Below are 113404 nucleotides of genomic sequence, written 5' to 3' on the forward strand. Positions count from 1 at the left end.
CTGCCATCACACTAGAAAGAATAAGACAGTTGCTGCGATGACGGGATGAAATTTGCTGAAATATGTCCTCGATTTTTAGATATTTAATAGGTTGGGGACGACGATAGCGATGTGGTACTCACGTGCTCTGGTTCTCCTCAACTGGGGCTTGATTTTCTTCAGAATTCACCTGAGCATCAGGTGTCACCTCCATGAACTCTCTTCAAGAACAAAAAAAAAAAAAAATCAGACTTAGCAATTTGGCAATCTGTCAGCGTTGTTGCGGGAGAGACGCTCACCTTGCCGGTTCTTCCAAACAGCCCCAGTTCCAGGGGCCTCTGCCACCCCTCTTCTCATCAGGTGGGTAACCTCTACAATGAGTGGCAGCAAATAAAGGTCATAAAATACTTAAGGACAAACCGTAACATTTTTAAAAATGAAAAAAAAAAGAAAAAAAAGACTTGCGTTCCATTGTGTCGGTCATATTCTCTTTTGCCCCTCAGGACAAAATTAACCGAATTCCTTGTGTACCCTCCTCTTCCTCCTCTCCTACCCCTGCCTCCCTCTCTGCTCCGGGGGTCAGCATCCTGATCGCTGATAGGTCTTTAAAAAAAAAAAAAAAAAATTAAAAAAAATTGTTTTATATTTTGTTACCGCTCAACAATTCCACAATGTGTAGCGGTCACTCCTAAAGTACACTTCAGTTGTATTTAAATTCAAGACATTTGTATCATTGATTTGAAGAACTTTTTAAAACATTTGTGTGCAAATTCAACTTATCCACAATTGAATTTTGTATATACATTTTAAATTTTCCTATCTTTACTGTTCAAACTGTGGTTTATCTTATCATTGGATACAAACACTTTAGTATCGTAATTTCTGGCCTATAAGCTGCGACTTTTTCCACACGCTTTCAACCCTGCTGTGATGTGGCTAATTTGTGTAATTTTTCTAACGGCCGCAAGGGGGCACTCAAGCGGAAAAAGTAAGCGTGAGACTGGTTGAATATATGTGCCGAGGAAGTGACTTTTACCGGTCCGGACCCGTTAGCGCTGCACTAGCGTGTTACTGCTGTGTTTAAATGATTTTTACCAGTGTGTTTTTTTCTTCCCCCTAACCGGCCCTGGTAGCATGAAGCTAGCCTTAGCGGCACTAGCGTTAAACTCTGTGTACAGTCTTTCTTTGTAAATATCTCGTGTTTCTCCTTGCGGCTTTTACACAGCTGCGGCGTATGTATATACCAAACGGTATTTCCTTTAGAAATGTACTGGGTGAGGCATATAACCAGGTGCGCGCCATAGACCGGGAATTACAGTAACTTAGACCTGCGCTACTGTTAAATGTTAGTTGTAGTAGTACTTTTTTTTTAGGTGGAACTTTGTGTAAAAGGTTGGCTGATATAAATCCTTAAAAATCAACAGACTTGGAGACACACTTGGGGACAGAGAACTCCTGCGGGTAAACAGCTTGGTTGGCGCCGCGCTCGCCAAAGGCGGCCACCTTTGAGCGCCTCTTGGTCTCCGCTCTGTCATCTCCGGTGCCTCGAGCGGTCTGACTGGGAACTGGGAAGAGAAAATGGTGCCATTGCTTACATCCAGCCAGTCAGTCAGTCAGTCAGTCGCTTCCATTCGATTCAAAACAGAGGGTGCTGCCCTATGGAAGTAAATAAGCGCCACCGGAATTTGAAATGCCACAGAGAACAGGATTTCAATTTCAGTGTAACAATTCAACTGGCCACAATTCACTGCCTAAAATTCACCGTCTGTGCCACCAGGCAGGGTCACTTCAGGTCAGAACCGAACAGCCAGCCAATCCGACTGGGAAAAAAAAAAATTAATCATACTATCTATTTTTCGATGAATAGGTTGAATAGTGAAGAGTTAGTGAATAAAATGTGTTTATATCCGGCGGTCTCATTCTTTAACATGACAGATGGATTTGTCATTTTTTCCCCATTCGTTCACACAAAATTAGTTCAAATTCAGAGGTTCCGCTGTAACGTATATAAACGACTACTTGATGGATTCCTAATGTTCATTTGGTGGCCACGGATGAGAAATAGTTTCCCTGCTTAAAAAAAAAAAAAAAAAAAAATTCTATAGAACATTTGTAAAGAACAATAGAACTTCAGAACCCAAGTCATATAGAATTTCTTTAGAAAAATCACAGCCAAAGTTCTATAGAAAGAAGTGTTCTGTACAAATTCTATAGAATTTTTTTTAGCATGGTTGGACACCTTTGAATTAGGCCTAAAGCTTGTTTGGACAATCAACACAGTGTTGACATTTTAAAAAAATAGTTAAAAAAAAAAAAGGCCCTGCCAGTATTCACTAGCAGGAAGTGACTAAAAACAAAGTGAGCGCTCTTTGTAACGGGGTCCAGTCTAGTCTGTTCTGGGTCACAACAATACGGAAGTTGCATTGTACGTCACGCACCTGCATCTGGTTCTGGAATCGCCATTTTTGTGATCGGCATCCGCCTGTCTCTTTGCGATTCCTTCTGGCCGGGTTTCTTCTGCTTGGCCTTTTTGTCGTCTTCCTCCTGTTCCTCCTTCTTTTTCTTCTTCCTGGTTTTCTCCTTCTCGTTCTCCACCTGGGTTATCAAGTCCAGCGGGTCTCTGTCGTCGTCGGGAAGATTCCCGAACCGGTTGGCCACGACGCAGCCGTAGGCGTCCTGGAGCATCTTGGATCTGGTGTGGAGTGGAGTGGAGTGGAGTGGAAAAACGCAATTAACGCTGTCAAACTCTAATTAATAACGCCATTTCTATTTTTACAAACTTTATTTTTCAACAAACAATTTCACAAACCACCGTGGTCTCCCTTCTCCGTCGAGGACAACAGAACACCAGTCGCCATTCAAGTCTCCATCGAAGCTTCGAACAAATTCGCGTCCACTTTTTAGAAATGTTTGCACGTGCGTGAGGCCGCGCCTACTAATAAATATGTATTAAGTTGGGCGACGTGACGTCATCGCAAACTGCCATTTTCAGTCGTAAAGATGTTAATGTGAAGTGGAGAAAAAAAAAAAAAATAATACAGTCACTCATATGTATCTTTTGCATTAAAAATTCTGCTATCTACCTGTAATTTTGTCGAAATATGTATGTTGTATGTGCGTCATGTGTGAAGTAACTCGGATTGGAACACGTGATTGTTTGAGGAAAAAAAAAGTCTTTCTTTGAAAGACGAAAAATGCATTTGTTGCAACACAATCAAAAACATCAAAGAATTCATTCATTCACTGACAATTTCATTCCTGCTTCTTCAAGCCTTTGTGACAGCAATTAATATTTTTGATATGATAAACTGAAAATGCAAATATCAAATCACATTCGTACTACCATGTCAAACAATAAGCCGGATTACAGCAACAAATAAAAGATCAAAAAAGCAATGAAAACTCCCTTCCCCCCCCCCCCCCCCCCATTTCTCGTTGACTATTTGACCGTGCCTGCTTTGTTCTCGACGTTTCCGGTTGAAAACGATTACGCAACCGGGGCGCCTCGGAGCCAAGGTTTGGGTGCGTATCCCTTTAAATGGACAAAACATACGTCATAACGTCAAAAGGGCGCCATCTGCTCTCGGCGCTGATAAAATTAACCGCCTTTCAGTCTCATTGGCTCAACGGAGGGCGCGCGTGAGGCATACTTCCGTTTCGTCAGCCAATCCGCGTGAACAACCGCGCGCGCCCTGTGTTCAAACCTGATTGGTTGAAATGTTTTCAACCAATCACGACCGCAGTACGGCACGGCTTCCTGGCTCCTGGCCGAGACACTCTCCTGGTGGAGAGGCTGGCTCGTCCCATTGGCCGGCTTCGTCACACGGGTCGAATCCGCTGCGTCCGATTGGTGCGTTCACTGCTCGAGCGCGATTTTGCAACACGGCACAATCACTTGTGTGGGCGCACGTTGTTCGGACTGGCCTCGCCGGACTACGACCGATTGCTGTCATTTTTCGTGAAACTTTTGCAGATCCTCCGTTATTATTCTCGTCTAATGGAAATGAAGTACGCGTGTACCCCGGATTAAACACGGCGCACGATTTTTTTTTTGGTCGTTATTTTAAATCGGCAAGAGAGAAGTGGAAATTTTCATCCATTTCCCTCGGAATTCTGACACGCAAACAATGACCGACAGCAAGGCCCCTCACGTTATCTTCTGCAACGACTCGCCCAAGAGGGTCCTCGTGTCAGTCATCAAGACCACCCCGATCAAGCCGCACAGGGCCGAGGCCATGACGCCCACCAGCCCGGGATTCAGCGACTTCATGGTGTACCCGTGGAAGTGGGGAGAGAACGCCCACAACGTAACGCTGAGCCCGGGCTCGCTCAGCGAGGCTTCGTCCCCGGGCCCCGGCGGGACGGCCGGAGACGCCGACGCCGCTTCTTCGCCCGACCACAACAAGGTACCGCATTGAATATATATAATATATATATTTTTTTGCTTTTAAAAGGCTCATTAATACTACGTAAAAAAATACATAGTTATTCAAAATATGACGTGGCAGCAAGTTAATTCATCTGAAAAATGGAAGAAAAAAAAGAAACGCCCGCGCATTAGGGTGCGCCTTGGTGGATTTAAACCCCTTCCTGTTTTTTTTTCTCCGCTCAACCTTTATTTAACAATCAATAAAACACATGGTGATACAACTGTAACGAATAAAATTACATTTAAAAAATGTACTTTTGACGGAGAAATGTTCCAAATAGCACGAGCAAAGATAATCTTTAATAAATAAAAAAAAATTCCCTTTCTTTATTTGCTTAGCAGCTGCTCGCATCGATGACGTCTTCTCTGGCGCCAAAAATGTATACGGAAGTGAGGCAAATCACGTTTTTCTGCGTCTTTGCGCGTCTCGCGAGATTGGCTAGCACTTGAGCTAAATAAAGGAGGGCGCGCTTATTCACCTGCTATTTACGTTTTTGTTCTTGTTTTCACTTCAGGGGGGTACTAACTAATATGCCAGAGTACATAGGTATCAATGAAGGTTTATGCAAATCTAACATCACTTTCAAAATATTACACACGTTTTTATGGTTTTATTGATGGAGGAGTATTTGCCATGTAGGGTTACCATAATAGGATAATAACTGTTCAATAAGTACGCTTTAAGGCATTTGGGCTCGGCCTGTTGATTGGTAGGTCTGACATCTGCAAAAATGGAGATTAGAAAGTACAAAGCGCCGTTTAAGATCTGTGTGTGTGTGTGTGTGTGTGTGTGTGTGTGTGTGTGTGTGTGTGTGTGTGTGTGTGTGTGTGTGTGTGTGTGGTGTGTGTGTGTGTGGAGTGCCTAGATTGTGATTGTAGCCTGTAGCAGCTCATTTAAGTGTGCATTGTGTTACTGCTCTTGGGAATAAAGTATCTCATTTAAAAAGTTACTTCAGGTGTTTTTCTCGGTCTCCTGTAGTTCTTACCCGAGCCGGAAGGAAGTACTTGGACCTGTTTTGCCGAATGGGGAATGGGGAAGTTGGTGGCGCGTAACGGCCATCGGAACTGTTTTGGTGCTTGATTTTAAAGTGCCTTTGTTGACGTGGTCAGGACGGCATCCGCAGAGGGCGTCCTCGAGCCGACACGGTGCGGGAGCTGATCAGCGAGGGGGAGACGTCCTCCAGCCGCATCCGCTGCAACATCTGCAACCGGGTGTTCCCCAGGGAAAAGTCTCTGCAGGCCCATAAGAGGACACACACAGGTTAGTTGTGGCTCGTGGTAATACCTGTGAGCGTTTATGAATATGTATGTCTGTAGGTGACAATACAAGCTGTTTTTTTCTTTTCTTTTCTTTTTTCTTCTCTCTCTCTCTGGGCAACCATTTCCATCTGACTTGATGTATTCCAATCTGGTGTGCACATACTATTACGTTCAATCCCGACAGCCCTTTCTCTGGCGTGCGAGATGCCCAACTCTACTATGATGTATCAATTTACCATAATTTCTGGACTACAAGCCGCACCTGATTATAAGCCTCACCCAGTACATTTGTAAAGGAATAAAAACATTTTGTACACCCATAAGCCGCACCAGTCTATAAGCCGCGTGTGCCCACATTGAAACATGTTATATTCATAAAAAAGTTCGGGCCGCCTGTTTTTTATTGCCTCTGGAAGCTTTTTTTTTACCTTTTTGCATTGCTCCAGTTCTTCCCGCTGCCGTTTCCGGCGTCTCACCATCGATTCATTTTTGCCAAGTTGACGTGCAGACGTGTTTCCTTCTTGATCGGCCAGCTCGATATCTTTCGTCATTTCTTCTTGCACTATCCACGATGAGGACCTGTTCATGCTAATTTTACTCATGTACAAAGCGCGAAGTTACATTACACTTGCGTCTTCCTCAACACATATTCCACCTGTCTCATTCTGCTCGAGCGCCCCTAGCGGCCGTTAGAAATAGTGCATCATTATATAAGACCAGGGTTGAAAGAGCGTGAAAAAAAGTCGTGGCTTATAGTCCAGAAATCGCACTAATTGTAGGTGTATTTTAAATGGCGGCGTTAGCTTTTTTTTTTTTTTTTAACACTTTTATGAAGGCAACAGCTTGATTAAAAACAAATCTTGCTGTCACTACTAAATCTTTTTAGAATTGTTTATCCTCTGGCTATCTAGTCGGATATTGTTCCAGCCCCCCCACTAAAATACATACCTTTTCTTAAAATGTACCTACTAACATCCATTTTATCATTTCAGAGGGTTCAGCTTTTTATCCATAAACTGCATGTTTTGGTAGTGAGTTTATCTTATATACTGTCCAGATTTTAAGACAACAAAATCAACCTCTCCTAAATTGTTAACATTTGCGATTTACATTGGTGTGCTAGCACGACCCTTGTAGGTAGGAAAACCCACTACCGTTAGGCTCACTGGCCCATCATATTATGTGTACATGACACGACTAACAGTGTCATGAAAATCGCTTAATGCTGCTCTGCTATCGGAACCTGCTTTAATTGAGCTTTAAACTATTATTTTGGACAAAGTTTGTCAGTGGCACCACACTGTGTCCGTCTCCAGTTGATGTCCCTGCAATAAATCTGGACATTGTTAATAGTCCCAGGTGTGGGAAATGTGCTTTTATGAGTATTTTTTTTATTGTCTCACGTCAAAAATCTTTATCAGCCAATTTTTATCATAGAGTTTGCTGATTCCAGCCACCCACAATCCCCAAAAACAAGTTACACACCGTTACAAACAAGCAGCTCCAGTTGGAAGTTGCCATATTTTCAACTGCGGTAAATATGATGTCCCCTTTTCATTTATGCCAAGAAAAAAATGCGGGCTGACTATTTGGACTGAAGCGTTCAGTTTGGGAAAAAGGAACATTCCATCCCTCTGAAACTGAATTCAATTTGATTCGGATCAGGCCTGTGTACTCTTATTGGGGTGTTTGAATCAGTTTGGGCCTCTAAATCGATTCTAAAAACGAGGCGCCGTGTAAACGTTGCTGTGCTTCCCCATCCAGGTGAGCGGCCGTATTTGTGCGACTACCCAAACTGCAGTAAGGCCTTTGTCCAGAGCGGTCAGCTGAAGACCCACCAGCGGCTCCACACTGGAGAAAAGCCCTTCGTCTGCTCAGAAAAAGGTGCCGATCCTGTTGAATTATGAATCCAAATCCCTCCCGTATGAATACGTAGAAATGAACACCATTAAGCCAACGGCTCCCAAGCTCTTTAAAAAGAATTCCGAGTACCGCTGTCATGACTGGCATCAAAATGCTGTTGCGTGATAGGTCTAAGTGGTCATCAAAAAGAAAGCAGAGGGTTTATATTTCATTTTGTTGTTCATTTTTAACATTAACACAGTGGTTAAATAATGTCGAGACTCATACTGACTCAATAATGATTCCAACGTCAAAGCCACTTCATAATTGCGCGTGCGGCCACCGCGTTGATGCCGTTTAATTAATGTTGCTAAATCGATAAATGTGGTACGCGAGGAACGCCGAGAACGTCATCACAGCGCGTGAGTGAAACGGGCCGATCGCGGGATGAACTCCGGCTTTTTCCGCGCAGCAACTTTTTTTTGTTTGTCTTGTGTTTATGACGTGTGCGCGGCCGGCTACGCACAAGTGCTCGCGCGTTGCAATCCGGGCCTAGTCGACCACACAAATGTGGGAATATAAAGTGGCCTTCGGACAAGTTTAATAAAAAAAAAAAATAATAATAATAATAATTTAAAAAGACTTGGAAAATGTACAATGCAACTATTGTGCTTTCGAGATACAATCAGTACTTAAATGTACTGGATACAAAATACACAAACAGCATAAGCGTTGTGACTTTAAACAGTCTGAATATTTAATTCAGTGGCTGTTTGTGAACCACTAGAGGGCGTCAACGAACCACTCTGAGAATCACTAAATGAAATTCATTGACATGGATCACTGCCGCCTCCGCACGGGGAAACTTGATGGTGGCAATGCGTTTATTTAATTTTGTTATGTCGGCAGGGTGCAGCAACCGATTCACGCACGCCAACCGTCACTGCCCCAAGCATCCCTTCTGCCGCCTGAGGCGGGAGGAGCCGAGTGAGGGTACGGGCAAGGCGCAGTCGGTGGACAACAAGGCGGTGGCAGAGTGGCTGACAAAGTAAGACAACGGGCGCTTAAGCAAAGACGCGTTTGTCGCTCAAGATGTTTCGGGGGTTCAAACGGTCTGCGGTTCCCTGCAGGTACTGGCAGACCCGAGAGCAGCGCGCCCCGGCCGCCTCCGCCGCCAAGGCGCAGGGCAAAATCGCCAGAGCGCAGGACCAGGAGCAGCGGGACCCCATGGAGTTCCTCCAGTCCAGCGAGGAGAACGACGAAGACGAGGGGGCGGCAGAGGAGGAGAAGGGCGGCTTGGGCGGAGCCGCCAAGCGCCGCCTCCAGGAGCAGCGCGAGCGTCTCCACGGCGCTCTGGCGCTCATCGAGCTGGCCAACAATCTGTCCGCCTGAGCGGCGGAAATCACTTCTGTCCAGCCCCAGTCCGCCTTCCCTTCCCTTCCCTTCCCTTGCGTGCTGTCGCTAGACCGTCATCAAGTCCAGGTCCCCTCGTAGACCTGAGACCAGTGTTTGCGAGTTCGTGCGCGGCATCATCCAAGGAAGGCGCAAGCTAAAGCACCTTATTCAGCTTCCATTTATCCTTTTAGGCTGCTATGGTAGATGTAACGATATGAAGAATGTCGCTCTTCTTTTCTGTCTTTTAAAGGCGAACAAAGAGTACTTGTTTTCAAGTTGTTTTCTTTTGCACTTTGACGATATGTTTTTTAAAAGGGTGTGTTTTCAAGTGAGAGACTGTAAATACGATTGAAAGATATGCTAACAGGGTTTTGGACGGAAGTAGATTAGTCACGCCGGGATTTGAAATGTAAAGTGATGACATTTTCCATAGTTGCTACAATTCGCTGTCTCGGATTCATCGTCCGTGCCAGCAGGCACAACAGCCAGCCAATCGCGGTGAAGCTTTCTTGGTCACGTGACGTCACATACTAAGAAAGCGTAGCTGCGATTGGCCGGGTGTTGGCTTCCGACCTGAAGTAACCCTGCCTTGCCGGCGCAGACGGTGAATTTTAGACCGCGAATTGTAGCAACTGCTGAAAATGTGATGACTTTACATTTCTAATTCAAATCCCGGTGGCACTGATCTACTTCCATAGTTTTACGCCTCACAAGTCCGACAGGCGCCGCCTCTCAAGGTGTCGTGAAAGGAATTTTTTTTTTTTTTTTAAGAATTTTCGGGAGACAGTTGGGAGGTTTTTCCTGGCGGGAACGGCGGGTGAGCATTGCAAGCCTAATCCACTTTTGACAGCGTCGTCACTTGTTGCCGCGCCAGACCTGCGTCGCATCACCGCGCGCGTTTAAAAAAAAAAAGTTTTCTACTAAGCAGTGAAGTACTTAAAAGCATTTTTTACGATTGGGCGAGGTCGGCATACGTGTCCACCAAGAGGTTTTGCGAGAGGACATCACCGAGTGTACGGCCCTGTTGTAATCCACTCTTTTGTTGTTGTTTTTTTTTTTATTTGACTTTGTTTCCTTCACATTAAATTAAGTCGTAACACAGAAGAGGGCGGATCTTATGAGGGTTTATCGTTCCGAACTTGCTTCATGGAAACCAAGATGTGTTATCTTTTATATTAAAGGGTGGCAAATTAGTTTTCAAAGGTTGGTGGATGCAAATGATTCAAATCTGAGTTTTCTCGGATTTTTGGGTTTAGCGTTTATAAAATGAAAGCACTTGCGTTTTAAAGGAATTGTTGGATTACGCTTGCAATGGCTCCTGTTTGTCTCCGACTGTTTTTGGAGTGCTCGCTGAGTTTTGCGTTTTGTCTTTTAAGCTACACTACATAAGAACACTGTATCGAGCTTCGAAAGATTTCTTGCATCGAAACTTTTTTTTTTTTTTTCGAAGAATTGGATTTTCAAATGTCCTGCGAGGCGAAACTGGAAGTTGTTGATGATGAAGTCACCTCGTGACTTTTTGTCCCCGATTCTAAACTATTTTTTGTTGTTGTTTTTGTACTCTTGGCCTTTATGGGTGTGTGTTTGACAAAAGGATGGCATTTAATATATACTGATTGTTAGATTAATAATGTTTGTCCACAATTTACCAACAGCTTCGACGTGTAATTCTAGAATCAGTTCTCTCCCACGTTAACACTCCTGACACTTGAGTGATTCTTGCTTGCTTGGTAGAGGTTTGTACGTTAACAATTACAAAAAAAAAATTGTTTGGGCTTCTCTTAACAAGCTGTACACTCTTATAACAGTGTTGGTTATCAATAAATGGATACGGAAATTATCATTTTGTGTTTTTTTTTTTTTTTTTACCTATTTAAAATTTACAATCGCTCCAATGTGCGGGAACAACTGCACTTGTGAGCGGTTTAGCTGCATCCGTTAAAATGCACGCAATATTATTCTACCTGATGCAACAGGCATTTAAAAAGTTGATTTATATTTAATAGAAATGGCAAAACTCAGAGGCTGAAATTTTAGGAAGCTTGGGAACAAGTAGTCTCCACCCTCAGAGATGCCAAAAAAAGAAAGCTTTTGCCGCATTCTGTCGGAAATGAAGAGGAATTGTAACGATGAACATGTGGCAAATATTTTTTTTTTGGGGGGGGGGGGATTAAGCATTGCTCACCTGCTCAGTATCAACAGATGCGCGATAAGCTTAAACTGACTAAATATTAACGTCATCGTTTTATTCTCGCTTCTGTTGTTCCCATGACTGTGGAGGAGAGTCCAGAATTATGACTGTGAAATACATCAGCAAAATAAAATAATAATAATGAAAAAGCATACACAAGGCTAAGGACTTTCTTTCACTGGGCACAACATTAGGTACAGCTGCCCAGTTTTGCTCACCTATGTATTACCGTATTATGAGATACTCGACTGTATTTTGGTTATCATCTGATATCTATCACATCCTTTGACTGTGTCAATTAATAAAGATGATGCATATATCAAACATATGTTTTTTTTTATTTTAAAGTATTTTTGGAAACATGGGGAGATTATCACAGAAGTATACGAGATGTAAATATGAACAGAACATGGATGGTTCCGACAAAATGACCAGCAAATATTACACACCGTTGATAACAGTCCTATAACCTGTTATGGATAAGTCATGGCTTGTTCCCTCTGTGCCAACATTTTTGCTTGGCAGCAGTGATGAATTCATTGAGCAAGACGAATGTGTCACCTTCCACGACGGAAAACTGTCCCACATTCCTGCCACGCGCTTTCATTTCAAATTTCAATCGCAGCGCCAAGGACGATAACGGCGACAGTCGTCAGGGAAGTGTTTTTCTTCCTGAGAAATAACCGTAGAGAAATCATATCACGGAGGAAGCGCAAGGAAAAACAAAGTCATGTTTCCGTGCAGTTCAAGGCTCGGGTCGGGTGTGAAGCTCAGCTTTTCACTGTATTCACTGAAAATCTCACCTATTCGCAGTTTCTGTAAGGCTTGGAGAAGCCACCGAAATGCCGCGCTCCTCTCGAAAGCTTTCACGTCGCCGCCGGCGAGCTTTACATTCAACGGCGGGTCGACGGCAGATTCCGGAGGAGACGAGGAAGCGGGTTGGTAAACCTCCCAAGACGACGCACAGAAAGGGCTGGATTGCTATCGACAGTGATTGATTTTGCGCTTGGGCCCAAGCCAGGTCTTATATAAAAATATAACGTTTACGCACCAATGTTGAAGTAGGGGAGGAGCTGCTTTTACTCAGGACACACAGTAGCTTTGTGTTGGAGAAAATAGTGCTTTGGCGCATTATATGATCTGCAACAAGGACTTTTACCTGCTCTATAATTCAATAGAGTTTGTGCCGCACTTGTTGTCACTACTTGCAAGCGATCTTGCAGACATTATTTGCACTTAATCAGTGGTATCCAAACTAAAGCCCTGGGGCTACATATGGGCCGCCATCCTTTTTTTTGTGTGGCCTGCAGCAGATACAAAAGATAATTTTTCACATGTCCCGCAACTCTATTGGGTGTTGAAAAAGGGTGTGTGTTTCAGTTACTAAAATTGGTTATCCATCCATTTTCTTAGCTGCTTATCCTCACGAGTGTTGCGGGAAGTCCTGGAGCCTATCCCAGCTGTCAACGGACAGGAGGCGGAGTACACGCTGAACCGGTCGCCGGCCAATCACAGGGCACATGGAGACAGACAGCCGCACTCACAATCACACCTAGGGGCAATTTAGAGTGTCCAATTTTCGTTGCATGTTTTTGGGATGTGGGAGGAAACCGGAGTGCCCACCCGGAGAAAAGCCACGCAGGCACGGGGGAGAACATGCAAACTCCACACAGGGGGGGGGTCCGGGATTGAACCCAGGACCTCAGAACTGTGAGGCCAACGCTTTTCCAGCTGATCCACCCTGCCGCCCTTTTAGAGTTCTACAAAGTCATTATTTCTAACTAAAAGAGTAGCACGTTTTGGGTTTTTTTTTTTTTTTTTTTTTTTTTACAATTCTTCTCCATAAAACATTCTTTAGATATCACATTAATGGGTAAGCATGAGCCTCAACATTGTCAGCCTATTACAGATTTCTTTTGTTTTGTTCACTGTCACGCTGGCTATCACAACAACAACAAGGAACAACATGGCAACAAGAACAATACAAATACGAATATGCCTGCTAGATTCCTGGGGATTCAGGTCCGCAGGGACCGTTTAAAATGATAACACACAAAAAAAAATAAAACTCAAACTGTTTAACTTATCATCTGTGATAGAGAGGTGTGACATAACAGTTTCTCACATTAATTTTGCATATAAGACAAAATGAGCCCTGGCATTATTTATTCCACTGTCTCGCACCAACGGTACGGGGCTGGACCCAAATGCAGGACTCCGAGATGAGGGCATGATGTTCGGCGTAGTTTTATTCAAAGCTGAGGTCACACACGGTATGTAAAGCAGTCCGAGAAGGCAGAGGCACAACATCGCTAGGCTACAAGCAAAATCCAAAAACAGGAAGCGAGGTTTGATGACTGGGAGACAAACTAGAAAACATGAATTAGGACTTAACTATGGCACAAACTAAGACAGGACTAAACTGTGGTGGCACAGAAACACTGTGACGAGAATGACTCAAGACTACACTATTCTCAGTGGTGGAGATTCCTACTGTCAGTGAATACAACTCACTCACTCACTCAGGTCAACCAACTTGCAAATGCCGGTGACAAAAACGCCGTCTTAAATACTTGCTCTAATCACATTTTCCTCGAAACAGCTGTGAGCGTTGACACGCGTCAGGGATGAGACCGCCCAAAGCGGTGGCCAGGCCACGCCCCTCTCGGCCACACCACAATGGAGACGCGGTTATGCGGACTTGACTTGACGAATCCTGTATTGAAAAAAACTGAGTCCAAACAGAAGCGCCGCCGATTCACGCTCAACTCGATACGACATTAGCATGAAAAGGGCATGTTCAGAACATTCCCCACATGTGGATAAAAGTATATTCAAACCCTCCCCCCATCCCCACAAGTGTATCAAACAAAGTCAAATACGCATGCCTTGTATTCTACAGAGCGTGTCTTACTTTATTTGCAAATAAAATGATTCCAGTGTCGTGCGTTGTGTATTTATTTTTCATTTTTTATTTTTTTGGTATGATGAATGAGAAGACGCACACGTTGGCTGGTCTCAACCTGGTTTAATCTGCTCTCTCTTTTCTCAAGGTGACACATTCACAAATGCTCACAAAGGCCCTCAAAACTCTTCCACGTCCAAGTCAGAAACACAAAAGCAAGGTAAAATATCCCCAAAACAAATAACACGCGATTTACATCACAACACATGACAAAAACAAAAACAAAAAAAACTTGCATAAACTCACACACCTGCATTATAAATCACAGAGCTTTCTTCACAAAGACCCTCAAAACTCTGATCACCACGCAGACCCTGACAACGTCTCCAGCTAGCGAGTTTATGTGTGGAATTAATAAAACAAATTCAACACTGCGCCCACTTTGCAGACACTTTAAAATCATTCCTATTCACTTTGTGCGTGGAGGAGACCAAAATGCCTACCTTGCTCCGTAGAAGTCAGAAACAGAAGAGGAAGTGAGCTCGTCGAGCCGCCCGATAAATGTGGCTTCAAAATAAAACACGCAGCCCACTTCCTGTGTTTCTCAGCTCTTCCGCCAACACTTCGACTGCATTTTTCAACACCCGATTCCTTACACCAGTAATAGCGTCGAAAAGAACGAAAAAAAAAAAAAAAACAGCACGTGCTGCCTTGAGAAACCAAAGACCAAGTCCGAAACCTTGGTGTTCTGATTGATTCCGACCTGACTTTCAGCAATCACATCAAATCAATCACAAAAAACTGAAGAACATACCTAGAGTGAAGCCTTGTATGTGTCAAAGCTCATCCATGCTTTTATCTCAAGTAGACTTGACTATTGTAATGGTCTTCTGACTGGAAAAAAAAAAAGAGCATTAAACAGCTGCAGCTCGTTCAGAATTCTGCAGCTCGCATTCTGACCAAAACAAAGCGGTCAGAGCAAAAAACTCCGATCCTCAAGTCCTTGAACAGGCCTCCAGTCAGCTTTAGAAGAGATTTTAAAGTTCTGCTACCGGTCTGTAAATCACTAAATGATTTCGGTCCGGAATACATGAAAGAAATGCTGACGGAATACAGACCCAGTAGAGCTCTGAGATGGACTGACTCGGGTCAAATAGTGGAGGGCAGAGTCCAAAGCAAACATGGCGAAGCAGCATTTAGCTATTAAGCTGCTCACAAATGGAAGAAGTTGCCAAATCCAGGTTGAAAACTCTTCTGTTTTTCCTCACGTTTCCAATTTTTGATCATATTACTTGCACCGTATGCGGTTTTAATTGTCTCTTTTTTTTTTTTTTAATATTTTCTTTGTCACTTTTATTGTTTCTATGCCGTTTTAAATGTTTTATCTCTTTTGTTTTCAAATGCCTTCAATCATGTAAAACGCATCGAGTCACCCCCCCCCCCCGCCCCCTATGAAACACGCCGTACAAATCAATTTCCACGCCGCGTCCCTATTATAGCGCACAACATTACAGCAGCGCGGACAATATTTGGCGTCATGCACGCAAAAACAAGCCAAGCGAGTGGCCCGAGCCGGGGGCTATTTCGGCAGCAGGACCAGTCACGAATAGGAATGCGCCAACAAAAGCAACATTTCCTCCGCCGTCTCCCCCCCGAGTCAAGAAAGCCACGTTGAGAAGGTTTTCCCCAGGTGTCAACGGGTTTTTCCCGGCCTCATCCTCATCTTGACGGTCTGAACCCTGTTCAGATCTTTCTCCACGCCGGGATGAGCGCAAATGGGCTTCTTCCGGGCCCCCACGTAGATGCTGTCGGAGCCACGAGGAGAAAGAAGCATATTTCATTTTTGGAATATTGCCGGCCTGATTCTGATGCTGATCCATCTCAACCACGAGTACAATTGAACAAAAAGTTGTCGAGCTTACACGAGAGCGTCGATGTCACAGGCCTCGGTGCTGCGCTGCGTGTGCCAGGTCTGGGCCTTCATCAGGACTGGTTTGGGGACAAGCTTTCTGGTTTTAATGCAGCATTTGCTGATGCCACCTTCAAAACGGAGTACAAATGGTGAGCGTTCCATTCAAAGACTCGGCTGGATTTGTGATGAAAAATTGACATTTTTGGAGCTCTTAACCTTGCCAAAGACTAAAAGCGCACTACGTATGCTTAGCTAAACGTTGGTTTTTTTTTTTTTTTTGTTGTTACGATCACGTTTGAAGTTGACGTCGAAAAGTCATCATCGTCGCAGCGCGGGCGGCGTTTACCTTCGGTCGAGTCGACGGCCAAAGCCACGAGGCACAAAGTGGCCACAAGCACTTTCGGGTCCATGACGGCGCGCAGCGTCAGCTGAGGAAAACGCTCGCTCGCTCCCGCCGCTCCCGAGCGTAGAGAGGCGGGTGAACAACGCCGAGCTCAGGCAGGCTCTGGCAGGTTGCAGCGTAATTGATGAATTCCCCGAATCGGGAAGTAGGTCACCGATTTATTCGAGTCTTCACGATACGGGAGCGGTGTCAAAAACCCCGCCAGAGACAACGCTGAGGGTGCCGAGAGGGGGTTCATCGGAAGTGTTAATCCCTCGTTTATTGCGGGCCTTGGCAACCCGATGAACGATGTGCAAAGTATTGAACGCATCATTTTGGGCATTAATTGGACGGATTTGAAAGATGTCAGGTGAAGCTTTCCAGGCGGCACGGCGGACCAGCTGGAAAGCGTTGGCCTCACCGTTCTGAGGTCTCGGGTGCGATCCCGGACCCGCCTGTGTGGAGTTTGCATGTTCTCCCCGTGCCTGTGTGGCTTTTCTCCGGGTGGGCACTCTAGTTTCCTCCCACATCCCAAAAAGCACGCATTGTTTGGAGTCCTTTCTCGGACTGTGTAATTGTGCATCTCTTTCGTTAAGAATAAAACCCACTGAACATTATGCCTTTGCCTGGGGGTCCTGCATTTGTGTCCGCCTCCGCATTGCTGAGATGTGACAAATGCGCAGTAGCATTGTAGACATTTTACATTTTATTTCTTTCAATGTGTGTGGTAACATTTTTTTCCCATTTTCGTTTAGTTTTGATGTATTAGGCTAAGAAATGTTGATTTTACTACAAAAAATACAGAATATGTTGATCTATGTATGATATGAATATGAAAAAAAAATCCACAATGCATTGACTCTGTAATTGGTGAAGTGCAATATAGCGAGGGATTGTATTTTGATACATCCATCCATTTTCTTAGCTGCATATCCTCACGAGGGTCGCGGGAAGCGCTGGAGCCTATCCCAGCTGTTGACGGGCAGGAGGCGGGGCACACCAGCCAATCGCAGGGCGTTATCATTGTGGTAGAAGTACAGATACGTGTAGACAAAAGACTGTTGGAAGTATTCCTTCAATGTCTGTAGTTAAGTAAAAGAGTGAAATATACTGAAGTACAAAAGTAAAAATGAATTTTTACCGCGAACCTGAAAAAAAAAAAAAAAGTGTACTCGATTACATTAAGGGAGTATTTGTATATGACCTTTCTACCTTGACAACTGTTTGGTCCGGACCAAGACAAAAACCAACCCAAAGATTCGAGATAGACCAGTTCAGGTTCTGGTCCTCCTGCTTTTGAACCAACACATTGTGCGCACTTTGGTCCAAAACTCACTTAGCGTGGGGATTAAAGCCTTTTGGAAAATTTGACAGCTGCATAAAAGCCAGCTATGAGAATCGGTTCCCACCGAAATGGACCCCATTCAACAATTTAACTGCCAAAACAAAACAAAACAAAACCCCAAAAATATTCCCACAGCCACTGCAACGGAACCAAGATGGAAGCGACACAAAACGAGCGGACGTGCCGCAACAAATCTGCAGCGAAACTTTGTCGGGTGACTCATTGAAATCATTTACAGGAATCAGAATTTGAATCACATCTATTTCCTTCCATCTGTCCATTTTTCCGTTTGTTGCGCTTTTCCTCATCAGGTGAGCTGGAGCCCACTCCGGCGGACTTTGGTGGCCGCCGGCCAATCACGGGGGCTGCCACGTTTGCGCAAATCACCTTCAATTTCATATTCTTATGAAGAATGAATGAGCTCTCATTCTTCTATTCGAAGACACTGATCATTTGAGAGTTTTCTCAATCATCATAAACATTGATGAGTCCACCAGGTCGGAAATAAATCAATAACGTCTTTAGTGTACACGCGTAATTGCCTTAGTTGCTTTTAACTCACTCTCAGATCAATGAAAATGCAAATTTGCTCGCTAATATATATATATATATATATATATATATATATATATATATATATATATATATATATATATTTTACGTCTGCACAGATTCATAGTTACTCAGATCACGATAGAGATTAAATTACAGCTATTGGACTCTTTTGTTTGCTGAATTTGATGTTTTTTTTTCTTTGTTCAACAAAAATATCCAAAAGGGACTCACTATAAATGATGCTATAAGGCTAACAACGTGCAACACATTTTTTTTCTATAAATCTCATGAAATGTTTCCTTTTTACACGATCATTTGCACGGTATCCCCGGCCAATCGTAATGTGACATCACTGGCGAGCTAATTTTTAGAACGGGCCAGCGGGCTACTCATGTTGCTCGTCGGGACCGGTCGGTGCCCGCGGGCACCATGTTGGCCACCCGTGATGTGAAATTGAAATGCGCGTTTTTGGGAAGCTCGATTGCCCACAGTTAGGGTGCCACGCCCGAATATCGCCGTTTTAATACTTGTCGGACAAATACAAGACAATCCCACGGTTTTTTGAATATTATCTGATTCTATTTTTATTCATCAGTCACACGTCTACGACACAAACTGCTCAAACACTGCACTCAAAGTCGTCATTAGAAGCGGAGCAAAGTTAGTTTACAGTCAGTGCAGCGGCGCGTCACGAACACGCCGGACCTCGTTGACTTCAGATTGGCTGAGGAGTGGCCAGAAAGTAACCAGCGCCTTGATTATTATCATCATCATTAAAAGACAGAATTGAAGTGACGTGACACACATAAGTGGATGTGACTTAAGTCGCTGATTCCCAAACACACCTTTGTAGTTTCACTTATTTGTTTTCAGGAGGATTGAAACACTACAAATGATTGATTTTTTTTATTTTTTTATTTTATTTTTTTTTTTTGGGGGGGGGGGTCACCTTTCCATGCCGGCCCGCATATAGCGACAGGCAGAAAAGTTCAACGATCTTCCACTAGATGGCAGACGGTACAAGTCAACTTTCGTAATGACGAGTAGCTAAATTTCCACGTGAATTGAGATAAGATCATAATTATTATTATTATTATTTTTTTTTGTGCGCCGTGAGATTTCGGTTTGGGAAACACTGACTAAAGTGCGTGGAGGTTTCAGGTTTTCGGTCTGAAAGGCATTTAAGTGAGTAAAGTTGCGGGGAGGAGGGGGGCGCGCTTGGTATTTTAGTACTCAGTCAGTCGGCCGGTGGACACGTGGAGAAGGCGCAGAAGCAGTTCAGCGGGGGAGGTTTGGGCCGGATCCTCCGCCTCGACCTCCCCCAGGCACGAGGAGTCCACCGCACAGCTCTCTGCAAGAAAAACAAGACGGCGGAGTCACTCGAACCCATCGAACACGTCGGCGCTTTGTTTGTGTTTACCAGAGTTGCAGCAGAGTCCCGACGCGGCGCAGTGGCCCCCTTCGGGTCCGCAGGTTCGACCCCCGGTCTGGCAGGGGGTGAGCAGGTAGTTCTCCTCCACGCAGTGCGTCGTTTCCGGGGAGCCCAGAAGGCAGCCGAATCCCTCCACGCAGCAGATGTTGGGGCCGAAACAGCGGCCTCTTTCCCCGGGGCCGCACGACATGCACTGCGGGGACATTCGGGGGTCATTCTGATCCAATCGACGCGTTCAGGACCGGACTGGGCTCATTTATGAAAATCAGTGGTCGAACCCAAAGAGAGGAAAGGCAGATCTTTCGCATGAAAAATGCTCAAAAATCAACGTTGAGTCATGATGGTCCATTGTTCTTTTATTATGACTATTATTATATATTTTTTTTTTGTAGCTTGAGCTTCATGTTTGTATAAGTCAATATTAAATATCATCTGTCGACAGATTTACACTTGGACCAAAATTGCACAGAACTTTTCTGGTTAGTAATTTGGCAGCAAACATAGACCTTGAAATCTGCAAAATGATATCAATGCATATATTTTAATGCAACAGTTACAGCTACATAAAAAAAATATGGATTTCCAAAATAAAAATTTCACTACTATATCCCAAATCGATTGTCATTATAAAAAAGATGCTGTTATTCATAAATACATAAAAAAATGTCGCAAATTTTTCAAGTTAATTTTTGGGAAATGTTAGCTATTTAAATTAGTTTATCATGAACAACTTTCTTTGTATTTTTTATCATTAAAATATATATTTCTCAGGAAGCTTAAAATATTTTTTGATTACAATTTATAATGAAATTTCATTGTCATGGAACAAGTGTCATAGTTATTATTTTTAACTACTACACCAATAAATGTCTTTGTAATATCTAATTTATCATCTATAAGACTCCCACCCCCCCCATCCATTTTTGTAATGGTTAAATTCTACTTAAATATTTCAGGAAGCGTAACAAAATGTATATTATCTTTGGAAATGTAATTTTTCATTGCAACTTTCCAACCTTTATGGAATGGAACTTTGTCATTAGCAAACAATAATTAGATATCAGGGAAAAAGAACAAAAGAAGAGGACTTTTAGAATCTGTCATTATATAAAGATAATAAAGAGCTGCAATAAACATGAGAAAATGTTACGTAAGCGTCATCAATTTTGATATTTATCTTTAAATAAAGTTGATCACTCTTTGTGCACCACCTTTTTTGAAATGTAAATTAATTCTACTTAAATATTTCAGAAAATATAACAATTGGACTTTTTTGTTTTGTTTTTTTTTTGCTTTGGCAAAAAAACAAACAAACAAAAAAAAGACCCACCTGTCTGAGTCCCGCAGTGTCGGCCAGGGCTCGCTTGCCTCCCCGGGGGCAATTCTGGATGTAGCAGGCGGACGAGAGGGCGACGAGTCCCAGGACGCACAGGGGGAGCGCGGAGGAGCGAGACATCGCTGCTGCTGAGCTTTTGCTGGCTGGCTGCGGGTGCTCCGGCGCTCGCCGCCCGCCTTATAAGCGCCTCGACTGGCATAGTGACGTCACAGACGCTCCTGCAGAGGTCGGGCCGGATGTGTTTGCGCATCACTTACCCGCACCAGCGACAACAAATGTTTTCGTCAGTATTCAACGTGCGACAATTATCAGGTTGTTGGCAAAAAGGACAAACACAGCACCCGCCCCCACCAAGGGAAACCTTTTAATACGACTTATCAAAGTTCGTAAGTGATTCTGAAGCACTTCGTGACCGTGCAGCCCGATCGGAAAAAGAAAAAGTTAAGGCGCAACCTCAAGGTCAGGATGATTGCTTCCTTTTGATTTGTTTTTATGATATTAGCATTTTAAATGCATGTGCTGCATTTCGGCTCACTGATTAGATGGCATCTTGTTTATTAGCAGTTAATTGAGGACGTTTCATTACCGCGACCGCGATGAGAACTCGCACTTTGAGCCAAAGTGCAGATATTTGGTAAAAGCAGACGTCCTGAAAAAAACAAACAAACAAACAAAAAAAAAAAAATCATACTATACTGAAATTAAAGTGGCGGCACGATTGGTAAAGCGTTGGCCTCACACTTCTGAGGGCCTGGGTTCAACCCTGCACCTGCCTGTGTGGAGTTTCCAGGCACTCCGGTTTCCTCCCACATCCCAAAAACACGCAAAATTGCCCGTAGGTGTGATTGCGACTGCGACAGTTTCTCTCTATCTACCCTGCGATTGGCTGGCGACCGGTTCAGGGTCTGCCCCGCCCACCTCCTGCCCGTTGACAGCCGGGATAGGCTCCACCGCTCCCTGCGCCCCTTGTGAGGATAAGCAGCAAAGAAAATGGATGGATAGATGGACGGATCAATAACCAGTTGGCCAAACTGGAGCAAAAAAAAAAAAAAAACCTACACAAATGTTTCTTTCTTTCTTTTCTAAGAAGCACAAAATACAGATTTTCTAATATCATCAAAAAAAATTAAAAGTACAGTCGCCGGAAACATAAACATTGAAAAATAACTAAGTAATAAAGTGTTTGTACTTCCTTACAGCTCATCATTGGAGTCCTGTACGAATCGTTGCATTATTGTCGCTGTTTTCAAGCAATTATTGCTAAGATATGCATGTTTATCTCAAAATGTAAATAAAATACGTCATACCCATCATATATCCCGATTTTGTGCAAATTGCCACAGCTGCAAACGTTCAGTGAACTTGCGACCAACAACGCAAAAAGACCTGCAAGAATTTGAAATCGGACAAGGTTAAAGGAGCAAATGGCTACGACCGTAGCAAAATGCACAAAAATGTCTTTGAAAGATCGCACACGTCGCTGACAGTTTGGCCGTTTTTGGTTTTTTTTTTTCTTAATCTTATCTGGCGCCATTTTGCATGCAGTTCTTGCACAGCGGATGCAGGATCACGACCTTGATTACTCCACATGTTGTTGTGGAAACCGACACGGAAGCCAAATGGGAAAAGTGTTGGGGGTCACTTTGCACCTTTTTTTTTTTTTTAAAACGCTGCTCAGTGGCACATCCCGAGCGGGAAAACAAACAGCGGACGCTCCGGAGCAGAACACCCGCAGAGTCGCCGCCAGTCAGCGGACTTCATTTCAGCCGGGGGGGCTGCTTGGAGTTTTCATTTGGCGCGTCTGCCTCACCGTCGACTTTTGCCGGTGATTTCCCGCAAGTGTGCCGTGGCACGTTTGTGTGCTGCGGGCAAACGAGCCAATTTCACTCTAACTTTACCCCCCACCCCAAAAAAAAAAAAAAAAAAAAAACGGTTGTGTGTTCATCTATCTTTGATGTACCGTGATAAACCGATCAAATAAATGCTCTTCCACTACTTGCGGAAGGTTCACAATGAACTTTTTGCGACATTTGACTTCGGTTGTGGCGGCACGGTGGTCTCAGCTGTTAAAGCGTTGGCCTCGCAGTTCTGAGGTCCCGGGTTCAATCCACGCATGTCCCCCCCCCCCCCCGTGCCTGCGTGGGTTTTCTCCAGGTGCTCCGGTTTACCTCCCGCATCCCCAAAAACACGCGACATGAACTGGGCACTCTAAATTGCCCCTAGGTGTGATTGGCGGTGTGGCTGTTTGTCTACATGTGCCCTGCGTTTGGCTGGCGACCAGTTCAGGGTGTACCCCGCCTCCTGCCCGTGACCCTCGTGAGGATAAGCGGTGTGTTGGGCTTGGTCCAATAAAGGGTTGGGAAAGACAAAGTGATCTGATCATTTCTGCATTTATTCTTTCAAATATCCAAAATAGCTACACGGTGGGCACGTGGCACCAGATGATAAAATGATGATGATGAGGCTTCGGTCCCCACATTTTCCTCTTTATGCACGCATATGCCAACCCCCCCCCCCCCCCCCCCACCCACTCGGCTGTGCTGCGCGCTGTCCTCAGGCTTCTTTTGTGTGTCCACAAGCCATCTGAACCAAGGCTGAGGCGCTCAATGGCGAGACTACAAAAAGGGAGGACAACAGTTCCATTTTTTTTTTCCTAATCAGTTTTATGCAATACTTCTTGACGTCCTCCGTACACCTGAGAATGTAGCAACGAACAAGGACAAACATTTACTTTCCGTACCTTCGCCTTGAGAGCAATTTTCTTTTTTTTTTTCCTTTCCCCCCCACTTCCGTTGTCTCCGGGCAGGCTAGTGATGCACGCGAACGATGTCGGCGCGAGAGGCGGCGCTTCGGCAGGTACGGCACAGGACGCGGGCCGAGGCCGCCGCCGCCGCCGAGCGACTTTGCAGGCAGGCGCGGCACAGCAAATGGCCGCAGGGCAGCCGGTAAACGGGCGACGGCCGCGTCGGGTACGGGGAGAGCGCCGCCGAACAACGTGAGCACGTCTTCTCGCCTGGGAGGGACAAAAAGTCGGACAAAGTTAGGAGAAGCGCCGCTGAGTTCAGGGTTCGTCCTGACTGAAGGTGACGCTGAGGCGGTCCACTCGCCGCTGCCGCACAACGCAAACCTTTTTTTGTGTTTTCTTATTCTTATTCATAGAGCACCGCAGGTGTTGAGGATTGCATCTGCCTCGCAGAGAAATCGTAGTTGACAATCCTTAACAAATAATAAATCCCACCCCCCCAAAAAAAAAAAATTACGTCTTTTTTTTTTTAAATCACAAAAATCAAATGTACAGAACGAAAGTTTGTGGATCATTGGGAATTCAGTATGACTCCTTCTGGGGCGTGCCGTGGCCAACAGGGGGCAGTATAATGCAGTTATGCAGAATGTGTTCAAGATGAGATACACAACTACTGTAAACAAATCAATAAGCTGATTGGTATTTGTAATTTTTCACAGAGCATGAATAATAAATGGATGTGAGCAAAGCTAGCAGATTTGAAAGCAAAGTTATGTGCAACTGTGTTTGTTTTATGCTTAGTTTGGCAGGAAACTTGAACTGAAAGCGACTCGAAGGCTCTTTTTTTGACCGATTTTTCACTGCCAAAATGTTGCTTACTGTGAAGCGAGCAGAGTAATTTAAAGTTCTTGCTCATATCTCAAGTCAGACCTGTTAGGTTCAAGAATAATCATGTACTGCTTGGATGAGCCACGTTTAGAAGATTATGGGAGAGCCGTCACATCACGTCACCAAATCCTCCGCGAGCTGTTTTACTTTTTCGGGTAATGTTGTACGATGAGTTTGAAAGTATATCAAAATATTTGGGGATCATAAGCACACCTTGGGTTTAAATTATGAAGATAGGTAATTGTAAAATGTTCAGGGACGGGCGTTAATTAAACCGGGTTTTAGGCTATCCCCGGCAGAGCTTCACCATCATACGAGTAGTATTTGGTCCAGGATCTCATTTGATTGTAAAATTGACGTTTTCTTACTTTTCCGGTGCCCACCTGCATCACTCGGAACAGCGGCCTCACAAGGACTCGGAGCGTCCAGCGACACAGCGACAGGAGGGGTCGGCCCCCGCGGGGACAAGTTTGACGTAAAGGAGGGTCGTCCCTTTAAGACGGAGAAGAGGGCATCGTCCAGGCTGGCCGACAGACGTTGTTCGTGCGAGTTGCTGCTGCTGCTGCTCCTGCTGCTGCTGCTGCTGCGGCCTCCGGAAGAGACTTCACACGGAATCAAACGGTAAAAAAAATAATCACTCGGTTCATAAATGATTAGAGGGGACAATATTATGGATTAGGCGGCACGGTGGTGTCAAAGGTTAGAGTATCGACCTCACAGTTCTGAGGAACGGGGCTCTAATCCCGGCCCCGCCTCCGTGAGCTCTGCACGAACATTCATTAATTGAAAACGCTGAAATTGTGCGCAGGTGTGAATGTGCATGCCAGCGATTGGCTGGCGACCAGTTCAGGGTGTCCCCCGCCTCCTCCCCGGAGATAGCTCGGAGATGCAATTCCGCCATCCTTGTGAGGATAAGCGGCTAAGATAATGAATGGATATTATGGAGGGCAGCATGGTGGCGCAGCTGGGAAAGCGTTGGCCTCACAGTACTGAGGACCCGGGTTCAATCCCAGCCCTCCCTGTGTGGAGTTTGCATGTTCTCTCCACGCCTACGTGGGTTTTCTCCGGGTGGGCACTCCGGTTTCCTCCCACATGCCAAAAACATGCAACATTAATTGGACACTCAAAATTGTCTATTTGACCATCTCAAGCGGGGAAACGGCGCAAAAGCTTTTCCCATCCATCCATTTTCTATGCCGCTTATCCTCACGAGGGTCGCGGGGAGTGCTGTAGCCTATCCCAGGTGTCAACGGGCACACCCTGAACTGGTTGCCGGCCAATCGCAAGGCACATGGAGACAAACAGCCGCACTCACAATCACACCGAGGGGCAATTTCGAGGGTCCAATGAATGTTGCATGTTTTTTGGGAGTGCCCACGGGGAGAACATGCCAACTCCACACCGGCATTTGCGGACAATACTCTCACCTGACGTTGTGTCACTTCGCGCTCGTTTGCTTTGAGGTCGTAGCAGTTGCACAGCCGCAGGTGGTTCCGATCCATCCAAATTTCGTTTCTTGACTCCGTCAATCTCGAGTGTCGCGTTTTTGTTAAGAAGCGTCGAGCCAGGTGAAGCGTTTCCACGATCCGACGAGGGTCCCGACGCGGGCTCCTCTCTTGCGGCAGCCGCCATACGTCGATTACCGCTCGGCGCCAAAGAGCCGACGAGCCTGGAGGGTTGCGGCTTTTCACCCTCCCCTCGTCTCCCCGTCGTCCCGTCCCTCCTGAAGTCGCCATTCTGAAGGAGGAAACGGTCGATCCGGCTTTTCAACCGCGGATTCGGGAGCGGCCGGGAGGCGGCCGTGAAGGGGACGCCGGTGAACGGGTCGCTCGCGGGTCTCCCCCAGGACGCTTCCGTCTTCCGGTGCTCCTCCAGGGTGCTGCTGTCCACGGACGTGCCGCTCGGGAGCAGCATGGGAAGTGACATCACTTCCTGGGTGATGGGGTCAAGGAACTCCTCAGGGATTGAATTAAGAGACTGGACGCTGGAATCGGATGGAAATACGGCAGAAACGTGTCATTGTGTAAATAGTCATACAACCAGACGCATCTTACCGATAGATTTATTCTATTGTCACCTTTGGCCATTTTTGCAAAACAAACGTCATTGTATCCAGTAAATATTTGTTTGTATTAAATGTGATATAATTCATACATGCAGGTCTCCTTTCATCTCCAGATATGTGATTTGACTGAATGAAAAAAGACTGAAAAATAGCCGGGGGCTGGGGTCTCCAAATTTAACCTGCAAGTTTTACAAATCGTGTTATGAATGAAACATATCTGGTACATCTGTAAATAAACGCTATTCTGTTTTCAAAACGTAGACAATATGATTGTTCCATTATTTAGGTGCATACATTTACCCCAAAAAATGACAAATTCAACTAAATAAAGGACTGAATTGAATTCAGATCTGCATCATGGCATGCAAGCGTGCGTGAAAAATAGCCTTGTCACCAAAGTGAACGTCCAAATTTTACAAATTTTATTATGAATGAAATATTTCTGGTACATCTATAAATAAATGCTATTCTGTTTTCGAAACGTACACAATATGATTGTTCATTATTTAGGTGCATACCTTAACCCCAAAAAATTAACAAATTCAACTAAATAAAGGACTGAATTGAATTCAGATCTGCATCATGGCATGCAAGCGTGCGTGAAAAATAGCCTTGTCACCAAAGTGAACGTCCAAATTTTACAAATTTTATTATGAATGAAATATTTCTGGTACATCTATAAATAAATGCTATTCTGTTTTCGAAACGTACACAATATGATTGTTCATTATTTAGGTGCATACCTTAACCCCAAAAAATTAACAAATTCAACTAAATAAAGGACTGAATTGAATTCAGATTTGCATCATGGCATGCAAGCGTGCTTTCAGAGCGTGTATATCGTATTTATTCAAAAACATTTTCATTTCTTGTTTTAGTAAATGATTGAAACGCATGAATTTGACAACCATTATTAACGTCATGTGTCGTTATCAGTAATTTTTACAAGTAATTGCTTCTGAACTCTCCCCTCGTTATTGCGGTGCTCGATCGATTTTTGCGAATGAAGTCGCTTAACAGAGTTCTTCTTCTTTCCAACGGTATGGAAGATTTCTCCTTCCATCCAATCCCATCGCAACTTATTTTTGGCATATTTATCAATTTCTTTCTCTCGAGCGCCGTCATCCTGTTCACTTGAAAATGGCCCCACGAGCCGCCCGGTTTCCCAACAACCGTTTTCATTGGTCAGGAGGAACACATTCGACCAATCAGCAGACGCGTTCCTAATCTTCTACCTCGCTTGCAAAAGTCGGACCGGATTTCAGGCACGGGTTCGAGGTCGGAATATTGGAGAATTTTTGATTTTTTAATTTAAAAAGACGGAATTCCGTCGACAAATGGAAAAAAAAAAAATCACACGTCTGCATCTTCCTGGGTCTGAGTAAAGACAGCTCATGTGTTTAAGAATAAATGTGCAGTAGAAAGGCAACATTTTTACCTTGTGGGTGTGCGGTGGCAGGAGGATTTGATCGGATTGACAGCAGGGACAGGTTGACGTAACGCTCCTTGACTGGCCTTGTGGACGCGCTCGATCTCTTCAACGTCCTCCGGGGGGCAGCAAAGAGCCGGTTGCCCCCACACCGCCAAGGCCTTGAGCCCGAGCGCCGACGCGGAGCCGCCGAAAGGCAGCGTCACGCGGAGTTGCGTGACGGACGTCAAAGAGAGGTGTCCCCGGCTCCGCAGATCCTCTCGGCGACCGTCGTCCGGGAGCGGAGGGGGAGGGCAGACGAAGGGGGGCCGCCGGTGAAAAGGTGAACGGGAGAAACTAACTTTCGTTTCCTCCCTGAGTTCACAACGGCCCACTATTTTAAAGTCCTCCTCAGGAGTGCCTGACTGGGTCTGGCTCTCTGGCTGAGGCCCAACCGAATTCTTCTCACCCCACTTCTGGGCCCGGCGGGCCTTCAACAGACGCGCTTGATGGCGCTGCTCCTGACAGGCCTGCCTCTGGAGCCCCTCGTCAACCGGTTCCTGGCCAATATTCCGGGTGGGGAGCGGATCGGAGCTGGTGCTGATCTCCAGCCTCTTGATGCACTGTCCTCGGTCGAAGCCCCAGGGCCACAGCTCCGCGTCCACCCGGCACAGCTCCACCCGGAAGCCGAACCTTAACGTCACCTGTTGAACGACGACAGCTTGTTAGCAACGAGGACTTCCGGAACAGGTACAAACGTACGCCTCTAAATTTGCGCAAAAAGCCCGCGTTGGAAGAAAATTTGCAGATTTTCAAAGGGGAAATGCGTTCTCCTGATGTAACGCCGCAAAGTCGCGAGTGTACTTTATTTATCCTCCGCAGCCCCACACCATAACAGTAATGCACAGCAGAACCCACTGTGGTACTTTATGCAGAATTTTGCTGTTGCAAAGACAAACACTTAAAGGGGAAACCCACTCGTGTGCATTAACAATGTATCCAATAGGTCAAGTAATATGCACTCCATTTTGACAATGAGATGTTAAATCCTCTCTCATTTAATAGTGTTTTGAGAAGCTTTTGAGCTACAATTATGAATTTTCAGGGGCGCTGCCATTTTCGCAAGTCACATGACGTACATGGGCGTACGTGACGTGTACCGTGCCGTTCCAAACGCTCGATTACACGGGACACCATTTATGCACAGCGCTGATTTCTTGTATTTATCCTCATCCGATGAAGAAATCGCAGGATCGGTTGATCGCGAAGACGGAGGAATACTTCCATACACAGCCGTGAGCGGTGCCGATCACGGCTGTGTATGGAAGTAATCCTCCGTCTTCCCGATACTGCTATTTCTTTTCTTCTTCAGACGAGAAATCAGAGAAATTGCCGCTGGACATAAATGATGTCCCATATAATCGAGCATTTGTTGCGGCACGGCACGCGTCGCATCCGTGCACGTAGGTCACGTGACTCGCGAAAATGGCAGCGCAACATCACATTGTCAAAATGGAGTACATATTACATGACCTATTGGATACATTGTTAATGCACACGAGTGGATTTCCCCCTTAAGTGTTCGTCTTTGCAACAGCAAAATTCTGCATAAAGTACCACAGTGGGTTCTGCTGTGCATTACTGTTATGGTGTGGGGCTACGGAGGATAAATAAAGTACACTCGCGACTTTGCGGCGGGCTCATCTCACTTTCGTTCTTTCCACGTCGGAATAAATTTCACATTTTACTGGAGTGACTTAAGAAGAGTTCAAAGCTGTTTTTGGGAGAACTGTTTCCTAATCTGTGCAGAACGACCTGTGCAAAGAATACAAGGTTTTGTTTCCATTTTAATGACGGGAGTAGAATACAGTGCAACCTTAAAATATGTTAAAATATTGTGCGCTTGTGTGGTGAAGAAAAATGTCACTATGGTTTAACGCGCAAAGTGTTTATTTCTGTTCCCGTTACTTTGGAGAACTTGATTGTAAAACCAAAGCAATCGGTTTGTATTCTTCTTTCAAGGTTCTGTTGGATCATTTTGATTTGTACACACACCAAGAATGACGTGAGCCAATCCAGCCTAACGTGTCGAAAATGACTACCGTAATTTCCGGCCTAAAAGCTGCGACTTTTTTGCACACGCTTTCAACCCTGCGGTTTATGCGTTGATGCGACTAATTTGTGCATTTTTTCCTAAAGGCCACCAGGGAGCACTCGAGCAAAAAAGGTAAGAGTGAGAACGGTGGAATACATGTACCAAGGAAGTGTCTTTTACCGGCATATTTTTGTTTTTTTTTTTAAACCGACCCCGTTAGTGCTGTGCTAGCGTCTTGCTGCTATGTTACTGCCGTGGCTCAGTGATTTTTACCAGTATGTTTTATTTTCAACTGCCCCTGTTAGCGCCATATTAGCTAGCTTGTGTTGATTGCGCTAGTACGTTGCTGCTGTGTTATTGCCACGTCTGAGTGACTTAAGTATGTTTTTTTTTGAACCGGCCCTGTAAATGCTGTCCTTGCGTGTTTTTTTTTTTTTTTTAACCAGCGCAGTTCGTGCTACCGTGTTGTTGCTATGTTAAGCTCAGCTAAGGTATTAAAACTTTGAAAACGCTTTCCGTGTACCATCTTTCTTAGTAAATATCTCATGTTTCAATGTGGGCACTTGCGGCTTTTACACAGGTGCAGCTTATGTATGTACCAAATGGTGTTTCCTTTACAAATGTACTGGGTGAGACTTATAATCAGGTGCGCTCTGTAAGCCGGAAATTACAGTGTGTATATGTATACAGACTCTTGTTTACATGAGACATTTGAACCTTAAGAAACAACCGCCAGTAAAGCTTGCCAAACGGCAACGCCTCACCTGCACGGGAGGACGTAAAAAGTACTCCAGCTTGAAGCCCCGCCTCCGCAGAGCGGGGTCCGCCGAAATAAGGTTGGTGACATCGTACCCATCAGCGCACAACTTCAGTCGGAAATGAAAGACACAAACGAGCAGGAATTAAAACAAATTGGAGAGTAAATTCTAGGAAATAATGCTTCGCTCGAGAGATAAAATACCACTTGTTGATTAACTTCAACTTTACGTCAAAGCCCTTAAATCCACGCGTCTGTCGCCGTTAAGAGAAACTAGTCGGTGAGACAGGGATGACGTGCGTCCAATTCAAATGACCGAAGACCCTCCGGTGCCACGAGAGCGCCCAAGGATGAGGTGACAAACCCGACGCAGACATGAGTTCAAGCACAAGGTGGCAGAGAGAACGCGCGTTTAGAAAATACGCACAGCTTTTCTTATGATAGGACAAGGCGGAGATAGGAGAGCAAAAGGCCAGCGATGATTCAGTCTCCCACACACAACCGAGGGCCTCGACGTCTTTATTTTCAGGCCTTTTGTCCTCCACCCCCACCCCCACCCCCACTCGGTTTACCAAGTCTACCAAGACTCCTGCCTGTACCCTGACAAGAGGACGGACTGAGCCTTTTACCGGATAAAGGTGGCAAAACAACGTCAATGCGGTCACGTGACGCTCCTCAAGAGTGTCATTACATTAGCTGAAGCAAGAGTGGTGAAAGTGCTTTGTGTACTGAAAGGCATATGTACAATGGAGGTGGAAAAGGGCTATGGATTTCAAACATCTGGTCTTGAAAAGGGACAACCAGTACCGTATTCCCCACAAAGAGTAGCATCTGCTCCTTATGGACGCCATGCCTCTATTGATCAGCACGTCAAATAAATGCTGCGCTTCAAATAACGCCATCATTTCCCGTGAGGAAAAAAAAAAAAACACAAGGTGGTCCGAGCAGGATCTTACCTCTTACACGCACATTTTACACCTATTTATGGCATATAAATTCTGCATTATACACTGTATCCATACATACAGTATTATGACATAAGAATCATTATTTGTGTGTGTGTGGGGCGGGGGGTTGTAAGCAAATAATTACTTCAAATGTATCTTAAAAATCAAGAGTGGTCCTCTCACAAACTCCTGATGCCCTCTGCAGTTAAGTACAAACACCCCCCAGGTGGTCTGTGGCACCCAAACTGTTTGCCAGTTTCCAAGATCAGATAATCGTGCAATCGCATGCAGACCTTTTCCCAAAAATTCATAGAAAAGTTCATGTATTTCCATAATTCCATTTAAAATGTTCAACATTCCTATATTATAGAGTCAGGGTCCACAATTGGAACCATTTGAAGTATTTATTTATTACATTTAAAATGTGGGGTTCCAGTTCATCAAATCCAAGGACATCAGGAATTACAGTTTCCTGAATCTGTAATCAATTCCATTTTCAGGTTTTGAATGGAATTATGGAAATAAATGTTCGCCTTAAGTTGTGTTTTGAGTGGATCTGCATCTATATACCGACCGGGACTTCATCACTCCACCGATACACAGACAGCCTGTAGAAAAGACCTACTGAGCCATTCAGTGTTATGATAAATACATAACTTGCTCAAATTCCTTTAGCATTTCTTAATTTTGTGTTCAGTTTATGAGGCTTGTGTATGGGCAGTGATGTCAGTCACCGTGAGTGGCTTCAGCCACAACAACAACAAAACATTTAAGGAATCAATAAAGTTCCAAGCATTTGAAAGAATGTGTTTGTGAATTACAAAGTGGTAGAAAAATGCCACAATGCTCCGATTGAAATCTTTCAACATTAAAAATTCTTTGGCTCGTGTCGTCCTTCATGAAGGCGGACTGACTCGTTGTTGGTGCTGTTCTGTCAAAATAAGACACTTGCAAATATCTGCTTTTACTTTGGGCAAACAACAATCCACATTTTCCTCATTTTCTAACATGTTATGGACCAAATCAATAACCAAGTCATCATGAATTTATGGCAAAAAAAACCACGTCGGTTGAATTTATTAAGAAAATAATGGTTGTTTGCAGCCGTAGTTTGACATGCACTTGAACCTAAAGTAGCCTTAGAAGTGTAAAAATCACATTTTCAAACACATTCACGATAATTATTACCCTGGAAGTAGATCTGCTTCAAAAAGGTTGGCGAGGATGACAACTTCCACTAATGTGATACTGCTTAATTGTTCTGTTTTTGTTTCAACATTAAGCAATACAATTGGCTAATAAAGAGTCATCGAGGAAAATAAGATTTCGCAATGAATTGCAACGCAAAATATTTCATCATCGTAATAACCGATGGAATAATTGATCCTAAAAATATTCGATTGCTCCAGCCCTGGAAGAAAGGCTGAAAAGAATACCTTGCTGCAGCTAATGTTTGTGTTGAAGTGTGGCAGGCACAGATTCACGACCATGTCCTCCAACCTGAGAAGAAAACATACACACAAACACACATATATATATATATATAATTCAGAGTTAGAGTCAAGGAAAAAGCAGTGTACTGTATTCAACAACTCGACATCGACTCACACTCGTATTTTGCGTTCACACTCAGTGAGTCTCACCTTTCATGAACACATGTCAAGGTAAGACGCCTCGGCAACGATGTTCTGATCACGAATTAACGAGCTACGTTGTCGACTAAGTATTTATTCTATTGAAATATCCATGATGAATTCACAGCCCAAATGAGCGTTTGTGGAAGTACTGCACTGCATTCAAGTCCGTAATAATGGCAATATGAGCTAGCGAAACAACAATAACAACCAAGTTTTATGAGAGACCACGCGCCGCAGACAGCGAATGATGGTTATTATTCGACATAAAGCGGATTTTTATCCGTTTTAAAGTTATTAGTTTATGTTGGAACAAATAAATGCAAATGCCGTTACCAATTTGCTGCTACCTAGCTAGCTAGCTAGCGTACTCAGAGCTACGGGATGCGAGAAGGGACAAACTTAGCAAACGCGAAAAGGGTTTCATATAAAATATTGCAGTGTATGCGTGATTGGGTTAAGCATATCAGTTTACCTACTTAGCCAAAAATCTTGCAAGATAAACACAGAGTTGATTTAAATTAACTAAATATTTAGATTTAATTCCACCTGTCTATAAAAACTCAGCCCCATTATTTTCTATGGAAATCATTATTTTGTCTAGTGATATATAAAAAAAAAAAAAACAAAATAATTAACATGTCTCTTCAAAAACCAGGGCAGCACCGACTGCCGGAGGAAAAATATCCTTGTGTGTTTTTACACATAAATAAAATACTCAACAAGAACATCTGAATTAGTCACATTTATTCAGTCATCTTATTTTAACAAAGATGTGTTTTTTTTAATCAAGCCAGAACAATACTAATAACATATCTGTAAACAATAAACCCAAAACATGTATAAAATTAGTAGAATTTTGCTCTCCAAACAATGCAATACTGTAACTACATTTATCACCTACAGCAAAAGGAGCATCTTTTCACTTGCTTTTTTTGGAGAGGACAATGTGGTCACGGTTACACCGTTCCGATAGGCCGAGATGCTATCTACACTGTAAAAGAAAAACAAAAAACAAAGAAAAAAAAAAAGTCAATGGCACGTTTTCTTTGCCATCTTACCATATTTCTCATAACGGTAACAAAGATGATAATACTACGCGATTCCTTAGCGATACATTGATAACATCCTTGTACGCTGACTCGAAGAACACACATAAAAGCCATGATATTCATATTGGAGTCTCATGTACATGTCAAGCGGACATGATGTAGTGCAGTTCGGCTCCACGCTAGTCTGAATAAAATATGATCGGATTAACAGATGCGCAAAAATCGAACACCCGCTTCTCTTCGGCTCCATTTTACTCTACTTAAGAAAAATCAAATAATTCTTTTCTTTGTATATTTTTACTTGCAATATTGCCACTAGTCCCTCTATTATCATCATCATCAGTCTTTATAAACTGGCACACACACACACACACACTCGCGCTTCTTCATTCAAACACATGTACAATCTATAACTATAGGTATTTATCTATTTTTTTTGTAAATCATACATTCTCTATTTTTTTTTTAATTTTTACTTTGGAATTTATTTCCTGACATGACGCAAATTATGATGTTGCGCTTCCATTCATTTCCCCCCCCCCCACTGTTGGACAGTTTAACCCCTCTGTTAACCGGGCGGGGTTGCAGGTTAACTGAAATTGTGCAACACTGGTCAATGGTGGCAAATGCCAAGTCGGTAAACTGGAAAAGTGGGCCCTAATGTACCATGTGCAAAAATGCAACATGGGTCAACAGAGGGATTAAGGAGGAAAGAAAGTCATATTGGAGCACCGGAAAACAGATCAACACTGACCTCTAGGGTTCGTTTTTAGCCACCGCAGGTGAAGGTAAACCTCAAACTTTTCATCCTATTTGGATTAGGTTTATTATCAGTTGAACATAGAAGGAATTTAGCATTATTATTTTACAAAATATAAGCTCTGCTGGATTGGAGGACACGTTTGACTCATGCATGTTGGACGCGGCGCATGAAATGTCAAGAAAAAACCGACTTGGATGGAAAAAAAGTCCAGCGTGACGTCACCTCATGTGGAATAAGCGGGTGACCTATAGAGATATATCGATATATATATGTATATATATATATATATAAAATCAAAGCACTGAAAATCATTTTTTTTCTTTCTGGATCCCAGCCATAGTTATTCTTTTACACATGCTGGAAAAGATGGAGTAAGGCGCTCTCTGGGCAAAAAAATGCAGGTTAACGTCACACACTCTGACCACTAGTTCTACTTGTACGTTATACGACTGACACAGACTTATAATGAATAATAAATATCGTATAATAATAATAATAATAATCATGGTAATACTCTTGTGTTCAATTTTGACAATATCCCTGATTGTCTCGGTCCTTTTTTTTTTTAATTTTTTTTTTGTCTTGGCACGGGCATGAAATAAACTGTCACCTAAACATTGTCCGTGTGACCCGTGTTTGTTTGTTTGATTTTCCGTCGTCCGACATTTTAGCTTTGAATCAACCCGCTTGTGTTTTACGTTCGTATGACTACGGTCAGCTGAAATCGTCTTACAGTACGATGTGACGTGACGTTTGGTGAGCGTGCTTAAGCGGGCAAGTTGGGGAAGGTTTCCACGCACGTTTTCTCGCTAAATTTCAGTGGACTCTATCCTCTCCAGGCGGGAGGGTCCCGCCCAAGGAGGGGCGAGCTGGTGGAGAGACGGCGGGCCCTTCTGGTCTTCGCAGGGCGGGGACAGGGTGAGGGTGATGGGGCCGGGGAGAGAGGTGGGAGGCGGCAGAGGAGAGACAGCCGAGAGGGATTGCGGAGGCGGAGAACCGGAGGAGGAGGAAGGGGAGCTGTTGGTGACGGTGGTGGCGGGGACGCTGCAGGCGGCGCCGGCTTTGCTTCCCAGCTGGCTCATGCGTTTCTCCAAAGCCTGGTTCTTCTGCAGGGTCTCCACGTAGCTCAGCTGCAGCTGGGCCTGGTACTTCAAGACCCGCTCCTTCTCGTCCTGCCAGGTGTGTCGCTCCTGGTCGAAGTTGAGGGCCTGGCGCTCGCGCTGCTGCCGTTCGAGGCGCAGGGCGGCCTGCAGCTGCTCCAGCTGTCTGCGCAGCTCGCCCGCCTCGTCCCAGTGAGCGTCCTGCTGCCGCTGCTGGGCCTCCTGACAGAGGTGGGCCTCGTGGCGCAGCTGGGCCTCGTGGCGGAGTTGCGCCTCGTGGCGGAGGTGAGCGTCCTGCCGCATCTGCATGTCCTGCTGCACGTGGGCGTCCTGACGCTGCTGCTGATGCTGCTGCTGCTGCTGGTGCTGCCACTGCGCTTCCTCGCGCTGCTGCCGCTGAGCCTCCTGCCTCTGGGCTTTGGCTTCGTCACTCTGAAGACTCAGCAGCGTGTCGGCCGTCGGGGGGAGGGAGTTGCTCGACGGATCGCCGGGCGTGCGCGGGCAGTGGACCATTCCCCAGGGTGGCAGCAGGCCCGCCGCAGCTAAGTTGGGGCTCATGACAACCTCGGCTCCTCTGCTGACTTCATTCAGGGCTCGTTTTAGACTCAGCACCTCGGCCTCGAAAACACCCAGCTTCTCTCGAAGGATGGACACCTGGACCAAGAAAAGGAAAGAAAACCCACAATGTTGAACACGTCAAATTCATTTTTTGCCACAGGACACACTGTACTTATCATTCCCCTCATTATCCCTGAAAATCATATACATGTGTAATAATGACCTCATCATATTATCATATGTACAGTAAAACCCAAGATATTTGCACTTTAGCATTTGCAAATTCACAGATTCTTCCATCCATCCATCCATCCATCCACTTTCTTAGCCGCTTATCCTCACAAGAGCGACGGGGAGCGCTGGAGCCTATCCCAGCTGTCAACGGGCAGGAAGCGGGGTACACCCTGGACTGGTCGCCAGCCAATCGCAGGGCACCTGGAGACAAACGGCCGCACTCGCAATCACACCTACGGGCAATTTAGAGTGTCCAGTGAAATTTGCATGTTTTTGGGATGCGGGAGGAAACCCGAGTGCCTACACGGAGAAAAGGACGCGCAAACGCCACACGGGCGGGTCCAGAATTGAACCCGGGACCTCAGAACTGCGAGGCAAACGGTTTCCAGATGCTCCGACGTTCCACTAATTCACAGATTCTTATTAGCAAAATTAATTTCTGTTATCCATTGAAAAAAAATAGAAGGGCTATTTCTTTTTTGTTCTCAAGCCAAAGCAATAAACATAATACTGTAATGGGCTCGAAAAATGAGGGAAACCCTTCTTCCTAATTTCCGCCTCTGACCTTTTATCATTTATAGGGAATAAATGTTAGTGCTGACCCTCTCCTAATTTGTTTCTCTTGACAATTCTGCTTGGTAATATTATTAATGCTTGTTTTTTTTTTTTTTTAAATGTGTATAATATGATAATTTGGTTTAGTTTTAACAATGTAAGGTTAAGACTAATTTATGGCCGTTCTTCAATACATATCTACTCATATATCTTGTTTCACAATGAGTTAAAATTTTATGACAATCTTTCTGAATTTACACGACCCTCTATTTATTGCACAAACTTTCACATATGCATATTTCATCTATATAAGCTTCTTATAAGCTCATCGGACACAAAAGGTCATATTGTTGTTGTTTTTTTTGCTTTGGCCGAATGTTGTTCAATCTTCATTTCGATTTTATGGATTAGAATTTCAATTATTTGGATTTACGGGGAACCTTGCACTAAGTGGAAATGATTTTTCCATTTTGTTCTCTTCCTCACCCCCGTCGGCGTTCCATTTAAGATTGTCTTGAGTACAGCGTAGATGTATTTCTTTTCCGAGAGGCGTTCATAATAGCTAATGGTACACACTCGAGTTCGCACAGATCACTTTTCCAGCAGGACGGAAAATTGCAACTCGCCTCTGACAGAGTCCTCCTCAGGTCCGCCTCGCACTTCTCCAGCTCCAGACCTTTGGCGCTGTAGGACTCCTTCAGTCCGAGCATGGCCTCCTCGTGCTCCCTCAGCTGGGCGTTGAGTTCTTTGAGCTGGCCCCTCAGCGCCACCATCTCCCCGGCCCGCTGGGTCACCTCTGCTTGGCTTTCCCTCAGCTGCTGCTTCAGCAGGGAGATCTCGCCCACCTTCTGGCACACCTGCACACAGAGGCGGGGGCAGACTGGCTGAGTTTTGACTGCCTTGTTCCATTTTTTTTTTTTTTTTTTGGAGCATTCAATATCTGAAAACTCACAGATGCGTGCAAATGCTCACGTCTGTCCATCTCGACCTGCGCGAAGAGGTCGAATGTGCTGACGACGATCGGAAAACATTTTCAAAATGCAGTATTTATGTACAGTTCTGTGACGTTAGACTGACATGGATGATAGGAGTTCTCTTTCCCGACCGCTAAGATTCAACCTAATGATCCAGGTGGTTGGATGTGCTTACTCTCTTAATCTGGATTCATCTTTATTTACCGATTACTTAGCGCGGTAACGTGGTTTCCGATTGAAGTGCCAGACAGTTTAAACTGCTCAGATTTTCTCGTTCTTTGTCTTAAATGATGGATGCTTACATTGTTCCGTTTCACCTTGATGACCCATTTAGTACATAATTAAATTGCTGTATATGTTCCTAACCCGGGGGCACTGTGCAGCACCTGGAAAGTGTTGGCCTCGCACTTCTGAGGACCCGGGTTCGATCCCAGCCCTCCCTGTGTGGAGTTTGCGTGCTCTCCCCGTGCCTGCCTGGCTTTTCTCCGGGCGGGCACTCCGGTTTCCTCCCACATCCCAAAAACATGCAACATGAATTGGACACTCTAAATTGCCTCGAGGTGTGATTGTGAGCGGGGCCGGAGACATGTGATTTATCACGCACTATTGTCAAATATTTTTTCTAGATGGCAAACTCGTTTTTAATGGACTTTTCTGTTGCTGCCCCCCCAAAAGCTGATAACTGCTTGGCCCACCCAGAGCAGCATTAAATAACATTGAAAAGCAGCTTTTTATGTACTCCGGTTTCCTCCAACACATCCCAAAAACATGCAACATGAATTGGACACTCTAAATTGCCCCTTGGTGTGATTGTGAATGCGGCTGTTTGTCTCCATGTGCCCTGCGATTGGCTGGCGACCGGTTCAGGGTGTACCCCGTTGACAGCTGGGATAGGCTCCAGCACTGCCCGCGAGCGACCCTTGTGAGGATACGCATCTAAAAAAAAAATGGATTGATGGATGTTGCTAACTTCTCATTTATCCTATTTTATATTTACCACGTGTACAGGGGCAGAAATTAATCTTTGTTGCGAATCGAAGTTTGAAATTTCATTCAATATTTGGTGGAACCGAACCGAGAGAAATGGAAAAATGGAGGGATGGATGGACAGACAGACCGACGGACGAATATCACGCGTCAGACAATGCAGTACAGTGGAACTTCCAGAGCCGAATTCCCCAAAAGCTGGACAATTTGCAGCTCATAAATCATATGGTAAAGAACTCAAGAGTTGAGTATTTGTCATGATAAATAACGTACCACAGAAGGGATTGCGTTTGACTTTGGAGGTTGGGCGAAGTGCTCTTTACCTCCCACTTGGTCTCCTCCAGGCGCGGCAAGATGTCAGCCTGCTCCTTCCTGTAATCCAGACACTTCCTCTCCAGCTCTTCTCGCTGGGCCAGCAGGGCGGCCATTTCCTCCTGGAGCCTCCTCTTGTCTTGGGACAAACGGGTGATCTGGGCCTGCAGGGCGGTCTGCGAGCGCTGCGCACGCCGCGTCACCTGCAGATGATCACAAGGTACTTTTTGTAGCCATATTGCTAGCAGAAAAGGTTTTACGGCTCGCGTTTCAGTGCCGGTGCCTTTAAATGACTTGGTTGCAGCCTTCAAGACTGGGTCATCGTGACACGAGGACACAGACCCAACTCAGAGTCACGCATCCGACCCAATTCTTTCGACGCAAGTCAACATGCTCAATAATTTGCCTTGAGGGAGGTAACTCGGACTGCGCGGCGAGGTCACCTGCTGCAGGCGGGTGGCATAGTTCTGCCTCAGCTCGTCCATCTGTCGCTCCCACACACGCTGCTTCTCCTCAAAGACCTGAATGATGGCGGCTTCGCTTTGGTCCAAGTTGCGGCGCATGTGCTGCACCTGGCGGACCGGCGAGGCGTTTGGAAATGTTAGCACGCACTTTCACGGAATACACGAGAAGATTTTGGATTTGCCGGTTGAGCTACACAACTGAAATCTCCATCACTCGATAAAAAGGCAGAGTCGAGACTGACAAGTATCACAGAAGCATTGACAAGTCTGTGGATGACAACCGTTATTTTTAAACAACACTAAGGCAAAAAACTCAAATGAAATTTGCACGTTGCGGGCACGCCAAATGCAAAATGGAATGGCACCTGAATTAAGATGATTTCTAACACCTGAATCATATCATCCCTATTTTTCATTGTTTTACTGGCATGTTGGGGGGAAGCTCATCAAAACAAAACCTTTGCACAATGCTGTGCCTATTAATATCCATCCATCCATTTTATGATCCACTTATCCTCACAAGGGTCGCGGGGAGTGCTGCAGCCTATCTCAGCTGTCAACGGGCAGGGGGCGTGGTACGCCCTGAACTGGTCGCCGGCCAATCGCAGGGCACATAGACACAGACATCAGTTGCACTCACAATCACACCTCGGGGCAATTTAGAGTGTCCAATGAATGTTGCATGTTTTTTTTTTTGGGGGGGGGGATGTGGGGGGGAAACTCACGCAGGCACAGGGGAGAACATGCGCAAACTCCACACAGGCGGGGCCGGGATCGAACCCAGATCCTCAGAACTGTGAGGCCAACGCTTTGCCAGCTGATCCACCGTGGTGCCCCCATTAATATGTACTGTCCAATTCAAATAAAGATATAAATGGAAAAAAAAAAAAACAAAAAACACGTGGATTTACATTCACGTAGGCGACAAAACGTCCATTTGAGAGACTTTTAATGGAATGTGATGTACTAGATGAGTCGATACGTTCGAAAGGTCGCGATTTGATCCCCCGAAGGTTTGGGCTTTTCCATTGAACGTCACATTCATCGTTTTGAGTAGATGTTGGGCTTGATGACAGGGTGGACATTTTTTTGTGGGCTAATGTTAGCATTTCATGAGCGTACGTCACACCATAACTCAGTCACACGTTTGAGTTAAAATCGACCGCGTACTGTCTAACGTACATTTTTTTTGATGACTCCAGAGTATGGTCACCTCTTCAATTCTGAAATTCATATTCAGTTGAAACAAGTTATTCCTTCGCTTAATACTTAGATACTGACCTCTTGCTCTTTCTCCCACAGGCGGTCCTCCAGGTCCTGGATGATGTCATCGGAAGAAGGCGAGGGGCGTAACGGTCCCGGTGCGTCACTCATGTGACTCAGCCTCTGATAGGACGAGGAGCTCTTCCCAGACGAAGAGCGACCGCTGTCCGAGGCGCAAAGCCCGTTCTGGAGGACAAACGGTGGGGAAAATAACGCAGGTGACCGCGCCGATCGCGCGTTTGCGCGAGCCTACCTGGTAGCCGGGCTTTTCTAGCTTGTCCAAGCCCGCTGCCGCCCCGGCCACGCCCAACCGGTTGATGTGGCTCGTGGAAGCGCTCAGCGGCCCCAGAACGGCCGGGGGTCCGCAGCCGGAGCCCGAACCCGTATAGGTGGGCAGGCTGGTCAGAGAGTTCCTGCCCGAGTCAGACATACCCCCCGGAACCACCTCGTTGGGATTCCCCCCTCCCTCACCTCTGCTGACCCTCACCGGGCTTTCCTGGTCCAGGAGCAGGGCCTCCGGCACCTCTCCCGACTCTCCCCCTCCGCCGTCCCGGCCCCTCCTGCAGCCCCTTCCCTCCCCGAAGCCTTCGCCCCTCGCCTCGGTCTTGCCCTCGCCCCCGGCCCCGCCCCCCTGGCCCACCAGGTTCTGCATGGAGTGGAAACTCTTCGGAACCACGGGTTTGAAGGCGGAGGGACGAACCAGGCCGGAGTCTCTCTGCATTGCCTGGGAAATACCGAAACATTTGTGAGTGAGGCAGCAAGTGATGCGTTGAAGCAGTCGTTTTCTATTGCGTGGAAGGTGGAGCCCATCCCGACTTACTCACGTCATCACCAGTCGCAAAAGACAGACGACTATTTACATTCCTCAATATGGGCCCTCTTTCTTCAGGGAACACGACTTCCTCACTCTTGTGCATACATTATTTTTGGCCCGAATGTGGAAGTTAGAATCCAAATCTCCAATTGTCCAAGGTTGTCTGACTTTGTGTTTGATTGACAGGTGATGAATTTGGAATCTCCCTTCTCGCGCTGAACTGTTATAGGCTCCAGTTTCTGCGTGCCCCTAAAGTGGATGCGCAAGATACACTTGCAGAAATGAAAAATTGAACCAAGATTGAGTACCGGATTCAGGAAAAGCGTGCTATTGTTGGTCTGCCCCCCCCACCAATTGAATTGTAAAAATGTTTGAAAAGTTGAAATCTTATTACTGGTTATGAGTACGTTTACCTCAAATTTTGAAATACTCTCCATTGAATCCAAAGTAGTAGGCTCCACAAATACAGTATTGAAGACATCACCCCCCCCCCCCCCACAGGTTAGCTATCTTGACTTGTAATAAAAAGTCTAGATATATATAAAAAAAAAAAAAGTGCTTAAATGGGGTTACTTGTCACTTTTTTTCCATAGTTTTTTTTTTTTTTTTTTTTTTTCCTCCAGGGTATGGGCAAGTACCTGCTCCAGTTTTCCTGACACGGCCATGATTTTGGGTGGGTTGTGGCCCGCCTGGTTGTTCTCACCGTCGGTCCTGGCGGCCAGCACCTCTCTGTGCTGATGCTGGCTGACCCCGACGCCGTTCTTCTCGCCGGCTCCTCGGCCCACGACGTTCCCGCACGCATCCAGACCGGCGGCCTGCATCTCCCTCTCCCGTTCCAGGCGTTCCCCCTCCAGCCTCTCCTCTCCCGCTCCCGCTCCCTCTCCCTTTCCCGTTCCCGTTCTCGCTCCCTTTCGATCTTCTCCCTCTCGATCCTCTCCCGCTCCCTCTCCCGGGCTCTCTCCCGTTCCCTCTCCCGCTCTCGTTCCAGTCTCTCCCTCTCCACCCGTTCCCGCTCTCGCTCCCTGTTCCTCTCACGCTCCCGCTCCCTGTCCAACCTCTCCCGGTCCCAGTCCCGGTCCCGGTCCCTGTCCCTCCCGCGTTCGCGTTGCCTCTCCCTTTCCCACTCCCTCCTGACGGCCGCGTTGCCGCACTCCAGCTGGCTGTTGTTGTTGGCCGCCGCCATGGTACATTCCGTGTTGGCGGTGGAGGCCGTTTCGGTGGGCCGGTCGGTACAGGTCCCGGTGCCGATACTAACGCTCCCGCGCTCGTCGCTAGAGGCCGTCCCGTCGGATATAGTGGCGGGGGGTCGGGGCAGACGCTCGGCGCTGCAGCTGCGGTCACCGGGGCAACGGCGTGAGAGAGGAGGGGCGCGGGGCAGGGTGGTCCTCGTGCCCACGGACTTCATGGCAAATTCCTGCTCGCCTGCCACCCCACTGCCAACACTGCCCATAGTGAGGGGGTCAAAGGTCAGGGGTTAGAGGTTAGGACTCAGGTTTGGGGAGGGTCACAGAAACATTTGGATGCAGTGTGGGTCATCACAACCTAATGCAGGTAGTGGGAGCACACACACTAGAGGAACACAGAGAAACAAGAGGTGTCACACAATATTGTTATTGCATTCCGAGGATTAGATGCAGACGGCTACGCGGAGAGCGGCTGCGATTCGTTGCCCGTCGACCCAATGGCGTGAAACTCTATCCCCGAGTGGATGACTCTGAATTCTTCAGGCCTGGCGTTATCATGTGACAAAAACACGTTTGATGCAGACAATTCTGCAAACGTTTGGAAACAAGAGGAACAAATTTAGCCACCCTAGAAGCAGCATGCAAACATGCTAAGCACCAAAAATACAAATTCAATTCATCTCCAAATGAACAAGTCGAGGCAGAAGAGTCTAACGTTCACGTCATCTGGTGTCAACTGAATCTTCACTCCTCACGGGGCCACTATGCGATGGTTCATGCATAAACTGTAATAATAATCTAATTCCAGCATTCTGGTCATAAATTTACACGCCATTCTTTCAAGACAATAAGAGCGACATTTTTTTTCCACCCCCCCCCCCACCAGAAACACGTATTTCAACTGAAATTTCTTTTGGCTTTCTCGTTAAAACCTGCAGAATTTTCATCCACGTTGTGGCTGAAATCTGAAGTTTCCCCTAGCTGACCATGGCTTGTTTTCAACATAAACACTACCTTTACACTTTAAAAAAAAAAAAAAAAAAATCAGACTTTGAACACTATCAATTGATATTGTCACATCTTTAGATATATATATATATATATATATATATATATATATATATATATATATATTTTTTTTTTTTTTCCCATTATTTTCCTGCTATTTAAAGTTAGATTTGGCTAAGTAGCCACAAATGTCAGTTCAGCCCTGGAGGAAATGTAAATGTGGTCCCCCCAAGATCTTTGAAAGTCATTGCACTCAATGCGCTGACACCAATCAAAACCGTCAAAAGTGCGGAAAAGTACCTTTAATAACCATTTAAACATTTACTCGACGTTTGTGTATTATCAGTCCACTAGTCGGGTGGGATTTCCGTTCATTACGATTGAAAAGTCACGTGATAACATATGACTTTAGCAGTGTAGCCAATTTTCTGTACGATCTGTTATGTCTTCCACAAAATTGCCACTTCTTCATGATTTCTTCCAGGGTATGTATATTTATGGGCACAGCCGTGTATAAAATAATCCAATTAGATGCTTTTTTCCATCGACAATAAATATGGAATAATGTTGTACACTCACTGCACGCACTGTAATCTGATTTCCCATAGCGGCTGCATTTGTAGCTATGCAAAAACAATAACGCTCAGTTTAAATGTACACTGTTTGCTCGACAAACTCAACAACGGCGTAGTGCTACAACTGCACTACTTCATCCCGAGATGTGGCTGAAATAACGTGCAAGTGTTCTTCATGTTACGGTCGCCGAGTATAAAATCCATTTAAGATTGAAATTAAACATCGCACATAAATATGCAAAACAATTGTGAATATTACATACAGTATCACGACTTCCTCTTGGGTGATTGTAGTAGCGGTAGTAATAGTAGTGGAATAGTGTCTATCTATATGGGTGCCTCGGCGGTTGCGTCCCCTCCCATCACGACCCCCATCGCCCCCCCCCCCCCCTCCGCCTCTCTCTCTCCCTCTTTTCTCTGCATCCCTGGGCGGCCAGGGCGGCTTTATAGCAGCATCCGCATCGAGCTCTCATCGCAGCGCGCTTCCACGCACGCATCCACTAGGCCCCGTGCAGGCTGCAGCCCCCCAAAGCCCCACGCGTGCAATCCTCTCCGCCATCGCGAAGTCCCTTTCGCCCCCCACCCCACCCCCCCCACCCCACCCCCGAATCCAATCCACGGGCCTCGTTGACATTGACGGGCGTTCGAACGCACCACCTCTTGATTATTGTTGTTATTATTTTGCGCACCCCTCCCCACCTTTTAGCGACTGAGCACAGCACAACCCGAGCGAGGCTCTCTCCGTCGTCGCAGGCGATACTCACTATTTTTGTTATTTTTTTGAGGGGGGGGGGGTGAAGAGGAGGAGGAGGAGGAAGGGGGGGTTTCCTTCGTGCTTCGCGTTGTTGTTCCGCCGTCACTCCCGCTTCCCGTGGGCCGCGATCATCTTGCGATGCCGCCTCGCGTCGGCGGGGCTCGGGATGCCGTCCTCCACCGCTGTCAGCGCCGGATGCTGATGATGGAGTCGCTTCGGTATGATACGCGCATCAGCTGAGAGACACACACCCACCTCTGGACCCGCCCCTCCAGCCGCACGATGCAAACGCCCCCTTTTGGCATCCGGCCAGTCGGTGCTCTCTCGCGGGAGAATGCCTGGGATGGATGGGACGGCTGGAGAAAGAAAATCGGATGGGGTGACAACAGCCGTCACGCGTGTTTCCTCTGGTAAAATACATCATGAACTCGCCAAAATATGTCTGATAACTTCATTTGATGCAGTGCAGTTTGACGTCTGTCTCCACGTGCCCTGCGATTGGCTGGCAACCAGTTGAGGATGCGCCCTGCCTCCTGCCCGTCGACAGCTGGGATAGGCTCCACCACTCCTGCGACCCTTGTGAGGATAAGTGGTGGAGAAAATAGATGGATGAAAGCCTTTCACAAATTTGAAATGTTATTTGTGCAACACTGCTCATAGGCTGGTTTCTAAAACGACGTTGCTGAGCCAAGGTCCACCGCGTGCTCATAAAACGCTAACATTAGCCAAAAATGCCAGCAAGCTCATATTTGGTCGACTGCATATACGTTGTTTGCGATATCACAAAATCGACTTAACAGAACGAAAATTTAGTTTAATGAACGTCTTTGACTGTGGTTGGACCCATGAGGGGTGTACCTAATGAAGTGTCCAGCAAGTTATTGATTAGTAGTGAAACCCATCGCTGGATGGAATGCTCGTCGACATGATCATTGATGAATAATGGATGGTAATTGGCAACACAATCACTTTTAAAATTGCACTCTTACGGGGAATGTAATCGGGGTGACATAATAGCATATTTGCATTAAAAGAAATAAATACTGCATGGTCTGTCCACAGAATCTTTCCCGTCAGTTGGCCACAAGAGGGCGGCGTGGTCTTAAAAATGCGGATGTTTTGGGCCCTTCAGATCGTATCATTGTTTTTTTTCTGTGTTACTTTTTACATTTGTCATACTTTAGGGCAGTAGAATGTTTTTTTCTTTTTTTTTTTAGATCCTATTATCGCTTAGTGGGCTAAAAACGCTGCCGCCCGATCTCCGATTTTGTGGTGGAGAAAATCATTGAAAGATTGAGTCATTGAAAAGGTCATCGGTGGAGCTCATCAAGTGACAAGATATCAGATCAGTGGTATTTTTCTGTTTTTCCCCTTTTTTTAGTGTTTGTATGTGGACCTGTCGACCCAGAGAAAGCCTACGACCAAGAATACCAAGAGAGGAACTGCGGTACTGCATGCGCAAGTCTGGTGTGGCGGATAAATATGTTGGACTCTGCTGTTCGCAGATGATATTGTGATCTCCACTGAAAGCAAGGAGCAGGCGGTGGAACAATTAGAAAGATGGAATGAAGATTAGCCGAAGTAAAAGAGAATATATGCGCATGAAGGACAGGGGCGGAGGGGAGCAGCGATAGCGAGGGTGGACGACTTCAAATACTTGCCATCGACAATACAGAGCGATGGAGAGCGTGGTAAAGAAGTGAAGAAACGGGTCCAAGCGGGGTGTGACAGGTGGCGGAAGGTGTCTGGTGTTCTATGTGACAGAAGAGTCTCCGCTCGGATGAAGGGCAAAGTTTACAAAACAGTGGTGAGGCCGGCCACGACGTACGGATTAGAGACGGCGGCGCTGAAGAGACAACAGGAACCAGAACCGGAGGTGGCAGAAATGACGATGTTGAGGTTCTCGTAGGTTGGATAGGATTAGAAACGAGCTCATTAGAGGGACAGCCAAAGTTGGATGTTTTGGAGACAAGGTCAGAGAGAGCAGACTTCCATGTTTTGAGAGGTGATAGAGTGAGAAATTGGTAGGAGGATGGTAAGGATGGAGCTACCAGGGAAGAGTGAGCGAGAGGAAGACCAAGGAAAAGGTTGACGGATGTTGTGAGGGACGACATGAAGACAGTGGGAGTTAGAGAGGAAGATCCACGAGAGGCTTAGATGGAAAAAGATGACACATATGCTGTGGCGAACCCGAACGGGACAAGCCGAAAGAGTATGATATTTATATTTCAAATGCTAGCAACAGTGTATTTCTTGTTTAACTACTACTACTACTCTCTCTTCTTTGGCTGCCATTCGGCATGTCGCTGTGAAATATGAATCTGGTTTCCAACGTAAAAACGTCCCGAGACTCGCAGTGTCATGTGAAGAGCACGAAATCCCTTCGTCACGGGGGCCTACATGTATATAAATGTGCAGCGCTCACATTCATCTCGCGTGGAAAGGTCCTGCCCCCTCGCTTCCATTCCAGCTTTGAGCATTCATCAGAGGAGCGGTTGCAGCGGTAAACATGTCCGAAGTTCTTCAGGCAAGCGGAAGCACTTTGGGACGGTGCATGTGCATCATCACGGGAGCCTCGAAGGGATTCGGACGCGCGCTCGCGCTCCTTGTAAGTACAGCCGTCCGCTCACTCGGGAGAAGAAGAGACGAGGTGGTGCGGTTTTTGCAGGCGTCACGCCGCCTCAAGCCGGGCTCCGTGCTGGTCCTGGTGGCTCGCTCCGGCCTTCTGCTCCAGGAGCTGAAGGAGGAACTGCTGCAAGGCCTCCAGGACGTCCAGGACCTGAGCGTTTGCTGTACGCCGGCAGATCTCAGCACCAAAGGAGGCGTGGAGGACGCCGTCGAGGTGGCCAGACAGCAAGGTCTCGAGGGAATCGAACACGTGCTTCTCGTCAATAACGCCGGTGAGGCTTACGTACACGTCGAAGACCTCCTCGCGGAGAACTTCCCAAGTTGCATCCATTCTTCAACCGTGACGTCTCGTGAATTTGCCACCATGGAAGAAGGAGCCGTGCAAGCTCCAGAAAGAAGCCCGGCCATTTTCTTGGAGTAACAATTTCCAGTCCGTCAAGGACTGACTTTGCTGAATGAAATTGAGTTTCGAAGAAAACTAAGCTTAACTTTATTTTAAATGGACTATCAATTCAAAAATATGATCTTAAAATTAAAAGTGAACACGGTTATGCGCATCATTTAAATCATTAAATTTTCTGGTTTATTTCAAAATGGAAGTCAATTTGAATCCTTTGTCTGAGCCGCTTATCCTCACAAGGGTCGCAGGTGTGCTGGAGCCTATCCGAGCTGTCATCGGGCAGGTAACCCCGTGACCCTAAAAGTAACCGTATGTCATGAAAAATACCGTCAATGTCATCTTGAAATTACTTTTCCAAAATTCCTTTGATAGTCATCCTTTTGCCGCTTATCCTCACGAGGGTCGCGGGGGGTGCTTGCTGGAGCCTAACCCAGCTGTGATCGGGCAGGAGGCGGGCGGGGTACACCCTGAACTGGTTGCCAGCCAATCGCAGGGCACGTGGAAACAAACAGCCGCACTCACAATCTCACCTACGGGCAATTTAGAGCGTCCAATAAATGTCGCATGTTTTGGGGATGTGGGAGGAAACCGGAGTGCCCACCCGGAGAAAACCCACGCAGGCACGGGTAGAACATGCAAAACTCCACACAGGCGGGTCTGGGATCAAACCGAGGTCCTCAGAACTGTGAGGCCAGCGCTTTCCAGCTGGCCCACCGTGCCGCCCCTTTAATAATAATTATTATTTAAAATAAAATTAGAAACAAGAACAGGCCGGCATTCGAATAAAAATGTAAAAAAAAATAAATAAAAAAATGTAATCACTTGAATGCGAGTGACTCCGACTTTAGAAAGTTGCACACAAGTGCGTGTGCTTTTCCACGCGAATATTTTCGAGAAATCCTTTCGCGTCCCTTAGCGTGAAGTGGCTTCGTAGTACGTGATTGTGTTGCCGTGGGTTTTTTTTTTAAATGAGGAAAATTTAAAAAAAAAAACGGAGTCACGAGGCTGTGATTTTCACCCCTTTGCATCCAAATCAAATGTGCTCGCAAATATTTGTGAGCGTGGCAGCACGTGATAACCGCTAAGGACCCTCGTTGCCCGACGAGCCCGGTTGGAGCGATCGTCACGCTGGAAATCTCAAGCGTGACTTCAGACTTGTTCCCTCCCTCCTCAGCGTCGTTGGGCGACATCTCCCCGTTCGAGAGCTTCACTGAGCTGGACGAGGTCAACTCCTACCTGGCCCTCAACGTGAGCTCCGCGCTGGCGCTGACCGCCGGAGTCCTGCGGGCCTTTCGGCCGAGGGCCGGGCTGCGGTGGAGCGTGGTCAACTGCTCCTCGGCGTTGGCGCTGCGGCCGCTGCCCTCCCGGGTGCCGTACTGCACCGCCAAAGCGGCCAGGGAGATGATGTTCAGGGTGCTGGCGGCCGAGAATCCCAACGTCAAAGTGCTCAACTACTCGCCGGGTACGTCGGAAAATACCGTGTTTAGCCACTGTATCGCGGTTCATCCTTTGTGACATCACATGTTTAAAACAAAGCAAAAAAATCGGTTTTTACAATATAGCTCTCCTCACATGTGGGAAAGGAGAGACACAGTCCTTGATGCCCCTTTCAGCAATTTACTGAATGTTAAACCCATAATTTCAGTGAGGACACTCACACAGAAGCTGCTGTCTGCCACGTCTCACAGCCAGACCCTCGCGTGTTGCAAGCAGGCGCTCAAGCACCTGCCCTTTTGCCCTGAACCCCAAAAAGTGTCATTTTTGCTGCAGCACTTTTTCATTAATATTAAATAGAAGCTGCCCTCTCTATGATCGACCTTGCCCCCCCTCCCCCCCCCAAAAAAAAATAATGTTTGAAATCTTGACTTCAGTCCTTAGAATTGAGCATGTTCCCACGTTGCCCCGAGTCCTTTTCCACCTCCTTCCAAAAACTCGTCATTTGAATAGGGTTGCGTTGAATTTTCATAACCACTTTGTTCATAGTTGTATGATTAATTGCATTGACGAATTCTGTTAACAAAACCAAGTACCAAATGTACGTACATGCTACAGTTTTTTTTTTTAACTGTGTATATAATTTGGGCTGTGGGTGCAAGTGTTCTAGCAAAGACTATGGAAGCTGAAAATTAGATCTCCTGCCCTACAAAAATGTCTATGCACGTGCCTGCTGTCACGCAAACTCGCCAATGTGAGGTTACCACCCCATCAGGCCCCGCCTCTTAAAGGAACATACACACACTACAATACTTACCCAATGATCTAGAAAAAAAGATGGATAGTGCATGCCTATCTAGCAGTATGTTGATAAATTGAAGCCAGTTGGCCGCCATCTTGGTACTCCCAAAACGCGCAGCTGACACGGTTTACAGGTTGGATTATGGCGGCGTTTTTTTTTTTTTTTTTTTAAATCAAAGTTTAGCATGTAGAATTAAAGCTGGTCATGTGAGCTTGACATTTTGTTTTAGTTCTGGTAACATGAAGGATTTGGACTTGGTAAGCAAAAAAAAAAAAAAAAAAAAAAAAAAAAAAGGAAAGACATAGAACAACGTGACTACCAAGAAACCTTTCATATTCCCTTCGGCCTGATTTCCGTGACTTTTCCCAAAATATGCTGTGAAGCACTATTATCAAAACATAGCAAAAAACTAAGCATTTTTTGGTCATAAAAACATGACATTTTAAGTCAATCAGTTGGATATATTTTTGGAAATAAGGACTCGCAATGGGGAAATTCCTGCTCAACGCATTGTTCACTCTGCAATGTCGTTTCCTCGCATTTGAAAATCAAATTCAATTTGGAGAGTTGTGTATTGTGAAATTCATCAAAAAAAAAAGTCTACAGAAAATGTGTTTACTTGCTTATCCACTGATGAGGGTTGTGAAAATATTGACATTGCTTTTTTTGTGAAAAACCGTCGGCCTATGAGGGCGACGCAGAGAGTGAACCGTGAACAACAACAACCGCAAAGAAAACTCTGATCAAGTCAATTGAGCTCATCAGGAAATAAAAAAAACACCCTTTACAAACAAACTTTAACAGTGTCAAAGTAAATCTTTCTAACTTACCTGTGAAATGTTTTCTCACAGCCACAAAACTGGCGATTAACGCTGCAGAGTTCTTCATGGTTGTTTTGGGAGTATCAAGATGGCGGATGGTGACTTCAGTTTTGGTGGCCAATGAGTCATCCAGTCTTTTTCTTTTTTTTTTTTTTAGATCAGGCTCCGCCTCTTAAAGGAACACACACACACACACACACGCGCGCACACACACACACACACACTACAATACTTAACATAGATAGCAAATGTGCTTTCTTACATTTTCAGGTTGGTGTTTACATGTTGTGTTTTAATTGGTTTAGATGCATCTGAAGAATGTGAAAGGGATACAACTATGATCTTATTTATGTATTTATTTATTTTTCAAAATTTACTTTGCTTTCGGGTGTGTCTAAAGCACTCTAGAAAACCAAAAGCATTGGAATCAATCATCAATCAAAGTTGATTCATTGAAATGAATTTTTTCTTTTTCCATTCATTGTAATGGGAAACATTGATTGGGTTTTAGAACTAATCACTTCTTGGAAAAAAACAAATGTTTTAGGCTTGGAATGGATTATTTCTTGTTCCATTCATTGTAATGGGAAACATTGATTTGGTTTTCAAACTAATCCCTTCTCGAAAAAACTAATGTTTTAGGCCTGGAACGCATTATTTCTTGTTCCATTCATTGTAATGGGAAACATTGATTTGGTTTTCGAACTCATCACTTCTGGAAAAACGAATTTTTTAGATTTGGAACGGATTATTTCTTCTTTCATTCATTGTAATGGGAAACATTGATTTGGTTTACAATGATTCTCATCATCAATGATGATTGAACTTTGGGATACTTTCTGTTGTTCTGTCGATACGTTCCAGGCCCAATGGACACAGAGATGCAGGAGCAAATTCAGAAGCTGACCGGCATCCAGAATCATTTGTACCCATGCCAGGAATCTGCAAGCAAGCTGCTGAGCGTTCTTTTAAAGGACGACTTTGCCACAGGATCGCACCTTGATTTCTTCGACTTGTGATCCCAACGGCATGCTTGTTATCGGTATCGCATGACCATTAGGCGAGGGAGCCGAATTGGATTATGGGTGTACAGTATGAACATAGACAAAAAAATGTTTTCAAATGATAAAACTCTTGTTCTAATGGCTTGTAAGTTTGTCTCACAATTTGGGGGTTCTGGGTTTGAGTTTGGACTGTGGACTTCCCGTGTGAAGTTTTCACATTCTCCTTGTGCATTGGACTGCATTACTCCAGTTTAATAAATAAAAAAAAAATGCGAGCTATCTCGGAACACAACTTAATTTACAATATTAAACACATTTCAGCATCAAATCGCTGCTGTGAATTTTCCTGTTCAACTCCTTGTTCGATAACAGCGAGTTATGCAAATTTTCTGAAACATTGAAAAAGTGGATAGGTGCGTTCAAAAGTTAAGGGAAGGTCAAATTTAGTTTTCCAAAATCCAATTTTTTTAGCCTTGGAACAGATTATTTCTTTTTTCCATTCATTGTAATGGGAAACATTGATTGGGTTTTCAAACTAATCACTTCTCGAAAAAAACTAATGTTTTAGGCTTGGAACGGATTATTTCTTGTTCCATTCAATGTAATGGGAAACATTGATTTGGTTTTCAAACTAATCCCTTCTTGAAAAAAAAAAAACATTTTTTTTTTAAGGCTTGGAACAGATTATTTCTGTTTCCATTCATTGTAATGGGAAACATTGATTCGGTCTTAGAACTAATCACTTCTTGAAAAAACTAATGTTTTAGGCTTGGAACGGATTATTTCTTGTTCCATTCATTGCAATGGGAAACATTGATTTGGCGTTCACACCAATCCCTTCTCAAAAAAACAAACATTTTTTTTTAGCCTTGGAACGGATTATTTCTGTTTCCATTCATTGTAATGGGAAACATTGATTGGGTTTTCGAACAAATGACTTCTTCAGCGTGTACCCCGCCTCCTGCCCGTTGACGGCTGGGATTGGCTCCAGCATTTCAGCGGCCCTAGTGAGGATAAGGGGCTGAGAAAACGGATGGACGGAATAAATTACGTAGAGAACAACGGGCAGTTTGCGCCTTTTCGGTGCTAATTCGCTAACACGGCATCTCTGTCCACAGCGGGGGTTGTTTATTAGTCGGAACCGGATTCCGCAACAATGGCGACTGCCTGCCGTGTGTGCGTGCGTATTCGAGTGGATTCAGGATTTCTTTGGTGGGGGGTTTCGTACGGCAATCTTCTCGCAGCTGTCCGACGACACCTCCGATTCCTGACAGACAGAAACAAGTGAGGGCCAAAAATAACCCTGGGGGAGCACGGCACCTACCAACTTCTGGGGGCCAAGGGGGTCTTCCTGTCTGTCAACTTGACTCATGGATACATAAAATACAAAACAAAACAAAACAACATGAATGTTTGACACTGATTGAGAGTTACAGATGAGTTGTGATCGCATTTTCTAGACTTTTGAACAAATGTTTCCGACGCGGACTTGGTCAGACCGCAAGACCCCCCGCCTCCGTGGCCCGGCTCAACAAGTTGGTGGCTATTTTCGGACCTGTGCTATGCAGAGTGCGCTCGTCTTTGCAGAAGAAGAGGATTGGCGTTTGGTTCTGAAGAACCGGTGAGCCGCTCCGATCGCTGGATTCCGCCATCCTCCCTCTGTGCCGAGTAGATGGAGAACGTGACGGTGTTCGACTCACCTGGAAAGGGGCGGGGTCTGAAGGCCAGCAAGGAACTTTGGGCCGGGGACGTCATCTTCTCCGAGGCCAGCCTCGCGGCTGTTGTCTTTGACAGGTACAGAACACACGTACACGTATATCTCTTATTCCTTTGTCTTCCAAGAATTCCACCGTCTGATCACAGGATCTTCATTTTATTCATTTTTAACATTTTTTTTTCTTTTTTGCCATTTAATCATGTGGGCTTATTTTGGAGGCCTCGTTGATTGTGTTCACACTTGAACTATAAAAAATTGTTTTGCGAATTGTCATCGCTATTTTCCATCCCTTTCCTCTCCGATAAAGTTTTTGCGAGGTGTGCCGTGGAACAATTAATTTTCCAAATGTGGTTCCTTGCTTTAAACGCTACACACAAATCAAGTCCGACGCTAAACCACTGAATAAAATACAAATCAAATTTATATGAAAAAAAATGAGTAACACAATCAAACGTCCTGTACTACAATAAAATGCTTAGCTATTCACACAGCCTGTCTAAATATATTTTTTAAAAAAATCAAGGCACAGTACATTTTGTACTTTTCCATCCATCCATTCATCCATTTTCTTTGCCGCTTATCCTCACGAGGGTCGGGTTAGCCCTTAACTCAGGGGTGGGCAAACTTTTGAGGTTTCGATTTTTAAAACAGACAGATGAACCATGTCGCTTGTAAATAAGGTTGTTTTTTTTTTTTTTTTTAATCCATCCATCCGTGCATTTTCTTTGCCGCTTATCCTCACGAGGGTCGGGTTAGCCCTTAACTCAGGGGTGGGCAAACTTTTGAGGTTTCGATTTTTAAAACAGACAGATGAACCATGTCGCTTGTAAATAAGGTTGTTTTTTTTTTTTTTTTTAATCCATCCATCCGTGCATTTTCTTTGCCGCTTATCCTCACGAGGGTCGGGTTAGCCCTTAACTCAGGGGTGGGCAAACTTTTGAGGTTTCGATTTTTAAAACAGACAGATGAACCATGTCGCTTGTAAATAAGGTTGTTTTTTTTTTTTTTTTTTAATCCATCCATCCGTGCATTTTCTTTGCCACTTATCCTCACGAGGGTCGCGGGGATTGCCAGACCCTGTCCCAGCTGTCAACGGGCAGGAGGCGGGGTACACCCTGAACCGGTCGCCAGTCAATCGCACGGCACATTGAGACAAACAGACGCTCTCACATTCACACCTAGGGGCAATTTAGAGTGTCCAATTAATGTTGAGTGCCCGGAGAAAAGCCACGCAGGCACAGGGAGAACATGCAAACTACACACAGGCGTGGCCGGGATCGAACCCTGGTCCTCAGAACTCAGGCCAACACTTTACCATCTGATCCACCGTGCCGCCATTTTGTACTTTACATGAACTTCTTTTAAATGTTACAATTAGTATCGCACATGCTTAAGTACAATTGCGGGAAGTTTAAGTACGTTATAATAAAGTATTTAATACACATTTGAGTACAATTTATAATTCACTTCTACAATAGAAAAAAATGAATTGAGTCATTATTTAAGTGCAGTTTTTTTTTTTTTTAATTTTGTTGCCAGAATGTGACAATGGCTGACAATAATAAAGATAGTTTTTAGGAATAAATTTCCTCTTTTTTTTTTTATGAACACGTACTGTAGTATAGCGGTACTTGAAGAGGCAAGTATTTTTATGTAGTACTTTGTGCAAAAGGTTTGAAAACACAACGGCGACGGCATGTAACGAGAGGCCTTTTATTTCCCGACGCCTTGCCGAGCATGGCGTCATTTACGAAGATCCTCGGATATTAGCGTAGCTGACATGAGGGAAAAAATGAAATACTCGAGTGGATTTTGATATCGTGAGAGATGAAACGCATATTTGCCCCGACACGATCCGCTCTTTGCAGTCTCGCAGAGCGCATCTGCCACAGCTGCTTCCGCAGACAAGAAAAACTGCTGCGATGCGGCCAGTGCAAGTTTTCTCACTACTGCGATCGCACCTGCCAGCGGGCCGGCTGGGCCGAACACAAGCAGGAATGCGCCGCCATCAAAAACTACGGCAAGGCGCCCAACGAGAACATCCGGTGAGTTCAGAACATGCAGAAAAAGGTGTGAATGGGAGTGTTTCTCTTGATGTGGATGGGGGCCAGTCCAAAAGTCAGCTGGGACGGACCCTCGTGAGTCAAACGGACGATCAAATCTGGTCTTGGCTTTTGCGAAAATCAAATTGCCGCTGCCCCCGTCTGGTGCAGGCTGGTGGCCCGCATCATGTGGCGTCTGGACAAGGAGGGCGACGTGGTGTCCGACACGCAGCTGACCACGCTGGACCGGCTGGAGGACCACATCGAAGACATGCCAGAGGACGAGATGAAGGAGTTCAAAGTGGACGTGCACAACTTCCTGGACTACTGGCCTCGCAACAGCAAGCAGCACACCAGCGAGGTCGTCTCGCACGTCTTTGGACTGGTGCGTGTTCACGTGTTTTATTTCGGAGTTGACACCCGATAACACTGATAACTGAGTGCACAGAAAGCCTTTTCATAAAAATGAATTATTTATGACCATAACATAACAGAGTCAGTGACTGCGAGGTAATGCCGGAATTTCTCGAGTTTCATGTAAGCGCGAGGCTCACTGGACACGTTGGGCAATTTGGCTGACCGGTCTGCACCAAGCTGAGCGTACCGGTGAGAATTTGTTGCCTGAAAGTTGGCAGCCCAGACCGTATCTAAGTCTGGCGCAGTGGGCCAATCGCTGGTCAGTGGGAGTTGTAGACCAATTTTGTTGGTTGGAGCCTGGCGCTAAGTCCGCTTTACGTCATCCACCCATGGAGTTTTGCTTGCAGTTCTGTATCCTGCCATGTCAAAGACAATACCACACTGCATTGAAAGGGAATGGGACAGGCCGAAAAGCCAACCTCCCCAATGAAGTCTCCTTCACTAAACGGATTTCCCCTCCATCGTACTCGGCAGATTAACTGCAACGGCTTCACCGTGAGCGACCAGCGGGGTCTCCAGGCCGTGGGCGTGGGTCTGTTCCCCAATCTGTGTCTGGTCAATCACGACTGCTGGCCCAACTGCACTGTCGTCCTCAACCACGGCAAGTAAGTCAATCGGGCCGACGCCTCCGGGTCACAACTGCCGGTGGACTGCGAGCGTTTCAGCGTGACTACGTGTGTCCGTGAGTGCGTGTCTGTGTGTGTTTGTGTGTAAAACTGTTCCCTGTTTGTCTTTCAGTCACTCGGCTGTGAATACTTTGTATCATTCTCAACGGAGGTGCGTTACCTCTGAGCCTGTGCGTGTGTGATATGTCTATGAAAAATGTAGTGTTCACACTTCACCTGGATGTTAGCGCACAACGTAGAGATTCTGACCTCTTTCTATTTGCATATATTTTCAGTAGAGCTTATTTTTTTCTACATCTGCTTCATCTTCTTAACTACTGACTCATCCACACAAAAGCTGCTTGGTGACTTTGTGTGAGTGCAGTGGAAAGAATAATGTGATACAGTACAACCTCGATCCCCGACCACGATCCGTTCCAGAAGGCGGTCCGAGAACCGATTTGTTGGAAAACCGCATCAACCGCCGTGCCAGTTACGTTATTTATTTATTTATTTTTTTCCCGTGGGTTCCTTCGAATTGACAAGAACAAAACCCGTCGTGGGTGGGTCAGTTGGTCTGCTCCCACACGTTCCGTTATTTCCGTGTTTTTCGGCGGGGTGGGAATTCACGACAAAGCGCGTCGTGGGTCAGCTGGTCTGGCCGCGCGCGTTCTGTTATTTCCGGGTTTTGTTGGGGGCGTTCGAGTACCGACTTTCGTTCGAAAACAGAAGCAAAAAAAAATCTTGAAATTTTAGTCCGAAAACCGATTTGTTCGAGAACGGCGACGTTCGAGAATCGAGGCTGTGCTGTATTAGTTATAATGTTGGGCTCTAACATTTGTGAAAAGGCTACAGTATCATAAGAATAAACCGTGAGCAACAATAAAATGCTCTATTGGTACGCAAAAGAATCACAGCCCAAGTACAGCTCAGTTGTGTTTAATTTTGTGTTCAATGCATTGGCATTGATTTGGAATCATTAAGAATGTTTTTTTTCTTAATGACTCCATGATGAATGATGGTATTTTATTTTGCCAGCATTTTCATTTAACCATGTGCTGTATATTTTATTTAAATCAATGAGAAGAGACGATTTGACGTACGTGTTTTGAGTTACGGAAGGACTTGAACTTATTGAATTACAAATTACCGTAATTTCTGGACTATAAGACGCACCCGAATATAAGCCTCACCCAGTACATTTTTAAAGGAAAAACCATTTTGTACGTACATAAGCTGCACCTGTCTATAAGCCGTATGTTCCCACATAGAAACACAAGATATTTACAAAGAAAGAGAGTGCACAGAAAGAGTTTTAAAAGTTTTGATAATATACCTTCGCTTTCCAAACAGTGCCTGTGACGTGACAGCAATACGGTAGTAACACAGCACTAACAGGGCTGGGTAAAAAAAAACATCCTGGTAAAAGTCACGGTTCAGGCCATCTGCTTTTATTGCCTCTGAAAGATTTTTTGGGGCTTTTTACAATTTCAGCATCTCACCACCGATTCATGTTTGCCAAGTTCACGTCCAGCAGCTCTGTTTCCTTCTTTATCGGCCAGCTCGATTGCTTTTAACTTGAAAGCTGCATCTTGCGCATTTCCTCTTGGATTTTCCATGATGAATTTACAGTACTTCATGCTAATTGTATTCATGCACAAAGGGAGACGCAGAGGTAATTCGAGAAAAACGTTTATTGTTCCACGGTCGGGGATCGGGCAGGCAGTCAGGTGCAGCAGCGGTAGTCAGGACGTCGGGCGTAGAGAGCAGTTCCGCGGGGAGGCAGGAGTCCGTACAAGGGAGATCGATCAGGAAAGCCAGGAATGTCAAAGGAGTCAGGCTTACGGGGTCTGTCGGAGAACAGGCGGAGGTCGGTACACATGGGTTGACGATACGGGAGTGCAGGAACGAGGCATGAGTTCCAACAATCTGGCGAAGGTTCCCAGGGACCTATATATACCGGGGTTCATCAGATCGTATGAGGTGCAGGTGGCCACGCCCAGCCAGGACTGGACGGCAGGGGCATGACACCCGGACGCCTCCCCGGTGAGGTGTTCTGGGCACGTCCCACCGGAAAGAGACCCCGGGGACGACCCAGGACACACTGCAGAGGTTATTTCTCTTGGCTGGCTTGGAAACGTCTCGGGATCCCTCCGGAAGAGCTGGAAGAAGTGGCCGGGGAAAGGGAAGTCTGATAATGGAATAAACAAAAGTAGAACACTAACACAACTACTGCACCTTTTCCTTCTACCCTTCACCATCCACTTGATTGGACGAACAACCACAGCATGAATCACGGTTCGATATCACACACATCATCCAAACCCGACTAAATTTCGTGTAATATTCCACTTTTGATGCGAGCCCGACGGCAAACAGCGTTGACAGCGCTACCTTCTCCGTTGCTCCTCAGGATCGAGCTGCGTTCGTTGGGCAAGATCGCCGAGGGCGAGGAGCTGACCGTCTCCTACGTGGACTTCATCAGCGTGTCGGAGGAGAGGCGGCGGCTGCTGAAGACGCAGTACTTCTTCGACTGCACGTGCCAACAGTGCGAGGGGCGCATCAAGGACGACCTGAAGATGGCGGGCAGGGAACGGGACGGCGTCAAGGTCGGCCTTTGCTTTTGCTTTTGCTTTGTCTCTCCCGACGTGGAACTCGGTGGGAATTTAGTGGAGGCGCGGTCGGAAGCTCGTGAGGGAAACGTGAGAAGAAGCAAAAGATCAAATCCGCGTGGGTTCAGCTTTTTATCCGAACAGGGCTAAATATAGAAATCAGCACTTGTGACAATGTACAATATTTCCTGCTGCAAATCACTTTGTGGCAGATTTTCATTTCCAAAACAAACGCCAAGAGCAAGTAGAAAGCGGTCATTTTAGGAGAACAATAATAAAACTGTTGTTGGAAAATTCAAGTCTTAATATTGTGTGAAAAATACTGACATCAAAATCAAAGTAGACAAATTGTTTTTTTTTTTTAGAAAGAAAAGTGAATTTTAGATGAATAAATTGGTCGTTTTTCAGGAAAAAATGTCATTTTACAACACATAAACCCTTACAACATATACATACAAGATATATTAGAATGAAAATATTATTAAATCTATAATAGGGAATATTTTAATAAAATATAAAATATATGAATAAAATTGTACTGTTTCAAAAAAAGTTTCTCTTTAATATTGCTGAATAAGTAGGAAATGTAATATTTTCACTGACACAATTTTAATTTGCCATTCAAAATTTTATGAGAATAAAGTTGTACTGTGGTAGTAAAATCCCTTTTTTTTGAGAAAAATAATAGTATATGAATTGTATGATATATTTTTCAACAAAAACATTTGATACAAATGAATCCACAATGTTAAAAAAATGGAATATAAAAAAAGGAAGTATTTCTCAAATTTTTTTTGTGAATAAGCTCAAAAGAAGTTTAAATATTTTCTTCAGAATTACAGAAATATTTCTCTGTTATTTTCACTCGAGTTATTTTTTCAGTTTGATTTTTTTTTTTTGTATTCACGAAGAGCACTGAGATGCACTGACTCAAATGCCGTAAACTTATTTGGACCGATTTGGTCTGCGAGGGAATCCGTACATTAAAGACAATCTTCAACGTGGTGCCCATCGATCGGGTTTCATCAACGTTTTCTTGCTTTTTGCAGCCGTCGCAGGAGGAAGTGAAAGACGCGACCGATTACTGCTTTCAGATGCTGGAAAAGAAGGAGGAGGCCCGCTTAAAAGGCGATTACCACGAGGTGAACTTTGACCCTGTCGACGTCTTCCGCGCGCCGACATCGCTGCCGCGCGGGAAAGGGTTTGATCCCGTGTCGTGTCGTCCCTCAGGTGGTGAAGATCTGCAGGGAGTGCATCGAGAAGACGGAACCGGTACTGGCCGACACTCACATCTACCTGCTGAGGATGTGGAGCGCCATGAGCGAGGTGCAGGCCTACCTGCAGTACTTCCAGGAGGCCGCCGAATACGCGCGCAAAATGGTGGACGGCTACGTGTACGCAGAGAAGTCGTTTTCTTTCTTTCTTTCTTTCTCAGCCTCAATTTAGACAAAGCGGAACGGCTCAGTTCAGTACCAGACTTTTAGGTTTGGACCGGGCTCGTGTTTTCACCACAAAATAGAAATTTCAATTTTTTTTTGTACAAGAATAAATTATGACTAGAATAAGATCTTAACAAAAATAAATAAAAAAAATATAGTACAACACAGTTTATTTAGCAAGAAAAACAATCACAAAAGTAGTTTTACAAGATTAAAGTCAAATTCTTATGCTGTAACAAAAAGCTAGAAAGGGCTTAAAAGCTTATACACAAAACTTGAAGAATTTGTGTTTCAGTCAGGTAAGATGAAAAAATTGTATAAAGGAGCAAAAAGATGTACAGTAATGCCTCGGTTCTCGACCAAAATCCATTCCAGAAAACGGTTCGAGAAGTGATTTGTTCGAAAACCGAATTGATGTTTCCCATTACAGTGAATGGAAAAAGAAATAATGCGTTCCAAGCCTAAAAAAATATTGGCTTTTGAAAGCATTTTTTTTTAGCTTTGCCTGATAATAAACTGCGTAGTAGAAATACATGCATAAATACTTTATATAATAAAATAATTTGAGAAATATATTAAGTTTTTGCTTAAAATGTATGCTTTAGTAGCAGAGTACGCTAGGCTGGGAGCGCATTGCCGTATCCGTAGCGACACGGGTCTTGTCGGGGGCATTCGAGTACCTATTTTTGTTTGAAAGAAGCAAAAAAACTCAAACTTTTCGTTCGAAAACAGATTTGTTTGAAAACGGGGACGTTGGAGAACCGAGGCTTTACTGTATTTCCTAAAAAGAACATGAGGGTGGGGTGGGGTCAGAATATTACAAGAAAAGGTAAAGTTGTATTTTCTGGGGGGGAAATATTTTGTATTAAACACCACCATGAAAAATATTCATGAGGAAAATGATTTTGTCACCGTAAGATCGTATTTTCTGTGTTTTGGGGTGTGCGGCTTTGGCAAAGATAAATGATAATTTTCCCATTCAAATGTAACGCAAAATAAAAGTCAAGCAGCAGCACTGCGTCGCCCCACCCTTCCAACTTTCCAAAACATACCACATCGTTTGGAATCCGTAACGACTCAGACCCATCAAAATGTTCGCTGTAGGAAAATGGAGCCCGAATTTTAGCGCTGGCTGGCTTTTTTTTTTTTTTTTTTAACCGTACTGTCCGAAGCGCTTCCGCGGTTAATTGCAACCTTCCGACGTCGGGCAGGAAGCTGTACCACCCCAACAGCCCCACCCTGGGCATGGCGGCCATGCGAGCGGGAGTCACGCACTGGCAAGCGGGCCTGATCGAGGTGGGCCACGGGATGATCTGCAAGGCCTACGCCATCCTCATGGTCACGCACGGCCCGACGCATCCCATCACCAAAGACTTGGAGGTACCAAAACTGCCGCCGCTTGGCTGAGGTCACCTTGTGGCGTCGACCTTTTGATTGCATTATTGTTGCCGTCCGGTGACGGAATCAAGTCGAAAAGAAATGTTTTTATTGGGATTCTTTGAAAAGATTCAGGGATGCGGCGACGTCAAATGTTCCATTTTTGAAGACGTGCGTGCATCTCAAATTCAGAAACGAGCACAGACAATGCTGTCCTCTTTAACGGTTTCATTCATCTGAAGGAAAGTGGAGCCACCGCAGCATCTTTTATCATAAATAAAATCGCACCAGCTTTGCATGCTTTTGTGAAAATGGCCATCTACACCCCCCCCCCCCCAAAAAAAAAATGTAATTTGAGAGAAATGTTATGTTGCAGGCTTTTTTTTTTTTTGTGACAAAAACATTACAAGCCATCTTACATTCAAAAGTTCCAATTTTGTAAAATCACAAGAAAAAAAAAAAAAACTAGAAAAGTCAGAATCCTACATTGGAGTCAAGAGGATGTCCCAAGATGTTCCACCCAGCCAGTGCTTATCCAAGGTCCGGGGAGGGGTGTGTAGCTTTAGCGGGACACCCATCCAAAGCTTCGGGGGAGGGGGGGGGGGTGCTCTTGAGCCGTTCCCGAGCGACTTACTCTTTGCATTGTGTTCCGAGTCGTCCGCGGTCAGTCAGATCTGGCATCTGTATCTAGTCAACACATCCAGGACCGGACATTCCGAGTGCCTGGAGCCAGTTTTGGTAGCCCGGGATCGGAGGTGTTCAAAGACATTAACCGGAGGCAAGCTTGTTTTCCCCAATTCTTGACAGCATTGGCAAACCTGAGTCTTCCCATAGAAAACATTTCCATGTTTGTATGAAACATGCATTTGTTGATGAGCACCAGAGCTGAACGTCAGTTTTGCGCATGTAAAAGTTTTCCGCCAACGCAAAACTCAGATTCTAGACCCTGAAGACATCGTGGAATTCTTCAAGTCTCCATTTTCAGTTGGATGAACTTAAATGACGATTTCCTCAGCATTTAAATGACACATACCGCGTCCTTGTACACCCCCCCCCCTCCCCACGCAGTCCATGCGCACGCAGACCGAAATGGAGCTGAGGATGTTTAAGCAGAACGAGTACGTCTACCACAGCATGAGAGAGGCGGCCCTGAAGAACAGACCCATGACCATGATGCATGAACCCAAGTGCATGGAAGAAGACGTCAAGAATCTCTTCCACCGGCGGAAATAAAGTCAATATCTCCATTGCAGTTTCCTTTCACGTCCTTACCTCGTTTGAATCCCCCCACATGCCTCGACACTCATATTCCCAAATTGAAGCGGGTCATTAGCACATTCCACTCGCCAGTTGCTTCTCACAACACTTAACATTTATCCAAGTAATGCATGAGCAGAGAATTTTTAATTTTTTTTTTTTTTAATAGTGCCGGTAGCCCTTCCCAGCTGACCGGGTGGGAGGTCACGCACACCTTGGACCGAACTAGCCCCACCTGTCAGTCATAGAAGCAGACAACCTGGAGCAAAAAAAAAAACCACCAACAGGAGGCGCTGAAATTCAAATCCAGAACGTCAGTGAGGCGGATGTGCTAATCACTGGGGAGCAGAGCTCGAACTTTCAGAAACCAATGTTTGGATATAAAGTGGGGGGAAAAAAAAAAAAAAAAAAAAAAAAAATTCGTATGGGTAACAATTTAGGAATGATAACTGGCAAATTTGGCATTCAAGTGATTGAATGTTAATTTAAAAAAAAAAAAAAGTGGGCACTTTGAGTCAAGAAAGTTAGATTTTTCTCTTGAGAAAACTGAACAAGTCAACTACGATTTAGACAGTTTGAATTCATTTTGTTTTTAATTACAATAGAATTTAAAAGCGGCTCAGTGGAGTGTAAGTGTTCCCTCTAGTGGTACTTGAGTAGAATGTGGATTTGAGCCCACAAGCAAACATTTTGCACATGGCAGGAAATAGTACCAGTCTACATGTGTAGCGTCACAAGATGTTCAAAAAGGCAATCTTAAAAAAAATAGAAAATTTCTCCTTTTGTTCCAATTTTACATTCTGCATACATTGACTCATTTATCATATTTCCTGTAAATGCAGTGCCAGGTTTCAAATTCTTGAGAGCTACTTTTATAGCGCCACTATCTTAAATTTGCCAACCATTAAATTTAAGATGAATTTGTTGTAGAAAAAAAAAAAAAAAGAAAAACAAGTTTTTTTTTAGAAAAAAAAAAAGAAATAAATGGGATGAACCTTCAAGGAAAGACAGCCAATAATGTGCCTTTTTTTAAACGCATTTATTATCCCATGTGCAGATTTAAATGCGTTTGCTTGTCCTCTTGTACACAATGCCACCAATTGTCATCGTCTGTAAAATGAGAAGAAGAATTTTCACGTGTGCTGACCATTGAGAGCTTTTTTTTTTTTTTAAATAATTGAACAACAGGACTCACATTGACAATTGTGTCACCTTCCAGACGCGTGACGGACTCGATTCCCTTCAGGGAAACTTTCAGCGTGTTGCCCTCACGCTGAACCACCGCCTTCGCAAAAGATGGTGGAAAGTATTCAAACCGGACAATCGCATACTACCCATTCAGACAAAAATATTTGCGGTTAAAGGGGAAAAAAAGTCAAACTAAAAGCAACCATTACATGATGCAGTGTAGAGTCCAAACAATTAAATATCTTCAAAATAAATAAAGCAACATGGTATTATAAATAAGCATTTTGAGTTAGTCTCAGCTACACAAAGGCCATGATAAAAACCAAAAAAAAAAGTACCATTCAAAAATCAAAATTAGGCCATTTAAACAGAATTCCCAACAAGTTTGCTTTTAAGCTGCACCCCCAATTAAACCAATTTGAAATATCATTAAGTCTAAATTGACACCATTTGTCGTTTACCAAATTGCTAATTGACCAAGCCCATCTGTCCATTTAAAAAAAAAAAAAAAAAAAAAAAAGGGTTAACCGCAAGCAAAAAAAGGGCAAATTTTGGACAATTTTTTTTTTTTTTTTTTAAATACAGAATCCGATCTCAAGCCTCACCTTGACCTTCTCTCCAGTGATGGTCTCCAGCTCGGCCTCCTGTCCGATGGTGAACGAGTTGACGAGGACTTTGGTGCCGGTCGTGACCGTCACCTTAAAGTCGTTGCCGTTCTCCTCGATCTCGGAGACGCTCTTGACGTCTTTGCCTTTCTGGATGAGCTCGTCAGGAAGCCCTTTAAAAAAAAAAAATAAATATATATCATCGGTGACTTAGACGAACTGAATTTGCGCGTAATCAGCAACGGGCCGGATCGTACCAATGGCCTTCATGAAAGGCTCAAAGTTCTCCTGAGACTCCAGCTGGTACTTTCCAGAAAAGGACATGGTGTCAGGCAAGGGAAGGTGGCGTGACAAAAGCACAGCACGTCTTATATATGCAGACACACACACCACACACACACACACACACAGCGCAATGATTAACTTCAGCTGCCTCCAATTCCAGAGGTCGCAGGTCACTTGCTGACGATAAGACAAAAGCAGGGGGGGACGTCCCTAATGTTTTGTCCCGGGCGCGGCGCCACTTCAAGTCAGCGAAATGACGTGACGGCACCGCAAACCTGTCAAACCGCCAAATGACGTTGAGGATTGCGCGGGCGTCCCTGATGCTGTGCGCCGCCGTCTTTAATGGCGTGTCCCACACCAAGCAGCACACGAGTGTTGGTCCAACTGGAATCCTTGAATGAAATGGTATTAATGACAAAATCAAGTCAAAATGAAACCATCCTTGTTTTTGTCAATATCAGCTCGGATTTGGAATTGCTAATATGCTGTCATTATTTTTGATTTTTTTTTAGGTATTTAGTTGAAATTAAATAAAATGCATATTTTAAAAGAAATGCATTTTGGCTATAAATGCTCTGCTAATGCATGTAATAATTTTTTTAAATTTTAATTCAGTCACATTTTTACCAATAGCAAAACTAAAAAAAAAAAAGCATATGTATATTTCAAACTGTTGTTATCAGCACTAAAATCTTCATAGCAATTATGTATTATTTTTTAACAAAAAATTACATTTAAAATGTCCAATAAAAATGGCATTTTTCCAATATTATTAAAGTTGCTATTGTCATGAAAAAAATGTAACTCAGCATTTTCATATTGGAATAAAAAAATAATCCATCCATCCATTTTCTTCGGTGCTTATCCTCACAAGGGTCACGGGGCGTGCCGGAGCCTATCCCAGCTGTCAACGGGCGGGAGGCGGGCGGTGCACACCCTGAACTGGTCGCCAGTCAGTCGCAGGGCAACAAATAAACTTTTAATGCTCTATTTAATAATGAGTAGACTTTTGAAATGCTTATTAATTTAAATGTCGTCATGAAGAAGTACAACAATATATTTGTTTTATTTTCCGTCCATGTAGCCATTTTCTTTGCCGCTTATCCTCACGAGGAGTGCCGGAGCCTATCCCAGCTGCCGTCGGGCAGGAGGCGGGAGGGGCACACCCTGAACTGGTCGCCAGCCAATGGCAGGTCAACAAATGAAATTTAATGCTCTATTTAATAATGAGCAGACTTTTGAAATGGTTATTATTTTAAATATATATATGAATATTGAAGAAGTACAACAATATATTTGTTTTATTTTCCATCCATGTATCTGTTTTCGTTGTCGCTTATCCTCACGAGGAGTGCTGGAGCCTATCCCGGCTGTCAACGGGCAGGAGTACACCTTGAACTGGCGCAGGGCACATCGAGACAGACGTCGGTCGCACTCACAATCACACCTTGGGGCAATTTAGAGTGTCCAATTCATGTTGCATGTTTTTAGGATGTGCCCGGAGAAAAACTCCACACAGGCGGGGCCGAGATTGAACCCGGGTCCTCAGAACCGTGAGGCCAGTGCTTTCCCACTGACCTACAGTGCCGCCTCGTTTTATTTTGTACAATTAAAATAAGTCAAATTTGGACAAGAAAATATTTCAGTTAGATGTGATGACTCGATGAGTTCCGAATTAAAATGACAGCAAAGTTACGAACGCTAACAATGGGAACGCTGTCACGAGCTTTACGCCGTGTGTGTGTTTGCATACATAAGACGCGATGACCTTTCGTCAGGCCGCCTTCCCTTGCCCGACAGCACGTCCTTCTTCCCCGTAGCCTTTGAGCCGCGGGTAAAATCTCGGCTGTCGTTTGTCTCCAGTCGACGGGCTTGGCGTAAATTTCCATTTAGTCCAATAAGAGCCACCAATCCGAAGGAGGTGCATGCGAGATAATGAACGTGAGTCCTTGGGCGTGAACTTTACCCCGGCGATGAGGTCACTAATGGTGATAAGCTGCGTTCTCTCTTTGGTCCCTGCACGTCCATATTGGAGTCCCCCGTTTGCGTGTGTTGCAACGCGTCCACAAGTCTGTCCGCTGCTGTGTTTGAAGCCGAGTGCGGCGGGTTTCAAACTCTGCAAGATTTGCTGCTAAAGTGACAAAGCGGACCTCTGGTCGGAGATAATGCCTCATATAGTAACGCGTCAACGCGGGCGCGCGGGAGATGCTCGGCAAGATAAAGGCGAGTGTGCGTTTGGCACGACCGCCCAGTGCGATAAGCCTTTTGCTGAGTCAGTCTTTAGAGGAAACGTGACTTTTGATGGGCGGCGGCGCGGTGGGCGAGTGGGTTGGAACATCCAGTCCGGCTTCACGGTCTCCCTCGTTCTCGGTGGATGGTCTTCAATATGCATTCATTGCGCTTGCCAGAGGAGCTGGGTTCGATCCCGGACCCGCCTGTGTGGAGTTTGCATGTTGCCCCCTGCGCCGGCGTGGCTTTTCTCCGGGTGGGCACTCCGGTTTCCTCCCACATCCCAAAAAACATGCAACATTAATTGGACACCCAAAATTGCCCCTAGGTGTGATTGGGAGTGCCGCTGTTTGTCTCCCTCTGCGTGCCCTGCGATTGCCTGGCGACCAGTTCAGGGTGTACCCCGCCTCCTGCCTGTTGACAGCTGAGATAGGCTCCACCACTCTATGGGACCCTTGTGAGGATAAGCGGCAAAGAAGATGGATGGATGGATGCATGGATGGTTGGATGAACGGTATATACATCTGCAGTGGGTGAGATAGTGATTAGCATGTTTGACTCAAGGCGGCACAGTGGATCAGCTGGTAAAGTGTTGGCCTCGCAGTTCTAAGGACCCGGGTCTGATCCCCGGACATGCCTGTGTGGAGTTTGCATCTCCTCCCCGTCCCTGCGTGGGTTTTCTCCGGGCACTCTGGTTTCCTTCCACATCCCCAAAACATGCAACATTAATTGGAGACGCTAAATTGCACGTAGGTGTGATTGTGAGTGCGATTGCCGTCTGTCTCGATGTGCCCTGCGATTGGCTGGCGACCGGTTCGGGGTGTACCCCACCCGCCTCCTGCGGGCTGACAGTTGGGATAGGCTTCATCACTCCCCGCGACCTTGTGAGGATCAGCGGCTGAGAAAATGGATGGTCGGATGGATGGATGAACGGTCAATACTTGATTATCACGTTTCGCCCCCCCCCCCCCCAAGGTATTCTGTCTTCATCTGGCATTCCACAAACTTGCTCCTCAAGTTAACTGAAGATTAAATTGTCCGTAGGTTGGAATGTGAAATGCGAACAAATAAACCCAAAATCTGTGCCCTGCCTGGAATTGGCTGGGTCAAGTCAACTCAGATAAGGGTCAAGCTGAAAGTGGACTGGATGCTTTTTTTTTTTGTTTGCATCCAATAATGGACTTAAATATGTATTGTTTGTGCTGGGGAGTGGAGCAACAAAGAGGTGCGAAACTGGCCGGTGACCGGCGGCGTGTACCTCGCCCTCCCCCTTGCCCCCCACCAGATGTCGCACGTGACGCAACTCAAATGAGGGGAAAATCAGTGGATGGAGGACGTTTCTCCCCCCAAAATGATTCGAGAACCACCATTTTTTTTTTTTGTTTTTTTTAATAGACTTCCTCTAAACTTTATTTCAACACGCAAGATGGCCGCATGGCCGTCAATGTCCACCCCCTCTTTTCGTACATCAAAATAGACGGACAAGAAGCTGAAACGGGCAAGTAACGATCTGCGCTGAAGGAGCGACGCCCCTCGGCCGTCAACTCACTGACCGAGTCGATGAGGGGAGGGGTGACCGGCAAGATGGAGGAGCCGCACGATGACGTCACCGGGGTCGCCGCCGTCGTATTGGCCCGCTTGATCGTCCGCCTCCTCGTCCAGGGTGCACGACTGGTCTGCGGCGCAGCTCTCTTAGAACGGGGGGGCAAGTACTTTGTAGATCACTCACATTTCATATCACCCCCTCCCCACTTTTTTTTACCCTGTCAACCTTTTTTTGGAGTTTCCAACATTACTGAACTCTCGCTGCATGAATAAGCTTCTTCGCTTTGTCAGTGAAGCTAAAATGACACTGATGACATTTAACATATTTCAAATCAAAACATCTTTCAGAATAATGCACTGCAGGTGCAGGCTGAATTACAACCAAAAATTAAAAAACATCTGAAATCGCTACCTGATGAAACTCGTTCTACAGTCATTTCAAAATGACTTCGCATGGATCAAAATAAACTTTTCGCTGCATCAAAGAAAGAAATATTAACATGACATAACTCAGTATTCAATGTTAATCACACAGAAAACCCCGATTGTGAGCATTTTGTATTGAATTTTTTTAACGCTGTCAAATTTATTTTTTTAAAAATAAAAAGTATTTTAACTATGATTGTATTTATAAATATATGAATATATAATCATACAATATTTAGACATTTCTGTTAGAATATCTTCGTAAACAATTCCAGGGCAGGATAGTTAACACAATTTCCTTATCGCAGCCGCTAGAAACAAATAGAAGCGCTCAAATTAATAATAGCGGAAGATTATGAAATAATAAAAAGGTTAATACTTTATACTTCTCTGATTGGCTAGGAGAAATCACATGCTTCCACTGCACCAGGGGCGTCGAACTCAATTTTGTCCCGGGTTTCGATCAGAGGCGCAGTATGACTGAAAGTTTGCAAATCTTCCTCATCATATTGGCACGTGAAATTTTGGAATTTCTTTTGGAATCAGAAATCAAGGGGTGACGGGTTTTTCACCTATTGTTGTTTGGTAACACAAAAAATGCTTGCAATAGCTCTAGGTTATGATCTACGACGTGACCATTTGAAATGTGGGTACAGATTTGAACAAAAATCACGGACGCTGATACGCATGATTTGCTTCCGCGGGCCGCATAAAATCCCGCGGCGGGCCGGATCTGGCCCCCGGGCCTCCAGTTTGACGGCGGTGCGGTAGATCTACGGCTCCTCGTTTTGTATTAAATTGTCGCGGTGTCCCTAATCTCATGGCCTGTTGTGAGTGTTGGGCATCTCGCTAGGTTTTGGTTCTCAATCCGCATTTCAAGGCACGATACCGACGGGCGTTTTCCTGAAATCGAACGAAATTCTGTACCTGCATCACAGCAGAGTCCCGAAGCGGCGCAGCGTCCGCCCTCGGTTCCGCAGGGTCTGCCCCCGGCCTGGCACGGTGTGAGCAGGTAGCCCTCCTCCAGGCAGCGAGCCGTTTCCGGGGATCCCAGCAGGCAACCGAAGCCGTCGCCGCAGCAGATGCTGGGGCCGAAGCAGCGGCCCCTGTCCCCGGGGCCGCAGGACAAGCACTGCCGCCAAACGCAGATGCGACACATTTCCACTCTCCGTTCACAGTTTTACGCTATGCTGAGGGATTTCTAACTCGCTTTCAAATGAGAAAGTCAATGAAACCAGAAAAAAAATATATGATTTTGAAAGATATCCATTTTTTTTTTGGGGGGGGGGGTGGGGGTTCCACCGGTTAGCAAATTAGCTAACATCGCAAGCACCGAAGCTTGATCAAAAACTCCAAACTTAGCTTTCATTTAGATCCCTGTTACTTGCAACCCTTTGACAATAATTAGTCACACTATAATTCTATTCGTCAAGTAGCATTTTTGTTATTCAATTTTGAAGGGTTAATGCAGTAATATTTTTGAGCATTTGCAGTTGTCCAAGTTATTGTAACACATTTTTTGAGTTTTCCTGAAAAACATCCAAAGGTAAATCTTACCCCCCCCCCCAAAAAAAATGCCCAAAATGTCCTCCTATTCTACTATAGCCCATCATATCATAATAATACAACTAGTTCGGAGTCAACTGCGCCAATTCCCTAACATCACCTGCGATCCGAATATGACATCTTGTCTTCATTAAAGAACAAAAAGACTGAAAAATTGATGATAGATGACATCTGCTACTAGTTGAGCCCCTGAGAACTAAAGATCCCTACATCAATAATCATAATGATAACTAAATCCATGTTTGTAAAGCGGCACGGTGGATCAGCTGGAAAAAGCAGTTCACAGTTCTGAGGTCCCCGGTTCAATCCCGGACCCGCCTGTGTGGGTTTTCTCCAGGCATTCCGGTTTCCTCCCACATCCCAAAAAACATGCAACATTAATCGGACACTCTAAATTGCCCCTAGGTGTGATTGTGAGTGTGACCGGTTGTTTGTCTCCACGTGCCCTGCGATTGGCTGACGACCAGTTCAGGGTGCGCCCCGCCTCCCGCCCGACGACTGCCGGGATAGGCTCCAGCACTCCCCGCGACCCTTGTGAGGATAAGCGGCGGATGGATGGATCTTTGGAATTTGGCAGGGAGTGACACTGCTGATGAATCAGGAAAGGTGAAGAGTACAGTGGTGGACTGGACCTTGTACGTCTTGATTTCGACCGGTACCCCCCGACCCGAAAGATGTGCCCTTTTTTTTCCCCTTTTAACTTAAAAATGACAAAAACAAAGTCAGCCCAATCTCGTTCTCATCGGCTCAGTTGATACGTGCGGTCGGCGGCACCGAAAAACGTTCTGGCGCTTCTCGAAGGAGCTCCCTCACCTTGCGCAAGGGGGCGTCCGTGATGGAGCGTTTGCCGCCGATGGGGCAGTTGGAGATGTAGCACGCCCAGCAACAGGACAGCAGGAAAACCAGACACACGGACACGGCGGCTCCGCTCATCTTTGCTGAAAGGAAACGGACGGCCCTTGAGTTAGCGAAACGTTCAAGGACAAAGTCTCACTTTGCTTCTCGAGGGCTCGTCAAAGTCGATGCTTCCGCTTGCCGGTGCGATTCTCCGCCGTCATATTTATACCGGCCGGAGCTCTTTTTAAGAGTGCCGCAGAAAGCCAAAAGCCACTTAAGGCCCTTTAATGAGTCGCCTGACCGGCGGGCGGGTCAACGGTCGCCGAGGGTCTGCGGCGCCGTCGGCCTCGTGAATCATGCCAGTGCGTGACCGCGCATGCCGGTCGGGCGGGTCGGCGAGGTGAAATTAGGAAGGGGGGGGCCATCTGATGAGATTACGTCGGCGATGGCGTTTTAGTCATCGGCGCTTCGCGTTCGCGTAGCGCCGCTTCTTTACTTCTTTAGGCTTACTTACTCACGGCGGCTCAGCTGGTAAAGCGTTGGCCTCGCAGTTCTGCGGACCCGGGTTCGATCCCGGCCCCGCCTGTGTGGAGGTTGCTTACTCTCCCCGGGCCTGCGTGGGTTCCCTCCGGGTGGGCACTCCGGTTTCCTCCCGCATCCCCAAAACATGCGACATTAATTGGATACTCAAAATTGCCCCTCGGTGTGATTGTGAGTCAGGCTGTTTGTCTCGACGTGCCCTTGCGATTGGCTGGCGACCAGTTCAGGGTGTACCCCGCCTCCTGCCCGGTGACACCTGGGATAGGCTCCAGCACTCCCTGCGACCCTTGTGAGGATAAGCGGCTCAGAAAATGGATGAACGATATATACATCTGCAGTGGGTAAGATAGTGATTAGCATGTGTGACTCGAGGCGGCACAGTGGGTCAGCTGGTAAAGTGTTGGCCTCACAGTTCTGAGGTGTCAGGTTCAATTCCGGACACGCCCATGTGGCGTTTGCACGTCCTCCCCGTGCCCGCGTGGGTATTCTCCGGGCACTCCGGTTTCCTCCCACACTCCAAAAACATGCAACATTACTTGGACGCTCTAAATTGTCCCTCGGTGTGATGGTGAGTGCGACTGTTGCCCGTCTCGATGTGCCCTGCGATTGGCTGGCGACCAGTTCAGGGTGTACCCCGCCTCCTGCCCGCGACCCTCGTGAGGATAAGCCACAAAGAAAAGGGACGGATGGACATCAAATACAAATACGCAGCAGCTTCCTCCTTCATCTTATTTTGATGTTTGAGTTGAGATGGGATCGTTTTGAATTTCCAATTTCAATTCCGTGGCCCAGCCCCAGCGGCCCCGAGGTCAATTGAGTTCGAGACCCCTGGCCTAGATGAAGGTTGGAAAATACTTCACGAGGTCACGCGGCAAACTCAAATCTCGCCCGCAGCGTGGCTTTATGTGGCCTTGGAAAGCAAATGATGTGGAACTCTTTTCATTGGGGAAGAAAATGTGCTCAAAAACTTGACTTTTCACTTTATTAGACATTTGCAGCTTTTTTTTTATTCACCCCCAAAACCCAACATATCAGTGTGAAGCAAAAAAAAAAAAAAAAGTTTGATAAAAGGTGTTTGTTGTCTTTTTTTTTTTAAATTAAATTTGGACAAAGGTATCTTCACCTGCTCCATTTTTTTTTTTTTTTAAATGTGCTATAAGTCACTGAACACACACATGCGCAAGCATGTGTTGCATCAATTTGCTAATCACCGGCACGGATTGAAGCCCACATTGTGCAGGTCCTGAGGTCAATCGGCCTCATGGGCTAATTAACACAGCTAACGACGGGCCACAAGCGTTTGCCTCTTCCAATGATATGAGTCCAATTACTCACGCTTGACTCGCTCACTTTCCACCTCGCCAGATGAGCTGAGGACGTTTCTTCCTCCGCCAACTTTCCCCCAAACTCTCACAAGACTCCAACAGTCCTTGACGGGTGAATCTCTTTGCATGTTTCGCTGCGAAATTCATTCTTGACGCATTCCGAGATTGTAATTTTGAGGGCGAAATATGATGTTCTACAGTACTTTTAACACACAAATTCATCCAACTTTTGTGCTGTTGGATGATTGAAAGCGCTTTAGGTGAGTGTGATGAGTGGGACGCTTCCCCCTCCTGGTGGCGCTTTTCACAAACTCGCTCACTGTTTGTCTTGCTCTGGATTTGCAAAATGAGCTCTCGAAGGAGAAACTGAATTCATCCGTCCATTCATTTTCTTTGCCGCCTATCCTCACGAGGGTCGCGGGGAGTGCTGAAGCCTATCCCAGCTGTCAACGGGCACACCCTGAACTGGTTGCCAGAACAAAAAAAAAAAAAAATCCTCTTTTATTAGATGGGAGGAAGTACATACAGTAATTAAATCCATCCATTTTTGGTGACATTTACTTTTGTTGGTGTGCCGTGGGATTTTTTCAATTGTAAAATGTGTGCCTTGGCTCTAGAAAGGTTGGAAATCACTGATTTAGAGTGTCCAATTAATGCTGCATGTTTTTGTGATGTGGGAGGAAAGCAGAGTGCCCACCTGGGGGGGGGGGGGGACCCCCACGCAAGCATAGGGGGAAAATGCAAACTCCACACGGGGAGGGCTGGGATTGAACCTGGTGTGACGGTCTGAGCGCTCCCCCCGTGCTGAATAGTCTCCTGCATGCGTGACTGACAGGGGAACTCTGGGTACGCTTAGTGGGAAATCCCCCGGTCTCATAGTTCTCCTTTTTCTACATGGATGTCGCCAACATACGCTGTAACCTAACCTTAAAACAAAAGTTGATAAAAAGATATGCATATATATGTACATTTGCTGTGTTTGTCGATCTGAGACCTCCATAGCATATGTTGAAGCATGGATGGGGATGTTTCAGACTGGCCGGAAGTTTACAAAATACACGAGCGTGTGCGTTAATCACAAGGAGACTCTTCAGCTGCGCTAGCGCTCAGACCGTCACATTGGGACCTCAGACCTGTGAGGCCAACGCTTTCCCAGCTGATCCGGTGTGCCGCCAGAAAACGAATCAAAGTAAAATACATTGAATTAAAGCACTTAGAAAGAAACATTTTGAATCTGATTAACTGTAATGCAATTAAACGTACAAGTATCGGAGACCAAATAACGCTCGATTTTGATTGACGTGGTCAGAGAAGCACGTTTCCTGTTTTGTTTGCCATATTAGTGTTGAACCACGTTGTGTACATCCACGTCAAACGAAACACAACACATCAGCGTTGTGATGCTTTACAGCAATTGATGTTTGAACACAAACGGTGGATCAGCACATGTACACGTACAATAAAACAATGTCAAAATATATATTCTTTACCCTCTGTGAAAAACACCAAATATTACTGCGGTCTTCTGAGTCAGGTACAGTAGCTGCACATTGCGTGAAAGTCTATCTCGCCTGTGTCTGCACGACTGAATTCTGATCGGCCCTCGATTGCGCGCACCAGAAGGACCCGTGAAGAACGAATCGCGATGCACAAACTATTTACTGATGGCCAGGTTGTGCGCATCCAGCCTCTCCGCATATTAGTCGGCGGTCCAAACACGGTGACAGTGTTTTCCCCCTTTTGTGCGACTAAAGCGACGACAGTTTACGTCCTGCGTGTCCCACATTGTTTTCTGCAAGAAACATCCACCCGAGCCCTCCCTGCATTCCTCCCGAAGCTCTCCAAATCCCCATTTCATCGAGAAACGGAGATGTCTATCTAGTGTTTCCTTATTTTTCTGCAGGAAGGCACTCGACTTGTTGACTTCCTCTCCCCTCCCTTCCTTCCCTTCTCTCCGAAGCTACTCATCTGAAAAATGAGAACAAAGTGATTGTTCCTGTTCTCTTTCTTTAGTCCCTCCAAAAAAAAAAAAAAAAAAGCTCATCTGTGGAAGGGTCGCACACTTTCAGGAGGGAGCTGGAGGCAGAGCGGCCGCGCGGACCCACGGCATCGCGGCAACGCTGGCGCAGGTAGGCCGCACGCACGCGTCGCAGCAGACCCACACCGACGCACTTCTGTGGCACCGACCGGCGCGTGGGCACGAGGAGGGGCTTGTAGATCTCATCATCAATGACATTCCATTCAAAACACACTTGAGACGACTCAAACGATAAATAGCATTCCTCGGCCTTCGACGCAAATACGTCGTTTATGATGGGGAAATGTGCACGCATCTGTCATCGCTGGTCAAAATATTAGGGGTAGCTGCGCGCTCCAATGAGATCACAGAACAGGCGCCGGAGCACAAAAATCTGCCAAAACTTCAACAATGAGGCTCAGTCTGAGGCATTCATTGGACATTGGGATTATTACCGAGGGGTGTTTTTCATATTTTGCTTTGTTATTTAGTCGGGGAGAGGGCCGACTACAGTACGACCACAATATTAGAGTTAGAATTGCCTCTCTCAGGTTATCAAACAAAGATCAGCATCGTTATCTTATATTGTCTTTGTAAAAGTAGAAAATATGATGCAGCACCTTGCATTGACCCTCATGAGATCCTGTACCTAATAAAGTAGCCAGTCAGTATTGAAATTCACGTCATCTTGCTGATATATTCTGTGTTTCATAGCATTACATATTTTCTCATATTTTTATCACCTCAAACAATATTAGACAGGCGTACGTAAATGATCCGCTCTAGCAAATCATACAGTTTAAATGATTAGATGTGATTATCATCACTTGCTGTGTTCTGATTTCACACCGGTATTAAAAACTGAGATAACGACGGACAGAAACGGCAACGGTGAACGCGACGTCCACAGCAGGTCGACATTTCATCAGCAGCATCAGATCACGCACTGTTGTCTGAATATTATATCTTTATTGATAATTGGCTAGCTCGCGCTTGCAGGTTTGTGAGCGCACGGGTGGAAGAGAGGGGGAGGGGGGGGAAAGGAAGTACTTCCTCCAAGACAAAACAGAAAAACATGAACAGAGACAAGAAAAAAGCGATGGAGAAGCGAAAAGGTGACAGGTGAGTTCCGAATTTCAGGATAACCCAAACCCTTTGAGAAATTAAGAACTGAAAGGTAGCGGTGTGAGTATCGCTTCGTGACGCTCGCACATCACACTCGGGAAATGAAACCCGATGTGGTTTGGAGTAGTAAAAGTACCACGTAAAAGTACTCTCAGGGGCGAGACGTGGCCCAATACGGTAACAGTCAAAAAGTGAAGACGCGCTTCCGATTTCTTTCACTTGAATAAATCTGGAGTTCACCAAATTTACCCTGCAAAATATAAAATTACTGACAGGCGGGCTCCAAAGCGTCCAATTTTTTTTTTTTTTTTTTAGCAATGGTGTCCTGGGACTGCCTCAAAGTAACACAAACGTAAAAACAACAACGACGAAAAAGGTCAAAGCCTGGCGACGTCCCTCTTTGAAGAAACTGCACGTGTCCAGATCTTTGTGAATCTATCCATCCATTTCTATGTCGCTCATCCTCACAAGGGTCACGAGGAGTGCTGGAGCCTATCCCGGGCAATTTAGAGTGTCCAATTATTGTTGCATGTTTTGGGGATGTGGGAGGAAACCGGAGTGCCCACCCGGAGAAAAGCCACACAGGAACGGGGAGGACGTGCAAACTCCACACATGCGGGGCCGGGATTGAACCAATGACCTCAGAACTGTGAGGCCAACGCACCGTGCCACCTCTTTGTGAGCTTAATGTACAAAAAAAAAAAAAATGACTTGGCCGCAAAGGAGCCAGCGATTTGTGATTTTGTGAGTCTAAAATTGAGGTATAAAAATAATTTGGCATTTTTTGGTCTTTTGTCTTGAATGAAAACACAAAAAAAAAAAAGAAAAAAAAACATCCGCTGTTGAATTTTCGACTGCCAGTTGAAAATGGGAAGAAAAAAAAAACAAGCGATGGTTTGTTTTCTTTCTGCAGGATCAAGATGGAAGCCGTCCGTTTCTCACCGTCGACAAGTCCTCGATTGAGAGCAGACGCCCGGCGGCCGGATCGGCACGGGTTCTACGTGCCCCCGCCGTCCATGGTTATGAGGTCTTCCCTGTCAAGCTATCCCACCGGAGACGGCGGCGGCCCCCTGCAGGGCTTCCCCGTGCTGAGCCCGACTCTCATCCACGCCGAAGGGGCCCAAAGTCGCAAAAGGACTCCTTTCAAGATGGACGCCCATGCACGCGAGATTGCTGAAGAAGAGGAAAGCGCCGTCCCCAAAACGGGCACCCGCTCCCACCTCTCCTTCCCGTCTCGCCCCGTTGCCCCCTCACCCGGTATGATCGAGCTGAGCAGGCTGCAGCTTGGCCGCGGGACGGCCGCCGTTGACGTTCCGGTCCAGGTGAAACGAGAGCCTCTCAGCCCCCCTCCAATGTGGCCCCCGCCCCCTTTCCTCCTCCACCCGTCCTACTTCCCACCTCTCCACCACAGTCTCATCCCGTATCCCTTCTTCATGCCGGGCCCCGTCGTGCCCTTCCCGCCCAGGGAGGACGTCAGGCTCGCGCGCCGCGGTCGCGACGCCCCCCCTCGGACCGGCCCCGGCCCCGGCCCCGGGGAGAAGCCCGGCTTCGACGTCCACGTGGACGACAGCTACTACGTGGACGTGGGCGGCGATCAGAAGCGCTGGAAGTGCCGCATGTGCGACAAGTCCTACACGTCCAAGTACAACCTGGTCACGCACATCTTGGGCCACAAGGGCATCAAGCCCCACGGGTGTCACCTGTGCGGGAAGCTCTTCAAGCAGCTGAGCCACCTGCACACCCACCTGCTCACCCACCGGGGCATGCGGCCTCACAAGTGCCAGGTGTGCCACAAGGCCTTCACCCAGACCAGCCACCTGAAGAGGCACATGATGCAGCACAGCGACGTCAAGCCCTACAGGTGCGGGTCGGGTTGCCTTAACTTCCGTTAACTCGCCTTGGGTTTATTTTTGCGCGTGCACATTTACAGGGCACACACAACCGCTCAACAACCATCCGCAGGGAAATATAAATATTCTTTTAAGATGGTAAAAAAAATTACCACATACAGTGCAAGGTTTTCATTGGGGAACAACCCTATAATCACCCGAAATAATTCTCTATGCTTGGAAAATGATACATTTCCAATGAAAAACATCACAACAACTATGTGTATGTAGATTTTGGACATTACGCAGAAATTACATTATTTCCAAAAAGTTATGGCAATAACAGGCGGCACAGGTGGATCTGCTGGCCTCACAGTTCCGAGGTCCCGGGTTGAATCCCGGACCCGCCTGTCTGGAGTTTGCATGTTCTCCCCGTGCCTGCGTGGCTTTTCTCCGGGTGGCCACTCCGGTTTCATCCTACACTCCATAAACATTAATTGGACACTCAAGATTGCCCCTAGGTGTGATTGTGAGCGCGACTCTTGTCTGTCTTGATGTGCCTTGCGAGTGGCTGGCAAACACTTCAGGGTGTACCCCGCCCGCCCGCCCGCCTCCTGCTTGTTGACAGCTGGGATAGGCTCCAGCACTCCCTTGACCCTTGTGAGGATACGCGGCAAAAGAAAATGGATGGACAGAAGTATGGTACTAAATGGATTTTAAAAATATCAAAAAATGTTGGACATACTTGTCACTTAGCAGTGACAGTATGCTTAAAACATGCACGAACAACAAAACGGGAAGGAAATGCTTTTTTTTTGGGGGGGGGCAACAATTATATAAAATTAATAAATTCACTTTTTTTTTTTAGATGCGGTTCATGTTTTCATTCCGCATCGACTGTGCTAATTATTGATGATGAACGTTTATTGCAAAAATAAAAACCTCCGCTTGCACATCCACCAGCTGCGGCGTGTGCGGCCGCGGCTTCGCCTACCCCAGCGAGCTCCGCGCCCACGAATTGAAGCACGAGAAAGGCCAGGACAACGTTTGCGTCGAGTGCGGTCTGGACTTCCCCACGCTGGTCCAGCTCAAGAGGCACCTGACCGCCCACCGCGGGCCCACCTTGTACAGGTGAGACATCGGCCAAGTAGTTGAATGTCCACAACTCGTCTTGCTACGTTTGGAAATTTGAGTCATTTGCAATGTCACCCAATCAAAAATAAACTTTCCCAACAAAAATTCCATTTCCGTGTGCAAAGTGAGATCTAACCGAGCTATAGCTGTAGTAATACAGGACGTAAATTATTAACCGTAATTTCCGACCTACAGAGCGCACCTGATTATAAGCCTCGCCCGGTACATTTGTAAAGGAAATACCATTTGGTACACACAGTATATTAGCCGCACCTGTGTAAAAGCTGCAAATGCCCACATTGAAACACGAGATATTTACAAAAAAAAAAAAAAAGACTTGTACACAAAAAGAGTTTTCAAAGTTTTAATACCTTAGCTTAACATAGCAACAACATGGTAGAACGAACAGGGCTGGTTTAAAAAAAAAAAACAACAACAAAAAACAACAACTCCTGGCAAAAAAAAACTAAACAAAACAGTAGCAACACGGTAGCACAGCACTAACAGAGCCGGTTTGAAAAGAAAACAATCAATGAGACGCGGCAGAAACATGGTAGCGCGGTGCTAACGATAGCACAGCACTAACATACCGGTAAAAATCATGGAGACGCAGCAACACACTAGCACAGCGCTAACAGGGCCCGGTTAAAAAAAAACCCCAAAACACCCCGGTAAAAGTCACTTTCTCGGGACATATATTCCACCGGTCTCACTCTTATCTTTTCCGCTCGAGTGCCCCCTTGCGGCGGTTAGAAAAAACGCACAAATTAGCCGCATCATTGCATAAGCCGCAGGGTTGAAAGCGGAAATGACGTTAATACATCAACAGTACATGTGGAGCCTCAAAGCTTGCTTTTGTGATCACAGCAGCAGGGGTCGCAATTTTTCGTCGGCGCGAGACGGTACGTGTCTGACGGTCAATCGCTAGCTCTGTCGCTGACTATAATTTGTTCCCGATTGTCCAGTTGAGTTGTGTTGTTCGGTCGCATGTAGCTTTACTATGTTACGTGACAAACTTTGACAAGCACTGCACACAACTTGTATGTGGGAAAGGAAGTCGCAATGCACTTTTCAGGTGATTATTGAACACCGGGAGAACAGTAAAACACAAACACAATGAGCGTACTCACTCGGGAGCTGCTGTTGGCCATTGCTCACGCCCAAACACTCACGCAGACGTTACTTACATCACACGACATACATACGTAGGGACACTACAGTATTTAGTATTTTCTAGACATTTTCCAGTTTTTTTTTTTTTTTTTTTTTTTACCTTTTTCTAATTGGGCTATCCCTCAATGTAAAGTAGTTGCTTTAACTTCATTTCTTTCTGTCTTTTGGGCCGCTCCGGTAGTTGAACAAATGTTAAGCGACGATGTGAAATCCCACGTTCGAGGCATCCCTGTTGTTCTTGCAGGTGTACCGAGTGCCAGAAGACCTTCCAGTACCCGAGTCAGCTGCAGAACCACATGATGAAGCACAAAGACATCCGGCCGTACATCTGCAGCGAGTGCGGGATGGAGTTCATCCAGTCGCACCACCTCAAGCAGCACACGCTCACTCACAAAGTAGGTGGATGGTTGGCGCGCATGCAACGCTTCTCGTTTTTGCCAGCGTGTGTGCCAGCTGGCACAATTTTACTCTTGCTTTTTTTTTTTTTTTGTCATTTCCTCTTTATCAGGACTGTTTTTAAAGGTTTAGTTTGAAAAACAGGTAGCTAGACGGCCCAGGTCTGTAACATAATGTAGATTAGGTTAAAAAAAAAAAAAAAACCTCTGTGAATGCAAACTATGTAAAATACTTTTCTTTGTCGTAAATTAATAACTGGTGCTATTCTTAAAAATGTTATTATTCATCATTCCCGAACGTGACTATTTAAAATGTACAATTAATCGATTAGCCGATTATTGAATAAGATGAATGACTAAAAAAATGTACTCTATGTTTTCATTAACCAATTTCATGAAATATTGTGGCTTTCTTGATCATGTAAATTCTCATTGGGGCGGATTAAAGAATGGAGTGGGACAGTTGTGACCTGCGGGCCGTACTTTGCCCACCCCTGACCCTTGACTAAGTAGCCCGCAGATAATGCCTCTTTTTTTGAAGAACTGTGCAGTGCCACGAATCATGTTATAATGTGAAACATATCACGTTACAACATGATAGCAACCTTTTCTTTTTTTCTTTTTTTTTTTTTTTTGTGTGGCAGCAATACGCTTCCACAGAGGTACAACTGGATGTACAGCGTTATATAGATTCCCACGTCGTTACTCGGCAGGACACGCCCTGCTGCAGCACGATTGGCTCCTGCGTCACAGGAAGTGCAGGCTCCGCAGACGTAACAGTCACAAGATAACCGTCTAAAATGTAGAGTATTTTTACAAAAGAAAAACACATTTTTATTACAGTCAGGTTTAGAGCTAGCTATGGCGTTTTAGGATGAGTTGGATTTAGAATTTGAGGGATTAGGGTTATTGTTAGGGTCATGTAGTTTTTCTTTCTGTCTGGAAACAGTTGGGCACGTTTTACCAGAACACAACAGCCAATCATAGAGCAGCGGTGCTTGTCCTGGAGCCAATAATGTTGGAGTACGGCGCGTCCTACCAGGAAACTATGTGGGAATCCTAATAACGTAGCAGGGGAGCCAACTACCTTACCTTTTTGTATGGCTTTTTTTTTTTTTTTTTTGGTTTCTTCAACCCTTTTACTCTGCTACTAGGGCGTGAAGGAGCACAAGTGTCGTATCTGCGGCCGAGAGTTTACGCTGCTGGCCAACATGAAGCGGCACGTCCTCATCCACACCAACGTGAGGGCCTACCAGTGCCACAAGTGCTTCAAGAGTTTTGTCCAAAAGCAGACGCTCAAGGCCCACATGATCGTCCACTCCGACATCAAGCCGTACAAGTGCAAGGTGTGTGGGGAGGAGGGGTGGGCAACGTACGGCCCGAGGACCCGAACTCGATCCAGCGGAGTTTGACCTCGGTGGTTAGAAGAAGGTTCTGGGATCATGACCAGACAGCAGGCCGGCTTTTGGCATCGGCAGCCTCTTCGCTAATAGGAAGGATATCGGCGCACAAAACCGCCTCTCTAACAATGGCCTCCCGCCTCCCCGGAGAACGAGGCCCGCAAATAGATTTCATCTCGCTTTCTCTGCCGCTCGGAGTGGGGGGGCTTTCCTGTTTTCTCACGGTCCTCTCGGACAGTCTCGAGTCCCTCTCTCCTCCTGAAGGAAAGGACCACCCTAATAAAAAAGAATGGAGAGGAAGGACAACGGAGGAGTTGCCCTTCCCTGTTCTGTTGCTTCCTCTCGCTCGGTCCTTCTGTTTTTCTTCTGTGTGCGTGTGATGAGAGAGAGAAGACAGAGGCAGAGGAAAGGACAGCGTTGGGGGGCTCGCATAGGGTGTATCCGAGGGGAAACGCCTGCGCATTCATTCACTATTAGGCCTTGTCATCCAAAAGACATTTGGCAAAGAAAAACGCGATGCTTTGTACTCCGACGGGGGAAAAGCGCTATAGAAAATGGACGGATGGGTAATTGTCTGTGTTTGCGGCTTTCAGCTGTGCGGCAAGGAGTTCAACAGGATGCACAACCTCATGGGTCATATGCACCTCCACTCGGACAGCAAACCTTTCAAGTGCCTCTACTGTCCCAGCAAGTTTACCCTGAAGGGAAACCTCACCAGACACATGAAGGTGAAGCACGGCGTCATGGACAGAGGACTGGATGAAAGATGTAAGCACCTGAGCACCTTCGTCATCTTGAACACTGCTCCCCACTTTCATGCAGCACAACACTGATTCTCAAAGTGTGGGAAAGAGTACGAAACTTTTTGGAATTAATTATCCTGTTGGTCGATATTTCATTGAGTAACTCTCACCTCTCCCTCTTTTTAAACCACTACCATTAACGCTCATTTATGATGGCTGGACGTCTAGCCTGAAACTGCATATTTTGGTTCTGACTGTATGGTATAAGCTATGTACAGAATTTACAGTTAGCATGGTGATCGCTAGCATTAGCACGCTAGCGGTAAAACTACCATTCCTGTCAGTTATTCATCACGGTTAGGTTATATTTCACCGTCTTAAAAATCGCATACTGATGCTCCTCTGTTGTTTTTGGCAATGTTTAACACTGGTCCAAATGTGCGTCTGTCTGCAATAAAAGTCCACGTGGTACATATGGACAGTGGTCAAACTGTTCCAGGCGACGCAAATTAGACTTGGATGACTTAACCCGTTTTTTTTTTTTTGTTTGTTTGTTTTTTTCCACAACCCCACATTTCAGCTGTATTTAAGTTTTATTATTAGTACACTTGAAATGAGCCCTTAAGAATGATTACTTTTACTGTCCAGAATTTATGTTGAGAATTTTTTTAAACTTGCGTTCAAATTCCACATTTCGCCCAAACAGTAATCCTTGCTATTTCACGGTTGACAAACATATCAACCAATGTGACATTTTACGGTGTCACAGGCGACTTCTGGAAATCTGAGACTCATCCCCTGACATGTCCAGATTGGAAACAAATATTGCATGTGCAAAGCCATCTTTGACTAATTTAATGATCTTGGTTGTTTACTGTCACACTTGATGAGTGAGCAGGTTCTCCAGAGACTTTGCAAGCAGTTAAAAAGTCAATGAACGTGAAATGAAAGTGACTTTAATGATTTGAATTCTGTTATTTCAGTGTTCCGACAGCGGGGAAGTTTCTGCCTCTCCTCTCCCATGAGCCTCCTGGGCCGTTTCAACCAAAAAGAGCCGTTTGATCTTTCCCAGAAGCCTCCAGGCCTTCCCGGCCTTCACCTTCCCCAGTCTGACGGCGAGAGCGTGCCTGGTAGTTCTTGCCAGGAGGAGGATGAGGAGAGTTTGTACAGACACAGTCAGTACAGCCCCGATGAGGATCGACACGAGCCCTCGGCTGGGGAGACGGCGCCAGGGCCGGCGTCTCCGACCGGAGACGGACACTCGAATGCAACATGGAGGCGGGTTGAGTCTCGCCCTCGTTCCGGGGCGGCCGAGAGAAGTCACGGAGGGTCAGGTGACCCTGCAGCTGAGGATCTTGACCATGTGACAAAGTGCAGATTACAGACAGACATCGTCAGGGAAGAGAAAGCGAAGGAAGAGGATGAACAGTGAAAAGAGGACGGAGATTTTGCAGAACTCTGACAGTTGATACGATCTTCAGACTTATCGCAAATTGTTAGCGAAATTCAGCTTTCAGGTGAACTTAATGTCACCATCTCTAAACTTTTGAATGCGCATGTCCGACTGTTAGTGTTTCAGTGCAAGTGCGTGAGCACAATTTGCTGTTCTCTGAGGAACAAGGGCCTTCACAACCAATGGACAAATACATTTCTTGCTGCCATGGGAAGTGCTATGTAAAACAGCCGGGACCACGAGAGAGTGAGTATATTGGGAGAAGGGTGCTGAGGTATGGCGCTGGCAGGCAAAAGAGCGACAGGAAGCCCAAAGAAAAGGTTGATGGATGTTGTGAGGGAGGACATGAGGACGGTGGGTGTTAGAGGGGAAGATGACACGCCGTGGCGACCCCTAACGGGACAAGCCGAAAGGAAAAGACGGAGAAGAAGATTAATCGGACGCTCTGAATTGCCCCTTAGGTGTGATTGTGAGTGCGACTGTTGTCGGTCTCCATGTGCCCTGCGATTGGCCGGCAACCGGTTCAGGGTGTACCCCAGCCGCCTCCTGCCCGATGACAGCTGGGAGGCCAATCGGCAAACGATCCTTCGCGCTTTCAAATTTAGAGTTTGCAATTAAGATGCACGATATTGGAATGTGGGGAAAAAGGCTACAGCACTCACCGCGACCCTCGTGAGGATGAGTGGCTCAGAAAATGGATGTAAAGCAGCAGTCTCACTCACGCTGTTGGCATTTTGACAACAAGAGACGACACGTCGCAAGTGAGGTTTGAAACAGGACGTTCTCGGAGGAAAGTGGACACTGAGCACAAATTGAAATCAACTTGGTTCCGATAGATGTATGGCGTGACTGGAGGTATCACAGAAAGTCATGGAAAATGTACATGTGCATGCAAAACTTTAGGGGATGTCAAATTAAATTTGAGGTGTCCTGACAATCCACACGAAAGCCAAACAGAACTCATTTTTTGGTGAGCGTATGTGACGAGTCAAGGGTGCGTGCGCCGTCTCAGCCGAGTCCAAAAGAACCGTAGCAATGAAAGCTGTGAAGAACATCTTGTACATATTGTACATAACTTGTTACAATCGCTCTCAGGTGTTTGCAAAAAAGGAGGAAAGGTGCATACACCTATTTAGAAAATGTTCACTCTGATCGTGTTTCTTCAAATAGTGGCCTCTGCTCCGATAGGGATTATGAATAAATAAAAGTGATAGACTCCTCCTTATTTCCCTGCGTTATCCATTTTCTATAGCGCTTGTCCTCATTAAAGTCACTGACTTTGGGTGGCAGTCGGGATACGCATTAGCAAACAATCCTTCTTGCTTTCAAATTTAGAGTCTGCAATTAATATGCACGTTATTGGAATGTGGGGAAAAAGCCAAGCGAAGCGCAGGGAAAACACGCAAACCTAACCTTTGACCTCTTAACTGTGAGGCTGTCTTGCTGACCGCGAGTTCACTTCACTGCTCCACTCCTTTTTTTTTTAACCCACAGAATTTATTCAAAAAAAAAAACAAAAACAAATTTATGGTGGCACTTGAGTTTAAGATGATCAATTTATTTACATGTCATCACAGTACCTTTACCACAACACACATGGCGTTGTAGAGCAGACGTGGCATCTGTAAAGGTGATATTTATAGATACATTGGAACACAAATGCTGAGAAACATTTCAAAAATCAATGGGGAAAATTGGGGGATGCTCTATTATTTCTGCAAAATGGTATTGTATATTCATCCAAATATGATTTAATAATATATTTTAACATAATAGCCTCCCCCTGGTACTCTCTGCAGCTGAGTAAATACATATCCTTTGCCACTATATGAGGAATTTCATTTTCTTTTGTAAATCGCAGTATATAACGGTGTGAATGTTTTGGCAACATGTGAGCAACTCCAATCATTGAGTCTATTTTTTGAAATAAACTGTGATTTCGCATTTGGTCTCATTTTGCCCGTTTGTCTCTGTCAATCGTGCGCTAATGAACGGCAGAACGCGAGCGGAACCAAGCGCGATTCCGTTGAAGGAAAAGCAGAAATGCGGTTTGCGCCTCTGCCGTATGAAATAGCCCAAAGGCCGAATACATCTCCGTGTATTAAAAACATGATTTTTGGGACCTTTTCTCCAAGTTTTGCTTTCCTTTCAAAGCTGAGGAAGAGGAAGAGAAAACACCTCTCTGCCTTTCTGTCTTTTTTTTTTTTTTTTTTTGCTGCTGATCAAACAAGCAGCGGGTGTCCCAAACAAAGACTTCATGCGTGTGCGCGTATGAGTCACAACATAAGCATTCATTGTGCTCAGCGAAGAAGTCGAGACAAAAGCGGCGGAATCACACGGTGGATACGCTGCAATGTGTCACAGACAGTTTGTGTTTGTCACTTTTTATAAGAAAACTCATCGAAGCCAATAAAAGCCATCACCCGGTGACGGTTGAGTACAATGTGACGCTCACCGAACAATACGCCCTTCAGTGCTACCTCGCCGGACGTCCCAATCGCGAGATGACAAGTCAAGAAGCGTGGCCCACAGCGTTGTGCAAAACCGTCCGACATATTGAGCCATCGATCGAGCAGTATGTTCACCGGCCGTCCTCGATGCAGAGGACTACAGGCTCGGCCTCTCGGCGATCCATCGAACCGCCGTAGCCGACGGGATCGCCGGCTACAAACCCAACATCGTGTTGGGCGTCTACCCGCCTCCAGTAGCCGAATCCGAAAGACAACTCCCGCGGCCAGTGAGACTCCGTTCTGGCCGGTGTCACAAGCTCACCGACTATCAGCATCGACTCGACGACAACATCGTCGATAAATGCCCGTTGTGTGACGTCGCCCTCCACGATACGCGTCACTTCTTCAACTGTGCTCAAAAACCGACCACGCTGACGGCGGAAGACCTGTGGAGCGCCCCAGCTGACGTGGGTCACTTTCTAGACCTTGATACAGAATAACGACCGTCGTACTTGGCTACAACAACAACCTGGTGACGGAGGCACGGAAAAACGCCCAGGGAAGAAACTTCAAGCGCACCGTCGGCCTCGGCTCATTTGGGTTTAGATGGAGGGACAGGGTTAAAAAGGCGTCGAGGGATGATAGAGAAAGAAAACAGGATAGAGGGTTTAAGCAGCCAGAGGGGTGGAATGAAAGACCAATGAGCACAACAACAGCCATATCAACAACAGAAATTACAGTCGTCCCATGACAACAGCCACGACGCTTGGAACGGTCCGCTCACAACGCCGCCGATAACAAGCGGATGATTGTAAAGAGCAGAAGTAGAGGATACCGGTTAAAGGTGAGAAAGAGAAAGACAAACAGAAATTGGTTCGCATATGGATGGTGACGAGGTTACGAGGATCGAGAGAGAGAAGAGAAGAGAAGAGAAGAGAAGAGAAGAGAGAAGAGAAGAGAGAAGAGAGAGAAGAGAAGAGAAGAGAAGAGAAGAGAAGAGAAGAGAAGAGAAGAGAAGAGAAGAGAAGAGGACAGGAAGCTCGGTCAAGACCGGTCAAGCCAAGACCAGCTCAGATAGTCGAGTTTATATTCCGATGTACGTAGAGAAGGAAAGCTCAAAATCCTCATCATACACACAAATGCATCAGGAACACTGCACATTCATTTCCTAATGATAAAATTTGAATGAAAGAATGAATATTTTGAATTTCGTGCGAGTCACTGAATAAATAGTCAACGGTTTAACCACTTTTTCTCGCATCGGCGCGGCATGGAGTCGACCAGCTATCTGCCGACTGCTATTCCAACCCGGGACAGGAAGTGGAAGACAATGAATATTCCTTTTCATGAAGATGGTACATAAAATACACTGAACGTATGTTTAATAGATGTCAAAGAATATTGTCCCCCCGCCCCCCACCAAAACTCCGTACGCACGTTTCCAGGTATCCACCTCGTCATTTCTCAGCAGATGAAAAGCAGAAGAGCAGCTTCTCTTTTCCACGGTGGCCCACAAGGTGAAACTGCAAACAGTTTGAGGACGTTCTCATATCCTCCTTTCCTTTCCTCACCTACTCATTTCAATCCCAACCGCACTGTGGAACACTTTTCTTGCTCTCCACCCCTTGCTCCTTCATACCGCATTTTACAATACACAAACTGTACCCCAGTCCCTCGTATGCACGCAATTGACAAAGTGCCATTCATGTGAAATTGCCTTGCGGTCTATTTCCTTTTTTTTTTTTTTTGTGTTTCCAAACATTGATTTCCTTTGACTTGTGTCCTACGCAGGTAAAAGCTTCCTGTTTTTTGGTGCTTGGCATGCGAGTGAGAGGGTGCTAAAAGTCTTCCATGTTTTGTTTTAGCAAAGCGTCCCCACCCCTGATTCAACCTGTCACCTCGGTTGACACGCAGCCAAGTCGCTGCTGCTGCTGCTGCTGCTGCTGCTGCTGCTGCTGCTCCTGCATTGTGTATTTATAGCCGAGCTAGGGCCAGACCGCCTCTCTGGACTTCATTGAGTCGACGGTCTCGGTATGCAAAAAAAAAAAAAAAAAAAAATTGTTAATAGCAAGACAGGTGTAATAAGATAAAAGATGACCAGACAATTCTTATCAACTCACAAAATTCAGGAAGCCGTCCAAACCAAACACGACAAGGAGCTGCATTCGCTGTTCCAGTGATTTTCAAACAATGTAACAGTTCACATAAGTCTACTGTGAGCGCTATTCAGGTGTGCCGTGTGTGGAAAATTATCAAATTTTATGTAATTGCTCCCCCCTCCCGATTTTTTTTTTTTTACGAGACATAATGTGGCCGCACAGTGGATCAGCTGATAAAGCATTGGCCTCACAGTTCTGAGGTTCCGGGTTCAATCCCGGCACCGCCTGTGTGGAGTCTGCATGTTCTCCCCGTGCCTGCGTGGGTTTTCTCCGGGTGGGCACTCCGGTTCCCTCCCACATTCCAAAAACATGAAACATTAATTGGACTCTCTAAATTGCCCGTAGGTATGATTGTGAGTGCGGCTCTTTGTCTCAGTGTGCCCTGCGATTGGCAGGCAACCAGTTCAGGGTGTACCCCGCTTCCGACCCGTTGGCAGCTGGGATAGGCTCCAGCACTCCCCGCGACCCCCGTCAGGATAAGCGACAAAGAAAATGGATGGATGGAAGAAATAATGTATTTTTGTTCATCCGTTTATGCAAGTGAGGCATCATGACAGACGGAAAAAAAAATGCAAGATCTTCTATGAGATCAGTCCATACAGAAATGAATATATTCACTTTTTGTGACACTTTTGTTTGATGGTGTGCCTTGAGATTTTTCAGTTGTTAAATGTGCACCTTTGGTCCAAAGAGGTTGAAAATCACTGCTCAAATGACGTCAATTCTTCATGACTGCAGCTCCCTCTATTGACATTTTATCGACGCTCCTGGAAAATATTGAGGCGACTCAAGGACGACCACACTATTTCTGTCTACGTAATAATAATGCTGATGATAATAAAAACGAGAATAATAACGTAATTATTATTATTTTAATTATTTCAGTCACTGGGTTTATATTCTTACTTAATGAACTGCATTTTGGTGTGACAACTTACAAGATGTAGCAGACAATTTAAGTGAACATTTTGGGCAAGTCAGTTTTGCATGAACTGAGACAAATATTTGTTATTTTAAATGTTGTTTTTTTGATATGATGTTTAGATTAATTGTGTATTTGAGTATTGTTCATGAAGGCAACCGTGCTGTAAAGGCCACCGTATGTGACCGTACCACCAATCATTGTTAATAACTTTGTGCAAGCATAACTAACAGCGACTTTCTTCGATAGCCCAACAACACTGTTGTGAAGGATTTTTTTTTTTTTCAGAACAGTCAATTTTGGTTTAAACCGGAAGCGTCATTCATCGATTCGTGTGTGCACCCCCGTTCCAAACAGGGAGTGGTCTCGTCCAAAGATGGCGGCTTCCATCTTGAGACGATGTTTGACTGCTGTTGTCAAAGTTGAACGTTTTTCTCCATCTGTGTCTGGTGGGTGGCCTCCCATTTGTCTCGAATGCACGAATGCTTTATGGGTTTGGTTTTGTATTCATATTTTTATCGAGGTTTTGCCCTCGTTTGGACGTTGAGTTCAGTAGACGTAAATTTCCACGACCAACAGCATTGCCAGGCCCAGGGTTTCTTTTTTTTTTTTTTTTTTTTTTTTAATGCTGTGGTTACAAACGTACTCTCACTGTGTACAGTTGATAGTCAAATACTTTTAGGTATAGTGATGGAGTATTTTTGTTACTTTATGTGGTCAAAAATGGACTCTGTGTTCGTGTCACAATGTCCATTTGCAGGCAGAAGATGGTTACTTTCAGCAGCTTATTCAGACACCACATTGTGGGAGGCGAGAGAAAAGGACCCTCAGAATTTAGGTAAGAACAACCTGCACCACCGGTCCACCACTTGCACAACGTCCGAGTTCTTAAAAAAAAAAGAAAAAAGAAAGTTGTGCACTTCAATTTCTCTGAAATGAAAACACAGAACAAATCAACTATTCAAGTTTGAACACATATTAAAGAATTAATCTGAAAACAACAACAACAATGTGCATTAAAGTAGCCATTTTGGACAGGGATTACAGCACACTTGGCTTCATCTCAAAAATTAGAATATTTGCCAAAATTATTCCCAACATTGCTGTGGAATGACATTGTGACACAAACTACTTGACTTTCAATTTTCAGAACACCCACTAAAAATGGATGTGTGGAAACCCGCGGTCAGTGGCACAAGCACTTCTCTTGTTATAAGAGAGTATTTGCACTTGTGCACCCGCAGTATGTTTATTTCTCGTCTTGGAAAGTTTCTTTTTCTTCCATCCATTTTCCGAGAAGCTTATCCTCACAAGCGTGAGGACACAATTGAGCTTTTCAGGTTCTAGCTCACAGCAACTGTGGAAAAGATTTTCAAACCATTGATTTGGGGATATGGCACAAGTCTGGCATTTGAACAGGGATGTCGACTTTTTACATCCCTCGTATGCACGTTACTGAAGTGAAAAGAAAACATATCTGTCTCGCATTTCTTTTAAGGTTTTCAGAACCAGCAAAGACCACAAGGAGGCGATGTAGCTCCAAACTTGTCATCACGGTCACCAATTATAAACCATTAAGGATAATTTTGCAAACAGCAACACATGAATGCCATTTGATAGTTCATCTGTCTTTAGCTCCCTAATAAGATCATCAGGTGTTGGTTCAAAATCTTCATCAAAATTCACTTTGTTTTCTTTGAAAACATGTTTTAAGCCTTGTTGGCGAACAACATGGACAGGATATACGATAGGAATCTTCCCGTGAGCTCCCTGACTGTGTCACAGGTGAGAGAGGCATTTATACAAGTCATATTTTTGATATTTTTTCCTCGATGTTCATTAGTTTCCATTTTGTTTGTTTTTCCAGTTCGTAGACAACATTTCGTGCCGAGAGGAGGTGGATCAAGCCGAGTACTACCTTTATAAGTAATTCACATCCACTGCTGTCAAGTTTTGCGAGCTTTTTTTGTCTTTTCCTGGAGGAACGTATCATCTGTTTGGCGGCAGCCGGAAGGCATTGGCCTCACAGTTCTGAGGTCCCCGGTTCGATCCTGGACCCGCCTGTGTGGAGTTTGCACGTTCTCCCCGTACCTGCGTGGGGTTTCTCCGGGTGGGCACTCCGGTTTCCTCCCACAACCCAAAAACATGCAACATTTATTGGACGCTCTAAATTGCCCTTAGGTGTGATTGTGAGTGCGGCTGTTTGTCTCCATCTGCCCTGCGATTGGCTGGCAACCAGTTGACAGCTGGGGTAGGCTCCAGCACTCCCTGCAATCCTTGTGAGGATGAGCGGCTAATAAGATGGATGGATGGATGGATGGATGTACCGTCTTTTTGCTTCGTCTGTTCTGCTTTGCTTTTGTTCCCACCTTTCCCGTCTGTTTCTTTTATTAGAAATCTAAGACATTTTGGGATCGTTCACATGCTCCATTTACGCATTGTGATGAGCAACAGGTTGAAAAAACCGACGAAATATTTCCAAATACTGAGATGATTGTGTAAATATTACCGTATTTCATAAATTTGTTTGAAGGATTACACTAAAACTGCGCATCTGATTTCCATAAAGTGTTCCAAGATTTCAATATACAGGAACTGAAATGTTAACCGTCATGTTTTAATTTCAAACAAAAAGATCAGGGAACATTTAAATGTGTAAATAAATTGTTCCCTGAAGTTCACATCGTTTTAAATTGACGACTTTGTCAGTTGTAGAATTTTTACAAAATTCAAAAAGCAGCAGATGCCGATATGATGAATAGCGCTCGTGATAATCTGCACAATCGTTAATTTCTTTGTCTGATAATCGGTTTAACCTTATTACTAATAACATTATGAATACATTTTCTAACCCGTCTTAACTGTAGTGAAAATACAAGCATTAGTCAGGTGATAAGCATCTGCGAAGGCGTACAAATACCTTCGACCAGAGGTCTACTTGGTGACGTCACTCCTGAGTGTGCAATGACCTTTTCATACTGTACTGTATGTTATTTCCTGACTGATATACTTTATAATTCTAAAACAGCTCGTTATGTGCCCCGCAAGGTTCCGTCACAGTCCAAATTGTTGGTACCTTCGTGACTGGACAGTTCACAGTTGGATCCGGCAGTGTTTGAAATACGGCGCCAGAGACAAGGCCCTGCACACGCTTCAAAACAAGGTGCAGCACACGCTTCATTGTGTCATTTCAAATTGCTCCAAATATGAGACAAGACGTTGCAGAAGTCAGCCACGCACATGACACGGAATAATGTATTAGAATCTGTTAGTGTCAGTATGATCCAGTCCAGTTGTACACCACCACAACGTTGTTCAACTTTTACGTCTGGATCACATTTTAGTTAAGTTTGGCTCGCGATGTCGGTGGACATCTTTGAATGTCATATTTGGAGTGGAGGTGACGAAATCCCGCCCGTTTGTTTGTTTGTTTGTTTGTTTTGTAGGTCCACTATGGAATTTTCCCGGACAACTTCACCTTCAACCTGCTCATTGATTCCTACCTGAAGGACGAGGACTTCAGAGGTAAGCCGGAGAAAAGGAAGTGAAAATGGCCTTTCGCCAAAACTCTTCCTACAAAGTTGTCCAAAATGTCTTGGTAACATGAATAAGTAAGATTTACATATGGCCCAAAAAATGATTTAAAAGTGATTTAAAATGTGTTTATTCCCTTTGTATTTATTTGAGTTATCTTAGTAAATATTTTGTTAATTGACTTATTCATAATAAATCCATAAATATACAAGCAACATAGACTTTAACATTAAAAATGTTGCCATTGGTTTAGTCATTGCAATTGCGTTATTCATAAATAGTGCAATGTAAAAAAAAATTGGAAATTATTTAATATCCAAATAATTGAAGTTAGTACAAAGCTGCAACTGGTTAGAGCGGTGGCCTCACAATTCTGAGGACTGGGGTTCAAATCCCGGCCCTGGCTGTGTGGAATTTGCATGTTGTCCCCGTGCCCGCGTGGCTTTTCTCCGGGTGGGCATTTTCTTTCCTCCCACATCCCAAAAACATGCAACACTCATTGGAGACTATAAACTGCCCGTAGGTGTGATTGTGAGTGCGGCTGTTTGTCTCAGTGTGCCCTGCGATTGACTGGCGACCAGTCCAGGGTGTACCCCGCTTCCTACCCGTTGACAGCTGGGATAGGCTCCGGCACTCCCCGCGGCCCTTGTGAGGATAAGCGGCAAAGAAAATGGATGGATTAAAAAAAAAAAAAAAAAAACAAGTTTATTTTCAGGTGACATTGTTCATCTGTCTGTTTTAAAAATCAAAACCTCAAAAGTTTTCCCACCCCTGAGTTAAGGGCTGAATAAAAGTACTTTAGTCTTTAATGTACACATACATCTATTTACTAAATATTTCTCTTGTTGTGTTGAATTAATTTCTAGGCGCATGCTCAGTGGTTGAGGAGGTGATGCTGCAGGAGGCCTTTGACCTTCCTTCCACTCAGATCCTGTCCCTCTACGCTCTCGCCAGTTACCTAGCAACCAGACCTCAACTCACGGTGAGTGGCGTAACACGGGGAAGCAGTTTTCCCAACAACGGGCCTTTTCTTGATCAACATCGGGCATATATGGGTGCGCAGATGTCGCAGGAGCGGGCCCTGGGAGCGTCTCTGCTCATCTGCGGTTTGAAGCAAGACAACAGCGTGGGCCTCACAGCTCAGCTCCTGGGAAACGCCCTGCTAGGTGACAACACGAGGCGCTTGTTTTGCTTGAATGGATTTAAAAATTTGAGAATTTTTCACATCATTGTTTTTCTGGCTGGGAAAATCTCAAGACTTGGCCATGCACCACTGGTAACCAAATGCAGAGCAATGGGCAGAACGGGGGAGAAAAGTGCCCAAAGTTTATTAGGGTATATCTGGCGCTAGTCGCTTACGTTCTGCTATCTGGAGGTACCCCAACGGCCATTGTTGACAAATGTCTGGACTATAGAGTTGCACCCGAATATAAGCCTCTCCCAGTACATTTTTAAGGGAAAAAGGATTTGATACATACACAAGCCGCACCTGATTGAAATCTGCATGTGCCCGCATTGAAACATGAGATATTTACAAAGAAAGACGGTACGCCAAAAGAGTTTTCAATGTTTTAATAATATACCTTAGCTTTTCTTTCCAAACAGTGCCTGTGACGCGGCAGTAAAACAGAACTAACAAGGCTTAGTAAAAAAAAAAAAAAAAAAAACATACCGGTAAAAAAATCAGAGACACGGCAGTAACATAGCAGCAACACGCTAGCACAACGCTAACAGGGCCGGTTAAAAGAGAAAAAGTAAAAGTCACTTTCTCTGCACATATATTCCATAAACTGCAGGGTTGATGGCATGTGAAAAAAGTTGCGTTTTATAATCCAGAAATTACGATCATGAAATGGGCCATAATGAATGTTGTTTTTTTTTTTTTTTTTTTCTCCAGGCAAGGTGGAGATGCAGAAGGGCATCCATGCTGTGTTCAAAGGCATGCCCCTCTTCTGGGAACGAGGATATCTGAGTCGAGCGCTGGCCGTCGTGGAAAGCGCCGCCGCCGACGCCTCGCCCGCTGACGTCAAACTCTCCAAAGACTCGGTAAGGGCTGAAAATGTTGCAAGCGCAAACCGTAGAATCGGTCCCAACCTCTTGTGGACTTAAAGGAGGCGTCTTGGGCATTGAGTCTGAATTCCAGCTGACTTTGGATGTGATGCAAGGTGCACTTTGGAGGACTTTCCAGCCAGTCACAGTCCACATTTAGATAAACTGCCATTCACACTCGCATTGTCACGACATCTTTCCGGAGTTCCCAGAAAAATAATGCAAAGATTGGTTGAAAATGCAAACTCCAAACAAAAAGGTCCGAGCTAAGATTCCCACCCAGAAGTTTTGATGCTTCAGAAGAAAAGGTCAGGTCCACAAAGTGAAGAAATGGTCACGTTTGCACGACTTTTGTGTAACTTGCTGGTAATGTCATTGTCCTTTTTCTGTTCAAGTGTTGAACAAACCGAAAAGTTTAACCTTTTCAAATGTTTAGTTTTGAAAGGACAAAACACTGATCCACAGAAGATGACGATCGTGCCACCCTTAAATCATGTTTAAGCACCAAATTGAAAATAAGGATACATTTAATTGAAGTTAATTGTTAAACTGGAAAAAGCAACAAGATAAATTACTTTTTAATGACGTGAAATAAAATCAAATAAACAAAACAAAGCACACCATTAAAGCACTGCCCTCAAGTCTGTCATTTTTTTTTTCATCATTGAATTAGGCAATCTGGGGTTGCCGTAGCAACAGCTGAGATGCCATTCATCCTAGGACAAAATATCCAAATGATTTGCTGTTATTTTGGGTCCAATTTGACCGAGACCGCCCTCCAATTTTCTTGTTCATCTCACCAAACGGCCTCAACACAACTCACACGCTATTCATCAACTGAAACTGAACACACACGCCGTCATATTTTCATTACGATTGTACAAACGCCATATGTGCACAGTCGGGTCCAGTTTGATAATTCTGCCTTTTTCCTAATAAGATTTGGAGAGAGCCCGGAGCACCGCGTGTGTCTTTGACCGTCCCCGACACAACACGGCGAACTCGCCATGACGGACAATAAAAGCCAGCGTGCACGTAGCGCCACAGGACGCATCACATCCACATTATGTTCCGGTGCCTCGGGTCAGCACTGAGATTGCATTAAGACGCGGACGTCACCTGTCGAATATCGCACGCAGCTAACTGTATCTTATTACATTTGGGTCTTAGCATTTACCCCGGGATAACTTCGTTATTTTGATCATTTCAGTTGGCTTTTCTAGCCGATGTGCTCCAGGAGCTGTCCTCCGCCTCGTCCGCCTCGTCCGACTCGTCCGATTCGTCTGGAGATGAGTCGGCAGGGGAGGAAGAACCAAAAGAGGAAGTTGATGAAGATGACCAGGCGGAGAGGGAAAAGCTTCCTGAATATGAGAGCAAATTCAAGGTGGGATGAAATTCGGGATGGGAATCATTATGCATTTTTTTCACAAGCACCGCCACGCTTGACCGCTAATGGTACTGGCCCCCTTGTATTTATTGATCGTGTGACTACGGACAAAAGCGACAGGCTGAATTCTGAAGTGGTTTGTCCGATATCTGCTCACATTCAGCCGAACGCTGCAGAACTCATTGGGTGCAGGTAACATTTGACGAGCACAACCGCGCTCGCGCGCCTTCGTACTAAAATCTGCACAGTCGAGCACATGAAAAAATCACGCGTGTAGAAAAAAATAGATAATGAAAGACGTCGCTTATTTTGTGTACTCTTGAGGTTTAATTTACGTGTTTATTTCATAAATGTTGTTTACGAAAGAAGCCTGCTCCTAAACAATCAGTCTTCACCCGGAAGCAAGAAATGCAAGTTAACCGTGCTGTAATTTACAGTTACATTGTATTCATCCGGTGAGTTATTTTAAAGTCTTGATTGTCTTGATTCCACCCCTAATCACACCCGCAACTTTATCTGCGAGCGTGACTGAGCACACCCGTACATTTTTCAAAGACAGTTCTAAGGCAAAGAAAGGGGATCTTGTGCAATGGCCTAAACAATCATCTGATGGGGGGTTATGTACAGTTTGGGGAATTTTGCACGGCACGTGCAGGTTGCTTCATGTGTTCCGTGAATGTAAATACAGTCATATCGAATGTGTTTCAGAAATCCCTCGTTTTTTGCGGTTAATTGATACCAGACCCACCAGCGAAAAGTGAAAAACCGCAAAGTAGGGGTAAATGGCGTCTTTTTTTGTTTTTGTTTTTTGCGTCATAGGTCCTTGTCGTCTTGTTAGGGATGCCACAGTATACCCTATCAACGCGGCTACCGTACTGTACTGATGTATGCTAGCATTTTAATTTATTTATTAATCTATTTCGCTTCATTGATCCATGTCGTCGCGCCGGGGATGGCATTAGTACGTAGTGATCCGTCGCAATTTTTTGTTGGGGGGGGGGGGGGGATGCACAATGCACTGAATCCGCGATAGGTGATATGCGAAATAGAGATGGATTACTGTACTTCATATGTATGTGTACACATAGACTGGAAGAAATAGCAGATCTCGGCATTAGACCTGCAGCCTCTAATGCAGGGGTGTCAAACATATGGCCCGCAAAGAGGTTCGATCAGGCCCGCAGGATAATTTAAAAGTGGGGAAAAAAAACCGCATAAAAGACATGGAATAAATATTTTAATGCGATGCGGTTTCTCGATTATCCGCTAGGGGGCAAACTGTTTTGATCCCATTAAAAGACAACATTGTTTGGATCAGAGAAGAAGACAATGGCACGCACTTGTACAGGCCGAAAGATGCCAAGTATCATGGAAAAAAAAAAACATGTACAGACTAACATCTTTAAAATGCTGCTTTAGATACTGTTTGCGTTGGAAAAATACAGCTGTGTGGTGATTAAAAAAAATGAGCAATTTGTCAGCACAAAAGTATGGTAAAATTCATAATTTCACGTATGAAGTTTACACATTTACAAGACGTGTGAATACTTTATTCTTTACACATTTAATAGCACACTCTCCTTAGTTTGTAAGGTGTAGGCAGGGATTAAATTTTCATTTTACGTGAAAACGTGAAAAATTCCTTTCTTTCTAAATCTCGTTTAATCTTAGAGTGCATTCCTATCTTTTTCAATACCAATTACAATACCAATTACTTGCCCCCCCCGCTCTAATGCAAACCCGTCTCTCTCCAGGCGCTGGTCAGCCAGCTGGAGGCTCGGGAAAATGTCGACCCATCTGACTTCCAGACGTTAGCGACCAGTCTGGCCGAGCAGCATCTCTCCTCCACGGAGAGACCGGACCTGGACCGGTACGAGAGTCTGCTGGGGGCCTGGGAGGCCGAGAGGAAGGAGCTGATCCTGAGGGAGCAGGAAGCGAGGAGGAAGGCCGAAGAGGAGAAACTCGAGCGACTCGCGGCCAAGGCGGCGCTCCAGCAGCAAGCCTAAAGGTCGTTTCCTGTAACTTAGCACTTATTGTGTGTTAATATTGTAATTTTTTCTTTTTTTTAAAGATACTTCGTTTGTGTTAGAATTAAAAGAAAATCAAATGACTAGCTTCAATTATGCAAGTCCTGTCGTGTCGTAAAAACAAAAAAAATTGTTGTTGGGTTCACATCCTCCTATTCCTTTTCCCGTGCATTTGTGCGTCCTGGGGAGTTTTCTCACAGGGAGGGGTAAACAAAGGCTTATGGCGCCGAAGATTTTGCTGATAACTGATCCGGAGCGAAGGGAATTCTGTGCTGGCAAAGGAATATGACAGTTAAACAATAAACGCATGATATGGTCCTGATGCGGGCTGGGGGTTTTCCAGAAAAGCCGACGCTACCTGCATCAAGCGTAACGCGCTCCACTTCATGTGTAAAACGGTTTCGATGCGGGCAGATAATAAATTCCCTTCGGCGAGAAGAAAACATTGTTGTCCGTTGATGTCGAGTGAATGTGAATGCGGAGCGGAGAAACTCAATTCACGGTATTGATTTTTCACTTGAATACGGCTAACTCTTCTCGTCAATTTAATCAGAAACATGTTGATTATGTCGGTCCTGAAGAGTACACAGTCACCGTTTCAATACAATATGGTCAGACTTTTGTCCTCAAGCAAATGTCAAGTCGTACCTGAGTGCGTGCACAGTGGCGTTTTGAGATATGAATGACCCAACTTCTGAATTTTTTTTTTGTTTTGCAAGCGTCTCCTTTCCGTTTATCTCCGTGTGAATCAATCCATGTGGTCAAGGCCGGACCAGAACCGGAAGGGGGGAACACAATGTCCATTGAATCGGAGCAAAAAAGAAGTGGGTAAAAACTGTTACATTTCTTAACTTATGTCATTACTGTGTGGTTTTATAAAGTACAGTGTATTTTTTATTTTTTTTTTCTTCTAACCAAAAAACAATTTTGTTGACATTTTGAGGAGCCTGTTTTGAGTTATGAGCCTGGTCACAAAACCAATTGAACATATCTCAAGGCGCGTGCCGTATGCGTGTATGTACTGCATAATGTTTGCCTCGTGGATTTTGCTGAGTACTTTCTAAAAAGTAAATGAGAGGCTGGTGGCTTTACTCCAAATGGACCCGGGCCACCTTGGTTGAGGCAAAGGGGAGGATTTGTGCGGGCGCTTCATTTGCGCTAGATAAATATGAGAAAACGGACGTTTTTAATCCGTGCAGATTGGAAAGTGAGCCCGTGCAACTGTCAGCAGGAAATTGTACAGTATTGCCATCTGTTTGTCCAGCCGGTTAGAAATTTTAACCAGAGAACCGGCGCATCCTTATCACGGCAAAGGTGGGGGGGGGAGACGAACATCATGTTCTCTTCATGAGATTTTATGACCATAAACATTACTTGCGTGCACTTTTATCGCTACGAAAGTTCAGCGTCAGGACTTTTTAAATTGCAAAATAAATAATGCTACTGGATATTTCACGATTCAAAGGCTTCGTATGTCTCCATGTAAGCGGGTTGCCAATAGCTTTTAATTTGTCTCCCTGCTTTTCTCACGAAGTCACGCGTAATATTTGTTCATTTCCAGACGCTGACAGGCAGCCTCGTTTATTTATTCGCTCCTTTTGAATAATGTGATTTTTCTCCTTTCTCAGCCCTTCCAAGTTTGCGGCTGCTGTGCAGAAAGTAATCCTGTCAAATTATATGCATTTGTTTTAATTGTTTACAATTATTTCAAGTGTTACGTTATAATTTGATGCAAATATAATGCGTTAATTCTTTGATTCTTAGTGACCCTCGTAAGATTTTGGGACTGATGTTTTTCCATACAAACTGCGCACGTCCCACTGACTTGCACTAAATCCAGTGACTCACCAGGATGACTCCACTTGAGTGGAATTTTATAATTTAATCATATTTTCAAAAGAGTCCACACACGCCCACTTTCCAAGAACATCCAGTCAGAACTTTTGGAGATGTTGAGGAACAAAAGCGGAGGTAAGAATGAACTCATTGCGTTGAGGTGAGCGCGTGTCACGCGGTCTTTGTCCACGATTGCTCTTAATTCCTTTTTTTGAAATGTAAACGTCGCAAGAAGAAGCGAAAAAGTGATTCAATACCGTGTGGTATGCAAGAACAGTTTGCATTCATCCCTTTTTCTAAAGCGCTGAATTGTGGGTCGCAACCCGCGGCGAACGACGCGCTGGACTGGACGCCAATCGCAGCACTCTCAGTCATTCCCACCATCACTTAGCGCAAACAGGAAGTAAACTCCAGCAAGTGAACCACGCATGTCAAAGTCATTTTTCTCGCGGGCCACAATGTAGTTCTGGTTTTGGATGTGAAACAAAAATATTGAATCGTGTCATCAATTTATGAACTAGTTTTGGAATCAGAAATCAGGGATTTTTCCACTATTCATGGTTGGTGACGCAAAAATGCTTGTCATATCTCAACTTAATCATTGACGTAGCGTCAATCATGATTTGAAAGTTTGGTACAGATTTTTAGAAAAATTTACAATGGAAATTGACACTGTAGATTTGGCTCCACGGGGCCCGTAAAATCACGCGGCGGGTCGAATCTGGCCCCCCGGGCCTTGAGTTTGAGACCTGTGCACTACACTGTGAGTGGCTCTCTTTCATTTTATTGAATTTGTTTGCAATGTGACATTGCATAAACTCTCGAGTGATACATTTCTGCTAGTTTCTGTGCATGTATGTAGTTGTGGTCTGGTGGCAGACCAGCGGTCATCAATGTGGTGTCCGCGGGCACATGGTTGCCCGCTAGGACCACTTAAGTCGCCCGTGAGGCAGGTTCTAACAGTAGCGCAGGTCACAAATTATTATTATTTTTTTGTGCTTTAACTTTTTAACACAATGTGCCTACATTAATGAACATTTTACAATAATGTCATGGAATGTAAAAATGTAAAACAAAAATCTTTTGTGTATACCGAACTCTGAAGTTTTCTGGAAGCAGGTCACGTAGCCCTTCATACGATCGGTGCTCACAAAGTAGCCCTCAGCCTCAAAAAGGTTGTTGACCCCTCCACCGAGATCTCGCCGAAAGTAGGCTTCCGTTAGCCTAACGCGGGGGAACTGCAGGGATGTCGATGACAGCGCCGCGACCGAAGCCGAAAACGAGCCCAGCGCCGAGGTGGCCGGTAAGCGCGGTAAAATGAACGGGAGACTCTTTAGCCAACTTGGCGGGACAGACAAAATATCTCAAAAAGTTGCAAGAAAGAAATGCCAAAACCGATGACAAATAAAGTCCGTGACATCTATTAGCCTGGAAAGGGTTTCAGTTTCCCCACCCACCCCTGCACATTTTTTCCCCAGGATAGACCGGTCTCCAAAAATTTCACGAGATTTGGCGTTCGAAGCCCCACAAACGCCGCAAGGGAACTCGACTCCGACGACCTGTTTACGATGTGGTGTGGCACTCACGGTGTGACCGGTGAGCTCACGCACTTGACAGTTCTGAGGACTCTGGTTCGCCTCTCGCTCGAGGATAGCTGGAACGGGCTCCGGCACACCTGCGACCCTTGTGTGGATAAGCTGTAGAGAAAATGTTACAGTGGATGCTGGATACCGGAGAATTTATAGTTTTAAATCTTATCTACCATGCATGTTTTTGGGACGTGGGAGGAAACTCCACAAAGGCGGGGGCCGCAGGCAGGCCAACGCCTGCAGTCACGTCGACGTCATTTTTAAAAAAATAATGTCAAGTTCATAATTAGCAGACATTACAACACTTGCAAAGTCTCACACATGCACAGGAAGTGCGTCACACAGGAAGTGTTCGCCACTTATCTAAGCGAGCGTTGACATATTGTCCCGAACATCACATGTTGACTGTAAACATGAAAATATTTGCATAGCAACTCCAGTGTGACATTTTCATCAATAATAATCAGCAGAAAAAAAGTGTTGTACCGATTCGGTTTTCATGCCGGTTTCTCGTGTTGAGGCGATCGCCTGTCCAAACACTTGACGTCCAAAATGCTGACTTTGCATTTTGGTACGTTGACAATGATCACATACAAGAACGTTATCAGCAAATCTAGCAGCTATAACAATAAATATACCTTTTGTAATATTTGTATACTGAACACCAAGTGCAGTAGTGGGCAACGCTTGAATGGTATTTTGAGTTTTTCCACAATTTGTATTGATTGCAGAGCTCCTTCTTTAGTTTTCATGTATTTTGGGGCATTGTTCTTTGTCAGTGACGTTTTTCCATATGCTATATTTTGGTAAATATGATCAATTTTGCTGGGCCTCCAACTAGCGAGGACTGCGACGTACGGTTTTCCCACGTTTAACAGTCCACTGTTGTTGTTGTTGTTTTCAATTGGTGGAGGCATCACTTCCTGCAGTACACCGTATGTAGCACAATGACACCGGAAAAAAACCCACCAACACCCTCACCACAGAGAACTCAAGAGACGCTGAAGCTGCGAGCTTATCCACGTCTGAAAAGCAAAGAAAACTCTTTTCTTAAAGCTAAGTGACGTGCCTATAAACATTCTAAAATAGATATTGTCATGAAAAATACGTCGAACATTATTCACTTGAATGACTTTACGGAAAAATAAATATTAGCGGCGCACGCGTCATCCATGCGCAAACTTGCAAAAGTCTCACTCGACATCCAAGTGGTCGCCATATTGCCTGCAGTGTCTGCTGATGATGTCACGCTGGGACATTCGCCGTTGAAAACACGGAATGGCACCTGCTGTGGGAGAGGAACAACAGAGATTTTCGGATTTTTCTGGCACGGAAGCTCTTTTCGAAGAAGCGAACATCTCACAATCGAGTGAAGTGACCGGGGCAATATTACCCTTTCGTTTCGAGCCGTATTTAGATGATATGCGGATCAGTTCTGACTAACAACAGACTCCCCTACAGTATGAATGACAGTATGTTGCGTACTCAGCCGCTCACTGAAAGAAGGATTACATCCCTCCCCCCAACAATATATATATTTTTTGATAGCGCTATACACATCTACCTGTCATTTGGAACCCACGAAGCACCCGTGCAATCCATTTTTCGCGACGAACCGGGTCTTTTGGAAAAGCGTGAAGAGTGAATCCATCCTCCCGAGGGTTCGGACAATATCCGGGGATACGACGAGCCGGCATTTTGGCGAACGCAAAGGAACAACGAGCTACCTTCCCGCAGGTAAAACTGGTACGAGCACGCGAGACCGCCTGAGGTGGTTCCTGCTAATAACGTCACTTCCTGCTTCTCCTCCAAAACAAATCCCTTGAGAGGATTTTCATGGCGGGAGTTACAAAAAGCCATATCCGTAAAAGCCATGTCCATTCCGCCTGCCTTTTTTTTAACATTAGTAACATATTAAAAATCATGCTTTTCAGGTCAGTGAACCTTTAACTTCGACACGATCGTAGAGATGTCAATTTTCCCCCCATCTATTATGAAGTCAGATGTCATTTATTTCCACTTGAAGATGTCTTTATGAAAAGTGGGAGTTATTTGGTTTTCTCCCTTCATGCCTGTTGAGCATGAATTCAAAAATCTTTAACCCAGCAAGGCTCAAGTCGAATGTAAGGACAACGAATCCCGTCTGCATTCGAACACTGTCAGACATGGATGATGCCAAAATGCAGGTTCTTACGTGCGCGCGTTGTCCTCTTAAACGCCGGCGGGGAAGATTCAGGCTTGTCCGCGCCCGCCCGGGTCGATGATAATTTCCTCTTCGGCGGCCCGATGACGACGATGGCGAAGATTTCCCCCTCCTCCGGTAAAAAAAAAAAGCCCTGCGGCCAGAAAGTGATAAAGCGGCTGATCAAGGTCATGAAGCTGCAGTTCACGCCTAGCTTCGAAATGTAAACAAACAACTGCGTACACTGAGGGAAGTGACTCATGCTGCCAACAAAAGCCGTTAACTGAAGTTTGCCGCCCGTCTGTGTGTTTTGTTTTGTTTTTTAACTTCAGAAGAAGAAAAAAACACTTAACTAGTGACAGACACCTGCAGTCGTAAATGTCGCACAACACAGTCGTGGCAACCTAACCTTCGCTTTATACAATGTAGTAATTGTGTGGCTATAAAAATGGGGGGAAAAAAAAAATGTTTTCTTTTCATTCACAATACATAACGTAGCAGGATGAAGGCGTGCGATTGTTGCGCGCTATTGACGGGAACACTGATTGGAACTTTTTTCTTTTTTCTTTCTTTTTGCAACCGTACAGTCGTAGTGCGAGCATGCCGCAGGTTATCTGACTGCCAAACACAAATCCAGGAAAAGCTCATTCTTGAGAGGCCTAATCGGACAAATGTGCTTTCAGTGCATTCTGCAGAGGCTCAAGAGCAGACAGACGTGCGACGCGCGCACGGGGTTCTGACGTCATATTTTAGCTGCACGCCCACGTTATGCAACAATCGCGTTTTGCAGACAAAGAACACAATTTTATTTGATTGTTTGACAATTGTCTCGAATGCAGCCTACATCCGGAGATGGTGAAAAGTACTCACACGCAGTCGAAGTGCAGATAAAAGTGAAATACAGTGATGCCTCGGTTCCAGAAAACGGTTCGAGAAGTGATTTGTTCGAAAACCGAATCGGTGTTTCCCATTAGGATGAATGGATAAAGAAATAATGCGTTCCAAGCCTAAAAAAATGGGTCTTTTTTGAAGCATTTTTTTTCGCTTTTTAATAAACTGCATAGTAGAAATACTTGTATAGTTGAGATACTTTATATAATAAAATAATTTACGAAATATATTTTGCTTAAAATGTATGCGTTGGTAGTAGAGTACGCGAGGCTGTAGCGACCCGGCCCTCAGCCTTGTCAACTTTTTTTATTAACAAAAGTGCAGAATAACTTTAAACAAGCAACTTAGCTTCTTCGGGTTAATTGATAAGAAAAGCAACAGTCACTACCGGGACACGTCTGCATAATTACAGAATAACAAAAGTGCGCTGGTTGTGCCGCATGCGTTATGTCATGTCCGGTTTTCTTTGGGGCGTTCAAATTGACAACAACAAAACGCGTCGTGCGCATTATGTTATTTCCGGGGTTTTTCGGCGGCGTGGGAGTTCACAACAAAGCGCGTCGTGGGTCAGCTGGTCTCGCCGGGCGCAATATGTTATTTCCGGGTTTTGAGTACCAATTTTTGTTTGAAAACGCAAGCAAAAAGATCTCCAAATTTTCGTTCGAAAACTGGGGACGTTTGAGAACCGAGGCTTTACTGTACAGGTAAAAGCAGGATGACTGATCTGAAATGTACCCAATTGAAAAGTGAATGGAATTTTTCTCCTCAATTGCTGAATATATTTATTACCCGTTAATGATGAAAGTCACGATCGCCCTTCAGCCTCGAGTCTTCCCAATTTTACCTGCCAAAATCCGAGACTGTCTTTTGAACTTCATATTCTTCAGTCCATTAAAGGAATCGTCCGCTGAACAATGAAAAGCCCTAATCCCATAGGTCACGTCATATCTACTGTACCTTGAAAATTTGATGGTGTTTTGAGAAGATTTTTATTGGCATTTTAGCAAGTCCCATGACTTAAAAAACAGGAAGTGTCATCTGCCGTGGGCAAACAAAGGAATACACAATCACGGTCAACGCTGATTTCTTGGATTTATCCTCATCCCATGAAGAAATGGCAGCGTCGGTCGATCGATCGGGAAGACGGAGGAAAACGTCCATACAGATTTCAACCTGTGGCTGTAAATAATGGTGAATATTTTGACGGTTTTACAGACGGGAATGACGCAGAGTCTGACTCGCTGACTAACCACAGCCGCAGAACGCCGATCGTGTCGGAGGAATAATTATGGAAACTTTTGACGAAGGTCGCTCAAAGAAAAGAAAAAAAAAAACACGAGTACCACCGAAGTTTTCAACAATTGTTTGATGGATGGACAGCCTTTGGGGAGACGGCGGGAGGAGGACGCCAAAGCATTCGCACTCGACGTTGCCAATCAACATTTTGCCAACTTTGCATCAAGACAAGATCATCAAATGAATAAGAGACACGCCTTTGCCGGCAAGAACCGTTCACCATCGTACCGGCATGATGGCAAATCAAATTGCACGACGGTGACGATGTGAACGGATGGACAAGAAGTCGCAATTATGGGAAGAAATACTTTTGTCGTCATTGGATAGTGCAATATCATAACAAAGAATTCACAGACTAATTGTACTCTAAAAGGGTTGGCCTTAAATACTAAACTTGTACATATGTGGTACGGCTCAGGGCGACCACACTACGCTAGCCACTGTGTCCTTAAACGTTTGGGGTTTTTTTTTTTTATTACTGGGCAGAATATGCCACTGAGCCTTCCTCGGATTATTTCTTCCCAAATTATGGCAACATTTCGTGATACAGGAGGGCATTTTCACGTGTCTGATGGTGGTGCTACTGCATGCGATTACGCTACAAATCAGCCACGATTTCTTTGGTTACGCACAGAATACGTCACATCCGTCCGTGCAAACGGGCCAACATGGTAGCCCCCATGAAATTCATAATTGCCGATAAAAACCTCATTGAATGATGTTGGATTCATCTCAAATTTTCAAGGGACGGTACATTTGACATGACCTATCGGATTAAGATTTTTCATTGTCTATTCCTTTATGTGGTTATTATGCTGTTATAAATACAAATAGTTCAAGCTCACACGTTGTTTTTTTTTTTTTTTTGGGGGGGGGGGATTGACTGCAAGCGCAAGATGTACTTACAAAATATGTAAACTGGCTGGCAGGGCGGACATTTTGGGCTGATGTTAGCGTTTCATGAGCACGCGGCGGACCTTCACCTCGTGACCAAGCTGAGTGTGGACTGAACTTCTGAAAAACGTTTCTTATCACTTCATATTTCACGATGGCAGAGTGCACGCGATAAGCTCGATCATCTACACGTGTAACATGATGAAAAGCGTAAATATTTACTCTGCCACCGTTTCAGATGCCTTTGAAGAATGTCCGTGAAAACGTTGGAGGGCCGTTATCAAATACTGACGGGGGGGGGGGGGGGGGACAGCAATTTATAGAATATAAATACATCAACACAAACGTGCAAATATACAATCAATTAACTGAATATGGAAAATAAAAGCATGTAAAAAGATGTTAGTCATTTAGCCACTTGCACACGCTGAAGTTAGCAGAACGGGTATGGAATAAAATGAAGTAAACGCATTATAAAAGATTTGTCATTGTGTGTACAAATTTTGGACCTGTCACAATAAGACCTCACTTTCATTAAACTGCAACATTTTTATCATGCTATCAGTGATTATGACAGGGACACCAAAGGGACTTTTATTGTCCTGTATGGCTATCAAAGAGTGTTTTACAAACGGACACAGTAAAAAAAGCTAAATTAGCAGATGATAACTGAAAAATGCCACTTCTTCAGCCTTACATTTAATAGTAAACAAAGAGCTCAATCCAAAAATATGTCAAATCTGGTTCTCTTTACTCCTCTGCGGTGTTCAAATTTAGGGAGTAAAAGTCAAAAGTCATTGGAAAAATGGAATACCTGAAAAATTGTACCCAAATTTTCCCCACTTCTGCCAACGACTAGCGGCATGCTTGAGAAATCGTGTTTTAAGATGTCGGCTTCCCCCCCCCCCCCCCCCTCGCGTTTTCAAGCTGGCAACTGAGAACACAACAAAAGTGCGGAACGGGTTTTACCAGCGCGATGACGTCAGGCAGGGCCAATCCAAGTCCGGCATGTTCCGTTGCACGACGTGGGAAGGATGTGGAAGGCCCCCCCCGAAGAAGGCGCAAAGGCCATTGACCCTTTCATGGCCCTTCATGTAGACAAGTCGAAATCCAATTAGGTAGTCAGTACAGAAGAGGGATTTGTGGCTTGTGACCCTGATCAGAAGCGAGACTGTTAACCAATCCCAGCTTGCTCTCTGCAGCTCTGCTTAACTGAAGCAAAGCCACAACTGGCTCAATTTACCACAACACCCCCCCCCCCCCCAATTGCACCAGATTTAAAATGTACATATCACAAAAAGCAATTACCGACACGTCTTTGTCATTTTTGGCAAAGTTTATCCACCTCAAAAAAAAACAAAAACTGTTTGGGGGGGGATACGAAATTTTGTCGACCTTGTTTTGAATCAGACTTAGCCAGGTTTTTTTTTAATTTTTAAATAACAAATATGATTATTTTCTGTCTGTGAGTTCATTTCCACACATGCTGTCTTCCATAAAGCAACGTCGAACAACTCACTTCGTTTGTCAACTGACGATGGTGCGCACGATTGCGACTCAGACATTTGGATTGTTTTTTGTTTTTTTTTTTTAAGAAAGTGTCGTGATCCGTCGACACGGGGGCGGACCCAAATGCAGGACTTCCGGGCGATGACATAATGATCAGAGTGGTTTTATTCCAGAAAAAGGTCAATACAAGGTGTAGCAGTCCGATGCGGCAGAGGCACGAAAACGTTAGACTAAAGGCAGTATCCAAAAACATGAAACGAGGTCCGATGACTGTGGAACAAACTAAGAAACTTGACAAGACGTAGACAAGCTAAAAGGGCACAGACTCGCTGTGACAAGGATAGCTCTACACTAGATTTATGCACAATAGTGGAGAATCCAACATGCTGTAAATGCAACCCGACGAACTGGCAAATCCCTCCATCTATTATCTACCGCTTTTCCGGGTCGGGTCGCGGGGGAAGTAGCTTCAGCAGGGATCGCCAGACTTCCCTTTCCCCAGCCACTTCTTCCATCTCTTCCGGAGGGATCCCGAGGCGTTCCCAAGCCAGCCGAGAGACATACTGTAGTCTCTCCAGCGTGTCCTGGGTCGTCCTCGGGGTGTCTTTCCGGTGGGACGTGCCCGGAACACCTCACCGGGGAGGCGTCCGAATCAGATGCCCCAGCCACCTCATCTGGCTCCTCTCAATGCCAGTGCCAAAACTCCAACTCTAATGCCTGGTCTGGTTTGGTCTAATTCCAATCAAATGAACATCAGCTGCGTGACAGCTGTCAGAGGTGGCGCCGTGACAGGAAGTCGTGCCGCTGGGTTTTGCCTCATTGCGGCTCCGACGGATGAGGTGGTTTATTTGCGAGGGGACGAGCACGTACGAGAGCGTCGCTCAATGAGGTGTTTGTGGGTAAAATGGTGTCAGTTCCAGTACCTCATGAATAAAAGAAACATTTTAAAAAAAGTCTCTCATTTACATGAGACTAATGTAAGTCAGTCAAGTACACCGAGTCGTGCTGCGGCTTCCAACAAGCCAAATGGAAGATTTCAAGTTCAAGTGTCTAAAGTGGGACGCAAAAAATGTATACACACTTTAAATCATTCTAAACTTGATGTTTACGATAATTCAAATATTTTTGACAAATTGTCATTTGTCGTTTAAAGTGTGTATACATTTTTTGGGGACACTCTGTAGAGTTTGACTGAAGGTTTTCCTGTGAACCCGTGGAAATGAAAGATGACCTCAGGTAGAGCTCGTGCCCGTGACCTCACCATTTTCACGGCGCCATATTGCCGGTCGAACGGAGACGCTCGACATCGTGGAGGACATTGAACCGGAGCAGAATATTCAAAATGTCCGAGACTTGTCGTGCTGTTGGACGTCACAACAGACGAGACGGATATTCAAAAGAGGTCATTCTACGGAACAGCAGCTGAAAGGACCAGAAAATGGTCGATGGATTTCGGCAATTAAACGTGATGGATGGTGCCCAACCAAAATACGCACACGCCCGTGTAGCGATCGCTTCATTTCAGGTAGGAATTATTTTTCTCAAACTCAAATTACCAATTTGTATCTGTAATGCCAACTTGATTCATTTAAGATCAATGCGTATTTTAAAAAAATGTCGGTCGCAGAGGTTTATGGAGGTTAAGCGTGGTCGCAATCGCTTCCGTGTACGTTCCGTGGAGACGACTCCGTCCTCTTTTTTTTTTTTGGTTTTTTTCCAATCGTAGTTAATGAATGCGAGTTTGTGTAAAGCCAGGGGTCATTTATTGAAATATTGCTATTTGAATTGAATACGAGGTGAAAAGATTGATGGATTCCAGCAAAGATTAACATGTCGCCGAACACGCTTCTGCGTTCACGAGCTGGCAACCCGTCGTCTTTTTTTTTCCAATCATAATTAATGAATGAAACGAAGTATTCGTATGCGTCCAGACTTTTATACTCTTTCCAACTTTTCCGTGTAAATCTCGACGACTTGCTCACCGGATCCACGTCTAGATCCAGTTGTCCAAGACAAGCGGAAGCGAAATAACGGTCCAATTTCTCATCTGCGAAAACATCGACTTCGGCATTAAATGCGGTTCCTCTGTGCCGAGTTTATCTAATCTTTCCACGTACCTGCGTTTATTTTCACCTTCTACGTGTCTAACGGTATCGGACAAGACTCTGGGCGTCGTGCTACAAGACATATTTTTGCGTCGTCTCCAACCGAC

General features: G+C 45.2%; 12 protein-coding genes across 23 annotated transcripts in view; 5 read left to right on the forward strand and 7 right to left on the reverse strand.

Annotated features, from left to right (window-relative positions):
• LOC133499951 (intracellular hyaluronan-binding protein 4-like) overlaps positions 1-5527 on the reverse strand; it is a 7073-nt gene extending 1546 nt beyond the window's left edge. Inside the window, exons 1-7 of one of the 5 annotated variants that reach the window (XM_061818417.1) lie at positions 5395-5527; positions 2418-2671; positions 1418-1544; positions 445-582; positions 279-350; positions 123-200; positions 1-11 (exon numbers count right to left, since the gene is read on the reverse strand). The exon at positions 1-11 is cut by the window's left edge and continues 164 nt beyond it. In XM_061818417.1, coding sequence (XP_061674401.1) covers positions 1-11; positions 123-200; positions 279-350; positions 445-582; positions 1418-1544; positions 2418-2671; positions 5395-5468 — 754 coding nt within the window. In that variant the 5' untranslated portion in view covers positions 5469-5527. Of the gene's footprint in view, positions 12-122; positions 201-278; positions 351-444; positions 583-1405; positions 1545-2417; positions 2672-2776; positions 3360-5394 lie in introns of those variants that run through there. The other 4 variants (XM_061818416.1, XM_061818420.1, XM_061818419.1 and 1 more) reach the window with 4 other exon arrangements.
• Positions 3723-10745, forward strand: znf367 (zinc finger protein 367). The gene is made up of 5 exons (XM_061818421.1): positions 3723-4385; positions 5519-5669; positions 7433-7552; positions 8420-8558; positions 8641-10745. Exons 1-5 carry the CDS (start codon positions 4107-4109, stop codon positions 8900-8902), a joined length of 951 nt encoding a protein of 316 aa, XP_061674405.1. The 5' UTR covers positions 3723-4106; the 3' UTR covers positions 8903-10745.
• A 4701-nt stretch (positions 10746-15446) lies between these two features.
• On the reverse strand, positions 15447-16328 carry ccl27a (chemokine (C-C motif) ligand 27a). The gene is made up of 3 exons (XM_061818048.1): positions 16260-16328; positions 15924-16041; positions 15447-15806 (listed from the first exon to the last, which is right to left on the reverse strand). Exons 1-3 carry the CDS (start codon positions 16321-16323, stop codon positions 15695-15697), a joined length of 294 nt encoding a protein of 97 aa, XP_061674032.1. The 5' UTR covers positions 16324-16328; the 3' UTR covers positions 15447-15694.
• A 2498-nt stretch (positions 16329-18826) lies between these two features.
• Positions 18827-22465, reverse strand: avp (arginine vasopressin). Its single transcript, XM_061817262.1, has 4 exons — positions 22271-22465; positions 20958-21215; positions 19616-19820; positions 18827-19546 (listed from the first exon to the last, which is right to left on the reverse strand). Exons 2-4 carry the CDS (start codon positions 21081-21083, stop codon positions 19422-19424), a joined length of 456 nt encoding a protein of 151 aa, XP_061673246.1. The 5' UTR covers positions 21084-21215; positions 22271-22465; the 3' UTR covers positions 18827-19421.
• A 1004-nt stretch (positions 22466-23469) lies between these two features.
• ubox5 (U-box domain containing 5) lies at positions 23470-33894 on the reverse strand. 5 transcript variants are annotated; one of them, XR_009794759.1, is made up of 8 exons: positions 33837-33894; positions 33303-33366; positions 30927-31028; positions 28098-28771; positions 26022-26578; positions 24978-25196; positions 23704-23976; positions 23470-23578 (listed from the first exon to the last, which is right to left on the reverse strand). XR_009794759.1 is itself a non-coding variant. In XM_061818207.1 (7 exons), exons 2-7 carry the CDS (start codon positions 33354-33356, stop codon positions 23771-23773), a joined length of 1812 nt encoding a protein of 603 aa, XP_061674191.1. In that variant the 5' UTR covers positions 33357-33366; positions 33510-33885; the 3' UTR covers positions 23480-23770. The 5 variants fall into 5 exon arrangements, 1 of the variants encoding a protein (XP_061674191.1); XR_009794757.1 differs by having other exon boundaries at positions 33510-33885; XR_009794758.1 differs by having other exon boundaries at positions 33475-33885.
• Positions 33895-34232: 338 nt separating this feature from the next.
• On the reverse strand, positions 34233-52296 carry lzts3b (leucine zipper, putative tumor suppressor family member 3b). Its single transcript, XM_061818205.1, has 10 exons — positions 52192-52296; positions 46353-46673; positions 46108-46295; positions 43280-44145; positions 42016-42486; positions 41781-41948; positions 40479-40607; positions 40047-40238; positions 38389-38619; positions 34233-37069 (listed from the first exon to the last, which is right to left on the reverse strand). Exons 4-10 carry the CDS (start codon positions 44024-44026, stop codon positions 36125-36127), a joined length of 2883 nt encoding a protein of 960 aa, XP_061674189.1. The 5' UTR covers positions 44027-44145; positions 46108-46295; positions 46353-46673; positions 52192-52296; the 3' UTR covers positions 34233-36124.
• On the forward strand, positions 48139-53243 carry sprb (sepiapterin reductase b). The gene is made up of 3 exons (XM_061818206.1): positions 48139-48997; positions 50300-50587; positions 53047-53243. The coding sequence occupies exons 1-3, from the start codon at positions 48607-48609 to the stop codon at positions 53199-53201; spliced, it is 834 nt and encodes a 277-aa protein (XP_061674190.1). The 5' UTR covers positions 48139-48606; the 3' UTR covers positions 53202-53243.
• A 1506-nt stretch (positions 53244-54749) lies between these two features.
• On the forward strand, positions 54750-64750 carry smyd1b (SET and MYND domain containing 1b). 2 transcript variants are annotated; one of them, XM_061818313.1, is made up of 10 exons: positions 54750-54980; positions 56772-56948; positions 57117-57330; positions 57837-57967; positions 58101-58139; positions 60381-60576; positions 61629-61721; positions 61810-61973; positions 63230-63398; positions 64464-64750. In XM_061818313.1, exons 1-10 carry the CDS (start codon positions 54859-54861, stop codon positions 64626-64628), a joined length of 1470 nt encoding a protein of 489 aa, XP_061674297.1. In that variant the 5' UTR covers positions 54750-54858; the 3' UTR covers positions 64629-64750. The 2 variants fall into 2 exon arrangements, with proteins under 2 accessions (XP_061674297.1, XP_061674298.1); XM_061818314.1 differs by lacking the exon at positions 58101-58139 and having other exon boundaries at positions 64464-64739.
• A 922-nt stretch (positions 64751-65672) lies between these two features.
• Positions 65673-66829, reverse strand: LOC133499901 (fatty acid-binding protein, liver-type-like). Its single transcript, XM_061818315.1, has 4 exons — positions 66703-66829; positions 66446-66618; positions 65848-65937; positions 65673-65762 (listed from the first exon to the last, which is right to left on the reverse strand). Exons 1-4 carry the CDS (start codon positions 66767-66769, stop codon positions 65712-65714), a joined length of 381 nt encoding a protein of 126 aa, XP_061674299.1. The 5' UTR covers positions 66770-66829; the 3' UTR covers positions 65673-65711.
• Positions 66830-70393: 3564 nt separating this feature from the next.
• On the reverse strand, positions 70394-73513 carry LOC133499452 (isotocin-neurophysin IT 1-like). Its single transcript, XM_061817492.1, has 3 exons — positions 73310-73513; positions 71858-72062; positions 70394-70650 (listed from the first exon to the last, which is right to left on the reverse strand). Exons 1-3 carry the CDS (start codon positions 73427-73429, stop codon positions 70505-70507), a joined length of 471 nt encoding a protein of 156 aa, XP_061673476.1. The 5' UTR covers positions 73430-73513; the 3' UTR covers positions 70394-70504.
• A 1722-nt stretch (positions 73514-75235) lies between these two features.
• Positions 75236-88393, forward strand: znf366 (zinc finger protein 366). Of its 3 annotated transcripts, none has more exons than XM_061817327.1 (7): positions 75236-75310; positions 79254-80201; positions 81133-81300; positions 82721-82871; positions 84026-84217; positions 84865-85039; positions 85998-88393. In XM_061817327.1, the coding sequence occupies exons 2-7, from the start codon at positions 79261-79263 to the stop codon at positions 86444-86446; spliced, it is 2076 nt and encodes a 691-aa protein (XP_061673311.1). In that variant the 5' UTR covers positions 75236-75310; positions 79254-79260; the 3' UTR covers positions 86447-88393. The 3 variants fall into 3 exon arrangements, with proteins under 3 accessions (XP_061673311.1, XP_061673310.1, XP_061673309.1); XM_061817326.1 differs by lacking the exon at positions 75236-75310 and adding an exon at positions 76989-77327; XM_061817325.1 differs by lacking the exon at positions 75236-75310 and adding an exon at positions 78288-78337.
• Positions 88394-92294: 3901 nt separating this feature from the next.
• On the forward strand, positions 92295-101081 carry mrps27 (mitochondrial ribosomal protein S27). The gene is made up of 11 exons (XM_061818344.1): positions 92295-92447; positions 92759-92836; positions 93713-93783; positions 93866-93924; positions 95047-95161; positions 95445-95523; positions 96399-96514; positions 96596-96698; positions 97430-97578; positions 98792-98965; positions 100723-101081. Exons 1-11 carry the CDS (start codon positions 92375-92377, stop codon positions 100972-100974), a joined length of 1269 nt encoding a protein of 422 aa, XP_061674328.1. The 5' UTR covers positions 92295-92374; the 3' UTR covers positions 100975-101081.
• The last annotated feature ends 12323 nt before the right edge of the window (positions 101082-113404 follow it).

This window comes from Syngnathoides biaculeatus, chromosome 4 (genome assembly GCF_019802595.1).
Source record: "Syngnathoides biaculeatus isolate LvHL_M chromosome 4, ASM1980259v1, whole genome shotgun sequence".
NCBI lineage: Eukaryota > Metazoa > Chordata > Actinopteri > Syngnathiformes > Syngnathidae > Syngnathoides > Syngnathoides biaculeatus.

Excerpts from the sequence above, each read along its gene's own strand:
- znf367 (XM_061818421.1), top strand. The coding sequence starts at position 4,107 with ATGACCGACAGCAAGGCCCCTCACGTTATCTTCTGCAACGACTCGCCC. Across the intron at positions 4,386-5,518 it reads CTTCGCCCGACCACAACAAG|GACGGCATCCGCAGAGGGCG; the intron begins GTACCGCATTGA and ends TGACGTGGTCAG. Across the intron at positions 8,559-8,640 it reads GTGGCAGAGTGGCTGACAAA|GTACTGGCAGACCCGAGAGC; the intron begins GTAAGACAACGG and ends GGTTCCCTGCAG.
- ccl27a (XM_061818048.1), bottom strand. The coding sequence starts at position 16,323 with ATGGACCCGAAAGTGCTTGTGGCCACTTTGTGCCTCGTGGCTTTGGCC. Across the intron at positions 16,042-16,259 it reads GGCCGTCGACTCGACCGAAG|GTGGCATCAGCAAATGCTGC; the intron begins GTAAACGCCGCC and ends TCCGTTTTGAAG. Across the intron at positions 15,807-15,923 it reads TGTGACATCGACGCTCTCGT|CATCTACGTGGGGGCCCGGA; the intron begins GTAAGCTCGACA and ends TGGCTCCGACAG.
- avp (XM_061817262.1), bottom strand. The coding sequence starts at position 21,083 with ATGTCTCGCTCCTCCGCGCTCCCCCTGTGCGTCCTGGGACTCGTCGCC. Across the intron at positions 19,821-20,957 it reads ACACTGCGGGACTCAGACAG|TGCATGTCGTGCGGCCCCGG; the intron begins GTGGGTCTTTTT and ends ATGTCCCCGCAG. Across the intron at positions 19,547-19,615 it reads GGGACTCTGCTGCAACTCTG|AGAGCTGTGCGGTGGACTCC; the intron begins GTAAACACAAAC and ends TTTTTCTTGCAG.
- ubox5 (XM_061818207.1), bottom strand. The coding sequence starts at position 33,356 with ATGGTCGTGAATCTGTGCCTGCCACACTTCAACACAAACATTAGCTGC. Across the intron at positions 31,029-33,302 it reads CAAACATTAGCTGCAGCAAG|TTGTGCGCTGATGGGTACGA; the intron begins GTATTCTTTTCA and ends TTCCGACTGAAG. Across the intron at positions 25,197-26,021 it reads GCGAAGTGACACAACGTCAG|TCTCTTCCGGAGGCCGCAGC; the intron begins GTGAGAGTATTG and ends TTCCGTGTGAAG.
- lzts3b (XM_061818205.1), bottom strand. The coding sequence starts at position 44,026 with ATGGGCAGTGTTGGCAGTGGGGTGGCAGGCGAGCAGGAATTTGCCATG. Across the intron at positions 42,487-43,279 it reads GCTGGCCGCCAGGACCGACG|GCAATGCAGAGAGACTCCGG; the intron begins GTGAGAACAACC and ends GGTATTTCCCAG. Across the intron at positions 40,608-41,780 it reads TGTGGGAGAAAGAGCAAGAG|GTGCAGCACATGCGCCGCAA; the intron begins GTCAGTATCTAA and ends CCGGTCCGCCAG.
- sprb (XM_061818206.1), top strand. The coding sequence starts at position 48,607 with ATGTCCGAAGTTCTTCAGGCAAGCGGAAGCACTTTGGGACGGTGCATG. Across the intron at positions 48,998-50,299 it reads GCTTCTCGTCAATAACGCCG|CGTCGTTGGGCGACATCTCC; the intron begins GTGAGGCTTACG and ends CTCCCTCCTCAG. Across the intron at positions 50,588-53,046 it reads AGTGCTCAACTACTCGCCGG|GCCCAATGGACACAGAGATG; the intron begins GTACGTCGGAAA and ends GATACGTTCCAG.
- smyd1b (XM_061818313.1), top strand. The coding sequence starts at position 54,859 with ATGGAGAACGTGACGGTGTTCGACTCACCTGGAAAGGGGCGGGGTCTG. Across the intron at positions 56,949-57,116 it reads GCGCCCAACGAGAACATCCG|GCTGGTGGCCCGCATCATGT; the intron begins GTGAGTTCAGAA and ends CGTCTGGTGCAG. Across the intron at positions 57,331-57,836 it reads TCTCGCACGTCTTTGGACTG|ATTAACTGCAACGGCTTCAC; the intron begins GTGCGTGTTCAC and ends CGTACTCGGCAG.
- LOC133499901 (XM_061818315.1), bottom strand. The coding sequence starts at position 66,769 with ATGTCCTTTTCTGGAAAGTACCAGCTGGAGTCTCAGGAGAACTTTGAG. Across the intron at positions 66,619-66,702 it reads GCCTTTCATGAAGGCCATTG|GGCTTCCTGACGAGCTCATC; the intron begins GTACGATCCGGC and ends TTTTTTTTAAAG. Across the intron at positions 65,763-65,847 it reads AAGGTGACACAATTGTCAAT|ACGATGACAATTGGTGGCAT; the intron begins GTGAGTCCTGTT and ends CTCATTTTACAG.
- LOC133499452 (XM_061817492.1), bottom strand. The coding sequence starts at position 73,429 with ATGAGCGGAGCCGCCGTGTCCGTGTGTCTGGTTTTCCTGCTGTCCTGT. Across the intron at positions 72,063-73,309 it reads CGGACGCCCCCTTGCGCAAG|TGCTTGTCCTGCGGCCCCGG; the intron begins GTGAGGGAGCTC and ends GTTTGGCGGCAG. Across the intron at positions 70,651-71,857 it reads GGGACTCTGCTGTGATGCAG|AGAGCTGCGCCGCAGACCAG; the intron begins GTACAGAATTTC and ends CCCCGTTCTAAG.
- znf366 (XM_061817325.1), top strand. The coding sequence starts at position 78,291 with ATGAACAGAGACAAGAAAAAAGCGATGGAGAAGCGAAAAGGTGACAG. Across the intron at positions 78,338-79,253 it reads GAGAAGCGAAAAGGTGACAG|GATCAAGATGGAAGCCGTCC; the intron begins GTGAGTTCCGAA and ends TTCTTTCTGCAG. Across the intron at positions 81,301-82,720 it reads CGCGGGCCCACCTTGTACAG|GTGTACCGAGTGCCAGAAGA; the intron begins GTGAGACATCGG and ends TTGTTCTTGCAG.
- mrps27 (XM_061818344.1), top strand. The coding sequence starts at position 92,375 with ATGGCGGCTTCCATCTTGAGACGATGTTTGACTGCTGTTGTCAAAGTT. Across the intron at positions 96,699-97,429 it reads CCTGGGAAACGCCCTGCTAG|GCAAGGTGGAGATGCAGAAG; the intron begins GTGACAACACGA and ends TTTTTTCTCCAG. Across the intron at positions 98,966-100,722 it reads AATATGAGAGCAAATTCAAG|GCGCTGGTCAGCCAGCTGGA; the intron begins GTGGGATGAAAT and ends GTCTCTCTCCAG.